We start from the raw sequence: 122,022 nt of genomic DNA on the forward strand, positions 1-122,022 counted from the left end.
GGTGTCCAGGGAATGGAGCTGGGGAGGGGCTGGAGCCCCAGGAGGGGCTGAGGGAGCTGGGCAGGGGCTCAGCCTGGAGCAAAGGAGGCTCAGGGGGCCCTTGTGGCTCTGCTCAGCTCCTGCCAGGAGGGGACAGCCGGGGGGTCGGGCTCTGCTCCCAGGGAACAGGGACAGGACAAGTGGAAAGAGCCCCAAGTTGTGCCAGAGGAGGTTTGGGTTGGATATTGGGGATAATATTTTCATGAGAGGGGCTGCCCCATTGTGTTTCTGCCAGGGTTCACGGTCCCCTCCTTCTGGTTCCTCTTTACTCGCCATTTCACCCTCCCTCAGTGTTTCTCCCCCATGACTGGGCTGAGCCCTCCTGTCCCCCAGGCCCTGCTGGGATTGCTGGCACTGAGCTCTGCTCAGGACCGCCACGGAGCCCAGGGCGGTTTAATGCCCCTTGCTCCATGTTCAGCCTCTTTTCCCGGAGCCCACATCATGGGACAGTCCAGCTGCTCGGGGCTGTGACCAGAGAGGGGTCACAGAGGGATCCTGCCCCAGTGGGGCACTGGGGACACTGGGACACCGCCCCAGACGTGCATGTCCACCCTGTGGTGGCCCTGTTTGTGCCGAGGCAGTGCTGACGGGAGACACCCACCCTCCCAGAAGAGGATCCCGGGGCGCTTCAAAGTGCCTGGAGCGGCACAGGTCCCAGCTGTCCCCAAAATCCACGGGGCGGCCTGAGGCGGCCGATGGCGTCACGGTGGGTCACAACAAGGGACACAGCCAGCCGTGGGACACAGCCAGGCACGGTCCTGGTGGTCACCCGAGAGGCCAGCAGCCGTGCTGCGTCCCTGGCGCAGCGAGGGGATGTGACCCCTGGAGGGGACGCTCTGCCCCTCTCTGCTCCCCCAGAGCCTGGAGGCAGGGCACAGCAGAGGATTTCAGTTTGCCGCTTGGCAGCCGCGTGCTGCGGATCTGGGGGGATTAACGGGGCAGCCTCCGTGCTCCAGAACGAGATCAGAGAGCTGCAGCTATTCCGGGAGAGCTGCTGGCTGATCCTGGCCCAGAGAACAGCCCCTGCTGTCACCCTGGAGGGTGACATCAAACACCTCTGTCCCCAGAACCAGCGCTGCCTTTGGGAACAGGAGCCACAGCTCTGAGGGATGCACAGGAGGACAGGCAGCCCCAGCCTCCCGGAGATGGACGGAGTTCCCTGCTCCCCTCGCTCTGGGGAAGAGGAGCAGGGTCCCCGAGCTGTGCTCTCATCTCTCCCAACAGAGGCGTCCCCACAGAAAGAAAGCCCCAGTTTTTACTGCAAGAGTGATCAAACACCTCAGTGTCCCAGGGTCCTGAGAAGCCATAAAGGCCTGGAGAGCCCCTGGGACCCCCCTTCCTGCCCTTTTTGCTCTGACACCGACTGAAGCTCAGCTCTGGGCCTTAGCCTCCCCTCAGCTCTGTTCTGGGGGTGCTGCTCCCAGCCCCACATCCTGGGTGGACACTGGGATTCTGCTGTGGGGACCCTCCTGCTGCCCCCATGGGTCCTGGCACTGTCCAGTGTCACGGAATGGTTTGGGTAGGAAGGGACTTTCACACCCATCCTGTTCCACCCCACTGCCATGATTACCAGGGTGGCTGCTCTGGGGGTGGGAGCAGCGGCAGGAAAAGGAGGAGGAGGAGGAGGAGGAGGAGGTGGCAGCTCCTCCTGGCAGTGGCATCGGTTTGAGGCACTCACGAACTGCAGCGTCAGATGGGAGGGCTGCAGATGGAGCAGGGAAAGTTCAGAATCTGAGGGTGAAACCGATCCTGAAAAGCAGTTTCTATCTTCAAGTGGCCTGTGTCTGCAGAAGGCAGGTGGTGGCCATCCCTGAGGGAATGTTTGCTCCTGAAAGCCTTGGCTTGTCCCCACCCGCTCCTGCCTTTTCAGCATACTGAACTTCTCTCCCGGGTTTTCCCGTCCCTCTGCCAAGCCCCAGCTCCATCTGTTTGCTCTGCTCCCTCTGCAGCACTCCAGGCTCCAGGTCCCCAGCGCCGGCCCCGGTGCTGCCTGGGGGTCCCTCTGCACCAGGGCTGGCAAGGACAGGGCCCTCTGTGCCAGCTGGGCCCGGGCAGTGCTCCATCCCTGCGCCCTGTGTGTTGTGCCCTCTGTCCTGTGTCCTCTGCCCTGTGCCCGCTGCCCTGTGCCCTGTGTCCTGTGTCCTGTGCCCTCTGTCCTCTGCCCTCTGCCCTGTGCCTGCTGTCCTGTGCCCTGTGTCCTCTGCCCTGTGCCCTCTGCCCTCTGCCCTGTGTCCTCTGTCCTGTGTCCTGTGTCCTGTGTCCTGTGTCCTGTGCCCTGTGTCCTGTGTCCTGTGCCTTCTGTCCTCTGCCCTCTGCCCTGTGCCCGCTGCCCTGTGCCCTCTGCCCTGTGCCCTGTGTCCTCTGCCCTGTGCCCTCTGTCCTGTGCCCTCTGTCCTCTGTCCTGTGCCCTCTGTCCTTTGTCCTCTGCCCTGTGCCCTCTGCCCTGTGCCCTGTGCCCTCTGTCCTGTGCCCTGTGCCCTCTGCCCTGTGTCCTGTGCCCTCTGTCCTCTGCCCTGTGCCCTGTGCCCCCTGCCCTGTGCCCTCTGTCCTTTGTCCTCTGTCCTGTGCCCTGTGCCCCCTGCCCTGCTGGCTGCGGGGGTGGCGGTACCTGCAGGGTCTGTGCTGGGGGGCACTGGTGGCACAAGGACACCCCAGCTGTCAGCTCAGGGCGGTCTGTAAGGAGCAGCAGGACGGCAGGGCAGGGCGGGCATCGCACATCCCTGCCAGGGGAGGAGGAAGATGAGCAAGACAAGAGGGAGGAGGAGCGGGGGACAGGGGAAAGCACCTTGACTGATGCGGGCTGCTGCCTCAGCCAGGGAGGGCGAGGGAGGGCTGAGGGAGGAGGGAGGATGTCCCATCCCACACCAGGGATAAATCCTGGAACCCCTGACTGAGAGGGTGATGTGTTGGAGGTGGCTGCACGTAGAGTGTCTGGACATTCAAAGGTGCTGAAATGGAGACAATTTATAAATGTTTGTGTGATAACTGACTGGGGGCAGGATTTAGTAGGATACTGGGGAGAAATTCTTCCCTGTCAGGGTGGTGAAGCCCTGGCAAAGGTTGCCCAGAGAAGCTGTGGCTGCCCTGTTCCTGGAAAAATTCAAGGCTGGGTTGGAGGGGACGTGAGGCAACCTGGTCTGGTAGAAGGTGTGCTTGTCTGCAGCAGGGGGTGGAACTGGATGGGCGTTAAAGTCCCTTCCCAGCCGAACCATCCTGGGATGATGAGGATGATTATGATGTTTCTGCTGCTGATGGCAAAAGATGGAGAAAAGGGCCATGAGCAAGGACCAAGAGACCCAAACAAAAACAGGCTGAGAAAGGCCATTGCACAGCCAGGCACTGCTGTGTTGGGGTGCTGGGATGGCCTTGCATCGCCCATGTGGATGTAATCCCCTCAGACTTGTCAGGAAGCTCCTGCTGAGCAGAGCTGTGACTGACAGATCTTTCAAAGACCTTTGGGAGCCTTGGGGAGCACGCAGGTGCGTCTGTAGGTGAGGGGAGCATGCAGAGTGAGGGGAGCCCGGTGCTGTAACAGACACAGATTTTCTAAATGCTCTCAAAAAACCCTCATAAAAGTTGTTTTCTAATAAACCCCTTCTCGTGGCAGAGGCAGTTGGGACGCACTCAAGGAATCCCAGAAGGGCACAAGAGGGAGGGGGAGAGGGCAGGGAGGTGCCTCTCCCACCCACACACCCAGCACCCACTGCCGAGTCACAGAGGATTCCGGAGCCGGGAGGCATTTAGAAACTTCCCAGAGATCTCTCCTCCTCCTTTCCCTCCTTGCTGTCCTCTTCCTCCTCCTCCAACCCTTCCCACCATCACCCAGAGAAGGGCAGAGGGTGGGAACCAGCCCCCCTGGCACTGGGGCATTGCTGCACTCCATGACTCTGGTCCCAGTGGGACTGAGGGAGAAATCCATTGCAATCCTGGTTCTCTCAGCTGCTCACCTTTCTGTTCCTTCTCCACTCCCAAATTCCACTTTTTTATTTAATCTGCCAGGACCTATGATCCTGTTTTTTTTACATTTCTCAGCCATTTGGAAGATTTCAGCTAGTCCCCAGTGATGCCCCAGCAAGCTCCACTGGCTCCCACGATGCTGCCAGGGGCTGCCAGGCCTGTGCCCATCCAGAGCCTTCCTGCGCCCCAGTCACCCCAGGCAAGCAGTTTTAGGGACGGGCACAACGGGAGGGGTGTAACCAGACCCTGCCCAACAGGCATGCCCTGAGATGGCCGGGCTGGTGCCAAGCTGGTGCCCTGGGCAGCTCCACCTTCGTGCCAGCCCTGTGGCCCGGGGCAGCTGGCACTGAGCACAGAGCAGGGGACAGCACTGGGCCTGTGGGCAGGGGGTGACAGGGAGGAGATCCCACAGAGTGGGGCAACAGCGGGAGAGCACCAGGGACTCCTCGGGACTGGTCATGTTCCACAGCTCCAGCAGTGACCTTGGGGTGAGTAACGGTGAAATTACCTCTGGAAGGCAGCCGGAGGCAGGGCCGGCCCAGGGGGGCTCCAGGCTGGCCCAGGGGGGCTCCAGGCTGGCTCAGGGGGGTTCACAGGCTGGCACAGAGGTCTCCAGGGTGGCACGGGGGGTTTGCGGGCCCGGGGGAAGCGTGGGCACGGGCAGCTGCACAGCAGCGGTGTCCGGGATGGCCGCGGTGTCCGGGATGGCCGCGGTGGGATGCCGAGGGACGGCAGTCGGGACTCGTGGCCGGGCAGGGGGCAAGTGCCCCCCGCCGTGGTGCCGGGCGGGCAGGGGCAGGGGCCGCGGCGGAGCGGGGCAGGACTGGGCACCGACAGCGCTCCGCTCCCGCCACTGGTCCCCGCTCCCCCCGCTCCCCTCCGGCTGCCGGTGGCCCCTGTGCCCTGCCCGGTCCCGTTCCGCTCCCCGCTCTGCCCGGCTCGTCCCCCCGCCCGCCGCGGGGCCGGTCCCGCTGACGCGGGCGGGGCGGGGCGGAGCGGGCGGGAGGCGGTCGGGGGCGGCGGCGGAGCCCGGGGGACCCGCGGACGGACGCGGCTGCGGCCATGCAGCGGCTGCCCGGAGCCCCGCGCCGCTGACCGGCCCTGCCGCCGCCGCGATGAACTTCCCGGGCGGCGCCGGGCAGAGCCCCGGGCAGCAGCAGAGCCTGGCGGCGCCGGGCGGGCCGGTGCCGGTGCCCGTGCCCGGGCCCTCGGGGCCGCAGCCCGGCGGGCCGCCCCCGCCGCAGTTCGGGCTCTCCAACTCGGCCGCGATCCGCGCCGAAATCGGGCGCTTCGAGTCCGTGCACCCCAATATCTACGCGATCTACGACCTCATCGAGCGCGTGGAGGACCTGGCGCTGCAGAGCCAGATCCGCGAGCACGTCATCTCCATCGAGGGTGAGCACCGGCAGCCGGGCACCGAGCGGGGCACCGGAACGGGGCACCGACCGGCCCGGCCGCGCCGCCGCCTTTGTCCCCGCCGCCGCTGCACCTGCGCCCGCTGCCGCCCGCGGGGCCCGGCGGAGCGCGGCCCGGCCCTGCCCGCGGCACCGGGATCGCGCCGGGCCCTGCAGCGGCGGGGCCGGGGGCGCGGGGGGCCGGGCGCGGCCTGCGCGGGCCGGGGCTCACGGGCGCTACGCCCCCGCCGCCGGCAGCGGGGTCGGGCACGGCGGGGCTGCGGGGGCCGGGCGGAAGGCAGGGAGGGAGCGGAGGGGACACGCTCGTCAGCCGCCCCCGCCCCGGCCCCGTTCCGGCCCCGCAGCGATGGTGGTCGCGGCCGGGCCTGCGCAGGGCCGGGGACTCCGCCCGCGGCCTCTGCCGGGAGCGGCGGGCGGGGGCGGGCGCTGGTCCGGCATCGGGCGGGGGGGTTTGTACTCAGCGTCGACGGGAACGGGATCCGCCGGAGCCCGTTAACATTAGAAATGCAGAACACTGCAGCCCGGCAGCCGGCAGCGAGGGGAGGGATGGAGCCGAGGAACTGCAGAGGAGCTGAGGAAATGCAGTGGAGCCGAGAGGCTGCGATGGGATTGGGGGGCTGCGATGGGATTGGGGGGCTGCGATGGAGCCGAGGGGCTGCGATGGAGCTGGGGGACAGGGATTGAGCCGAGGGTCTGCGATGGAATTGGGGGACAGGGATCGAGCCGAGGGTCTGCGATGGAATTGGGGGACAGGGATGGAGCTGGGAGAGTGCCGAGGGTGAGGGTCCGTGGTGCAGCTGATGGGCTGAGATGAAGGGGGAGCTGGGATGGAGCTGCAGGCCAGGATGGGCGAGTGGCTGCGGTGGAGCTGAGGGGAGGGGAAGGCTGATCGTGATGTTCCAGGTCCAGGCCACTGTGGGCCGGCAGGCTGCTCCAGCCCCCCAGCCTAAGGGTCCCTCTGCCCTCCAGGTTTCTGCAGCTGGCCCGCAGCAGGGAAGGCGGCAGGGCCGCGGGTGCCTTTGGGCTATGTGAGGAGCCCTGGTCCAGCTCGTTTCCCTGCTCTGGGTTTTGTTGTCCCAGCTTGGTGGCAGTGTGCTCAGCTCTGTTCCTGCTGCCTCATGCCAGGAATGTCACTGCAGGGGCACACGAGGTGCTTTTGGGGAGTGGTGGCCCCTCTATAGGGGTGCTGGTCACCATGGTGATGCTGCATGTGAGCAGCAGCCTGGGTGCTTCTCCAGAGGCCTGCACTTTGGTCCTTTTGGGTTTCTGTGGAAAGGAGGAAAGGAAGATGGCCTGTAAGAAGAGTCAGGCCTGTAAGAAGAAAGGTTGCATGGGTTGAGGGAACGTAAATACCAGAATTTGTTTTATTGGCTTCATGATGCGAGGACAAAGGGGTTAAGACAGGGAGGGTGTAAAACCCTGTGCTGAGGCTGGAGGGGCCTTTCCAAGTCTGTGGAGGTCTTCAGCCACAGAAGGCTGCTGGGTTGGTGGAATTGGAGGAGAAGAGCAAAGGGACTCAGGCTGGAGATGGGGGGCAGTGCAAGGCTGGCACAGGCTGTGGCAGTGGCTCGGTCTGATGTGTGGGGGTCCCACCAGTCCAGCTGAGGGAGTCACAGTGGGCTGGTGGGGGAGGACTGTGCTGTGCCCATTCCCATGGGGCTCCTGCCGCTCTCCCTGGTTTGTGCCTCTGATGACAGCTGTGGTGGGAGCCCCGAGGTCACTGGTGACATGATCTTCCCATGTGTGAGGTTCCTGTGCTGTAGGACAGAGGAGCTGCCAGCTGGGGCGTGGCGGGGCTATGCCCGAGGTGCTCCCAGGGTCACCTCTGTGGGCAGAGCCCTCCCGGGCACCCTGCCCCTGCCCTGTCCCCCTGCAGGGACGTGGAGCCCCCCGGGGTGCTGGGTGTGGGTCCCGTCCCGCGCCCCCAGCCCCGGAGCGGGTGCTGGGCACGGGTGGGAGGCGCGTCTCTTAGCAACTCCTCTGCTGCGTGGTTCCTCTGCTGCTGGGAAGGTGTGAACACACACACCGGCCTCCTGCCTGCTGCTGGGGTGCTCGGGGCTTCCCAAAACACCCGTGTCACCCAGAATGAGCGCTGAAGGGTGCCCTGCTCACCTGCGTCCACGGGGCTCACCTGTGTCCACTGGGCTGTGGGGTGGATGGTGCCAGAGGCTGCATGTCCTCGGGGGCTTTGCCTGTTCAAGCCACAGCCCCATTCTGTCTCTTCTGGACCTTCCCTGTGGATTTGTAGCGGGAATCCCATAGATTTCTTTGTCTGGGCTGCATTCCCTTAATACCTGCCAGGCACTGGGATGAGTCCTGATCCTGGTGAAATGTGTGCTGTGTTTATACAGTTACTTGTGACCCGTTACCAGGTGTGTGCGAGTGAATTAACAGGGGTTAATGAACAGCTGGAAGAGCCTTGCTGGAGATGTTATCAGTCCATGGAGTGCCTTGGTCTGGAAGGGAATTTCCTTTTAAACTGCAGGTTTGGGGCTTGATACAGAAATGTCTGAAAGAGGATTTTGTTTGTTGATGTTTCTGATCTGAAGATCAGAGTTGGTGACTGGAACAATGGTTCATGGTCTGAAAATCCACAATGGAGGTTGCCAGTGAAACATCAAATTCAATTTCCTAAAACTTGAGCGCTGGGTCTTGCAAGACTTGCCCATGTCCTCCTGCCAGATTCCTTTCCTGTAGTTAATGTCTTCATTTTTGAAGGGGAAGGGTCGAAGGCAGTACTGTGCTGCAGTGGGGTGGGGGTCCAAGCTGCTCACCCTGGGCCAGGGCCACCAGTGTCACCACAAGGGTGCCGGCAGTGGAGTCGGGGGCGTTGGCAGAGCTGTACAGAACTGGGAGGAGGGGGTCTGTGACAGTGTGGCTCTGCCAGGGAGGGGGTGGGGTGGGTGCTGGGGGGCTGCTGCAGCTGGGGCCCTGCCAGCTCCCCAGGCTTGGGGTATGAGCCTTTCTTGAGAAGTTTGCAGCCCATGATGGGGTGAGAGCCAGCTGTGCCCGCTCATGGGTCGGCATTGGTGGTGCCACTGAGGGAGAAAACGGAAATCTGCTCTGGTTTTGTCTCCTCCTTGCGCTGCAGCTTTACTGGGAGGCAATGGGGGCTGAGGGACCCTGGGGCTGGGGAGATGGCAGGTTGGGCTGGTCGCCAGCATCAGCTGCATCACAGGCAGGATCTGGAGCCTTTTGGTAGTTTCTAACCACCAAATTTGGACAGATTTTCAGGGGGCTTGCAAAAAGCGATTCCCTCATCCCAGGCTGCTTTCCTTGCCAAATTGTGGAGACTGCTGCAAGCTGCTGAGTTCTATAAAAGATTTCATATCTGCATAAAGCAAAACGATACCAACCTGGGGCTGGTGCAGCCCTGCTCACAGTAAATGTGGCCTCCAACGTCGTGACTCTGGGGCAGGCTGCAGACAGAACCGTGTCAATAGAGTTTGTAATTAGAGCAGTAATTGCACAGTGCTTAATTTCTTTCCTAGAAGTGAACTTGGAGCAGTGACCAGAACATGGGTTTGAGGAGGACGAGCGATGTCTCTGGTGTGGGGGTTACCTGAGGGAATGCAGGACAGGCTGCAGCAGCATGGGGCTGCAGGAGCCAGCACAGACCCATGCACAGCTGGAAGAGACAGCACCAGCAAGGTGGAATAGCGAAAGATCATGATGTGGGATTGAAGAGATGGTTACACAGAGGTTTTCTGGGTGTTTGAAGTGGTGAAGGCAGGAGGGAGAAGTAGAAGGGAGATAAGAAGTAGGTGACATTCCCTCAACAGAGCTGTTGCCAGATGATGAGAATTTTCTTCTGATGTTTGTGGTTGTGCACATGCCTTGCAGCCCACCTAAAGCTCAGCTCTCTGGGAAAGCTTGGAGAAGGTTTGAGCCATGGTGAGGACTTGATGTCCAGGGAGCAGCACCAGGAATCTCTCTGTAGTCAGCTTTACCTGGAGCACATGTTTTTTCCCTTCATTGTCCTTCCTCACCTCTCCCACCTGCCTCTAAACCCATGTGGGTTCCTCTCTGCAGTTTAAGAAGCAGGGTTAGTTTGGGAAAGCTCTCCTCTACAGTTTCCAGCTGTTGCTGCTCTGGCAGAGGCTCGGGATGAGAGAAGGCCTGCAGAATGTGTGTAGTGGCTGGGAGCAGCCTGGATGTCCGTGAGCTCCTCATCTGCTCTGCTGGGCACGGGCTACCCCACTGCTGGCTCTGCCTCACTCCAGGGCCTGGCTGTCGGCTGGTGTGAGGCCAGCATGGACCATTGGGTCACTTTGTGTAAATAGCCTGTCCCAGGTTTTTTAGCCTTAAAATCAAGGCCTCTGGCTGAGGCCTATTGGATCAACAGACCTGGGCCTCTGCCTCAGGAGTTTACTCCATCATAACCTGTCTTGCTGTCAATAATTGCTGTGACTTTTCCAGCTGGCATCTCCAACATCCTAGGTATTTTCTGCATTTCCCTCTTAGAAAGGACTGCTTTGATACTGTGGACGTTTTCCTGTTTAAAGCCACTTGTACCAGTTACTGAGGCCACTTTGCTGTCTCTGTTTCTCATGAATTAAATTGGCTGAACTTCATCATTCTCTTCAGTTCCAGCACAAGTCTTCCAGCTCCATGCTCCATCCTTTCCCAACATCTTTTGAAACTGGCTCCTGATGTGCTGATTGGCAAAGCAGACTGAGGCAGGAGCTGCCACTGCTGTAGGATCTCCTGGGAGAAGATGAGGACCCTCCTCGCTGGGGGAGCCCCACACTGCCAGGCTGCACTCAGGGCTCACCATGTCTTCGCTCTGCTGAATCAGCCTTGAGTAAATTACACCCTTTGGGAAGGAGAGCGTTCTGCTTAGCCAGCTTTTTCCTCTAATTCCATGACCTCTGCAGAAAACTGCCCTGTTTCTGTATGCCTGTGAGTTCCCCAGGGCTGGGAAACCACAAGCTATGGTGCTGGGGTGCCATGGGGGGAGCTGCAAACTCCATGGGCACATCCCTGCTCCAGGGCTGGAGCTGGGCATTCTAGGAACCTGTGTGGCTCGTGCTGCATTACCCCTGCATGCAGGTAATGGCCACTCTGACACTGGGGTCTCCAGATTTGCTGGAAGTTAAGTGCAAAGGGGGTTAAAACAGCACAAAATGGGAGGTTGGGCAAATCATAGAACCAGAGATTGGTTTGGGTTACAGACCATCTTGTTCCACCCCCTGCCATGGGTGGGACACCTTCCACTAGACCAGGTTGCCCCAAGCTCCATCCAATCTGGCCTTGAACACTTCCAGGGGTGGGGCAGCCACTGCTTCTCTGGGCAGCTTGTGCCAGGGCTTCCTCACAAGGAAAAATGTCTTCCCAATATCCCATCTAACCCTGCCTTCTTGTCTGTGAGAAGCCATTCCCCCTTGTCCTGTCATTTCAGTCCTTTATCCCAAGTCCCTCTGCCGTTATTTTGGAGCCTCTTCAGACCCTGGAAGGAGCTCTAAGGTCTCCCTAGAACCTTCTCTTCTCCAGGTGAACATCCCAGGTGCACATCCCAGCCTGGCTCCGGAGCAGAGGGGCTCCAGGTCTCGGAGCAGCTCCTGTTCGTACCCTGCGCTCTCTCTTTGGGTGAGGGGTGCTGTGGTCTCAGGGCCAACTCCCAGGAGAGGCTCCAAGGGCACTGGGAAAGGCTTCCTGGGCTGCCTTTCCTTCCTGCTGGCAAGGGAGAGCCCTGGCTCCTCCACCACTGCGTGTGTCCTGGCCTGGCTGAGGTCACTGGCAGGGCTGGCCCTGCTCAGCATCTCGTGGTGCCAGTGCCTGGCATGAGCAGCACAAGCAAAAGGATCTGTCTGGAGAGAGTCCTGGAGCAGATTCTGATGCAATGGGAGACGTTGGTCCTGATGGCTGAGAGCTGAGCAGGATGGAAGTGCAGCTGCTGTGCCAGGGGAGGTGAAGGCCCCTGATGCTCTGGGGGCAAGAATTCAGTACTGTGGCTAAAGAGGAAAATTGGGATGTGAAGGGGAAGAACAGGATTTGGAGGTGGGGTCAGGAGAGAATTGGAAGTTTGTGGCTGCAGTTTCAGTTGCCTTGATCCAATACAAGTGTGGTTGCTACGGGCAGGGACAGTGCAGCTCTTCCCACCTGGCAGCTCCACCTACTCCTCCCTGTGATCAGGAGCTACTCTGGCAGGAGCCAGGCCAGTGTTGGTTTGGTTCAGTCAGCTCTCAGCTGCTGGTGGTGTGACCACATGGACGTGGGTGGTGAGGAGGGGGCAGCGTGCTTGGGTCTGGGGGAGGCAGCAGGCCTGGCCCGCGCTGCTCTGAGCTGTGTGACAGCTGGTGGCACAGCTCCCTGTGCCAGTCTGACCGTGCCAGCAGCACCTGCAGTACCTGGGGAGGAGCTGGCAGCCTGCTGCCTGTCCCAGGGACGCGCTCTGTGTCTTTGGCCAGGCGCTGGCCAGTCTCCCTGTGCTCGCTGTGGGACGATGTGATGCCAGTGCTTGGTGGCTCTGCCTTCCCAACACAACTGTTGTGGGAAGTCCTTACATAACTCTTGTCTCAGCATAAACCCCCGATGTCTCAGGAGTTTCACAGCTTGGTGCACAGAGCCTTTTCCAGTTCAGGGTTGCTCTGTGCTGGCTGCTGCTCCAAGCAGCGATGTCCTGCTGACCCAGGCCCCTGTCAGAAGGGCCAGCAGTGCCCCTGTCCTCAGAGCTGCCTCTGCCTTGGCTCTGGGGTGAGCCGTCGGGTGCTCCTGCTCTGCTTGGGCTGGAGTTGCTGGGCCCTGCCTGCGAGTGCCGGGTGGGAGCAGTGCGAGTGGGGCCAGCTTTGTGCAGTTGACTGTGAATCGTTCATCTGCCATTCGCTTCCAGGAGCTTTCCCAAAGCTCCTGACAGAGCAGCACCACTTTCTGCATAGACCCCTTCCAGTGCCGGGCACTGCTGGGCTCTCACCTCCTCTGGAGTCCCGCTGAGATGGGCACGGAAGGCACGGCTGCCTCCGAGCTGCTTGTTCTGCGCTAGTGATGGGACTCGCTTAATTTGGCTGGCCAAATTAGATCTAGATGATGTCTGATCTAGTCCCAAGCTGTGTTTCTAGCTGGGCTGGCTGACATGGGAGGGTCCAATGATGGGGAATACTGGGGGTTCTGGTGCCTGTGGCAGTGGGATATACAGCCTTGGGGCTAAAATTCCCTTGTAGCTGGCGTGGATGTGGGGGGAGTAGGCAGCAGCCACATGGTCTGGAGGAGCAGCTCTGGGCTGAAGGGCTGGCACAGAAGCCTGGCTGCTGGGAATTGAGGGATGCAAGAGCTGCCCCAGCCTGTGATCAGAGCTTGGCAAATCGATGGGCATCTTGGCTGTACCATGATGCTCTTATTGCATCCCTCCCTGTCAGGAGGAGGTCTTTTCTCCTTGTGATCCCACCTTCCTGCTTTGGCATTGAGTTTCTTTTAAAAATTGTTCTCCAAGGCTTCCTGCAAGTCGCTATCTTGCCGTGCAGCAGCTGTAGGGGTTGGGTATCCATGTCTGCTGTGTTCCTGCTAGCAGTGCCCTTCATGGAAAAGACACCTGTGCTCTCACTCCTGCTGCCTCCCACAGCTCTGGGCAGCACTGGGAGCACGGATCCCAAGGGTGCATATTCAGGTGGATTTCCTGAAGTGATGTAGTGAGTGCAAGAAATCTCCTGGGGCAGGAAAGGTGAAAATGAAGATAATTTTAGCTGCTTCCCGACTGGAAGGAGGTTTGTGTGATTAAGACCTGTTGCATGCCTGCTCACCTCTCCTGCCTCAGTGACTTTCAGACCTGCTGTCCAATTACAATCAAACCCTGCTGCTGCCGAATTCCCACAAATCCTAGGAAACAGATTTCCAGACGGAGCAGAGCACCCCAGCTTGTGGCATGCAAGAGGGAGAGGGCAGTTTGCATCTGTCCAGGGTGTGTGGCTGCATCTCCACTCTGTAAGCCCTGGCTGAGTCACTCGGGAATTCCTGCCCGGGGTCATGTGTGAGATCTGGTTCTGGCCATGTGATCTATGTGATGAAATCCTCTCCAGCCTCAGGGCTCTGTGCCACGCTCCCAGCTGCTGCATCTGGAATCCGGCGGGGTCCAGCTGGTGCTGGTGCTCCAGGGTGGGAGCTGCTGACTCTGGGCTGCAGTGGTGGTTAGTGTGGGTGCTGGCCCTGGCTCCTGCAGTGGGCTCAGTGCTCGCTGGCTCCTACTCCTGGTTTTGGGCACCTTTGGGTACTTACCCCGGCAGTGACTCCTGTGGTAGGGGAAAGGGGTCTGGCCTTTCCTTGGATCAAGGGACTTGAGTGACAAGACAAGGGGGAATTCAGCTTCCCATCCAGAGAGGGCAGGGTTAGATGAGATATTGGGCAGAAATTTTCCCTGTGAGAGTGGTTAGGCCCTGGCGCAGGTTGCTTAAAACAGCTATGGCTGCCCCATCCCTGGCAGTGCCCAAGGCCAGGGTGGACGGGGCTTGGAGCACCCTGGGATAGGGGAAGGTGTCCCTAGAGAAGATGCACTCCATGGCAAGGGGTGGGACTGGATGGGCTTTAAGGTCCTTTTTCACTCAGACCATTTGGTGTTTCTGGGATCAGGCTCTGGTGAGGGCTGTCCGTCCCCAGTGCCCGGGGGCTGGAGCAGGGCTGCAGGGGCACACACACCCTGGAGCTGGGCTCTAGGGGCACACACACCCTGGAGCAGGGCTGCAGGGGCACACACACCCTGGAGCAGGGCTGCAGGGGCACACACACCCTGGAGCAGGGCTGCAGGGGCACACACACCCTGGAGCAGGGCTGCAGGGGCACACACACCCTGGAGCTGGGCTCTAGGGGCACACACACACCCTGGAGCTGGGCTCTAGGGGCACACACACCCTGGAGCTGGGCTCTAGGGGCACACACACACCCTGGAGCAGGGCTCTAGGGGCACACACACCCTGGAGCTGGGCTCTAGGGGCACACACACCCTGGAGCAGGGCTGCAGGGGCACACACACCCTGGAGCAGGGCTGCAGGGGCACACACACCCTGGAGCTGGGCTCTAGGGGCACACACACCCTGGAGCAGGGCTCTAGGGGCACACACACCCTGGAGCAGGGCTCTAGGGGCACACACACCCTGGAGCAGGGCTGCAGGGGCACACACACCCTGGAGCTGGGCTGCAGGGGCACACACACCCTGGAGCAGGGCTGCAGGGGCACACACACCCTGGAGCAGGGCTCTAGGGGCACACACACCCTGGAGCAGGGCTCTAGGGGCACACACACCCTGGAGCAGGGCTGCAGGGGCACACACACCCTGGAGCTGGGCTCTAGGGGCACACACACCCTGGAGCAGGGCTGCAGGGGCACACACACCCTGGAGCTGGGCTGCAGGGGCACACACACCCTGGAGCAGGGCTGCAGGGGCACACACCCATGCAGGATGCCACATGGGTGGCGGGTGGCCGAGGCCAGTGCTGCTCCTGGTGGGATGTGGGTGCTGCAGTGCACCATGACCCTTCTGCTTGGGGTGGTTCAGTGGGAGAAGCTGCTTCTGGTCCTAGTTTCTCATTGCAGTCACCCTTGCAGCCTCACCTGGTCCTGTCCTGTGTATGGGAGCACAGGACCAGGTCAGCTTTGCCATGGAGGGCTTGGAGCTGATTTAAAAGTGAGAGGCAGGTGCTGATGAGTACGTGGGGAGGCTGTGTCAGGACATGGACCTCTGAGGTCATCCACCTCACGTGGGGTAATTTGGGTGTTCCTGGTGGGCACAGAGCTTGGGGGAGCTTCAAGGAGCTCTTTAAAAGAGGAGAATACAGCCATTTCAGGTGGTTTACATAGAGCTTTTCCAGCATGAAGCACAAACAGGAGGAAGCAGGGAGGTGTTTGCTGTAATTCAGCATCTGGGAAGTGGAGCTTCTGCCAGGGTTTGGGAGGGAGACGGTGGAGGAAGGATGGTTGTTATGGAACGAAGCGTTTGGGAGGGGGAAGACATGCAGCTCGCGCTTGACGTGACAGAAGAGGAGGGCCCGGAGGGGGATTCGGAGGGAGCTGAAAAGAGAGGTTAGGGAAATAATTCCAGCAGCAGCAGTGCTGTGGCTGAATATGGATGAGGCAGGATTTTATGGGTTATAGGCACTTTTTGGGCAAAGGAGTAATAGTGGTCAATGCAGAGTGGACACTGTAGGCCTTGACTATTTTTCCAGGGGACAAGGAGGTTTCAGGGACTGGAGCTTGTGTGATAAGAAGTGAGGAGGGGGAAAGGAGAATCCATGAACTCTTACTGTCTGAGTCACGTCCTCAAGTCCCAGACAGGGTCTGGGTGACGTCCCTAGTCCCTGTGCAGCATGGGCTTGGGGGGAGATGGGACAAAGCTGGGATTAGCAGCAGCTCTCTTTAATCATGTGGACCTTGGGCTTGTGGGTGCACACTTGAAACGCTGGAGGGGAAGAGAAGCTGAGACTTCATTTTGGACAGGAGACAGTCCAGGAATAGAAAAGCAGAACTATGAATCATCACACAGAGCTGAGGGATGGCGTTAAATTAAAGGCTGGCTGGAGGAAGCATGGAAGGAGAAGGGAAGGTGCTATGGGCAGAGCCATGTGAGACACCCAAAAAACAGCATCACTGGAGGTGGAAAGTGGGCATGGTCTGTCTGAGGCTGGTGAAAGAGGCTGTAGAGAACCAGGAGGAGAACAAAGAGGATAAATGGATTGCTGGGGTCAATGAGGACAGGGTGTTGTGGCCAGTTCGGTTCCTGAGAGAGGAGCCTCAGGGTCCAGAAGAGCCCAGAATCTGCAGGTGAGGCAGGAACAACCTTGTGCAGTCCCCTGGTGAGACAGGAAAGGGCAGTGGGAGATCCTGAGGTGGGGATGTCTGTCCTCCAGGGAAATGAAGGCACGTCAGTGACATCAGACACCTTCCCAGGAGACTGGGGAGTATTCAGAGAGGTGGGTTTGGTGGATGGACTGTTGGGTGGGTGAGGAATGGCACAGATGGCCACGTCCAAAGGGTTATGGTCAGTGGCCAAATGGAAACCAGTAATGAGCACTGTCCACCCCAGGTCCATACTGGGACCAGTAGTGGTTAATATCTTTATTAATGACACAGAGAGTGCTACTGAGTGCACCCTAGGTGTGTTCACAGGTGACACCAAGCCGAGGGGTGCAGGTGAGAGGCTGGAGGACGGGGATGGCATCCAGAGGGACACTGACAGAAGAGTGGGCCCATGGGATCCTCATAAAGTGCAGCAAGGCCAAGTGCAGCAAGGTCCTGCACCTGGTTCTGGCCAATCAGCTGTACCAGTACAGGCTAGGGCACCTTCCACTATCCCAGGGTGCTCCAAGCCCCATCCAGACCGTCCTTGGACACTTCCAGGGATGGAGCAGGCACAGCTTCTCTGGGCACTCTGTGCCAGGGCCTCGCCACCCGTACAGGGAAAAATTTAATCCTAGTATCTAATCTAAATCTTCTCTTGTAGTTTAAAACTATTGCCCTTTGGTTTGTCACCATCTGCCCATGTAAAACATCTGAAATTGTATTTTTTACTGGAAGTTTTGGTGAGTTATTTGGGCTCTGCCTGTGCTGGTCTCCTCTTTGCTCTTAGTTGTGGAAACTTACACAAAGAGGCCTAAACCTCCCCTGTCCTCAGCATGATTCCTCAGTGTCTTTCCTCTTTCCTGTGGAATGGGCCAAGCTTTCCTGTGTCCTTATGCCCTGATGTGCCTGGGATTTGTCTCTAGTTCTTGCTGTTTGTCACTGGTCACCTCTCATTCCTTGTGTAGCTACTCTGGGCTCAGACTAGGGTGCTGCTGCCACTCCTTTATATTTATCCTTATTATCTGACCTAATTTCCAGTTTCCCTGTGCATGCCTTCCCGTGCCAAGCCCAGTATGGAGCTTGGGTGAGCCAAGTTGATCTCCTACCACACTGGTTTCTTCTGCACCTGGGATGATTTCTGTGTGTGCCATCACTGCTGCTTCAGGGGCCCAACAGCTTTTTGTAACCTTTTTTTGTTTTTTCTTTTTCCTTGTGGGTTTGCTTCCAGTAAGATCTTGCCTATGGAGTCTGGTAATCGTAGAATTCCAGAATGGTTTGTGTTGAAAGAGACCTTAAAGCTCATCCAGTTCCACCCCCTGTCCACTAGACCAGGTTGCTCCAAGTCCCATTCAGCCTGGCCTGGAGCACTTCCAGAGTGGGGAGTCCCCAGCCTCTCTGGGCAATAGCTGCCTTGGTGGAGTCTCTGCAGTTTGCTGTCCTTCCTCCCACAGACTGTAAGAACTTGTGGACAGTCTTTCCTGCCCTGCCTCCTGCCATCAGCTTCCCTCAGAGGGGCAGCTGAAGGTGCTCTGGTGTTCCTCAAGACCGGGAAATTGAGTTGGGGAGAGGCTAAGAGAAAATCGGAGACAAAATAACCCGTGGCCTGGTACGAGTGAGAAATGGGCATGGGAGGAGGTGCCCAGCCCCTCTGCAGGTCTGGGAGTGGGTTTTGGGGAGGGGATTGCACAAGGTGTTTGGGGAGCTCTGGTGGTGAGAGGTGAGGGAGGAGACCAAGATACTCCTCTTGGAGGAGAAAATGCCTAAATGTCTTGGGCTTAGTCAGGGGGTGCAGGCTCTGTGGGGTTGTGGGGTTTGATTCAAACACAAACTTTGATACTGGAGTGTCTGTTCCATTACTGGCCATGCATCATGAACTGATAGATGGTACTACCATGCACCTGTTCAGTTTAACAGCTTTGCCATCCAGGTAGGGAAGTACTTTGTCCGGCTGGAAAGGTCTTGGATCCCCATTCCTGGAAGTCTTCACACCCTCCTGGGGCAGCAGTGGCCCAACCACTGCTTCTTCAGTCAGCTGTTCCAGTCATTAATTCCTCCAGCTGATAATAGCTCCTGTTTAATTCCCAATTTACATTCATCTGTTTTAAAGTTCATTTTCTAACTTGTTTCTTCAGATTAGACTAAATAAAACTTTGTTACCTGAACATTGTTACTTCATCATCAATTACCTCTTGATGTTCTTTTTGGGATGTAAATTGCATAACTCTCATTAAAAGTCTCTTCATGAGTTCATTTTTTGTGGTCTTCAAAGAATTTTTATGGCTCTTCCTTATCCAGTGTTCTTAAAATGAAAATCATCAGATTGCAGGCAGTGTGCTCCCACCTGACCCAGCCACAGTTGGATGAACTGTAAACCCAGTTCCTTTCTCTGCTGGCTGCTCTTTTTTATGAAATCCCAGAGTTTGGGTTGGGAGGAACTGTAAAGGTCATGTGTGGCCTATGTGCATTAGAGCTCCATTGTCTGGCGTGTCCATCTGCTGCTTCCTGATGGGGCTGATGTGGATCCACACTGATGGTTCCTGGTCTCCCAGTCATTTCTCCTGTATGGGAAATGGCCCCAAAAGGACATGGTCTGTGCTTTGGGGCCGGGGGGTCTGACTGTCCTGGCATCCCTGGCATTTGCCAGTTCACCTCTCTTAGAGCTGGCATCTGTTTTCCCAGTTGTCTGAAGCTTCCCAACAGCACTGGTAAGGCTCCAGGTGTCACTGGAATCCTCTTACCTGTTGTCGTGGATCTCTGTCTCTTCTGAGCCTGGTTCTGCTGTGTTTATTGTAAATGACTTTGCAAAGTGATGGTTTGTAGAGGGGGTGTTGTATAGGAGTGGGTTACATGATCATGGGAAGATGGGTGGAGTTGTTTGTGTCATGGAACCATGGATCACTTTGGGCTGCAAGGACCTTCAAGGTTGTCCAGTCAAACCCTGAACAGCAACACCTGAACCACCTGAAGGAGTGCAATCAGCTGTAACATGAATTGTTGTTTAAAAGCATCCAGTTCCATTGGCTCCATCCCCTTCCCAGAGACTGGTGTCAGTGAGGGCTGCTGGGGGCTTGAGGGGTTTCCCTTCCTGGAGACTGGTGTCACTGGGACAGCAAGGGAGGTCGGGGGGTTCCCCTTCCCACAGGCTCTGGTGTCAGAAAGGGCTGCTGGGGGGTATGAGGTCATTTAGCTCTCTTCCAGCCTTTCCTGAATATCTCTCTTATTTCAATATTTATTAAAAACTCACATGAGCAGGAGTGTTGGCTCACTCTTCCTCGCTCTTCCTTGCACCATTGTATTCAGGTTGTTTGTGCCTCTAAATTAAAGTTATGTTTTTTGATGACATCTTTAAAATTGTTTCTGCTGATGGTTTTGCCATTCTCCATTTGTCTGTGTTTGCTCTTCCCTGCGGTGCTGAGGCCCAGAAGAGCCCTGTCCCTGCCCTGCTCTGGGGAGCAGCCATGCTGTGCCTCCCCGTGCGGGTCTGCGCTCACACAGCCGCTTCCTGCTGCTCTCAGCATTGTTAGAGACTCCTTTTCCTGAAGGCTTCAGCTTCCTACACCCTTTCTGATGCTTCCTGCGTTCAAGATCTTATTGACATCTGTTTCCTCCTCTTTCTTCCTACTTTTTACCCTTTTTTGGGCAGTTTGGATGTCACTTGCCTCCAGGAGGGTTTGGGAGTTTTAGCCAAGTTGTTGTCCTGGTGTTTTTATGAAGTGTTGTCATTTGGACTGTCTAATCAATTATTATGGAAGTTTAAAAATGCAAACCACAGCGAAAGGCCCGAACTGGGGCTTAGAATCCTGGAATAGTTTAGGTTGGAAGGGCCCTTACATCCCCTTCCATTCTACCCCCTTGCCATAGTCAGGGACACTTTCCACTAGACCGGGTTGCTCCAAGCCATGTCCAACCTGGTGTTGGACCCTTCCAGGGATGGTTCAGCCACAACTGCTCCTGCTTTTCTCTCCAGGAGTCTCTGGGGTCCTGCTGCTGCTCCCCCATTGTCCTTGGCTCCCACTGTGCCCATGGCTGTGTCTGGTGGGCTCCTCGCAGTGCTGGCCTTAGTGCAGCGTCCCTTCCTCTCCTTGAGCTACTTCTGCTGGTCCCAGAGTGCAGCAACGCTGCCAGATTTAGGTGGCACAGTAAAACAAGAGCAGTTACTGAGGATTTGGGTTATTCTACTATAGAAGTACATGCTAAGCAGCTTTCTCCAGGTGAGGAGGGTGCAGTGGTCAGAGGGACAGGGCAGGTCTGCTCTCCTCAGTCCCCCTGCCTGAATGATGTTTTCCTGTGCCCTGGCCATGTGGATGTGGCACTTGGGAACATGGTGGTGGCCTTGGCAGTGCTGGGGGAACTGATGGTCTCTGAGGGTTTTTCCAACCTCAGTGATTGTGTGTGTCCGTGACAAGCTGTGCTTCTGGCACAGCCTGGCCCTTGGCCTGTCCCATGCCCAGGGCAGGGGACGCTGAGGCTGACGAGTGGGTGGGCATGTGGGGCACGGGGTGAGCCTGAGACTGGGCATCAGAGCCAGCAGGGCAGTGGCAGCTGTGGTCAGGCTGAGGGCTCCCCTGATCCGCAGTGATGAGGGCCACTGCAGCAAGGGCACCAGCGTGTCTGGAGACAGGCACGGCCCCCCTGCTCGGCATCCTTGGGGCACCACTGCAGCACTGCGAGACCCCTGCCCATGGCACTGCCAGCTCTGCGCTCTGCCCGCTGCCAGGGCCCTCGGGGAGCAGCAGCAGTGTGTGAGCAAACCTGCAGCTGGAGCTGCTGCTGTGGCTGCATGTGCTGGCCCAGCGTGTCCAGGGTGAGTCACGGCCACGCTGTGACTCAGCGCAGATCTGCTGTGCTGCTGGCTCGGCACCTGAGTCACGGCGGGCTGGGGGGACAGTGAGGAGTCCAGCTGGAGCTGAGCCCTGGGGGTCCCAGCACGGGCAGGGGAGGAGCCTGGGTCCCTGGGGTCTTGGCAGGTGTCCTGCAGCCTGTCCCCTCCACAGCAGCTCCCCAGTGCCATGTGTGACATGGAACAGCAGCAGGGCCGCCTGCGTGACACGAGGAACTTGAGTGGGTGCCTGCAGGGTTCAGGGTGCCATGGGCTCAGTGGGTGCCTGCAGGATCCAGGGTGCACACAGGCTCAGTGGGTGCCTGCAGGATTCAGGGTGCCATGGGTTCAGCGGGTGCCTGCAGGATTCAGGGTGCACACAGGCTCAGTGGGTGCCTGCAGGATCCAGGGTGCACACAGGCTCAGTGGGTGCCTGCAGGGTTCAGGGTGCCATGGGCTCAGTGGGTGCCTGCAGGATTCAGGGTACACACAGGCTCAGTGGGTGCCTGCAGGATTCAGGGTGCCATGGGCTCAGTGGGTGCCTGCAGGGTTCAGGGTGCCATGGGCTCAGTGGGTGCCTGCAGGATTCAGGGTGCCATGGGCTCAGTGGGTGCCTGCAGGATTCAGGGTGCCATGGGCTCAGTGGGTGCCTGCAGGGTTCAGGGTGCGCACAGGCTCAGTGGGTGCCTGCAGGATTCAGGGTGCCATGGGCTCAGTGGGTGCCTGCAGGGTTCAGGGTGCACACAGGCTCAGTGGGTGCCTGCAGGATTCAGGGTGCCATGGGCTCAGCGGGTGCCTGCAGGATTCAGGGTGCACACAGGCTCAGTGGGTGCCTGCAGGATCCAGGGTGCACACAGGCTCAGTGGGTGCCTGCAGGGTTCAGGGTGCCGTGGGCTCAGTGGGTGCCTGCAGGATTCAGGGTGCCATGGGCTCAGTGGGTGCCTGCAGGATCCAGGGTGCACACAGGCTCAGCGGGTGCCTGCAGGATTCAGGGTGCCATGGGCTCAGTGGGTGCCTGCAGAGTTCAGGGTGCCATGGGCTCAGTGGGTGCCTGCAGGATTCAGGGTGCACACAGGCTCAGTGGGTGCCTGCAGAGTTCAGGGTGCACACAGGCTCAGCGGGTGCCTGCAGGGTTCAGGGTGCCATGGGCTCAGTGGGTGCCTGCAGAGTTCAGGGTGCCACGGGCTCAGTGGGTGCCTGCAGGATTCAGGGTGCACACAGGCTCAGTGGGTGCCTGCAGGGTTCAGGGTGCCATGGGCTCAGTGGGCGCCTGCAGGGTTCAGGGTGCCATGGGCTCAGTGGGTGCCTGCAGGATTCATGGTGCACACAGGCTCAGTGGGTGCCTGCAGGGTTCAGGGTGCCATGGGCTCAGTGGGTGCCTGCAGGGTTCAGGGTGCCATGGGCTCAGTGGGTGCCTGCAGGATTCAGGGTGCACACAGGCTCAGTGGGCGCCTGCAGGATTCAGGGTGCACACAGGCTCAGTGGGTGCCTGCAGGATTCAGGGTGCCATGGGCTCAGTGGGTGCCTGCAGGGTTCAGGGTGCCATGGGCTCAGTGGTTGCCTGCAGGATTCAGGGTGCCATGGGCTCAGTGGGTGCCTGCAGGATTCAGGGTGCCATGGGCTCAGTGGGTGCCTGCAGGATTCAGGGTGCCATGGGCTCAGTGGGTGCCTGCAGGGTTCAGGGTGCCATGGGCTCAGTGGGTGCCTGCAGGATTCAGGGTGCCACGGGCTCAGTGGGTGCCTGCAGGGTTCAGGGTGCCATGGGCTCAGTGGGTGCCTGCAGGATTCAGGGTGCCATGGGCTCAGTGGGTGCCTGCAGGATTCAGGGTGCCATGGGCTCAGGATGGATCAGAGGGCACAGTGGCTCAGCCCTGCTGGTACCTGTCTGCACAGGCAGTGTGTGCAGCTGTGCTCCGGGAAGGTCCCTCCAGAGGCTGGAGGAGAGTCTGGCCTGGAGCACACCCTGCTTTCATGGGAGATCAGCTGGAGAAATACTTTCAGCCCTGGAGCCTTGCCAGTCTGAGGGCTCCACATGAGCTCCTGATGGGGCAGGCACTTGCTGTGTCCCACAGACTCCAGTATAGAAGATGACATCCTTCCAGCTGCCCCAGGTCTGGGCTCTTGGAGCCAGAATTTTCTGTGGATGGGAAGTTGCTTTCCTTGAGGTTGAACATCAGTGTCCAGACCTGCAGGAAGGGCTTTAGAGTGTGTCTGTAATCATGGCAGGAGTGTTGTTCATGGCCAGGTGTCCATTGTCTTCTGGGCACGGGCAGGGCAGTGGAATGCATGTGCCATGGAAAACTCCTTTCCATCAGCATGTTGCCCACTGTCTGACTCTTGGTCTGTGTGGTGGTGCATGATCAGAGCTGGGCTGAGCAATTTCAGTCCTTGGATTGGGTGTAACAGCCAGGAGAGGCCTGGGCCCATCAGCTAATGGTCCTGCTGACCACAGTGGGGCCAAGGCATGGAGCACGTGGAGGGGATTTGGCCAGTGACCTCTCTAAGTGGACCTCTGTCTGGACAGAAGACGAAAGGGCAGCTCTTCTCTCCTTTTCTGGGAGATGTGTCTATGTTAGCTGAGGACTTCCTGGGCACAGGGAGCTCCCCTGATCTACCTCTGCAGCTTTGCTGATGTTCCCAGGGTTGCACTTTACAGTGTGGTGTTTGCAAACCCAAGATATGAGTCTGGGGAGTTCCGTGGTGTGCTGCCAGGTCCTTCCCAGCTTTGCTTTCAGGAAAGGCTCGTGTCTGTGCGGTGGAGTGGTGAGAGTGGGGTAGCCCTGGGTACCCTGTGCCAGTGATGGTAATTAGCACCCTGGCTCCACGTTGTCCTTGGCTGACCAGAACCACTGTGGGGCTTTGCTGTGTCAGGGAAAGGGCCTACCCTGGGAGGCACTGGGCTGGTGCTCCCTGCAGTGCCTGGAGCCATCCTGTAATTCCCTGAGTGACTCATGAGCGCATAAAGCCTTTTCCTGCTGCTGAGGCACTGGGGAAGCCTTGGTCAGCAGGATCACTGTGTGTGCTCCAGGATCAGCTGCTGACGGACAAGTCTGCACTGGACTGAGCCCCTGAGAGCCATGAGCTTCCATCCCCTGATGTGCTTCCATGGGAGGCTCTCTGGAAACCCAACTGGCTGCTGCAGGAACAAACGCCTGAGTGTGGCTGGCCGTGGTGCTGGGGCCAGGTGCAGGGCAGTGGTGTGGGTAAGTGCCATCTCCTCTCCTGGCACTGGGGATGGGAGTGTGACAGGTTTAACAGTTAAATTCCCAATGCTGGTAATTGTCGTTCCGTCAAGTCTCTAATTCTGCCGTTTCCATGGAAATAGAACGATCTTGTGATTAAGATGTGAGGCTGAGGTGGCAGCTCTCTGGTCCTTCGGAACTGCAGGCCCTCGTTTGCTCCCACGATTGTGTTTCTCTGTGAGGGGAGACACACAGCTGCCCTTACACAGCAGTCTGGGTTCCTGCCTTCAGAAAGGTGTCCAGGAGCCCTGCCTTGTCCCAGGGATCCTGGCAGAACCTCCTCAGGTGCGTGGAGCAGTGGTATGTCTCGTTCTGTGTCAGCTGAGTGGGCTGTCCTCTATGGAAACGGTGGCATCCAGAAGTGGGGGAGCTGGCTAATACGGTGTCAGGGGTGGAGGTGACATCACCTGAGTCTGCTCCCCCAGGCTCCTCGTCATCCTCAGCGGTCTCAGGCTGAAGTAGGAGTGATAAGTAGGTTGGGTGACTTGGGCGCTAGAAGTGCTGATTTCTCTGCATGCTGTGGGAGAGCCGAGGGTGCTGGATCAGATCTGGAACTGTAAACCGCAGATGGCTGGGGTTCAGCTTGAGAGGAGGAGGAGGAGGAGGAAGAGTTGTGATGGGACCCACTTTAATTCTGGCACCCTCCTGCACAGGGTGGTGGTGCCACTGGGACATGGGGCTGGCGGGGCTCAGCAGGGCCTCTCCCTGCTGAGCTTCCCAGGGAAACTGGGCTCTGCAGAGCTGATTCTCAGGAGGCTGCGTAACTGGGATGTGCAGCCCACTTCTCCCAGGTCCCCAGAATCTCTTATCTGGGTGAGTGGCATTTCTCCTGCTTCCCTGTCTCAGGTAATGCCTTGGAGGGAAATCCCGCAGTCACCATGGTCATAGAACCCAGAATCTTAGAGCTTATCCTACCCCCTGCCATGAGCAGGGACACCTTCCACTAGAGCAGGCTGTTCCAAGCCTCATCCAACCTGGTCTTGAATACTTCCAGGGGTGGGTGGGTTAGCCACAGCTTCTCTGGGAAATGTTTTCATGGAGTTGTTGAGAATAACCCCAGGATTTAATCTGAGAAATGCTGGGACTGGAGGTGCAGGACACACTTGCTGGGCCCCAAGCAGAGCCCACTGTGGCTTGGCAGATTAAAGTCTAGAGTGCTGGGCTCCAGCCTGGAGCTGGGAGCTGATCAGCTCTTCAATCCCTCACTCAAAGCTGGAAAAATGTACAGCTTTGGCCCAGCTGCCGTGTTTTTCCCCAGTCTGCTTTTGGGAAGTGTCTGAATTGCTTTTGCTGAAACTTCTATAAATACCATCCCGATGCAGCGAGCGAGCATGGAAAATGTCAGTGGGAATGTGGGTTTGGCAGCCTGGGCCTCGCCGTGGGGACAGTGTGACAGCCCCAGCCGTGTGTGCACGGGGACGGGGAGCAAGGGGCCCTCTCCTCTGCTGCTGCCAAGGGGCTCCAGGGGCTCCTCTGCCCCCTGCCCAGCCTGAGCTGCTGCACTGCTGAGCGTGGGCTGTGCCTTTCCTGCTCCCAGGAAGCCATTCCCGAGCCCAAAGCTGCCTCTTGTATCTCTGTAGCCTCGCATGGAGCTTTTGTCCTTGGATTTGGCCGAGTGTCCTTTGAGCGCATGTTCGCTCTGAGCGCCACTGCAGCCCTGATGAGACATTTCACAGTGATGCTTTATGTGAAAAAATCTCCTGCTTTGGACCTGCTTAATTGGATGTGATGTCCCCGAGTTCCTGCTTCGGAAGAAACAGTGAACAAATTGTTCCCTAGTGGCCTCTTCCTTTCTTCTCCCGGCTTGGAAAACTTAATTCCCCCTCTGCCATCTTCCTTTCCAGGCTCCCTGTACAGTAGCTGTTCCTGTCCTGTCAGTCATCTTCTGCCTCTCTTGGTACCTGGTGAGGACTGTGGGTCAGGATGAGAGTGTTGGGATATTCCCTCTCTTGTTCTCCATTCTTTAGTTAGTAATGGCTGGCATCCTCTTTGCTCTTTGTTTGCTGCTGAGCAGTGAACTGATGTTCACAGAATCATGGAATCATGGAATGGTTTGGGTTTGGAGGGATCTTAAAGCCCATCCAGTTCCACGCCCTTTCCACTAGACCAGGTTGCTCCAAGCCCCATCTAACCTGGCCTTGAACACTTCCAGGAATGGGGTAGCCACACCTTCTGTGGGAAATGCTTTCATAGAGTTGAGAATAACCCCAGGATTTCATCTGAGTGGTGAGAACTTGCAGCTTAGATGTAAAATCAGAATTGTTTGTTGCTGATGATTCCACTTCTCATTGGTCACCTGCTGTTGTGGCAGCTGGACATTCGGGATTTTAAGGTCCTTTTGCCACTCGTTCTCTCTGTTTCTGCCACCTTGAGTAAAGCTTGGAGCTGCTGGGGTTTCCTTGCTTTATATTGTTCTCCCTGTGCCTGTCACATACCCCATACTTGTTCTGCACCTTCCTCCCCTGAAGTTCCAGGCTGCAGGCTGGGGCAGCACTGCCTGTGAGAGCTGTGTGACCTGGCCAGCAGGCAGATCTCCCTTGAGCCAAGCCTTGGTGTGAGCCGCACTGGCTCTGTCCCTTCCCCCAGGCTCTGCCCAGCCAGCTGCCTGTTCCCTGTGTGCCTGTGGCCAGGGCAGGTCGCCTGTTTGCTGACTTTCCGGCAGCACAGCATGGCAGAGCTTTGCAGCCACGTCCTCCCAAAGCAGAGTTCTCCTGGGAGGGATGCTGTGGTCCGGGGAGCACACCTTGGTGCTGGGGTGCACACTGTGGTCCTGGGACGCATGCCATGCTCCCTGGCAACCCTCCTACCCTAAGTGGCTTCACTTGCTCCCCGGAGGCCCTTCCTCTAGCCTTGATGTCTCAGTGCTGTTCATCCCCACCTTCTCCCCAGCACAGCACGGAACCAGCTGCACCTAAAGAGCCTGGTGGAGGTGTGAACCCCACAGCCTTGCCTGGGACTTGCTCCAGGCACTACACAGGTGCCCCAGTTGTGCCGTGGATTTTGAGGTGAGCAGCAGCATGCAGTGAGTGCTGGAGTTACCGGCGCTGGCGGTGTAGTGTCACCAGTGGTACCGGTCTGGTGCCAGCCCTGGGCATCCCCAGGGAGGTTCCCAGCAATGTTTTGTCTCCACCAAGGTCATCTCTTGGGAGCCATCCCAGCCCTTTTCTCACTACCAGACTGCCTGCAGATGGGGAAGGATGTTCCCTGTCCCTCACAGCTGCCCTAATGCCCTGCAAATGTGGAGCAGCGATGCTGTTCCTGGGCAGAGTGTTTGGGTAATACTCACCCCTTGCCATTTGGTTTTGGAGGTTGGTGTCACTGAAGTCAAAAACAGTAAAGAGCCACAGGACTTGAGAGAACACGAACAGCAAATGCAGGAATTCCAAAGAATGTCATGTTTGTGCCCAAATCACATAAAGCCCCATTAATGAGGGAGGCTGTGCCAACAGCCAACCTGGCACATGGAGCGGGTGGCATCTGAACAGCAGGACTGGCACAGAATTGATCCTAAACAGAGGAAGAGTTGGTGTTACTGAGCACAGACCAAGAGTGGAAGTGAGCAAAAGAGGTGGGACACGAGTGGCCATTGGCATCCAGCTGGTCAGTGCCTATGGGGATCCGGGAGATTTATTGGGAACAGGGATGGTTTTAGCTGTGATGTTTGTCTGTACTGTCTGAAACACAGCGTGTGGGGAGCTGTGCAGTGTGAGCATCTCCATCCCTGCTTGGAGAGGTGGAATCCTTTCTCTAGGATGGTTGTTCAGTTCTGAACAGCAGCTGCCAGAGCCAGGTGTTTTCAGAGTCCCAGCTTTGGGCAGCTGGCACCCAGAGCTGTCTAGAGAGCTCCCTGTGAGCTGGCTGTGAGAAGATGAGCGAGGCTGGAGTGGGCTAATGCTCTGCCAGCCTTCAGCAGGATCCGTGGATGACTCAGGTATTTAGGATACAGTTAGGCTGATACGATTCCCGAGAGAGCGGTGGAGTGCCTGACATAATCCGAATTAGTGGAGAATTAGAGGAGGGAAGTGGGTGCTGGGTGACGTAGTTTGATGTGATCTACTGTCCATGACATTGAGAACAGCTACCGAGCAGTGGGATTACTGAAAGGTGTTAGTGATTAAATAATACCTTGAGGCTTCTTTATGGTATTTGGGTTAGTCCAGAGCGACCTCAGGAAGAAACTGAAGAGTCAACGGTCAACATGAGATGGATGAAGTGGCCCAAGAACTGGGGTCCTCAGTGTGTAGTTGTGAATACAAACTGGGCTGAGGCAGGTTTGGGGGGATTCCTGGTGATCCATCCTCTCCTGTGAGCATTTAGTGTCTGTGTTGGATCCCGGAAAAGTCATCAGGAATGGCTCTCCTTGCCAAATCCCAGGTGGTGTGAGGCACTCAAAGCCATCCCCTTCTGCCCCGACCACATGGGAAGTTGGTTTTGGTGCCAGAGGATTTGAGGTCTCCCTTGTTGCTCTCTGTGGTCACGTCAGGCAGGGGTCCCACTGTGACTCAGGCAGCTGGGACCCCTCGGGCCCTGCTGGGACCCCTCAGTGTTGCCAGGAGCCGCGAGGTGTGGGTTGCTGAGCCAAGGGTGTGAGCTGGGCAGAGTGACGCAGGGACTGGTCCCTCCTGGGGCCCTGGAGTGAGACGTGGCAGCCATTCCCACCTGGGAGGATGAGGCTGCAGGCTGAGGTGTCTGTGGCTGCAGCAGGGAAGCCTCGGGGGATGGTGGGAGCAGAGAAGCAGGTGCAGGACCTGCAGCTTCCGTCCCACCTTCCGGCTGTGGCTTGTGGCTTTCGGTTCCTGGGTTTGCTCTCTGTGGTTGGTGGTTGGCCTCTGTGCAGAGGCCTCGTGGAGGAACCCGGAATGCCTGAGTTAGACACAGGTAGGTTCTTTGGGCCACTGGGGTCTGTAGAGGTGAGCACTGATGGAGAGGTTGGCATGGGGAGGCTGCTTCCAGCAGGGGCTACTGCAGATGCCAGAGCTGGGACCCTTGTGCCAAAGTGAGAACAGGAGCAGGAGACATCAAACCCTTGGTCAGCCTGGAGCAGGGTCCTTGGCTCAGCATACCTCAGGCTGGGGCTGCCTCTGGCTTTCTCCAGGACCTGTGGGCAGCACCTGAGGTGTGAGTGGCTTCATTCAAATGGATAGTCTTACCTAAGTGTTTGTTGTGAAGGTGAGTTTTATGTGCCAGGTGACATCTTCTTCTTTACCATCCTGAGGTTGATATTGCCTTCTCTAAGTCCGATCCTTGTGAGCGTTGAAGTTCCATGTGGGTCCAGGGTCTGTCCACCATGAGGGAGCTGGAGAAGGTTGTTGGGGGCTGGAGGGTGCAGTCCCCCTGCTCCAGGTGGGACACAGGGGTGTTACTAACACTCTTCTCACAACTGGCTCTTGTTGTTTGCTGCAAAACAATCTCTCCCTGTGTGTGCAGATGCTGTTAGTCACCGTGCTCGCCTCAGAGGATGACGAGGTGGGAGCAGCAGTAACATGGTGTTTGTTGGGGTGCTCAGGCCCACGTGAGCATCCTGTGTTGTTGTCAGCCTCAGCAGCTTTTTAGCTTTTGTTTTGAAAAGACTTCCTTTGCCTGCTCTGTTGTTCCTGAGCAGGTGCCTTTGGGAACAGGGCAGAAGGATGGGATCTTTCCGTGGCTTTGTTTTGCATGTTTCCCAGGGAGGGAGGAGCGGTCTTGGAGAGCTTTGGGAAGCACTGTTTGGAACAACACTTTGGGATTCTAGGCTGCTCCCCATTCTCTGGAGCTTGATGACCCTCCAGTCCTACCTTTTGCTAGGGTCGGCTCTTCCCAAAATTCTTGTGTTGCTGGTGTCTGCGATGCCCCATGTGCAGAGCCAAAGGGCATGAGGGCAGGTGGGATGTCTGGTCAGCACAGGCCAGGCTTGGAACCCAGGCTCCCTCTGCTGCTGGGCTGGGTGGGAGCTCTGCTTGTGGGCACAGGAATGTCCTGTGTGTGCTGGGCACAGGAATTGTCCTGTGTGTGCTGGGCACAGGAGTGTCCTGTGTGTGCTGGGTGTGCTGGGCACAGGAGTGTCCTGTGTGTGCTGGGTGTGCTGGGCACAGGAGTGTCCTGTGTGTGCTGGGTGTGCTGGGCACAGGAGTGTCCTGTGTGTGCTGGGCACAGGAGTGCCCTGGGTGTGCTGGGTGTGCTGGGCACAGGAATGTCCTGTGTGTGCTGGGCACAGGAGTGCCCTGTGTGTGCTGGGCACAGGAATGTCCTGTGTGTGCTGGGCACAGGAATGTCCTGTGTGTGCTGGGCACAGGAGTGCCCTGTGTGTGCTGGGTGTGCTGGGCACAGGAATTGTCCTGTGTGTGCTGGGCACAGGAATTGTCCTGTGTGTGCTGGGCACAGGAGTGCCCTGTGTGTGCTGGGCACAGGAGTGCCCTGTGTGTGCTGGGCACAGGAATGTCCTGTGTGTGCTGGGCACAGGAGTGTCCTGTGTGTGCTGGGCACAGGAATGTCACTGCAGGGAAGAAGCTCCACGGTCCAGCTGAAGCACACCTCCATGACCATCCTGTGCAGGCTGCTGTGGGGTCTCTGCCTTTCTGTCAAGGCAGGAGGTATTTTCCAGCCTCCTCCATCTCCTGCCATGTTCTGCTCCTGACCTCCATGTGGATTTTCATGTCCTCTGAGTCCCATTGCTGCACCGTTCAGTTCTTAGTTTCACCCTGTTGCTATTTTTCATGCCCTTTCTTCTTTCGTTTGCTGCTTTTGGAATAAACTGGAGGATTTTCACTGTTTAAGTGATGGTTATGGAAGAGATTTTAAAAAGAGGCTTGAGGACCTGAGGGGGTCTTCTTTAGTCCTCTAACCAAATTTTCACCTGGCCTTTTGTCTTTGGGTTTCAAAATCCCAAGGAGATTTCACAATGTCTGGCCTAATCATGCTGATGCTGCTCATACCTGCATCACCAGTGGGGAGCTTGGGAATTGGGAACATCCTGGTGCCTGGAGACAGCCCTGTTCCATGGGAACACCTGTGTACCTGTAAACAGCCTGGTGCCTGGGGCCAGCCCGGTGCATGGCTGGCAGCATGGTGGGGCTGCTCGTGCCCTGCAGTGCAGGCTGCAGACTCCCTGCAGGTTTAGTCAGGGTGCTGGTATGGACGGCTCTGCACGCACAAGTGCCCCGAGGTAGCTTAAGGAGCAGAAGTGATTGCTGCTGCCTTGATCTAGTATTACACCCTGTAGGTAACAGCCCATTATCTTCCAGGGCTTCCCTGAGGCACCAGGGTCTAGACCAGCTTAGGAACCATCATCCCTGCATCTGTTATCCCTACATCTGCCTTCCCTGCATCTGACTTGCATCATTGTGGGTGCAGGATCTGCAGCATGGCCGCCTCCACAGGGTCCATGGCAGGATGCCCTCTTTGAAAGGCTGGCAGCAGTTTGGTGCTTGGCTGCTCTCCTTGGTGGACAGGAGCATGGCCGTGCCCCGTTTGGGTGACATGGGCCTGACCTCACATGTGTGGGAGGGAGGCGTTTGCTTCACTGCTGCATCCTGGGGTGGGGGGAGAAGGTGGCAATTTCCTCATCAGCAGCTTGAGGGTTTGTGGCAGGACCTGAGCTGGGGGTGTGCAGTGTGGGAGGAGGGAGGGAGCTGGTGCTGGAGTCGGGCTCTCCTGTGACTGTTACTGACTTCCCAGCTGGTGTTAACCCTCTGCTGGCTGGGCCTGTTCCTCCTCTCCATGGAAACTGTAGGGAGCAACCTGCTTTGAGGCACCTCTCTGGGCAAGAGGCCTCGGAAAGTCAGTCAGCCTGTCAAGTGTCAAACCCAGGCCTCTGTGATGCAGGGTGGGCACGGTGGGCACAGGGACAGGGCAGGGCAGGACTCGAGGGTCCAGCTGGCAGCGAGGGTCTGTGGCAGGGCTCGGACCTGGAGCAGTGCCTTACCTCTCTGTCCTGACACCCTGGGCATGTGCAGGGGCTGTGGGGTGGGTGGGTGTTGGTCAGTGGAGGGCAGGAGGACATTGTCTCTTGGGCCCAGGGTGGGTTGGGTGATCAGAAAGGGTTGTTGGGGTGCTCGGGGTGACCAGAAAAGGTTACCACAGTGGAGCAGTGTGGTGTGCAGTGGTGCTGTGCTGGATGCTGAGCCTGTGGCAGGACTCAGCATGAACGTGTCTCTCTGTGCTGGGTCAGGGAATGCCTCGGTCTCCTCCCTCCTCCTGCTTGGGCTGAGGACGTCTCTGGCTCCATCCTGGCCCCGTGAGGGCAGCAGGCAGGGGCTGGCCCTTCCACCGCCTCCGAGTGACGGTGCTGCTGACGCTGGCAGTGTGGGCTGTGACGTGGGGCTGCGGCACTGCACCCCAGGGCCGGGCCAGCGAGCCTGCACCCCCAGAGCTCCGGTCTGAGAGCCTCATCAGTATTCCTGCTGCATGGCCGAGCTGGCTGCAGCTGGTTTGCAGAGCCTGGCAGCTCCAGCATGGTCCTGACACAGCGCTCGGGGTGCTCCTGCAGCTGCGGGTGGGCTTGGCTGCCATCCCTGGCACTGCACAGAGCCCTCCTGCTCTGCTGCTCCAGCTGGGCAGCATGTGCTGGGGGCCTGTGTGCCCCGCAGCCTGGCACAGCTGCGGTGTTGTCACCTGTCCTGCACCCTGTCCTGACTGTCCCTGGCAGTGGTGCTTAGCTGGCTCCGCTGCCTGCAGTTCCACTGCCAGCATGGTCTGTGCAGGGCTGGTGGCCTCGGGCACTGGCAGGCCTGGTGGCCTGCTCGGCCTGGAGCTGGCTGGGCTCTTCATGTGCTCCTGGTGTGCTGCTGCACCTGCCCTCTGAGCGGGCACTGGGAGCTGGTGGGTTCCCTGCTAGGAACCTCATCCCTCCCCTGGTTGCTGAGGCAATGCTGGTCTCTCATCCATGCTGGATGTGTGGGGCTGCGGGGGCCGCCAGACTCAGGCCCCTCTGCAGAGTGACAGCATTTGAACCCAGTAGGGATGGTGAGTGCAGGTATCCATCCTCCTAGCTTCCAGGGCATCTGCCTGGCAACAAAATCGCCCTACCTGCAGATCTCTGGAGAGCAATACTGTTTGTGTCTGGGGGAACCCAGGGCTACCAGTGCCAGTGGGTCAGGGAGAGCAGTGACACCAGTGTCATGGGGTCTGGGGAGCACAGTGGAACATTTGACCATGGTTTAGATTCCTTTTCCTTTTCGGGGCTCCACCCTGAATGTCACACCAGGGCCAACCAGCACTGGAATGTTTCCTGGCTCTCGGACTCTTCCCATGCAGCTGTTGTTAAGCCTCTCATGGATTATATTAATGTCAGCCAGATGTTCGTGGCCGTAACATTTGTACCATGCATATGACTCAAAGAAGGCCTGGTAAGGGACCAGCTTGCTTCTGTCCCCAGGCACCTGCTCCGGGTCAGATTGCCAAAGCCCTATTACTTACCAGCTCTGGGAGATGCTTCTGCAGCCCTGCATAGCCCTGGGGACTCTGGCCAAGCTGCTGCCCACCAGCAGCTTGTGGACTGGTGAGCTGTCACCTGTCATCTGCATTAGACATAGACACAGCTCCAGTCCGACCCAGTATGGTGATGGTGTGAGCTGCCAGAGAAGAGACACATTAAAGGCATGTGGGGAGTTTCAGTGATGGCTCTCCTCAAACCCTGGTCTTTTCTGGTCTCGCTCTCAGAGCAGTTTCTCCATTGGTGGAGGCCTGAGGCAGCTGGAGCCCAGGTATTGCCGAGACTGGCAGGGTTTGAAGCTGCCCTGGGGTACAGATTCCCAACCTGTGCAGGTGCCCTGCAGACATCAACCCCAGGACTTGAATCTAAGGCACCATTTTAGCCTATTTTAGACGTTTTTTAGAATAACGTCAAGGGGATCATGTCAATATATGTATCAATGCACACAGCATTTGGAAACCTTTGCCACAAAACAGCCTAATTAGGTAAGAGCAGTGTTATGCTGTTACTGTGGTAGGGAGCAGTATCTTACTGGGGTGCAGTAGGACAGGTGTTGTACCTGTATTTCTTCTTAGGCCGCTGGAGGTTCCAGTTGAGTGCTGGGCCCAGGTTCTGACTCTGTGTTTAAGAAAGATGCAGACAAACTGCAGAGAATTGGGAATGCTTTAAAAACACAAATAGCTTTAAAAAATATGATCCTTGGGAGGACAGGGAAGGGATGTTGTCAGCTAAGGGGAACTGTCCATGTTTTCCAGTAGGTTTAATCAGAATTTGGATGGGATCAAAGGAGGAGGAAGAGCTGGAGCAGGAAGGACGTCACAGGCGGGAGGGGGCTTGAGGAGGTCATGGTGCTGGAGGGGTCTTGGGGAGTTCGTAGGGATGGGTTAGACAGACCCTGTCAGGGGGATCCAGCATGTCCAGTCCTGTCTCAGCGGGCAGCACAAGGTGCATCCTGTTTCCAGCAGACAGTTTGTGATTCAGCGACACCTCACAGCCAGAACCTGCCAGAATATTTTAAAAAGCTGAGACTCATGTGGAAGGGGAACCATCTGGTGCTGTTGCAGTATGTGTTAAACTCAGGGTTTGGAAAGAGATGGATATAGACGGTTGTCTCCCCACAGGAAGAGCTTTCCATCCCTGGGAGCACAGAGCTGTGCCAGGCACGGTGGACCGGAGCTGGTGAGGGTCCTGGCCTGGTTGCCTGCCCAGAGCCAGGTACCTGTGCCTGAGGTACCCCTGACAGGTCGGCTCTGACAGCCTGGTCCCCGCAGCCAGCCCTGTCTGTGTTGAGGACTTTGGAAGCCATTCCCTTGTAATTGGTTCGTGCAGAACTCCTCATTGTGGCTGCAGTGCAGTGCTCCGGAGACGGGCTGGCAGATGCTGTGCGTGCGGGTCGGAGCCAGTCTGGCAGCTCGCACAGTGTTCCTGTGACCTTGGCACAGATGGCAGAGCTGCGGCTGCGGCGGGCTGGCAGGCGCCTTCTGCTCCGTCCTGGGCACAGGTGCCCATTGTCTGGGCAGGGAGAGCCGTGGGATGTGCCAGGGGACATGGCCGTGGTGTGGGGGAGACGGCTCTGTACTACAGCTCCGTGCGTTGGCCGGCGGGTACCGGGGCGGGGAACTGCTGGCGTAGGGCTGGGGCTGACACCTGAGGGAAGAGCAGGACATAAAGCCCCAGGAGAGGCTCTGGGTGGGACCTCTGCTCCTGCATGCCGTGATGGGATCTGTGGTACTGACGGGGATGGGAGGGGAGGTGGACGGTGGGATCTGTGAGTTTGGGAGAGGAGGGAGAAGGGAGAGGGAAGGGGCTTGGCCGAGGCGCTGGCTGTGCAGTAGGGAGGGGAAGAGCTCTAGGTGGGGTTTGGCTGTGTCTAAGGCCTGGTTGCATCCAGAAAACTGGAGAAGTAAGCATGAGGCCTGCTGTGGAGGAGGATGAGGATTCAGAGAAAAGGCACAGTCCAAGAAGGTGGTGGTGGGAGTTTGGAAGAGTCAAGGCAGTGGCGTCAAAGACTCCTATATAAGGAGTGGGAAAGGGAGGTGCTTGATGTTAAGGTGTTCCCTGGAGAGGCCTGGAGAAGCAGGAGAAGACCTGGGCTGGCTCAGCAGACAGGGCTTTCAGTAAGGTAAAAATAGTTAAGGGGGAGTCAGGCATCTTTTTTTTTCCTCCCCAGAGGGAGCATAGATCATACTTGTAATGTGAAGGAGGAAAGCCAGGGAGAGGGAAAAGGTGTGGAGGAAAAAAGGAGGAGGAGGAAGAGAAGGAGGAGGAGGAGTACTCTGGGGTGATGCAGGAGACAGCGACTGGAGGCAGCAATGAGGGGTGCTGGGGGAGAGGTGGAGGAGGTACCACAGTCAGGACTTCCGTGGCCAAAGAGGAGGGTCAGTGCTTAGTGATGGTGGGTTTGATCAGAGGAAATTACCGCCCTGGAACGAGACAGGAGTGAAGCTCTGGCTGAGGTGGTCACACTTCACCTGGTGCGCTCTGTTTTGGGCTCGGTGAAGCTCTGGAGGTCAGTGCTCCTGGTGTCTGTGCTCCAGGATGTGGGTGCTCCGGGCTGCCCGGGCCCCTGGGTTCCATACTGACGGACTTCACGTGTCCCCGAGCACAGGGCGGCCGTTGGGCATCACGCAGCTGCTGGGGGTTCGCTGCCCCGTCACGGGTTTGGGAAAGGTGAGAAGGCAGAAGGTAGCTGGGTCTGGTGCAGGGCCGGGGCCGGGCCCGCGGGTCCTGGCAGGAGAGTAGCAGCCCCGGGCTGGGCTGAGGGACGTGCGGCGGAACTGCGGCCGGGGAGGACAGCGGGGGCACGGGGATGCCGCAAGGGGCGGGTCGAGCCGGGCCCGCCGAAGGGTGCGTGTTTTCCGGTGGCGGGATGCCGGTGCCTCTGCCGGAGCCGGTCCCGCCGGCTCCCGGAGTCACTGCCGGTGTCAGGGACAGGAGCGGCGAGCGGGGGCGCAGCGCCCCCTGGCGGACACGGCCGGCCCCGCGCCGCACCGAGGCTCCCGCTGCCGGCCCTGCCCGGCGGTCGGTACCTGGCAGGGGCCGGGGCCGGTTCTGGTCCCGGTGAACACCCTGGCGGGGCCCGGGCAGGTTCTGCTCCCGGCGCTCGGCGCCGCTCCGACGGGGTCCGGGCCAGTTCTGGTCCCAGTGAGCGCCACGGTGGGGTCCGGGCGGCCGGGCAGTGCCGCCGCTCCTGGTGCGGGCTCCGCCGCGGGCACTGGGTGCGACCGAGCAGTAACAGGGACCGGCGCTGCTCTGCCCCGGGGCCGCAGCCCCGCGCCGGCCCGGGACGGCGCCGCCGCCGCTGCCCGTGTCCCGGACTCGGTGCCGTCGGTGCCCGCGGAGGGTGCGGCGGGCGGGGCGGCCCCGGCCCCCGCCCCATCCCCATCGCGGCCCCGGCCCGTTCCGGGGCGGGCCGGCCCAGCCCCGCGCTGGCGGCGCCGAGCACGGCCCGGACATGCGGGCGCGTCGTGGGAGCCCCGCGCCGGCGGCGGAGAGCGGCGGGCGTGGGGCCATGGGGCAGCCCCGACGCTGACCATGGCCGAAGGCTGGCGCTGGGCCGGGCCGGGCCGGGGCGCCCCGCGGCCGAGCCCCCGCCGCGCCGTCAGCGTCTGCGAGTCGCTGGACTTGCAGGGCGTCCCCGCCGTCCAGGCCGCGCTCGGCGCCGCGCAGCAACAGCGCCGGCGGCCCAAGAGCTTCTGCGCGGCGGGGAACGGGCTGCCCGGGGCGCTGCTGCCGCCGCCGCCCCCCGCCCGCGCCCGCGGCGGCCTCCTGGACCTGCTCCGGCTGCGCTCGCCCCGCAGGCAGAGCCCCGAGGGAGAGGGCGACGGCCCCGACGAGGCGCAGCGCCCGCGCCCCAGCAGCATGACCTTCCTGCCCAGCGCCCGGCCGCCGCACCCCACCGAGAGCCCTGGCTTCCTCCGGGGGGGCTCCCTGTGGGGCAGCCGCCGCTGGAACATCTTCGGGGGCAGCGGATGGAGCGGCTCCAGTCCCAGGAAGAACTTCAGCTCCCTGCGGAAAAGCTTCAGTTTCCGCCTGCGCCGGGGCCACGAGCTGCGGCGCTCGGAGTCTGGGGGACTCCTGCGCCCCACGCGCCTCCGCACCAAGAGCGAGGGTGATGCCAGCTCTCTGCACACCTGCCCCAGCAAGCGGGACCTGCTGTACCCAGAGCTGGCCAGGGTCGGGGGCCGGCTGCACACCGACCCTGTGCAGACAGGGGGACTCTGGAAGCTCCTCACGAGCCGCTTCCGAAGGCGAGAGCGTGGCAGCACTGGCAGCGTGTGCCCCAAGGATGCCCATGGCAGTGTTGAGCCTGTCCTCCTGGGTGGGGGTCCTTTGCGGGCTCTGGGTAAGTAAGCACAGGAGCAGTGCTGGGCTGGCGAGAGCCCCTGTGCCGACAGCGCCTGCAGGGATGGGTGGCTGTGACGTGTCCCAGCTGAGGTTCTGGGCTCTGCGCTGGCACCTGGCTCTGTCCCGGTGCTCTGCAGGGTTTGCCCTGGGCTGCAGTGAGCTGAGCGTTCACAGGGTCATATGTCATACTGCAGTGCCCTGGGCACTGCCATCGTCAGTGCTGCTGGAGCAGCCTGGGAGGATGTGCTCCGACATCTGGTTCCCTTGCTGGCCACACACCTGGAGTGAAGCACGTGTGTCACGTGTCCTGCCTGCCCTGGTGGTGTCCCAGCAAGGGCAGGGTGGGCCAAGCCATCCTGCTCTTGCCCCTCAACATTGGCGGAATGGGGAGAGGAGTGCCGTTGGACTCCTGGGCAAGTAGGACTGTTTGGGAGGTTGCCAGAGCAGAGGTGTGGAACAGCACAGGGGGTTGGGGAGCCCAGAAATGTGCCTGCACACCCCTCTTGTGAGCGGCTCCCTGGTGCCAGGCCTCGTCTGGGGGATGCTCAGCCCCGGCCAGCCCTGCTAAGATCCTGCACTGGGGCTGAGCAGAGACCGTGTGTTTGGGAGCACAGCGACCCTCCCTGGGTATGGGCAGCCTGCAGAGAGCAGGTGTGGCATTACCGGTGATGGGACAGGGGCACAGGTCCCCGCGGGGCTGGGCATTTAACGAGCACTGGCAGCTGGAGCAGCTCTCGGGTGTTTGACTCTCTGATGTTGGTGGGAAGTTCTCTGGCGCCAGGGCTTTGTGGGACCTCAGCTGGGGCTGTGCTGGTTGTGCCCTGTCCCCTTCCGGGTCTGTGGAAGGAGCTGCAGGCGAGCCCTGTGTCCTGGCAGGGCCGGGAGGCGACAGCAGCATCCACAGCTTTTTAAGGCATGGAACGCACGGAGCTGGGGGCCGGGCCAAGCCCCGCCGCCCCCTCCCGGGGGCCTCGCTGCGTCCATGGCTCTGCTCTGCATCTGGGTGCCGTGGAGGCAGTTCTCTGCTCGGCTTGTGTGCCAGAGGGATGTCTTAGGGCTGGCAGGCTCTCCAGGGAACCCACCTGCTCCCAAGGAACCCGGTCACTCCTGGGGCAGTGGCTGTCCAGGGCAGCATCGTGCCTGGATGTTCCCCAGGAGCGTTGGGTCGCAAAGATCACAGCAGCAGCTCTGCAGCTGCCCAGGGGGCCCCATCCTCTGGCCTCCTGTGTCCCTCGGGCTCGCTGTGCTCCAGGGGAAGGTTCTGGAGGCTCCGAGGGATGCGGGGCTGCCCGTGTGCCACGAGGCCGAGGCCGGGATGCTGCAGCGCTCTGGGGGTTCCGGTGCTGGCAGGGCAGCCCGGGCTGTGTGCCGCTGCCGGCTGGGTGGCGGGAGGTTCCCAGGAGAGGGGAGGCTGCGCTCATGGCTGGGGAATGTGGGTGTATGCGGGCAGGGAGGGCCGGGCCCTGCCCCTGCAGCAGGGGCCTGTTCCTGCTTGCCGCTTCCAGTGGGAGCTGCGCCAGCAGCAGCCGGCCCGGCGGCCGCGTTCCCAGAGAAGCAGCCGAGGCTGAGCACTTGGTTGGCGTCCTTGCCTCTCACCTGGCTCCTCCATGAGACAGGTAGGAGCTCCCTTTGGATCCATCTTTGCGAGACCCTGCTGAGGCTTCTGTGCAGAGTGGTGTGGGCAGCTTGGGATCCCTGCAGCGGTGACCAGCCAGCTCATGCAGGACCACTGCTTGTTACGGGGATTAGTGTTTGCCACTGTGGCTCATGCTGGAGGCAGAAGCTCAGGGATTGACCTCTCCAGGCTGCCATCAGCACTGTGGCTCCTGGCAGGAGCCCCTGGCACTGCAAAGCTCACACCGGGTTCAGTCACACCGAGAACACCATTTATTACCTGACTGGTACCTGCACAGTCCCTGTACCCATCAACCCTGTGTCCTGCTGGGGACAGTGAGGCGTGAAAAGGCAGTGGTGAAGTCTGCACAGTAAAGTAGCTGCTGCTTATCCTCTCTTGTGCCCCATCTCCCCGTTGTCTCTCTGCTCAGAACGTTGTTCCGTGGCTTCCTCTGGTGGGAGCTCTGGGTCTCTGAGCCAGGCCGGAGGGGCTCAGCCTTAGTGCTGCTGCCACGGGGCTGCTCAGGAGGTCTCTGCCCCATTCCTGTTCCAGTCTTGCAGGCCCATGGTGTTCCAAACACCTGCTTGACGTCCCACAAACTTTGATGCTCTTTGTGGGCGCTGCCCACCTTGCCCTGGGAAAGCTGCTGGTGCAGCCCCAACTTGCCCTCCTGGGGGGTGCAGCTGCAGCTGCAGCTGCGGTTATCAGCACTTGGAAAAGCTGGAGGTAGGAGTCCCGGCAGAGAGCCAAGCCAGCACTCTCTCTGTTTCCAGAACCTGGAGTGGTTTGTTTATGGCACGCTGTGATACCCACCCTGCACCGCGATCTGCATCCAGATAGACCCACAAAAAGCAGGGGGTCGCTCCAAGTGCTGCTCCCAGCCCTGGAGGGGTTCGGCTGGCATTGAGCACACAGAGAGGTGGTGGGCGATTTCAGGGCTGGAACTAGAGGGCAAAGTCAACACAGAGTCCAGCCAGCTTGGACTGACCCAGGTGATCATGGTCAGTGGTTCAGAGCATTTGTAGGTATCCAGGTGTTGGCTGGTGCCATTCCAGAGAGACTCTCTAATAGGTCTGGTCTTGAGAAGACTGGACTGTTTTGGAATTGGAGTTGTCCCTGTGCATGAAGGGACTGTGTGATGGATGCAGCATCTCTGATGGCTCAGGAGGCATTCCTCATTTGAGGGAACAGCATGGAGCTGTGTCAGGGAGGTTTGGGTTGGCTATCAGGAAAGAGTTCTTCCCCCAGAGGGTGGCTGGGCACTGAACAGCCTCCCTAGGGAACAGTCATGGCCCCAAGGCTGCCGGAGCTCAGGGAGCATTTGCACAGTGCTCTCAGGCACAGGGTGGGATTGTTGGGGTGTCTGTGCAGGGGGATGAGACTTAATGATCCTTGTGGGTCTCTTCCAGCTTGGGATATTCCATGATTCTGTGATCACAGCCACGTCCCCTCTCCCAGAGAGATGCCCTGCTTTTTCATGTTCTTTAAGGTACCTCCCTTTACTCTTGTGTGTGGAGTACTGATGTACAGGGCATGTGAGGGAAGGCTTCTGAGAGAACACAGACTGTTTTCTCATGGATTGGGTGAAGTTTGCATAGTGAGTTGGGTAGGTCATGATAAATATCGCCTCATGTTGGTACTTGTCTTGATTGAGCTGGGAGTGTTGGTGAGACGCAGAGGTGTCATGGTGGGGTTAGAGATGCTTTGGATGCTGAGGCCGGTCTGGTGTCCGCACTTTGGAAAAGCTTGAGACTTCTGGGGTTGTCAGGGAGGGAGCTGTTGGGACAATACTCTGGAGGGCTCAGTTCTTAGGACCAGGTCAGAGGGTGTGCACTGGTGTCTGACTGCAGTTATGGGCAGCCTTAGGGAGAGGGAACCCCGTGCCTTCAGTGTTCACCTGCCAGTGCTTGTGGGGCTGCACAGCTGGAGATGAGGTCAGGCACGTTGGGAACAGGTTTTTGCTGCTGAGGTAGATCCCCACAGAGTGCGGTGATGGGAGGTTGAGTTACCTGTCTTTCCATGTCACTCTCTGCTGGGTTTTCCCTTCCAACAGACCCTGTCCCCCCATCACAGCTGAGTTTTGGTCTTTGGCAGTGTTTGGATGGGGGCTGGAGAGCCGCAGGTGCTGAGAGGTTGCTGGATCTTCCAGAGTCTGCACTGACCTCAGAGCACAGTGACACCAGCTGCTGCCACCCATGCTGACGAAGCAAGGGTGGCAGTTTCTAAGTGTGCCCTTTCCCATGGAGACACAGCATCATCTTCTTTTGTTGCTGCAGAGTGTTTAAAGCTCTGCTGAGAGAATCCTTACCAAGGTCATGTCCTGCAGTGGGTTCCTGTGCTGGCTCAGTGCTGACTGGAACGCTGGCTATGCCTGTGCTGGTCCTTGACCTGCAGAAATCCCCCTCCTGCTAGCATTGGTGGGGTAGATGCTTTATCAGCCTGGCCTGGGAGGGGTGGCTGTGCCCAGGGAGGGTGGCTGTGCCTGGGCACAGCCTCTGCCTCCCTTTGATCTGTGTGTGGTCAGGTGGGTCTGTTTGTGGCTGCAGTGGTGGCCACAAGTGGCCTCAGTTTGTGTGGCCTCTGCTGTGTTTGCACAGCCTCTGACCTGGTTTCAAGGCTGGGTTTATTGTCCAGGGTTGCAGTGTCCAAGGGAGTTCCACCATGGCTTGGATAATAGGTTGGTTAATTATTAGTTGCTGTGCGGGGAGACAGATGTGTCTGGCCCTGGTGCTTCTGGAGCATGGGGTAGATGAACCTGCTGCACATCATCCGTGGAGCGAGCAGCTGGGCTGAGGAGTTGAATTTGGCCAGCCAGCCGATTTCTCCTGCCAGCCTCCCTGACATGTGGGTGCTGGGAGCTGTGGGTCTGTGGCTGAACCCTCTCCAAGCTGCCATTAGGGCACAGGGAGCCATGGTGTCCGAGTTCCATGATGGAGGGTGCTGATCCTGCCTCCTCGGTGCACACCACTGCTGTCCCACAGCTGGGGTCTCGTCTGTAGGTCCTGAAGGTGTCCAGGATGACCAGCTGACCACGGGACATCAGATACAGACTGCCTCCTTTACATCCCTGTCTGCTCTTCTGCATAGCAGGGGCTCTGCCCACCCCACCTCCCAAATTTCCACTTTCTGCAGTAGAGCTGCCTGTGCCAGGAAACCTCCATCAACAGAAGCTTCTGGGAAGTAACAGAATTGTCCTGTGTTTCCTTTTCCCAGGCCAGTCTGGGAAATCTCTTGTATGGTTGTGTTGTGGAGCCAAGGGTGCTGTTGAGCTGTGTGGAAGCTCTTGGTATGAAGGTGGTTCCCTGAGCCCACTGCTTCGGTTTTGGAGGTCAGGTGCATCTGGGGAAGGTGTTGAACTGCAGCACGGACAGCCTGGTCCCCTCTCTGTGATTTAATAACAAAGCGAAGGTGCAGGAAGAGTGACCAGGAGTATTTTCATCTGGAATTGCAGGTGATGCAGCCAGTCCAGCAGTGAAGCTATGCAGTAAATTGTGACTCCTGGATGGTACAGAGCCCCAGTGCTCAGCAGGAGATCAGTCCTGAGAGGTGTCTCCTGCTGGAGGCAGTCAGTCCCTGCTGAATGGGCTGGCACGGCCCAGGTGCTGCAGGGAGAGGGTGCCCTGCTCACCTGCCTGCTGGGGTTTGTGTGGTGCCTCAGCCCTGCTCAGGCTGCTGGGGGCTCAGAGTGTGTTTGTTTCCACATGGCCACACCTTCACCCAGGACACCACAGGGGCCTTGTGCCCGTTCCGCTGGGGAGCAGAGCCCGAGGGCTGGGACTCTGGGCTGTCAGTGCCACATGTGGCACCCTGACACATGGCCACATCCTGGGCACCCCTGGGTCAGTGCCAGTGTGCTGGGTGCTGGGCACCCCTGGGTCAGTGCCAATGTGCTGGGTGCTGGGCACCCCTTGGTCAGTGCCAATGTGCTGGGTGCTGGGCACCCTGGGCGGTCAGTGCCAATGTGCTGGGTGCTGGGCACCCCTGGGTCAGTGCCCATGTGCTGGGTGCTGGGCACCCCTGGGTCAGTGCCAATGTGCTGGGTGCTGGGCACCCCTTGGTCAGTGCCACATGTGCTGGGTGCTGGGCACCCCTTGGTCAGTGCCACATGTGCTGGGTGCTGGGCACCCCTTGGTCAGTGCCAGTGTGCTGGGTGCTGGGCACCCCTTGGTCAGTGCCACACGTGCTGGGTGCTGGGCACCCCTTGGTCAGTGCCACACGTGCTGGGTGCTGGGCACCCTGGGCGGTCAGTTCCACACGTGCTGGGTGCTGGGCACCCCTTGGTCAGTGCCAATGTGCTGGGTGCTGGGCACCCCTGGGCGGTCAGTGCCACACGTGCTGGGTGCTGGGCACCCCTGGGCGGTCAGTGCCAACGTGGTGGGTGCTGGGCACCCCTGGGTCAGTGCCACACGTACTGGGTGCTGGGCACCCCTGGGTCAGTGCCACATGTGCTGGGTGCTGGGCACCCCTGGGTCAGTGCCAATGTGCTGGGTGCTGGGCACCCCTGGGCTGTCAGTGCCACACGTGCTGGGCACCCCTGGGCTGTCAGTGCCACACGTGCTGGGTGCTGGGCACCCCTGGGTCAGTGCCACACGTGCTGGGTGCTGGGCACCCCTGGGTCAGTGCCAATGTGCTGGGTGCTGGGCACCCCTGGGCGGTCAGTGCCACACGTGCTGGGTGCTGGGCACCCCTGGGTCAGTGCCACACGTGCTGGGCACTCTGGGCGGTCAGTGCCACACGTGCTGGGTGCTGGGCACCCCTGGGCTGTCAGTGCCACACGTGCTGGGTGGGTCACCAGGAGCAGTGGGTGGCCTGGGCCGCCCTTCAGGCCTGGCAGATGCTGGAGCAGGCAGGCAGGCGTGCCTGGTGCCTCGGGTAAGGTGGCCTGACGGGAGTGAGCCTTCTCAGCAAGTCAGAAATCAAAGTGTTGCAAACTCTTGAACCTGGGTTAAAAACCAAGCAAGGATCTGTTGGGATGATTGGTGCAGGAGGCAGCTGGCAATTGTTGGAGCAGCTTGTCCTGGTCATCCTTGACCAGATCCAGAGAGAGCCAGCCAGCCCTCTCCAAGGCTCTCCCTGCCTTTCCTCCTTCCCAAGGCCAGTCACCAAGTGTGTGTGCCTTGTGCTCCAGTCAGAACCTGCCAAAAGCTTGCTGTGTGTAGTGAAACAGCACGAGTGTGTGCTGCCTGCTCCCTTCAGGCCTGGATGGTGCTTTATCTGTCACATTACCTGCCAAAGAGGCTGAGTGGGGCAGAAGTCCCAAGTGGAGGTGACAGCTTTTTTTAGACTCAGTGATGCAGTTGGAAATACAGGTGTGCTGTTACCTTTTGGAAAGGGCTCAAAAATGTATCATTTTCCTTCTGACTGATGAATTGTTCTAATAAAAACATTACCTCTGCCTAAAAAAGGAAAGGGCAGGTGAAAGACACCACAGAGAAATGATTCCTCAGGAAGGCTATAAATAACCTGGTGTCCCTGCAGCAGACTTGGGGAGTATCTGTTTGTAACTCCTGGAAAAGGAGTGTTCCTAAGTCAGCCGTGGAGGGTAAAACTCCAGATAGGGGCACCATGTTCACACCTTTCTTGAACACAATGGATGAATGTCATGGGTGCTGGTGGCACCCAAGACAGGCACAAGGGCACAGTGCCAGGTCGTGGTTTGTTGCCTCATGCTCTCAGAGCAGCTTAGCCAGTCCTCTGGCAGTGGGAGCAGGAGTGGGCTCTTCCCCATGGCTGTGGGCTGCCCAGTGAGGTGAGAGAGGTGAGATGAAGCTTTAGCCTGGAGATGGAGGAAGAGCTGGTGCTGTTGTGTGTCCAGCCTCCCCTAGGGAGTTAGGAGGGCTGGAACAGGAGCTGGGGTGAGGGCAGGCCCTGGAGGGCTCTGGCAGGGCTGTGGAGCCCAGTGCTGCCCCCAACACAAGATAGATGCTCCCAGGCTGCAGCCCCTCTGTGCTGGAGCCAGGCTGGAGAGCTGGGAATGTTCCCCTGGAGAGGAGAAGGCTCCAGGGAGAGCTCAGAGCCCCTGGCAGGGCCTGGAGGGGCTCCAGGAGAGCTGGAGAGGGACTGGGGACAAGGGATGGAGGGACAGGACCCAGGGAATGGCTCCCACTGCCAGAGGGCAGGGATGGGTGGGAGATTGGGAATTGGGAATTGTTCCCTGGGAGGGTGGTTTGGGTACTGCTGGAGCAGGCACTAGGAGTTGTGGTTGTGGGGTTGTGGGGTTGGGGCTGCTGAGGCAGATCTGGAGCCACCCTCCCAGTGGCCTCGGGTGACACTGGAGCAGTGGCAGTGCCCATGTCACCGTGTTTGATTGCTGCCTGATTTTGGGTCTGGTGGATTTGCTGCTTCCCTTCTGAGCCATCTGAGATTCCCATTCCTGCAATAGTCTGTGGCCACAGATTTGGCAGGTTTATTAGAGGCTCCTGAAGGTGCAGAGCTCCCACAGATTTCTGCTCTCCAAAAATCCTTTCTGTTTGTACATGATAAACATGCAGGAGGTGCTGCTCCTGTGGGTCCTGCCCTGGAGCTGCTGTTGGATGGAAGGTCTGACCTGGCCAAGGCGAGCGAGGGACTAAGGTTTGTCAGGAGGGGCTGCTGGCTGCCTCTGGCACTCAAGGTGTCCTCCAGGCTCCTGCTCCTCCTCCAGATGCTCTGTGGCAGGGTGGGCGTGTTTCCTCAAGCCGTGCTGGATTGCCACAGCCTCTGTGAGCCTATTGCAGCATGCTGCCAGCTCCACAGTGTGCAATAACTCGTGTGTTTGTGCTCAGTCAGGAGGTGGCTGATACCCGGCCAGCAGCTCCAGCGCCTGCGGCGTGCGAGGGCAGGGCTCGGGGTGCTGGCACGTGCCCTGTGCTCCCCAAGAGGGTGTCTGCTCCCTAGTGCTTCCCTTGTCCTCTGTGCCTCGAGGCAGGGCATGCTGCAGGGGGTTTTGTGCTCCTGCAGGGCTGAGGGGAGGGCTCCAGGCAGTGGTGCCTCTTTGCTGCCATGCTGCTGCTGCCCTTGTCTGGGCTGCGGGCTGGGTCCTCGTGCAGCTCCGTGCCTCTGGAGCAGAAGGGTGGGAAGAACCATGTATCTGCCCGGAGAGAGGGACTAGCAGGATCCTTGCTGGGATCTTGAGGGTAACCTGATGATTTCTTCGTTCTGTCTGCAGATTCATTTGTGAACAGCCAGGAATGGACTCTGAGTCGCTCAGTGCCTGAGCTGAAGGTGGTGAGTACTTGTGGCGTGTGCCTGGGATACCCCTGGTTCCCCAAATCCTCAAGAAAACCCTGCATTTTTGTGTGGCCAGGTGGAAACACAGAGCCTTCAGCCTCAGAAGGAAGAGGGGAGCTGGGGCTGCTGCCATGCCAGGGAAGGACTGATGTTTCTCAGCTGAAGCTGCAGGTGCTTCAGTGGTCGATTCCTCCCTCTGCTCTTCCTGTGCACTCTGTGCCAGCTCTCAGCTCTCCTTACAGGCTTCTGGCACGTGAGCTTCGTTGTGTCTCCCTTCAGCTTTTGCAAGGTTAACTCTTTTCAATATTAGTCCAAGAAACAAAAAAAGAAAATCCTTCTTGCAAAACATTCCAACACTGTCCTTCCGCAGTGTCTCTTACCTGCAGTTAAGTGAGAATCAAACCAAACTTTGAATATTCATTTGTTAGTTTACCTGTGAAATGCATTTTAAAAACATTCTCACAGCTGTTTGGGTGTTGCTGCCTGATGTTGGGGTTCTGCAAGGCTGCAAAGCCATGCTGCCAGATAAACCATCCTAAAGCTCTTAGTTCTTCCTCAAGTGGCACAGCCCTTTCCCCAGGTTTTGCCTCACCTCTGGGGATCTCTGTTGCTCTGGGATTTGATCTGGCCAAAGCAGCTCTTCTGAAAGCCCAGATGCCTTTCAGAGTCCTAGTTTAGAGTGACAGAATCATTTGGGTTGGAAAAGCCTCTGGAGATCTTTGAGTCCAGCTGCTTCCCCAGCATTGCCGGGACCATCACTGACTGTGTCCCCAGGTGCATCATCCACACAGCTTTTAAATCCCTGCAGGGATGGGGACTCCACCCCTGCCGTAGGCAGCTGTGCCAGGGCTGGACAGCCCTTTCCAAGAAGGAATTTTCCCTCTACCCACCCTGAGCTGCCCTGGCCCAGCCTGAGGCCGTTCCCTCTGCTCCTGTCCCTGTTCCCTGGAGCACAGCCCGACCCCCCGGCTGTCCCCTCCTGCCAGGAGCTGTGCAGAGCCACAAGGGCCCCCTGAGCCTCCTTTGCTCCAGGCTGAGCCCCTGCCCAGCTCCCTCAGCCTCTCCTGGGAGCAGAGCCCCTTCCCAGCTCTGTTCCCTGGACACGCTCCAACCTCTCCAGGTCTTTCTTGTTGTGAGGGATCCAATACTGACCCTAGCAAGAAATGTTGCTAAGCGTCACTTCCTTCCCATTTTCAAGCAACTCTGTGTCCTCTGTCTCTCCCACAGGAGCTGAGGGTGTCACTGCTCTCCCTGTTTGTGTTCCCAGGCATTCAGGATACTTTCTCCAAGGTCTTTGAGTAATTTGATGTACTTAAGATACATTCAGCAGTTTTCACTCCCTCAGTTTTCCCCCAAAAGCTCCCTCCCAGTGCTGGAGCCCAGGAGGAAGCTGTGACTGAGCAGTTCTTGCAGGGGGGCACTGACAGTGCCTCCTGGCAGGGCTTGTCCCCTGCACCTGGCACTGGGCAGTGCCAGCACAGCACTGACTGTGTTCCCATTCTCCCAAAAATCCTGGAACAGAGGCTCCCAGAGTGCTTACAGACCTTGTTTGGCTCCAGGTTACTGCCTCTCAGGGGCTGTGTTCCTCAGGATTGTCAGTTCTGTGGCTGGTTTGAAGCTCCAGGTGAGCTCAAGAACACGGCAGAGCAGCAAGATTTTGGTGAGATGCAGGTCAGGGTTTGTACTATGTGCAGACAAAGTGTAAGTGCAGCCTCTGTCCAAGTTTTAGAGCTAAATGCCACTGGAGTGTTTATCTTTGGCGTGCTATGGCACCCTTGCTGCTGGGCAGCCTCAGGAGCCTCTCTGTTGGCAGAGGAGCCATGGCCAGCCTGGCACTGAAGCCTGAGCTGTCTGCCTGGAGCTGGGCTCTCCAGAGTTCCTGCGGTGAGACCTTCTGTAGTTCTCCCACCCAGAGTGCTGTGTCTGTGTCAGGGGCCCCCCAAGAAAACGTAGACATGGCCCTGGAGTGGGTCCAGAGGAGCCCATGGAGATGCTCTGATGGCTGAAACCCCTCTGAAGCCAGTCTGGGAGAGCTGGGGATGTTCAACCTGGAGAAGAGAAGCTTCTGGAGACATTAGAGCCCCTGCTAGTGCCTAAGGGGCTCCAGGAAGGCAGGAGAGGGACTTGTGACAAGAGCCTGGAGTGACAGGACAAAGGGGAATGGCTTCCCATGGACAGAGGGCAGGGTTAGATAGAATATTAGATAAGATGGAAAGCATTCTTCCCCATGAGTGGTGAGGCCCTGGCACTAGTTGCCCAGAGAAGCTGCCCCATGATCCCTGGAAGTGCCCAAGGCCAGGCTGGATGGGGCTTGGAGCAACCTGGGGTAGTGGAAGATGTGTCTGTCCGTGGCAGGGAGTGGAGCTGGAGTGGAGCTGGATGGTCCCTTCCACCACAAGCCCTGCTGGGATTCCGTGGTTCTGTGGTTCTGCTGGGCAGAGCGCAGTGGCAGGGAGGGCTGGGGCAGAGGCTGGGCTGTTCCATTCCATTGTCCCTGAGATGGGCACAGCAGTGGTGCAGCCCCTGCCCAGCGAGGCTTGGAGATGCAGCTGCAGGACAGGGCAAGGTTGCAGCCCGGCCCGTGCTCTCTGTGTTGTCACCGTGTCGGGGTCTGTCGCTGCTCTGAGGGGTGGCACCTGGGGCAGTGGTGCGGGCGTGCCCGTGGGAGCCACTGACCAGTGCTCCCTGCCTCTGCCCTGTGCTGGCTCCGTTGGCACCAGGAGCTGGCACACAGGCTGCTGTCCTGGCTCTGCCAGCACGGTCTGTGCTGCACAGGCCATGGGGCTGGTGCCTCTCTGCTTCTCACGGGGAGCATGTGCCTGGCCCAGGGCAGCGGGAGCATTTGAGTGCCTGCCTGGGAGCTGGAGAACCTGCCTGGTGGTGACTCACCTGCCGGGCTCATCTCTGTGCCTGGAAAAGTTTGGCTGTAAACTTCCATGGTGGCAGAGGCAGCCTTAGTGTTCGTAGAGCCACTCCTCACCCCACGTCTTCTGGCACTGGTGTGGCCATGTGAGTGCAGCTGAACCAGTAAGGCTGGAGAAGCCCTCTAAGATCATCAAGTCCAACCATCAACCAGCACCACCACCATCTTCACCACTAAACTGTGTCCTCAACTGCCACTTCCGCATGTTTTGAGCACTTCTGGGGATAGTGACTTGGTTCACCTTCAGCTGAAGGTGACCCCTTCCCTTTTTGTGGAAAAGGGATATCTGATATCCAACATAAACCTTCCCTGATGCAATTTGAGGATGTTACCTCTTGTCCTGTCGTTAGTTACTTGGGAGCAGAGCCAAATCCCCTCCTGGCTGCACCCTCCTGTCAGGGAGTTGTGTAAGAAGGTTCCCCCTGGAGCCTTCTTTTCTCCAGGCTGAGCCCCTCCCTCAGCCAATTCTCATCAGACTTGTGCTCCAGATCCTCCAGTACAGACCCGGTCCCACAATTAAGCAGCATTAAATGGTCAGGAGGACACTGTCAGTGAGCCGAGCTGGGCTCTCTGACTGACCCATCCTGGGTCACCCACCTGCATTTCATGGCCAGTCTGAGGGTGCTGCAGTCAGATGCGCTTCCACCCAATTCCATTCAGTGCTCACAGCTTTCTCCTGTGTTGGTTGAACATTGGTGCTGGGTGTTTCCCTGTGGGTGGCACCATCTCCCATCCTGGGAGATGCACGTAGTGCTGCCGTGGTGCTGGTGCCTCAGGCACCAGCACATGCTGGGCCTGCACCCCAGCTGCCAAGCTTCCACTGGCAGCTGCTGTCCAGAGCTGCAACACCCCAAAAATGGGCATGTGTGGGCTGGGAGAAGAGGTTTTTCTCCTGAATTGACTTGGAATGGCAAGTGTTCCCTGAGGAGCAGAAGGGTTCTGGGAATAGCTGATGTGGCTCTGACAGGGCTGTGCCTGTTCAGGTGGGGACAGGAGTGCTCAGTGCCCTCTGTCCAGGTGGCTGTGCCCCGGTCTCAGCTGCTCTCTGCCTGACTGAGCCCAGTCCATCCCCTGGCCTCCCACCGAATGCTGGGCTGGGTGACACCATCCCTGTCCTCTCAGGGACACCTCTGCCTCTCATCAGAGTGTGCCCCAGCACCGGTGCTGTCACCTCATGGGGGTGGCCTCATGTACACGTGCTGGGCACACAGGTGACACATGCATCTGTTCCAGGGCATCGTGGGGAACCTGTCCAGTGGCAAGTCAGCCCTGGTGCACCGCTACCTGACCGGCACCTACGTGCAGGAGGAGTCTCCAGAGGGTAAGGTCTGCTTCCCGGGGTGCCTGGGGATGGGCTGGGATCACTCCTCTCCATGGTGCAGAAGGTGACCCAAGCCCCTGCACCTCCTCCCCTGCCATGGGGCTCTGCAGCCCCCCGGCCCTCATTTGGGGTGTCCCCTGCTTGCACCCCCTTGCTGACCGGCAGCTTTGCTCCCCAAGGTGGCCGGTTTAAGAAGGAGATCGTGGTGGATGGTCAGAGCTACTTGCTGCTGATTCGAGATGAAGGGGGCCCCCCTGAGCTCCAGGTAGGAGACCTGTCCTCCCTGTGGGCCCTCCCCACCCATCCTGGTGGAGGGGCTGGGGGAGGTGGTGCTGGCTGAGCCCGGACTGTGGCTGCCCTTGCTGGCTGCCCCGGGCCCGGGTGTCTGGCTGTCCGTGCACACTGTAATCCTGCCCTGTCTCATCAGTTTGCTGCCTGGGTGGATGCAGTGGTGTTTGTCTTCAGCCTGGAGGATGAGATCAGCTTCCAGACCGTCTACAACTACTACCTGCGGCTCTGCAGCTACCGGAACACCGCCGAGGTGCCGATGGTGCTGGTGGGCACACAAGGTGAGGACGGCGCCCGGCTTCCCCCAGCCCAGCCGTGGGCAAGAGCGCTGCTGCAGCATCCTGCTGGCTCTGTGGGCACAGGGTGCTGGCCTGAGAGTGCAGGCTGCTGGCCCAAGAGCACGGGGTGCTGGTGTGAGAGCACAGGTGCTGGCCCAGGGTGCTGGCCCAAGAGCAGAGAGTGCTGGCCCAAGATCTCGGAGTGCTAGCCCAAGAGTGCAGGGTGCTGGCCTGAGAGTGCAGGGGGCATCCTGGTCTGTGAGCCTTATGTGGGGCTGAGGGACAATGCTGGGGCCCTGGCCCAAGGCCCTGAGGAGGGAGTTCCTGCTCACACCGTCTCAGCTGCCTCATCCCACGGAGCCACTTTCCTCTGGAAATGGCATAATACCCTGGTGCTGCTTTCCCCAGCTCTGCCAGCACGGGCAGGAGGCAGCCTGGGGTGAAGAATTTCTGTGTGACAGTAGAGAGCAGGACATGGATGTAGGGAAAAACTGTCCTGGCAGGACAGTTCTGAGCACTGTGTGACCTGTTCCTGGCCAAGAAGAAGCTCTGAGGCCACGAAGACAGGCAGGAGCAGTGGGAGGGAGTCACAGGGGGTCTGCTCCAGACCCCAATATTAAAAGCAGAACAAAGTTGTTAAACTTTGGTAATTTAGAGATCATGGAATGAATTTTAGGACTGAGTGATCTCGGCTCAGGAATGGGGTGGCAGCATGCACTGTGGAGATGGAGGAGTGGGACAGGTAACGAGGTAGTGGCCATTGCTGTCCCAGACACAGAACCACGTGAGGTCCTAGCCTTGGTACAGGCACACAACCATCTGGAGGGCTGGAGGAGGGCTTCCTCACAGGCCAGGTCCCAGTTCTCCTACCCTACCTGAGAAGGTTTTTTCACAGCCCCCACTTGTCCCTGGCTTGTCTTTAAGAAGTTGGATTCCTCTTTGGAAAGAAGTTTTTCCAAAACAGGCAAGCACTTGGTGGCTATCTGGGATACAAATTGAGCCTGTATTTTAGAGCTGTCCAGGAATTCCTTGGCTGTGGAGATATCCCAGCAGAGTTGATTTTCTTGTTAAACCAGGAGGATTTCTCCCTTGGATTCTTAATGTAGGGCTTGGCCGTGAGCCCTAAAATGTTGGAAACTGGCAAATCAATTTTATTTGGCAGCTGGGGCTGCCTGGCCTTGGTCCCCACGCCTCCCAGAGGTGTTCTGCCTCTGTCTTGCTGAAATGTTGGTGGCTGGGTGGTTTGGGAAATTGAGTCAAGTTCATTTAGAGAGATTCATCCATTTTTCTACAAATGTGGGACTTTGTGATCACAGGCACTTACGGGACAGTGCTGGGGAGGTGGTTCTTCTGTGTGACAAGAGGGAGGGAGGCCAGAGGTGTTATGGGACCCGTGGATGGGTGGGACAGGCTCCGTGCCTTCCAGCCTCCTGTCCCTTTGGTTTGCAGATGCCATCAGTGCCACCAACCCCCGCGTCATCGACGACTCCCGGGCACGGAAGCTCTCCAACGACCTGAAGCGCTGCACCTACTACGAGACCTGTGCCACCTACGGCCTGAACGTGGAGAGGGTCTTCCAGGATGGTAACTGCAGCCACCTCGGGGCTCTGGGCATGGCAGGGGCCTCACAGAGGGCTTTGTGCTGCCCCTGGAGCAGGAGAGCAGCACCTGGACAGCTGGGTGGGGCACCTGTTCCTCATGGGAACGGCGTGAGAGAGCATTCCTGCTTGGGCTTGGAGAGGGGGCTGCAGCACAGTGATGCTCAGGGGCACAGGGAACCTGCACCATCTCCTGGGGGTTTGCAGTCTGCTTAAATTAACTGTGAGCTTACCCTAAAAGAGACTGTGTGTCCCTCTAGTGACAGGACAAGGGGGAATGGCTTGAAGCTGATGAGGGATGAGGTGTTTCTGGAGTGGGTAAGCAGTTTTTCCTAGTGAGCACTGGTGGGTCATGACGCAGCTGGTTTTGCATCTGGCGGATCCTGGTGCAGCTGGTTTGGGATCTGGTGGAGTCCTGGCAGACACAGACTCTGTGAGGACCTTGCCTCATATGGCAATCCAGTTTTTATCAGACTTGTCTTTATATGACTCTTTCCACCCCGGATCCCAGCGGACCTGCCCCGGGCAGCCTGGGAAGGATGAGCACAAAGAGCTGCTTCAGGGCTGAGGTTGCCTGCTTGCCTCTGCTGGGTGGAGTGTGTGCTGCACCTCTGTTTCTAGAGAGCCCTTCCCTGCCATGTCCTGGGTCACAGCCAGTGGCTGCTGACCTTTCTGGGGAGCAGGTCCACGTGCTGCCACAAGAGTGACCACCCTGCCCCATGGTGTTCACAGTCAGCTCTTCCCACACATGCACACGGTGCTGCAGAGTGTGGGGCATGCTCCAGGACAGACAAACTGGTGCCTCCATCTTCACCAACTGCCCAGGGATTCTCCAAGACCTGGGTGGCCCTGGCTGTTGTGCCACCACAGCTCAGCAGGAGCAGCAGAGACCCTCAGAGCAGGCCTTGGTGTCTGGTCCGTGGCCTGGAGCTGTGGCTGAGCTGTGCTGTGTCTGGTCTGAGCACATTGCACTGCGTGCCTGATGTGTTGGGGGTTTTGGGCTGTGTCTGGGCACTCAGGCTGACGAAGGTCACTGTGAGAAGGACATGTGGCAGGAGAATGGGGTCACTTCCTCCTTGCTGGTTTCTCATGTCCTGGCAGGATTCCCCCTGGAGGTGCTGCTGGCTCTGTGGGAATTGTGCTCCTCCATCCTTCCCAAGTCCACAGATGTCTCAGGGACTTCTGTGGTGAGAGGATGGGATCTTGGTGTTGCCAGGCCTTGCCGGGAGGTGGCCCTGGCAGGAGCAGGGACAGTGCCCTGGGCCGGGCTGTGTCCTGCAGTGTCTGGTCAGCTTCAGGATCCCTGAGGTGAGCCTGCCCCGAGGGGTGCTTGGCATGTGCCCTCATGGCAGAGCCCCACTGAGGTGGGGGCTGGCATGGAATGTGCCTTCTGCGCTCTTGGCTCCAAAGAGGTCTGGTTAAAGAACTTTATTCTCAGGGTTGCCCTCACAATTCCTGTTTGCAGAAATCTGGGGTTCAGATTCAGCAGATGACAGGACAGATTGCAAGGAGCCATCAGTGTAGGGGCCTCAGTTCCTGGGCTTCATTTTAAGGGTGTTTCTGTACCAAGAAAAGGTCAGGGAGCCCCTGGCCATGGCCACCATGGCGATGCTGCTGAGGAGGAGGAGGAGGACTGACCCTGCCCTGGTCCTGCAGGGTGCAGGAGGGACAGCAGCTGTGCTGTGGGTGACTTCTGCGGCTTCAGCTCTGCTGCACATCCCGAGTGCATGGTCCTGCCTTTCCTCTGCTCTGAGCAGTGCAGAGGGCAGGAGAGGGCAGCCAGCAGCTCCATGGCCCAGGGCCTGTGGCTGGGGTGCTGGTGGCATTGCTGCTCTCCATCGTCCCCTCAAACACGGGGCTGCAGGCCCAGGCTCCAGCATGAGCTCCCAGGGAGGCTCTGGAGCCCCTGCCCAGGGGACATCTCCCATCCCAGTGCTGGCTGGGCACACTGTGAGCTCCAGCTCCCCAGGGGCCAGGAAATATCCAGAGAAAGCCCTCAGCCACTGCTGTTGTGGGCAGGGAGCCTGGCAGAGGCTCTGCCCATCAGTTATCCCATACCACTGCTAATGAGGAATTAACCATCCGACCGCACTGGAGGGATAACATCTCCCCAGTCCTACAGTGAGGCACCTTGAGGTGACCTGCACCTCCCTGTGTGCCGGGCCCAGGCTCTTCTGCTTCTTGAACATCAGCCAGATGTTCTGGGATAATTTCTGCCATGCGCTGTTCTGGTTTCTCTGGTTGCCGCACACACTGTGCTGTCCATCCAGTGAGGTGTGCCCTGCCTGCAGAGCCTGAGCAGCCCCACTGCTCAGGGCCACTGTGAGCACCAGCTCCTGAGCATCACTCAGTGTTTCAGAGAAACGCAGCACTGCAAGTCTGGACAGAGGAAGAGCATGCAGAGGTCCCTAGTGACCCACCAAGGATTCTACAGAGAACCCCTCAGGGTGTCCCTTTACAGACCCACAAGGGCCAGACTGACGGAGGTGCCATTTGCCCAGGCAGTCCAGTACCTGGCTCCTGGAGTTGCTGTGTGGGGTGACTGAGAGGTGGTGGACTGCCCAGGGATTGTCCTGCAGCAGGCCCGGGCTCAGATGGTCCCCACGGGGAGTTGCTTTTCTGTGTGATGTCCAAGAGGGCAGGTGGCCTCTGGGCACTCAGCCTGAGCAGTGCAGGCAGCACACCAGTCAGGGCAAGGGCCTGGCTCTCCCTGAAGCCCTCCAGCAATCTGTGTGGGGAGGAAGCTGCTTTCTGAAGGCTGACCCTGTCCCTTTGTCCCTTTTGCAGTGGCTCAGAAGGTGGTGGCTCTCCGGAAGAAGCACCAGCTGTCCATCGGCCCCTGCAAGTCCCTGCCCAACTCACCCAGCCACTCGTCTGTGTCTGCAGCCTCCATTCCTTCTGTCCACATCAACCAGGTGGGGAATGGCCACAGGGGAAGCCAAGAACCTCTTGTGCTCTCCACGCCCTGAGCTCAGTAGCCAGCAGTTCAGTTCAGCCTCAGACTGGTACCCCTGCTCTGGCTGGCTCTGGGAGGGACAGTGGTGTCACCCTGGGGCTGCTTCCAGAGCACAGAGCAGCTGTGGCTCCCTGGGAGGGTCCCAGCCGGGCTGGACACTGGGGCTTGGAGCAGCTCTGTGCAAGGTGTCCCTGCCCAAGGCAGGGGGTGGAATGTCCCTTCCAACTCAGAGCACTCCATGATTTTGAGTGACAGTCTGACACTCGCTCTGAGGTCAAGTTCCATGTCTAGCCCTTTGGGTGTGGCTCATGTCCCCAGCCTGTGCCGTGCTTTGGCAGGCACACGGCAGAGCTGTGAGCAGTGTGTGGGGAGCCCTTGGGCAGCACAGGGGCTGTGTGAGAGGGGCTGCCCTGGCTGCCCCAGCTGAGCAGGCACAGCTGCTCAGGTCCCGCTTCCCCTGGGCTCAGGAAGCCGATGGTCTACGTGCCCCTGCATCTGAGGGTTTTGGGGGGCTCTGAGGGCATGTACCTGTGGCTGGGTGTGCTCAGTGGGGAGCTGAGAAGCAGAACAGGGAAGGAGGTTCCCTCCCCTCTGCCACAGGAAGGGCTCTGTGCTGTTGGTAGAGTTTGCCAAGGTCCTGCTGCGGGAGGATGGTGATGTTGTGTGATCCTGGAGCAGAGCTGAGGCAGGACAGGCTCCGTGGTGAGGGGCACTGCATTCAAGCTTTGCTACATTGCCAGTGCCCACAGAAATGCTGGCTGGGAGACTGATGAGGAAGAAAGGAGAGGTCCTGGGCTCCATTGCTTCCCAGGGCACTCAAGGCAACAGATTCCATCTCTGCAGCAACTGGAATATGGATTTACAGGATCTGTGACAGGGGCTGCAGGAAATCTGCCTGTCACTGAGGGACAGCGCGTGTAGCTGATGGGTTTTCCATAAGGGATTGCCTTTGGAGCTCTGGGTGTGTCAGAGCTCCTAGCCCTGGCAGGACTCCTGGGCCCCCACCACAGGAGCCTGTCCCTGCACAGACCTGAGCCATATCTACAGCCTACCTGATTGCAGAGGCTTCTAAAGCTGGATTGCAGTAGGTGAGTGCAGGTTTTTGCAGATACCTGTGCCAGCTTCCTGGTGCTGCAGGTCACCTGGACCCCAGCAAGTTCAGGTAAAGTCCGTGTGCAGGTGGATGGGCTGCTGGGGAAGGCTGCAATGCCACATTCTGTCAGGGTGTGCTTGTGTCCAGAAAGCCGGGGACAAGTTCAGTGGGAGACATCCAAGGTGGAGAGCAAAGTCCCAGGGAAATACAGATTTGGGTGTCTCTGGTAATTTGAGGGTTTTATTAGCAAATTGTGTACAGTTTGAGCCTCGTTGGGAAGAGGCCACCTGTGCTGGAAGGGAAGCAAGAGGCTGATGGCCAAGGTCAGCATTTCTCAGGGGAGCTGGACACTTGTTTCGGGTTTTCTTCCATGTCCAAAGTATGAGAGGAGTCCCCATAAATGTGTGTCATTGGCACTGGCTGTGCTAGGCAGGCAGGGTGTTTACTGTGGAGCTGAAAAGCGTTCCCTGTGCAAGGGATGGGGCTGCCAGACCCCTGGGTTCCCCAGCTGGAATCCAGTCACTCCAGTGACTGTGCATGGAACCTGAAGGAGTAGCAAAAATGTCTGGGAGGGAAGAGACCCTGACACAGGAGGAAAGTAAGCACTTGGCTGATTTAGCTGAGGAATGAGTGCAGAGATTGGCCAAACCTGACCTGAAATACACAGGTGTGACATGAAAGAGCTCCTTCAGGAAAGGCAGCACTGAACTAAAGGGGTGGATTTAGGACCGGCTGCAGAGAAGCAAATTTTGGAAGAATTTTCTAAGTGCATGTTATGAGCTTTGTGAGGAGTTTGCTCAGAGGCCTCCCTGCTTTCCTCTCCTTTCCTTCCCACAGAGCACCTCTCAGCACGGCTTGCAGATGACGTCTGTGTAGAGGTGAATTCTGGCTGCCTGCTCGGGGGCAGACCTTTGCTCTCTGTACCTTGCTGTGCTCCTGGCTTGGCTGGAGGGACGTAGGGAGCTGTGGTGGGAAGCAGAGCTGTGAAGGGAAGTAAGGCAGCGTGCAGCTTGCAGGGGTTGCGCCCTGGTGGCTGTGCCCCCTCCCCGGACCTGCTCTGGGCCATTCCCCCCTGCCCTCGGCTGCCTGGCCCCCACAAGGGTCACCAAAGTCACTTTGTGTTCCTGGGTCTTGTGAGGTCCCACCACAAACCCTCCTGGTGCCAGTGACCCGTGCAGCAGTCTTTGCCCCTGGTGTTTGCACGTCTCTCCCCATTACTAAGGACACCTCTAAAAATAGTGAAGCCATGGTGAGTGATCCTGAAATGCCCTGAAGCATTTGCCTGTTCTTGCATGGCCTCAGAACTGAGGTTCTGGAGCTGCTCTCTGCTGTCCTCAGGGAAAATCCAAGTGGCTTTGGGAAACAAATTCACCCCTAACTGCTGGTTCTGACAGGGAGTTGGGTAGAGCGGCCCGTGCCTGAGCTCGGGTGTGAGCTCAGGCTGCCCTCGTGGGAGGGCACCGTGCCTGGGGGTACTGGGGAGCAGTGTCCTGGTGTCCCCTGCTCCTGGCCCAGCAGTGCATGGTGGGGCAGCTCTGGGAGGGGCTGGACAGGCTCGCCCTGCCTGCAGGGACAAATGGGAGGGTGACAAGGTGTTTGTGGAGCTGAGCTGAACTCTGTCTACCTGAGGGCCTGGGGCTCTCACCAGGGTTTCTCATTTGGTTTTGCAAGTCAAGGAGGAGTAACTGGCACAGTGAAAGCAGGAAGAAGGCTCTCAAGGAAGAGTTTAGGAGCGCAGGACTTAACATGGAGATGAGGTGGAGAGAAGCCAGACAAAAAACACAATTATGAGCTTTGCCTTGTGCCTCAGGTACCAGTGTGTACAGGTGAGACATGCACTTGGGACAGAAGGATCCACTTCCCTTCCAGTAATGCCTGGGGGGGCAGGAGGAGTCCCTGGAGCAGTGGGACTGGCATTTGGGGGTCAGGAGGAGGCCCTGGAACAACACAATTGGCATCTAGGGGCAGGAGGAGCCCCTGGAACTGGGATTGGCAGTACTGCTCTGGGCCTGGTGTGGCCCATACTGCAGGGACAGCGCTGTCCTCTGGAGCTGCCAGCTGAGAAGGCACTTTTCTTGGAATGGGAACAAGGAGTCCCCCACAAAGGGCTTCTTAGGGTAGGTAGGAACTGGGACCCAGCCCTGCCCCTTCTCTTGTTCTGGGCGCAACTCTTCCGAAAGCAGCTTGGCACTTCTGGCTGAGCCAAATTAACTTTTGTGGACATGGCCACTGCTTGTCTGATCTGTCAGTTGGACCAGTCCAGCGTGGTTACTGGGAGAGGAGGGACTCCTTGTTACCCATCTGTCTGGAGGATTCCCTTCTCCTGGGACAGTGGTGCTGGGATGTGTCCCAGTCTCCTTGCACAGTGCCTGATGGACTCGGGAACCAGCCGAAGGCCCTGGTTCCATTTCTGCCTTTGGGAGTTTGGGGTTTTTTCTCTTATTCTGCAGCGGTGCCTGGAGGATGTTGCTCCATCTGTAGGGAGGGAAAGGGAGCTGTAGGAGCAGGCCAGCCCTGGTCAGGGTTTTCCACAGCTCTCGTGAGTCCCTAGGTGTGCTTAGTGGGTCCCTGACCCTGGCTACTGTGCTCAGCATCAGTCTGGAGCAGCAGGAGCCAGGGCCAGCAGTCCCTGGAGTCCTGCACTCCCTTGGGAACACAGGTGTGTCCCTTTGGCCTTCCCAGCAGCTTGGGGGGTGTGGGTCTGCACCCGCTGGAGCAGGCCCCTGGTATTGCCCAGAGCCAGCAGCCCCAGGGAAAGCTCTTGCCTGCTGCCTTGGGCTCTCCTCTCTGTATCTCGCCCACACCTATTGCTGAGTGAGCAGGTTGGATGGGTTTGGGAATCCCACTCCTCACTTGGCCCTGACTCCCACCTTGCTTCCTCCTGGCAGCTCCTGGCCCTTGCCTGCAGGGAGGGGATGGGAGGTTCTCGGGCCAGTGGGTGCTTGCAACACCTGCAGAGTTGTTCTACCTGATTTCCTCACTTCTGCTGCCCCGTTCTCAGTCTTTCTTCAGGGCCTCTGGGATGCCTTTGGGAGTTCCCCAGGCTGTGGGTGAGTCAGTGTTGTGTTTGCTGTGGGATGGCAGTTTGTCTTTCTGCCAGGAAGCTGGTTCCCAGCAGCTGGCAGGAGGTAACACGGGTACCCCATGCAGGTACCCAGCAGGCTGGTGGAGGGAATTGGGTGCCCCCTGGGCCTTGGGGGCTGCTGCCATCCCTGCCGTGCTCTGGGCTGCCCAGCGTGGTGGCTCTCCTCCCATGGCCTCACTCTGCCTTCCTGCACGGGCTGGGGGGGCACTGGGAGGGCCCTCATCCACACTTCAGGGAGAGATCAGAGCAAAGAGGTGGAAAATCAAAGTTTGCAAGTGAAATGAAGCCCTGAGGGCAGCTCACCTGAACTGTAACAGTGCTCACTGGCCTGCTGCAGTACATTGTTCTGTCAGAGCTCAGGAGCTGTGGCACAGGCGCTGGCATTTCCTCGTGGCAGCTGTGTTCCTCTGCCTGCTCTGCTCATGGTGCCCTTTCCATTGTCCTTGTGCTCCTCTGACTTCTCCCTTCTTCCCACAGACGCCAGGTTGGTGTTTGCTGTTTGTCTGTGCTCTTGCACTCAGAGCCCTTCCCAAGCTCCTTGTTCTGCCTCAGGCCCTGTTACACCAGGAATTCCTGCCCTGAACTCCAGCTGAGTTCTGCCCTTCCCAGGCACCCGTGGCACTGCTGCTGCTCTTCCACCAGTTACACGCTAATGGGAAGGATTTGTCCCACAGGTGCTTACCAAGTTCCCAGTTCCTGCTGTGTTCTCAGATTCCAGTGGTGACCACAGGTGGTTGTTCAGGTCCACCAGCAAAGTACCTGACAATAGCAGACACGTGGGACTGGCCCAGACCTGCCCTCTTGTTCTCCCACATCCCTGGGATTTGTGTCCCTAGATCCCATGGAGGTTAGGGAGCTCCCTGCTCCAGCAGAGCTCAAGATTGGTTCAGGATTGCCTGACCCATTCTCTGTCTTTGGAGGACTTTCTCCTCTGCCCCCAGACTCGTGACAGCTTGCCTTCATAGCCTGGTGTGAGCCATCCTCCAGCCCCAGAGCCCTTCTCTTTGGTCTGTGGGACATGTGAGGCTTTAAGCCCAGTGTCCTTCATCACTCCAGGACAGTAACCTTGGCTCCAACACCAGGCAGAATTACAGGCTAAGGAAAGTTATTCTGGCCAGACAGAAAGGACACACAGGGAGTAAGTAAAATATAAACCAGGGTGTAGCAAAATTTCTACTGTGATGCTTCAGTGTCCATCACCTGCAGCCATGGGGTTTGTTCCAGCTGCTGTGGCAGGAGCTCAGACTCTGCAGCCTCCTTGGAACTGGCTCCTCCCCACAGTCACAGCATCATGAAAGTGCAGCCAAGGTCACTCAGACATGCCAAGCATGGCCAGGAGCTGGTCTTGGAGGGACAGCCATGCCCAGCTCACTGTTCCATGTGGCAGGTTGTCTGTGCTGCTGCATCCTCCTACTCTTCCTAGCCCTTGGAATGTTTCACTTTCTTTGCCCTATTCACACGGGGTGAATCAGTTAAACACAGACTGCACATGTGTGCACTCGGTGACCCTGGCTCTCTGCAGCTCTTCCTTCATCACAGAATTCCTGTGTGGGTGTTGGAGTGACAGCAGCTCTCTCTGTTGAAGGTTCAGGAGTCACTGCCAGGTGACATGTTGCTTCACCCCTTTGTGTCCCTGGTGGTCCCCCCTTCCCTGGGACTCAGCAGCAGAACCTTCTTGTCCAGCACAGGGCTCCTCACCCTGCAGAGGAGCTCCCAGGTGAACTGGACCAAGTTTCTGGCCTCTTGTACTTGTGGGAAAGCACAACCAGGCCAGGTTCCCTCTTGTTCTGTGTTTCAGGACTCCACAAATGTTCCTGTTTTCAGACAGGCTGGGATGGTCTGAGCCACCCACCTGCTCACAGCATGGAATGCTTTTCCTTGCTCTGCTGTCGTGAGGAAGAAACTGAAATGATACTTGGGTGGCTCTTTCCTCTCTTAAGTTCTCATTGTCAGTCTTCTCCCATATTTCTTGTTAAAGATGAGGGGATCCATGGCTTGGGTGAAGGTTGCACCTCTCTCTATGAGACTGGGCTGTGGGTCATGGTCTCTGCACTGCCTGTGCAGCCCCTTTCACACTTCTCTGCTTGTGTCAGAATGAGGCTCTGATCCCACTGGGGATGGGGGTCTTTCATGGAGCCTCTTCAGCAGATCATCACCTGCAAGGGCTGCACTCATGCTCAGAGGGCAGGTGGGATGGAGGAAGCCACTGGGCCAGTGATGCCACCACTCTGTGCGTGTGGAGCTGGGAGGAGGCAGGCTGCCCCTTCTGGGGTGCTGGAGCTCACCTGCCCTTCTAGGGGCAGCTCCTCCATGTGTTTCTGAAATGCTGTTCAGAACTGCCCGGGAGCTCGGGCTGCCGTGTGCCTGTCATGGTGAGATACGCTGGGCTGCAGACCTGAAATGCTTCCGTGCCAGTATTGTTCTGGGGTGTCCCTCAGCCCCTGTCCAATGGCTGCCCACACTGGGCAGGGTGGGGGTGAGCAGCCTTGTCTGGAAGAGATATGTTGGTGACATGGGTGCATGGTTTGATCTTCCTCTTGCCTTGGAGTCCAGTGAGGGGTTGGTGAAGCCCCTTGTGTTCCCAGGCACGTGGCACAGTCCTGGCTGTGGAGGTGTGCAGACATGGGGAGTGTGTGCCAGCCTCAGGGTCTGCTCAGAGAGACCTCCAGACCAGCAGCAGAGATGGGTTTCACACAGAGGTTGAGCTTGGGGTGTGGCACTCTGTGCCAGGTGAAGGCTGGAGTCTTGGGGACACGCATCCCCACTGGCATCACGGCCTTACTCATGAGACAGGGAATGGATGTGTGGGACTTGGAGCTTGGCAGGCTTTGGGCTGCCTCACAGCCTCATGTCTGAGGGGCTCAGTGGAGAGGAAGGGAATGACTGCCCAAGGAGAGTGACCCTGATCCTGTGTTCTGGGAGCAGGTGAAGGTGCCCTAGCTGTGCCCCTCTGGTACGTGGGACCCTGATGCCTCAGACCTTGTTCCACACCTATGTTTGGAAGGGCTTCAGCTGGGTTTCTCTGGCCATTTGTTGCCCTTCTCTTTGATTTTAGAACTTGAACATTTTACTGGTGAAAAAACTAGAGCAGAAAGAGGTGAAAGGCTTCCCAAACCCCCCTGTTGAGCAGGAGCAGTGCCTGGCATTGGATGTCTCTCTGGGCTGCCCAGAAAGGTTGTGAGCTCCCCATCCCTGGAACTGTTCAAAGCCAGGTTGAATGGGCTTGGAGCAATCTGGTCTGGTGGGTTCCAGGGGGAACTAAATGGTGTTTAAGGTCCCTTCCAACCAAAACGATTCCCTGACTTTCTGGATGCCACCCAGTCCTGGTCCTGCACGCCGTGCCCTGGCATGAGGCCACGTGGGGCGGGTGGTGTTCCTGCAGTCATGCCTCCAGGTAGCCTGTCTGACCTCTCTGACCGTCCATCTCCTCCTCCAGGCCACCAACGGTGGAGGAGCCTTCAGTGACTACTCCTCCTCCGTGCCCTCCACCCCGAGCATCAGCCAGCGGGAGCTGCGGATCGAGACCATCGCTGCCTCCAACACGCCCACCCCCATCCGCAAGCAGTCCAAGCGGCGCTCCAACATCTTCACGGTAAGCAGCACAGGGAGCCCAGGAGCTCTGGGTGGGTTTGCAGCACAGGAGAGGGCAGGGCAGTGGCTCAGGGCGGCCTGAGCCCTCGGGCTCTCCCGCACGGTAACCCGTGCTGTGCTGGCAGGGTGTGCACGAGGGAGGGACCTGCGTGTGCAGGGACCGTGGTGCTGCAGGCTGCTTCAGGCAGAGTGTGCGTGCATGGGGGGCATCTGGGAGCAGGACAGTGCTCACACACATGGGAGTGTGCAGGGGTGCACTCGTGTGGGTGTGCAGTGTGTGTGAGCTCCTGCTCGTTGCAGGGAGTGCAGCTGTGTGTGCACAGCACCAGTGACTCTGCTCATCGTCCTCTTGGGGCTGCATACCCCGAGCGTGGCACGGAGCCCCTGGTCCGTGGGCCTCCTGTTTGCTGCTAGTGATGCTGTGCCAGTGGTGCTGTGCAGAGCTCAGCACCTGGCATGGGGCCCCACTCCCGTTCCTGAATCCTGTGTGACTTGAGCAGCACACGTGGGAGCTGCTGTGGGTCTGGAGGGAGGGAAGACAGAGGGGAGGCAGCGAAGCTGTGGGCCCCAGGTGGAGCAGGGTACATTTGCAGCCCTCAGCTGTGCTGGTTGCCTTGCAGCCTGCCTCTCAGCACGCTCTCACACCATGCACACACCGTCTACGCAGTGTGCCCAGTCCTGCCCTCACACTCACCCTTGCTCTGAGCACAGCCATGAGTGTCCCCTCACTGTGAGCACACACGTGTCCCAGTCCCATGTCTAGTGCAGGTGTAGCCTCTGTTCCCTGTTTACATGTGCAGGCTCCGGCCTTTATCCTCTCCCCATCTCAATGTGCTTTCCAGCCACCATTGCTCAGCACACTGTGTCTGCTGTTCGTGGAACCAGCCACAACAAAGCCCTTGTACCTGTTGCACTGTGTCACCCTTGTGACCAGCCGCTATTGCTCTGAGCCCAGACCACACAAATTCAGTGTCCTGTGCCCCATTCCTCTCACTGCACCATTGGCATCCCAGATTCCCCGCTCCTCGTGCTGGGAATGTGTCCATCTCCCTTAGCTTCTGACATCCTGGACGCTTCTGCACTGACCTTCCAAATACTCTGTGCATTCCCCCTGGCTGCATCTCACGCACCCCCAGCTCTCTGGGCCTGCCCCAGGCCCACACTCACCCTTCCCGGTGCTGTTGGCGGGTGGGCAGTGCTCCCCACCCCCTCCTGCCAGCACACACGGCCCCTCGCAGCAGGTCCCCGCTCCCACGCATGGTTGTTCCCTCACTGCCTCCCCTCGTGTGCCCTCTGGAATGCCCGGTAGCTGTGCCGTGCTCCCCTGCGCGCGGGGCTGGCGGGCGCCCGCCCGGCCCCGCCGTCCTCTCGCTGTGCTTGCTGCCGTGCCGCGGGCGCTCGCGCTGTGCCACCTCCCAGCCATGCTGCCCGACGCCTCTGGACTCGCCGCCGGCTCGCCTTCACGCTCTCGGAGCCCCATGCTCGCTCCCGGGGTGGGCACGCTGGGGGAGGAGGAGGGTGGCTTGCTGCGGGGCTTACGCTTGTTCGCTGTGGAGTCATCACGCGCGGGCGCGGGGCTCTCCCGCGCTCGCTCATCCCGGCTCACGCTTGCTCTGCGCCACGCGCTCACCTCTGCTCGGCGTGCGCTCACCTCACCTGCTGGGGCTCACCTCACCTGCTTGCTCGTGTGCTGGTGCACATCCATGGCTCACGTTGACGTCTTCACCCATCTGGTCGTGGCAGCAGCAGCAGCTCCCGACACCTCCCGCAGTGGGACAGGACCAGGAAGGGCGGGAAGGGAAGGAGAGGGCAGGCTGTTTTCTGCCCCTAGCTTTTCCCAGGCAGGCAGCGCAGGTGTAGCCAGCAGCCTTTGTCCTTACAGCGTCCCCAGGTGGGCACAGGCCTTTCCGAGGTGCAGTGCTTGGCCCAGCTCTGGGAGCTGCTGCAGCCCCAGTCCTGAGCTATGCCTGACTCCTTTGCTCCTCTTATCCTCTCCTCCTTCTTTCCTCTCCCTCCTCCCCATTCTCCTTCTCTTCCTCCTCCTCTTTCTTCCTCCTTCTCCTCCTCTCCTCTTCTACTCTTCTCCTCCTCCTCCTCTCTTCTTCTACTCTCCTTCTCCTCTCTCCTGCTCTGGCTCCTCTCCTGCTCCCCTCCCACTCCCCAGTGGATTGCATTCCCCCCCGGGGGGGTCTGCGTGCCCCAGAGCTCCAGGTGGAGACAAGCTCTGCGCCCCCCCGGCCTCGAGGCGCCCACCCACTCCTGCCCCCGCCCCAGCCCCGACTGCTGCTGCCGCCGGCGCCCACTCCGTGGCCTGTCCGTGCTGTCCGCTGGCACCCATCACTGACAGACTCGTGTCCGTGTTCTGAGTATAACTTGCCAAACTCTTTATTCTTTCGATATTTGCAGATATGTGCCACTGTTTCCAACTTTTCATCAACAAAAAGGCCTTTCCAACTCCTTCCAAATTAGAAGATCCAGGTGGTTACACACGGCACCTCTGTACAAATTCTCTCACTTTTCATTGCCTCTCCAGGGCCGGATAAGGGATGGGCACTGGGATTGATCTAAGATTAGAGGCTCGCCCGCCCTCCAGCCAGCATGGGTCCCCCCCTCGGAGACACGCAGGAGCCTTTTAAATCCCCCCAATGTAAAGTCTAGGAAGCGCTGAGACGGCCTGCGCCTGCACTTTAAGCTGGGACATTTCTGGGCCTGCTGGATGCTGTCTAGGCACTGCCCTTTCTCGGGGATGCCAGGCGGACGACCCTCCTGGGATGGGAAGACCTGCAGACACACCGGGACCGGGCGACAGCCGCGCATGGAGCTGGATGGGCCAAAAGACGCTTTGCTGCTGCCTGCGGGAGCCGCTGCAGCGCCTGCCGCTAGCGCTCCGCTCCTTCTTCCCTCCTGCATCTCTGCAGCCTGCATGGACTCCTGCTCCTTCTCCTCTTCTCCTCGCAGCCGAGCAGCCATCTGTGTCTCTTTAGTTTTCTTCTCTTTCGATCTCTTTGTTTGGTTCTGGGCCCAAAATCTGGTGAATCGGTGTGCCAGGCGCGCGGGGCTCGTGTCCCTTTCTGATCCAAAGCACACGGGGCCCTCCTGGACTGAGGGGGTGTGTAGGACGCTCCAGAGAGACGCTGCCGCTGCCTCCTGCCATTGTTGTGATTCTGAATGTATTGGTTGTGCTCCATGCCATGTATGACTTGGTATTTCCCTCTGTCCTAAGCACTTTGAATGAGTTCTGCTCAACAGACTGTAAATTTCATATTGTATTTATCAGAGTTTGCTCTCCCCGCGGCCCTCGGGCGCTGGTGGGTCCCGCTCTCGCCGCTCTAGACGTGTGGTAGATATTTATTGTCCATGCTCTTTTGTAAGGGGCTGGTATCTGCCCGGTGACCTGTGCTACTTTGTATGGTGCAAGTGTGTTACCAGAATAAATCTGTTGGATTAGTAGAGGTGTGAGTTCCTTCACTGCCTGACCCTCTCCTGCTTCCATCCATGCTCCACCTGCATCCCATGCCATTTCTGTCTGTCGCCATGTCCTGTGTGCCCCACGGGAGGGGGGGCCCACATAGCCCCGCTCTGCCAGGAGGAGGACAGCTCTGCTTGCAGTGGGGGGAGAGGAGAGCCTGCCGGGGGGCTGGGCTGGAGCGTCCCGAGCGTCCCTAGAGGGGCCGGGTGCTGGGAGAGCTGGCCTGGGGGAGAGCAGAGCGCTCTGGCCTGGAGCTGCTGGGGACAGGGGGCCGTGGCGTGGTCTCTGTGCCCGGCTCTAACGCTCCTGTGTCTCTTCTCTTGCAGTCCCGCAAGGGCGCAGACCCGGAGCGCGACAAGAAGGTGCCGGAGTGCAAGGCGGACAGCATCGGCAGCGGGCGGGCCATCCCCATGAAGCAGGTTCGGTGCTCCCCTTCGCCCTGCTGCCAGAGCAGGCTCCAGGGGTGGGGCTGCCTGGTGCTCCAGCCCCGGGGGTGCTCTGGGGGCCCTGGGCTGTGGCTGGGTGGGTGGGTGGGGGAGTGTGCAGGGGGGCTCTGGGAATTGTGCCATGGGTGGGTGAGTGTGCAGGGGGGCTCTGGGAATTGTGCCATGGGTGGGTGAGTGTGCAGGGGGGCTCTGGGCCCTGTGCCATAGCTGGGTGGGTGGGTGTGCAGGGGGGCTCTGGGCCCTGTGCCATAGCTGGGTGGGTGGGTGTGCAGGGGGGCTCTGGGCCCTGTGCCATGGGTGGCTGAGTGTGCAGGGGGGCTCTGCAGCCCTGTGCCATAGCTGGGTGGGTGGGTGGGTGTGCAGGGGGGCTCTGCAGCCCTGTGCCATAGCTGGGTGGGTGGGTGTGCAGGGTGGCTCTGGACCCTGTGCTGTGGGTGGGTGGGTGTGCAGGGCAGCTCTGGACCCTGTGCCGTGGGTGGGTGGGTGGGTGTGCAGAGGGCTGTGGCAGGGCGCTGCTGGGGGCTGCAGCAGCGGCTGCAGAGCGGTTCCAGCAGATGGCATCCATGCCCCACGTCCCCTTGCAGCCTCTGCTGCAGCCTCTCTGCTCCTTTCTGCTCCTCTTCTCTCCTGTTCCTTTCCACTCCTACTCCTGCTCCTGGAGGAAGGGGATTCCCCTCTTCATGGGCTACTACAGAGAGCTGTGAGCACAGTGCCCACACCGTGAGCTGCTGGGAGTTTAAGGGAGGCACTGCTCCCTCCAGCAGCAGTGCATTCAGCTCCTGCCTCTTGGCTTCCAGGGAAGCTTGAACTGCCTGGATCCAACCCAGAGTGTTGCGTGCCCCTGTGTCCATCGCTGGCAAGCAGTGGTGGGTGACGTCCAAGCAAGCCAGGTGGTGTGGATTTCCTGGATGGTGTTTCCATCAGGATTTCCTTGCATTACAGGAAAGACGGATCTGGCAGTGGCTGGTTGTGCTCCTGCCTTGTATATTGTGCCCCCGTTGTGCATTCATTTACCCCCTGCTGGCCCCTCTGTGCCCCATGGGCCCCCAGCCCTGCCAGGGCTGAGTTGCACTGGGCCAGTTGTGTCCCTGCATTGCAGGAGTGCTGGAACATGAGGCAGCAGAGTAGAGTCTACATTCCCACCAGGTTCTGGCTGCCTGGTACGATTCCATGCTGAGATTCCATGGGGAAGGACTCAGTGAAGCCAGGCTAGCTGGGGAGTGCAGTGGCGGGTCAGAAGAGAGAGACCCTGCTCACTGCTGGAGCTGCCAAAGCTCCTGCCCTTCCCTACCCATGGAGTAATCCTGGGGCAGGTTTGTGCAGGGCTGTTGGTGCCCCAGGCAAGGGGCTGTGCTGAAAGGGGGCTGGTGTTGGGAAGGCAGCCTTGGGAGGGTTGGCTCTGGAGACAGGGGGAGCAGTGACAGGAGAAACAAAGCCAAGGTGTAGGCTGTGGGATCTCACACATGGGGGCTCTGCTCCTGAGGTGCCCAAGTCTGGCACTGCCCCAGCAGGAAGAGGCAGCCCCGCTGCGTGCTGGGCTCTCTGCAGCACAGGGCCTCCTGGTGTGCAGTGGGGCTCTGTTTGTGGTGGGTCCTTGGTGTGCAGTGGGTCATTGTTAGTGTGCAGTTGGTTGTCTTTCTTTGTGGCAGGTCATTGTTGGTGTGCAGTGGGTTGTTGTTTGTAGTGAATCATTGTTGGTGTGGGAGTCATTGACATGAGGTGGGTTGTTGATTGCAGTGAGTTGTTGGTTTGCAGTGGCAGTGCCCATAGGCTCTGGTTGGGGTCAGCCCAGCCTGGGCAGCAGAGGAAGTGGTGGGTGGCTGTTCTGTGGTGAGGTAGGGGAGGCTGAGAGTAGAGCAGCTGGAGCCCTCAGTGAAACCTGACTTGGTTCCCCAGATCCTGCTGCTGCCTGCCAAGGGCTGGTGCTGAGAGGGACCTGACAGCCTCTTGTGCCTGGACCTCTGGGTTCCTTTTTCCAGGATCCACTCTGCAGGGCAGGATGATTTTTCGCCTGCTCCTGTGTCTCTGTGCTGCTGACAGGGCCTGGCCTTGCCTGGTCTGCCGGAGGCTGTGTTGGCTTAGTGGGATTAAGGCATTCCGTGGTGTTCCTGTGTGAAATGGGGAGAATTGGGACCAACAGAGGCCCAGCCCTGCAAACACAACCTCTGTACATCCTTTCTGGGCTTTGCGAGGAGGAGGAGATGCCAAACCTCTGCCTGGTTCAGGACTAAGCAGAGGAACCAGTTCATGGCAGCAGCAGCTCACAAGGAGCACCTGGAGCAAAGAGTTCCCATGGGACATCCAGGTCCATGTGGGCTCAGGACTGGCACCTTTTCTAGGCAGAGTTGCTAGAGGTGGTTTCACAGCGATCCTGGCACGTTTTTACAGGAGCATACGTGGGGGGAGGGAAGTGGTGTTTGACACGTGGACACTAGCTTCTTCCTGCAGATACCAACATGTGGCTTGTGGGGAAGGGCTTGTCAGGGGGTCCCTAGTGAGGTTAGCTCTACAGTTTGGCACATTCCTGCCATGGCCCTACAGCACAGGGAGTGACGGCTGGGCACCACCAACAGGGAGAGGAGCAAAGACTCTCAGGAGGTGTAGCTCTGTATGACAGAGATTCAGGAGAGGGGATGGCTGCTCTGGTCTCTGGTATGGAGCTGCCCCTTCTGGAAGATGGTGGAGGTCTCGTTGCTTGCTGTCTCTGAGAGGGTGTGGGACAGTGGGCCCTTTAGTTGGTTTTCCTCTTAGATCACTCGCTGGTCCTGCCCAGCCCTAAGAGCAGAGAAGCTGTTGGGTTTGGGGCTGTGAGTGGCACATGGGCAGGATCTGCTGCCTGGCTTTGTGGCCAGTATTGGCTTCCCTGGGCATGGGCATGCCTGGGCTGGCACGTTTAGTGCTGGGGCTGCTGGCAGGTCACCTCAAGAGCAGCTGGGAGAAGGAGGCTGGTCTGTGCTCACACTGCCAGCCCATGGCTGAGGGCAGTGGGTGCTGGGAGCAGCAGGCTCACCCATCTGCAATCACTGTGATCTATGATCCTTCCTGCTCTCTGCGAGCACAGAACAAGCACTGGAGGCACTGACAGCCCTCCTCAGCCTGTGGCGTCTGGGGTTTGCATGGAGCCAGGGATCAGGAGGCGCGGCTGGGTGCTGCAGAAAGAGAAACACTGGGGAGCCTTGGCTGAGGAGGGATGTGTGTTCCTACTGCAGGGTGCTTGGTTGTCACTTGTCACTGCCTTCTGCAGCACGGCACTTCTGGGTGACCTGATCTGTCTCCCTTATGCACATCTGGAAAAGATGGAGCTCCCCAAGGGGACAGGTGAGACTATGGGTGTTGGGGCCCCCCACACCTGTAACAGCACCTACACACCCTCCAGGCAGCTGGTGCCTCTGCCAGGGCTGCTCTGTGCCAGGGACTCAGGGTCTGTGTGCTGGAGTGTCCTTTTGGTGATGGTCCTGCAAGGCTGGAAGAGTTCCCTCATAGCTGGACACTTGTCTCTGAGAAGTGGGTTAATTAGGCTGGGAGAGGAAGCTTCCTCAGCTGTTTGTTACCAAGAATGAGCTCCTAATTGCACATCTACCAGATCTTTCTGGGAAGGCTGCATGGGGTGTGCTGGCAGCCCGAGGGTCCCCTGGCCCCTGGCCTGGCTCTGCTCGGGCCGTGCACTCTAGCAGGGCCCAGGGCGGGTGACTCCTCCTCCTTGGGAGCTGGGATCATGCTGGGAGCTTAGATTACATTTAAATTGCCATTTGCATTTTCCAATCAATACGCGACTTCACAATTAAGTTTGGTGTTAAAATTCTTAGCAAAAAGTGAGTGGAAGGGAGATTTGTGGAGTAAACGAGTCCTCTGGGGGCCATCACCACTCCCTGCTTCATTACGCTGCATATTGCTGCTGCTGCTTTTACTGAGCACCAGCCCAGCCCAGCTCAGCCCGGCACGGCACAGCCTGAGCAGTGCCGGGAGGGGAACAGCGCCGGGCTCCCCTCCCTCTGGGTGTGACAGGGCAAGGGACCTGGGCAAGAGTTCCTGCCTGTGAGCCCTCCCAGGAGGTGCGCAGGGAGTTGGGGAGCGCCTGTGTGTGCTGGCACAGGGCTCTTGGGCGCGGGCAGCCTGCCCGGCAGGCTCGCGGGCAGCAGCACGGGCACTCAGCCTGCGTCATTCCCCTTCTGGAGCTCTGTCCCTTCTGGCTTGCACAAAGGGGCTGCAGTGCTGGGCCCTCCTTTCCAGCTCTCAGTTTGGTTGTGCTTCAGTTGGCCGAGTTGCAGGTTTGAGGCTGAGATGAGTGCAGCTGAGCTGTTCTCTGCAGCAGCGTGTGTTTGGGGCAGGCTGGCAGCGCTGCTGTGGGTGTTCTGTAGCATCAGGGTGCGTCAGGTTGGAGTCACGTCGAGGGGAGGAGAGGAGCTGTACTGCAGGATGCTGTGCGGTCAGGGCCAGACTGTGGAACTGAGCTGGGTTTAAGGCAAGAAGGGGGATCAGCATGCCCAGGAGGGATCATTACGTGCCCAGGAGGGACCTTCATGCCCAGAAGAGATCACTGTGTCCAGAAGGAATTGTCACGCTCAGAAGCCAGAGAATTCCACACAGCGACTTTGAGTTAGATCTGTAACTTCAGCCCAGTCTGGAGCAGATTTGTTTGAAAGATACCAACCAAATGTTCTGAATTACAAAGAATTCACCAGTTACCTGGGTGAGATGTGGATGTTAAACTGGCTTTGTGTGGGAGGAGGAACAGTCATTTTCGTACACTGTGTGGGAAATGCGTGGCCCAGCTGTGGTGTTAGAGAGGACGATTTTGGGTAGGTCCAGAACCGGAGGGAGCACGGGTACTGCTGGCTGTGTGTGGGAGGATGGTACACAGGACCCAGGCAGCTGTCCTGCTCATGGCATGGCATGGCATGGCATGGCATGGCATGGCATGGCATGGCATGGCATGGCATGGCATGGCATGGCATGGCTGCTGTCTCATCTGGGAGGTGCAGGCACATTGGGATCCCATCTTGGCTGGGGAGGACCAGTGTCCCTCAGTGCAGGTTTTGTGAAGAGGCTGGGGTGCCGTGGTGCAGCTGAGCCTGTCCAGGGAGGGAAGGAGGGCTGAGCTGACCTCCCAGCACTCCTACAGCTCCAGTACCACAGATGGGCACTGTCTGACCCAACAAGCGCTGCCAGACCGAGGTACCTTTCCCAGTGAGCCCTGGGAGCTGCTCAGAGACGGCACATGCAGCCCTAGAGCTCACACGTGGGCAGCTCCCACCCAGTCCCTGTGCAGGACCAGCCCTGACAGCCCCCTGCAGGGTCCTGCCACCTGCCCCTGAGCAGGATTGTGCCTGCTGGCCTCAGGAGCTCAGTTTGCCCAGTGACAGGAGGCAGCTGGGGCTAAGGACCACTCACTGCACTGATTTACACCTTGCAGTTGCAACATTACCTTTAGGTTTTCTGGTTTTATGTTTTCTTGGAGTTCATTTGTGCAAGACATTGAGGAGCTACTCTGAATCAGACGCAGGTTGGCTGGACCTCTGTAAGTCCTGTTGGACAGAGGTTTGCCATTTATAACCATGCTTGTTCTCAGAGATGGATGTGTTTTGAGACCTTGCACTTGACTAGTTCTCATTGCATTCCCTGCTGCCTCTATGGGTTTTGTACCACTGGTGTTGAGGAGAATTGTTGCTCAGTTAAAGACCTGACAGAAAGCTAAAAGCACTTGTCAGCACAGTCACTCCTGCCATCAGATAGTGTGTTTTACCCAAGGGAGAACCAGGCTCCTCTAATGTCCTGTTTGAACCAGCTGGCTTTGGCTCCTCCTCCTCCTCTCCTCTCCTGCTATGATTCCAGGGGTTGTTCCTTGCCCCCTGGCAGCCCTTGGCAGAGCAGGAGCTGTCAGCCAGCTGCCACATTCCATGCCGTGTTCTCATCAGCACCTTGTAACTCTGCCTGGGTCCTTCAGCTCATGTCCTCTGAGCTCTTGAGGGCCAGGGAGCAGATCCTGACAAGGGATCTGATCCTGCCCACACACAGCTTTGCCCCAGCCACTCTGCTGTGCTGTTGCATCCCTGCATGTGTGGAGGGCAGTTCCTTTTCCCACTGTTTGCTGGGAGCACCGAGCTGCAGTGGTCACGGGGACGTTGCCTGTTGTGCACATGTATTGCTGATTTCACGCTCCCGTCTGGCAGTGCTGTCCCCCCACCACTTTGTGCTGGGCCTTTGCACCGTGCAGGAGCGGCAGCTCAGTCTCCAGGCACTGGGACGGGGCCCCCAAGCATGCCAGGGCTGGCAGGGCTGGGACTTTCTGCCCAGGTTTTTGAGGAGGGGCTGGCCCAGGGCCCAGATTTTTGCCAAGTTAGGAGCAGGCAGTCTGGGTGTCTGTCCAGACAGCACTTTCAGAGGGGCCAGGCCTGACAGTTGGTAGAGGCAGCTTTTTCCCAGACTTTGTTACTCATTCCTACTTTTGTCCCCCATGCTGTGCTTCCCTCCCTGCTGCCAGAGTGCTTGATGTGCTCTCCCTGCTCCAGAGCTCTTGCACCTGGTGTCTTGCCCCAGCTTCCTTCTCCTCTCCACCTTTGTCCTTACCTGGTACATGATAAATTGCTGCTGGAGGTAGATTTCCTGGGGAGGCAAAGATGAATGGGGAGAGGATGAGGGTTGTGCTGTGAGCTTTTGTTCAGATCAATGGAGTTAGGTGTGGGTTATCTGAGTGCCATCATTTCCTGGCCCTGGGAGTGTGTGGTGCCAGCGACAGCAGGGTGGGTCCCAGGTAAAATCCTGGTGAGAAAAGGGGATGACCCTGACTCTCAGCTGCCCAGGAGCTGCACTCCCTCCTGGGATGTGTCCATCCCTACTCTGTTTGACAGCTCCCAGAATCACAAGTAGATGAGAAAATGTGCATCCCTTGGGAGACCTGTATTTGGAGTGTTGTTTCTGAATTGGCCCCTGCCTGTCCCCAGTTTTCCCTGCCTTGACCATCCCTCTGCACTTTGGGTGGTGGGAGTCTGTGTCTCTGGTGGTGAGGCTGGCTCCTGCCCTGTGTGGGCACTGCCCTTCAGCATGGAAGAGTGGGTGGTTTGGGACACCAGAGGGTGTGATGGGTCCCTCAGAGGACCTGAACATTGGCACTGACATGTGGAGACCCTTATCTCTGAAAGGGAGGAGGCTGTCAGTGGGGACTGGGGGTTGGTAAGGAAAGAGTGCAGCCCAGGGAATGTGGGAAAGCCAACCTACAGGATGTTTTCTTGAGTCTACTCGTCGTTTCTTCTCAAAGAGCAGTCTCCAAGGGGTAGTGCTGCAGTGGAGCATGAGGTGCCTGGATCAAGCAACATCTGAGACTCGTGACTCTTCTCTTCTAGGGCATTCTCCTCAAACGCAGTGGCAAGTCCCTCAATAAGGAGTGGAAGAAGAAGTACGTGACGCTGTGTGACAATGGGGTCCTCACCTACCACCCCAGCCTGCACGTGAGTACTGGGCTGAGTAGAGGAGCAGGGTGGGACAGAGCAGTGTCCTCCACGCTGTGGCGGCTGCTGCAGTGCTCTTGCAGCAGCCATCATGGCAGAGAGGGGCTGGGGAAGAGTTTGACAGCAGGTGGAAGTTCTGGGCTCTGCCCTGTGCGGGAGCTCAGTGTTGGCCACCTCCCAGGCAGCGTTTTCAGCAGACCTGGTTTTTACCAAGGTTTGGAGGAGACTGTCTCCTACAGGCTGTTTGTTCAGAGCTAGGCTGGTGGAAGCGTGCTCCGTGCAGGGTTACACTGGGAGCTGCAGTTCTCTCCTGTTTGCCTCCTGCTCAGTCCTTTAAAGCAGGGCCTACCCTGCCGCCGGGTGAGGAGCAGGCAGAGAACTCCTTGCAGCTGTATCTGATGGTGCCATTTGGGTGTGCAGTGATCTTCCTGGCTGCTGGGTGTTGGGTAATGGAGAAAGGGGCTGTGCAGAGCCCGCGGAGCGCGCTGCCCTCGGAGCAGGCTGATCCCGCTCGCTCGGCTCAGGCACGCAGCTGCCGCCCCATCCATCTCTGTCGCCTCCCCACTGTGGGGCTAATGGCTTCTTCCCGTTCCCTCTTGAGCACAGTTTGCTGCTGCAGCAGCAGCCACGGACAGACACACCTGTGACACAGGCCCAGCACCTCTGCCAAGGGCGTGCTGCCACAGGACAGACAGATGGACAGTGGCTGGGGGCACACGGTGGTTTAGGGGGCTGCAAGGAGAAGTACAAGGTGCTGCAGCTCTTGTGAATGTTTCCAGGCCCTCAGTGTGTCCCTGATCTCCTCAGATGTGGGGTGTTGGAGTGTCCCAAGTCTCAGAGTCTTTCTCCTCATTACTCACCCTGCACCATCACTCCAGGGTTTACCCTGCTCAGTTATCCAGCTCCAGAGCCCCTGGACCCTCCTGTCATTGAACTGGAGACCCAACCATTGCATTTCCTTTCTCTAATTTGTCAGAGCTTTTTCTTAGTCCTCAATCCCCATACTATGATGTACTCTTCAGTTCTCTAACTTTGTAACCCCAGTTTTTGGTCTTCAGATCACCATGCCAGGAGGGAGTGGCTGCTGCTGCCATCTCTGTGTGTGTGCTCACCTGTGCACCCGTGTGTATGGGCTTATCACATTTCCACCATGGAAATTGCCATGCTATTACCATCAGCTCTGGAGGGAGAGCAATTTCTGGGCTATTGTTTAGTTACTCTCAGATGCTGTTGCTGCCACACACCAGGTTTCTCTCCTTTTTTCACCATTCCTTCCTCAGGGGGTGATCGAGATTGATGCCGCTTGCTTTCCATCCTGCACTTCAGTGTTTCATTTCATTACTGCGTTGCCCTGGGAAAAAATCTGGTTTGCTTCCAGCTGGTGCCACTGGTGATCCCCAGCCTGTTGCTGAGGGTGATGCCAGCTGGGCCTCTCCTGCCCAGCTTCCAGGAGGAGCTCTGAACCTTGCCCCTGAGATAGGAGTTGTATTGCTGGATGTTTACCTACAGCGAGGGTGGATTACACGTGGGCACAGAGCATGGGGCTGCCCAGCTTGTCTGCCACAAGGCTGGGTTTCTGCGTGCTGCCCTGTGGCATCACCTGCCTAGGAGCTGGGGAAAGGACCCTGGCACCCACCATCATGTCCCACTGCCTACTGCAGTTTTGGCAGTGTGATCCACAAAGCCTCCCTGCCTCCCTTTCCCTCTGGTACCTGCTGTACAGCCTGCTTGGAAGGGATAGATGCAGGAGGAGGAGGTAGTCCAGAGGAGGGTTCCCATTGTATCTGCTCCTCCCCAACCTCCAGAGGGAATCAGGAGGTGCTGTGATGGATTTGTACCCTGTGGCCCGAGGCAAAGCTCCCATGTCCTTTCTCAGGATGGCACAAGTAGAGCACGTTAGGGATGGAGCAAACTGGTGTTCCCAAGGATGGGCACGTTGCTCTTCAATCCCTTCAGTGTGGCAGCAGCAGATCCCAGGCTGGCTGGCATGGGGTGGGGGAGCTGTGGGCCAAAACAAACCACAGAGTGTCAGCTGAGGGGACTTGCAGCATCCAGTTCTTGCCATGGGATCGGAAGTCCCAACTTCTTCCCTGCCTGTGCTGCCATGTGTCTGGGGGATAGTGGAATTCTGGATGCAGGGGTCCCTGAGAGCAGACTGAGCCTTGCAGGAAGAGGGTCTTCCGTGTCCATCAGGATGTTCAGTGCCCCAGAGCATTTTCGTGCTCTTTTTGTGTTCCCAGTGGCTGTTCCTTGGCATGAGTCAGGGCAGTTCCTGCCTTGTGTTCTCTTTCATCTCTCCCTGTTACATTCTCTCCCTGTCGCTCTTGGGGTGGGTGTCAGGACCTCAGAGATCAGCAGCCCAAATTTATTTCTCTACCAGTGCGCATCTGTCCATGCCCCACTGGATGGAGGTCAGGGCCTGGCTCTGGCAGTGCTGATTTTACCAACCAAAGCTTCCTGGTGGAGCTCTTCATCTGTTTTTGGGAGTTTGTCACTCAGCCTATTTCTGAGTCTGGATCGTGGTACCTCCTGACCAACTTGAAAGATTCCTCAGCAGGAGTCAGGTGTAAACTCTGGGTTTTCGGTCACAGTTGGCAAAACACATGGTGGTGAGCTGGCCCTGGCCCTGGAATTGCTTTCCTGATGGAAGCAAATCTGCCTTGACCACAGCCCAGACTCATGCTTGGGAGCTGTGGGGCAGTTTGTGCCCTGAGGTGCCACCTCTGCCTCTGCACTGGAGCAGTTGGTGGTTCCAGGGACAGGCAGGATGCATGGAAATGGAGCCTGATCCCTGGATTCAGCAGGGCTTTCCTTGTTGCATCTATGTTCTACCTTTCTGTAAGTGTGTTCAGTGAAAGGAGAAGAATAAGTTGTGTGAAGAGCCTGGTGCAGTTTCCCATCACTTCCCCAAAGCCTTGGAGAGAATTCTGCTGCTGGGAAGGTGTGTGGCTGAGCCCAGGCTCGCCGGCCGCGCTGCACAGAGCCAGGGAAGCAGCTCCCATTTTGCAGCCAGTGGAGCCATTCACACAATCACCTTCTGTTAATTCTATCTGCAACATCAATTAAATTGTTTGTAGAAACTAATTGAATGTGGCTTAATCACACATCTTAATAGCTTTCCACGCTTTGAACTCGTTGTTAATTCCAGTAATAAAATGAAATGAGAGAACTGGCTGGGTAATTAGCGAGGAGGCTTGGGAAGAAATTGCAGTTTTATGGTGGGTAATAAAAGCGAGCGGCAGTGACCGCTCGCTCCGGCAGGCAGCCGGCGACCGCGGCACTTGTGCTGAGTGAGGGAAAATCCTCCAGGCCTCGGAGGGTCCTGCCCAGGGCTGGCACCAGCTCTGCGCCCAGCTGGGAGCAGCTCTGTGCTTGGGCTGTGTCCGTCACCCAGGGTGCTGGCTGGGGAGTGCCAAGGGTTGAGGCCAGGCTGCCCTGGGTCCGGGGGGGCTCTGGGGGCAGGATGCCTGCAGGGGGGTCAGTGAGAAGACAGCAGTTCACACCAAGGTGTGGAGGTGCTCTGGGGAGACTATGACCCTTGCAAATAGCTACCTGAGAGCACAAAGCATGGCCTGTGCAGCGCCTGTCACCTGCTTTCAGGTCCAGGATGGGAGGATTGTTGCTCTTAAACTGAGTTTGTTCTTGTGTTTATCTTCTTGGATGTGGAAGCAGATGGGGACCATCTCTGAGTTAATCTTCTTGGTGACCTTCTTGTGAACTGGAGTAAACTCAAGCCCCCTGCAGCAGCCACAAGCTCTCCCTGGGCAGCTGTGGCTCCTCTCCTGATGGCAGGAGAGGAGCCCAGGGATGTGGTCCCCAGTTCCTGTTCCTCCCAGAACCCTGAGCTCCAGTGTTGGTCCCTGCTCCCTCAGGATCTGACTAACAGTTCACCCCTGTAACAAAGGTCTTCCCCTTCTGAGGGCACAAGTCTGAAGAGGAGCTGGCCACATCAGAGAGGGGAAGAACCACAGGGCCCTAGGGGCAGGGAGCGTGGGAGGCACAGGAAGGGACACAATGCTCAGGAGAGATTGGGAGTCTGCGCCCTCGTTCTGACTGAAAGCTGAGATGCTCTTGGAAGACAGGGCAGAGTGATAGTTACAGTCTGCACATGGGCTTTTGCTTGTATAATGAATTGTGTGCCAGAAGAAGTGGTGGAAGCACCAAGTTTTGAATACCAGGAAGCTCTGCAGGTGAATGAGCAAGAGAGTTACCTGAGTTCTGTTGTTTTGGGTCTCTTACCCGAGCTGTGACCTGAGAGGGAATTTTTAGGTATCCCATTGCTTATGCTGTACTCATATCATATCAATCATCATATCATATCATATCATATCATATCATATCATATCATATCATATCATATCATAATCATATCATATCATATATCATATGCTGTTGCAGTTGAATGCTGAGATTAAACAAGGGATGACAGGGAGGAGGAAGTGCTGGCCACCTGTGTGCCCTTTGCCTCCATCTGGTTTCTGATCCCCAGCCATGCATTCCCAAATGGGCTTGTCCTGACATCCAGCAGGGCTTAGTGCTGACTCTGAGGATGGGGGAGCTGAGCTGTGTGGCTGGAGCAGGGCTGATCCTCCACCCTGTGTCTCTGCTGCAGGACTACATGCAGAACGTGCACGGCAAGGAGATCGACCTGCTGCGGACCACGGTGAAGGTGCCGGGCAAGCGGCTGCCCCGCGCCACGGCCGCGCCCAGCGCCAGCCCCAAGGCCAACGGGCTGGCCAAGGAGAGGAGCAGCTCGCAGCTGGCAGCAGGCACAGGTAGGAGCTGGTGTGGGTGCCACAGGGCCAGCAGCCGTCCCTCCACGATGCCCCGGCAGCCCTTGGCTTTGCTGAGCTGGCAGCAGAGCCCCTTCTGCAGTGCTGTTTTCACCACCCTCGGGGGCTCCCTTTGGTGGGCGTTAGCATTTCTGTGCAGGTCCCAGGTAAGCTCCCTGGGTAATCCTTTTAGGATTTTACAGGTAAGAGGTAATGCTGTCAGGATTTTGTGCTGGTTGTTGTCCAGGACAGAAGAACGTCAAGGGGTTTAACTGGCAGTATGAACCCCTGAGGAATTTCCTCACCCAGAGGACAATGTTGAGCTGGTGAGCTGCTACGTGTGGTGGAAGCTGCTGTTCCCTAAACCAAAGGAAATCCCAAGGCTCTTGGTTCCTGACAAGTTCTGTTCTGTTTCTTTCTGGTTTGGGGACCCTCCTTCCTCCTTACCTTTCCCTGGAGAAATGGTGAAGATCTGGTTTGGGATCATCACTCTGTGTGCTCACTGAAGAGTTGCCCCAGCGTGTGGTGAGGTGAGACTGGAGGCTGACTGTCCCTCTGGCCTCTCACAGAGTTCCTGTCACACTCCTCCTCTCACAGAGTTCCTGCCATGCTCCTCCTCGCTGCTGCCGCCATGGGAGGTTCTCACCCTGCCAGGGGTCACTGTTGAACCTGGGACCATCCTGCCCACATTTCCTAGAGCCTTTACTGCATCCTTGGGGCTGGGTCCTTGCCAGGGTGGGCAATTCCCACCTGCCTTCTTCCCAGCTTGCTGCTGGCATAGTCTGGTGCACGGGTTACAGAAAAGCTCTGTTTGGGATGCTGAGGGGAGTGCTGGTGGTGCTGCTGATCACAGAAATCCCTCCAAATCCAGTACTCAGGATGAGCTTGGGTGGCATATCCCCATCTGGTCCATTCCTACGCTGTGCCCTGGCTCTGCTCCATGGTCAGGTGCTGTCAGCACAGTGCTTCAGAGTGTCCTGAGGGGAGGTGGGACTCAGCTGGGGTGAGGGGCAGGAGCTGCTGGAGTCCTTGGCATCACACACACAGGGACACAGACAGGGAATGGGGCACAGCAACATCACTGCTCTCATGGTGCCAAGGAGGACAGCGTGAGCCCTCCCAAACCCAAACTGCTGTTCTTGAGATGTCAGAAGCCATCTGTGGATAAACTGTCAGTTCTGACCAGGGCTCTGCAGCTCTGCCTGTTCCTTGCCTTGGCTCTCCACTGTACACTGACACTCTTTCACCACCACCACCCACACTCAGTGTTCCCCAGCAGGGGACAGTTCCTGACTCTGGACGGGGACACTTCTCTGCCTGCCTGTCAGAAGTGCCTTGTCTGAGCTCTGACTTAGCAGAGGTATCAGAGCTGGGGGAAGGATTCAAACCACAGAGGAGATTCTGCTGGTGTCAAAGCAGCTGCTCACCTAGCACCATATCCTACTTCCAGCAGTGCTCTCAGTCCTGCTGGACTCAGGAGCAGGCTGGGAAGTACCTGGATTACTGATCCCTGCTGGCCATTCTGCTCAGGAGCAGGATGGGGATGTACCTGGGGTATACCTGGATTACTGATGCCTGCTGCTGGAAAGCCAGTGCCAAGGAGCCAGTGTGGTGTGAGAGTGCCCCTGCAGTGTGGGCCACGGGGCTGGGGCAGGCTCAGAGCACGGGGCTGGAGCTAGAGCAGTGACACGGGAGAGGAGGTGCAATTTCCTGGCAGGGGGGAAATGAATGTTGGAATAGTTTATCTGGAGAGCAGTTGGATTTAGCACTGCCTGAGCCTTTAGAATGAGACCGTTTTCTGTTCATGAGCTGTGCTTTAGTGCAGCTGGGGGATGCTGCTGGGTGTGTGTGCAGGGCTGGGACCCTGGGGTACAGTGGTCACTGCCATGCAGGGTCTGTGGCTCTGGGATCCCCTGCTGGCTCTCTGCCCTGGCCCTCGGGCAGAGCAGCGCTCTGGGCTGCCCACAGCGGGTTTGTCCACGCAGGGCTCAGCACCAGGACAGCAGCTTTACACCCAGGGGTGTGTCCTGCCTTGGCTCAGGCTGTGCCTGCAGTGTCAGAAATGCTTTTTGTCTGGTACACAATCAGTAAAGGCTTTTCTGAGGAACTTTTTAATCTCTCTCTGATGCCTCCAAGCCCAATAGCAGTGGATGCAGTCACCAAGAGCACTGATGGGACAAAGACTCTCTGAGGTGATGTGCTCTTATCCCTGTGCAATGCCTGGGGCTGGATTTAGGGTTGAGGAGAATCTGCCTGGCTTCAAATTAGCAGTGACCTCACAGTTTTGCCACCTTTGGGACTGTGGATGAGACTGTTACTGGATCCACTGGTCATCTCTCGTCTGACACATATTTTGGGAACTGGAGAAGAAGCAGTTCAAAGTTTGCAGTTCTTTGTCAGTCACAGGTTAATCTTCAGAGGACACAAACTTTGGAGACACGAGGGATTTGCTGTCTTGCCCCAGGAGTCTCTGGGCAAAGTCAGGTGGCCAGTGGTTAAGAGTTCAGAACAAGTGTCTGTGGTTCCTCTGTGACCTGAACACTGCACTGTCCTTTCCTGGGGTGAGGAAAGACCAAGGACATAGAGGGGAGAAGAAGAAAAAAATGAAGTCTCACCTTGCCCTGTGTGTGGATGAGTGCAATGCTCTGGTGAGGATTCAGAATAACTCCAAAGCGGGTATAGACAGCTTCAAGCTAAATACAGCAGGAATGAGGAAGGGACTTGTGTTTGTGAAACCAGTGGGGGCTCTGTGCCCCAGTATTTAAACCATTCAAGAAGGCAACTTTACTGTAGTTAAGCTTGGTTTTATTTTGGGTTGGATTAGTTCTCGCTGTCCAGAGGAGGCCATGGAGATGCTCCAGGGGCTGGAGCCCTCTCCTACAGAGATGGGCTGAGAGAGCTGGAGGTGTTAACCTGGGAAGACCTTAGCCCTTCCAGTGCCTGGAGCTGGAGAGGGAGCTTGGACAAGGGCCTGGAGCGACAGGACAAGGGGGAATGATGTTATACTGAAGGAGGGCAGGTTGAGATTGGATATTAGGAAGTTCTTCCATGTGAGGGTGGTGGGGTCCTGGCACAGGTTGGCCAGAGGAGCTGAGGCTGCCCCGTCACTGGAAGTGTCCAGGGCCAGTTTGGACAGCTCTTGGAGCAGCCTGGTCCCATAGGAGGTGTCCTTGCCAATGGCAGGAGATGGCACTACAGTAGTTGGGCTGGAGAGGGCAGGAAAGGGATGAGCAGCTCTCCTGCCAGAGCTCACAGGTGCCTGAAGGCAGGTATTCGCTAGAGGTGTGGCACTGCTGGGTCAGGTGTCTCCTTCAAATCCCTGCTGCTCCTCTTCCCGCTGGAATGTCTCTTCTCTTGCCCTCTCCCTCATGGCCCCCAGGTGCCTCCTTGCTATGGTTCCTCAGGTTCACCTAGCCTTGTCTGTGCTGCATCACGTTTCTGGCTCAAGGAACAAGGCAGTCTCGTATCAAAGTGCAGCTGGGATGAAAAGGGACTTCAGTGAAGGAGGAAAGATGGTGGCACAAGAGACAGTGTCAGTCAGCACAAGAGCCTAGCCTCAGCCCAGCTAAGCCCTGGGTTCTTGCTTCGCAGAGGTTTGTAGGGACCTGCTCCAAAGTGTTGGCAAAGGGAAGCTGGACAGGGAGGTGCTGGACCCGTGGCCTGTGACACCTGTGACAGTTTGTACGTGGCACGGAGCACAGCCATGCACAGAGCACAGCAGCTGGCTCTGCAGCTCAGGGGTGGCAGAGGCTGTGAGAGCTGAGCACTAGGAAGCCTGCCTTGGAGTGGGAAGTGAAGTGCAGGAAGAGACTGCAGCAGTGGAGAGATGGTTGTGGTTGCAGGCAGCAATTGGAGGTGTTTCCAGCAGCAGACAGACAGACAGACAGACAGACATGGGACTGAAGGAAACAAAGGTGGGGGAGCAGAGCACTGGAGTGAAGGGAGCAGGCTAAAGGGGAAAGTTCTGCTCTGCTCTGGGGGGCTCATAGGGGATTCTCCAGCTGAGGACTGTGAGTCTCCCGTGGGATGTGGTGCCAGAGAGCAGATGGTAGCTGTGTCCTCAGTGCAGGACGGGCCAGCCAGACTCAGCACGGAGTTGTGAGCTTTAGCTCTGGAGGGTTTGGGGTGGGGACTGCTGCTGGACGGTTCCCTTCAGCCCGAGGAGCAATCCGCATGGTCTGGCACGTGTGAGTCCTCTTCCTCCTTCTGCTTCTGCAGCATCACTCCTGCATCTCCTCCAGGGAGAGTGTTTTCCAGAGTGTGTGGTGGTGGGAGGCACTGCTTGGAATGCGGGGCTTGTTGATGTTTCTGTTTGCTCAGAGGTGACGAGGGTCCAGCTGTCCCTGGGCCGAGCTGTGTGTGCTGGCACCCACTCGTGGCTCCACAGCCCAGGGCAGGGAGCCGTCGGTGCACAGAGAGGCAGCGTGCCCGTCCCTCTGTGCCGGGTACAGCGTGGGAGGGAGCCGTGCTGGCCTCGGGCCCTGCAGACGGGATGGCAGGGCATGGTGTGGGTCTGCAGCAGCTCGGGGTCCTCTCTGGGTCCCCGCTGACCGCGACAGCTCCGTGGTGGCCGCTGGGGCGGGTGGCCGGGAGCGCTGGCGGGCGGCTGCGGTGCCGGTGCCGGGGAGCGCCGCGCTGGCAGGGCCCCCCCGCCAGGCCCGTGCCCCCCGATGCTCTTCCTCTGCAGAGTGAGGGATTGGCTCCCCCAGGCCGGGGTTGCTGAGCCTGCTGTGATCATGTCACGTCGGGCTCCGTCGATGTTAACATCTCATTATCTTTGTTACTGTAATTACATTATCCGCTGCTTTATGCAGAATTATTCTCCGAGGACTAATTGATGGATCCATGTTTAATTCATTAATCATTAGCATCAAATTCGACAATTACAGTGCACACTGATTGTGGAATTTCAAATGTAATGAGGGAAGAATTAACAAAGAAAAGGGAAAACCTGTTTCCCTGGCACACCGCTGCTCGCCGTGGGGGACAATGACATTGAGGGAAGAAGAGCAGTGAGAGCAGGGTGGTGCAGGTCATGGCAGAGAGGAGGCTGGTGGATCATCTCCTGCCTTTCTCCTGGTTGTGGCTGCACAACAGATTCTTCAGGTCAGAGCAGGGTCATTAATCTCCTACAAAAGAATGGAAATGGGCACTCGGGAGGGAAAGCGCTGCTCTCACTTCTGAGACAAAGTTGGTTTTGCTTCCCCTCCCACCAGCAGCTCGGGTCACCCTGCCCTGGCGTGTGTCCAGGAACATCCCAAGTTACACCTGTGCTCCACACTTGGCAGGGAAGGCTGGATGGACTCTGTTGTCCCTGGGATTGGCCCGTAGTCCCACGGCTGCTCTGTGCTGTGCACACGAGTGTCTCCATGGCCACCGTGTGTGTTCTGTGTTCTGTGTTCTGCTCAGAGGTGGGATCCCATCATCTGTGCTCTTTGTTGTGCTCCCTGGGAGCTGGGCAGCAGAGTGAAAGCCAGAGCAGGGCCCCCAGTGCCCCCCAGTCTGAGGGACTGCTTGGGGTGCAGGCAGTGCCCGTGCACAGCTGGTTCTGTGCCAGCTGTGGGGACACCCCTCCATCCCTCCAGCTGTGTGCTCACTTGGCTTTCTGTAGAGTCTGACTGAAAGTCCAGTGTTAGTCACTGTGTTCAGCCAAGGGCCAGGGCAGGGGCTGCAGGTGGATGATCTTTGAGGTCACTTCTGACCCAAACCAGACTGGGACTCTGTAACTCAGACATGGGCATGCTGAGCTGAAAGGAAGAGGTGAGGGTCTGTCTGTTCCTCAGTGTGGGACTTCTGCCCTTCCCAATAATATGTTAACGGGTTGTTTGTAGTCTGAAGATGAAGCTGAGATGAGAGATTTACGAAAATTTATCTGTAATTAATATTTTGCATCATGAATCATGTATAAAATACTGCAAATTCGTATGTATATTATAAATATTATACATTCACCATTACAGTCATACAGTAACCTCTTACGAATGTTTATCTGCATGTCTGAAGGTGGAGGATGAATCCAAATGTGAGGCTTGAGCTGCTGGTTTAAAGTTTTCCTTTGAGTAGAAGCTAGAAATTGTCAGGACTCTGTGTGAAGAGGAGGAGCGTGGCTGCAGCCAGGTGGGACGAGGCAGGACAGGACCAGCAATCCTTGGTGCCTGGTTCTAGTGCTAGACAGAAGGCTGGAGGGTGAGATTCTGCTGGGTCAGAATGGCTCCTGCTCTTGGAACAGGCAGCTCCAGAGCTGTGCAGGCAGAGAGAGGTTCATGGAGGGGATCAGAGCACAAAGGGAGCTGCTGGTGCTTCCTCCCTCCACAGCCCAGCTCTACCTGCCCTCTTCAGTTGGAAAGCAGAGACTGATTTTCTCCAACCCAACAGTGTAATCACTAACCCTAATTAGTGATAATTACTGGGAGTTGATATACTTATTCCTTACCAGATCACTAAGGAGTTGTGCAGTGCAGGGCTGAGCAGGGAAAAGGCCTTGGAGAAAGGAAGGAGGAGAAGAGCAGGGAGGGAGAAACTCAAGGCAGCAGAGTGCCATGGTGATCAGAGCCCTGCCCAGGACTGGCCAAGGTGTCCAGGGCACCCAGGTGGGCACAGGGCAGCCAAGGAGGCGCAGGCACCCAGGTGGGCATGGGGCAGATAGCCCGGCCTGGGGTCTGCAGCTGTAGCTCTCAGCATCCTCAATTCTGGAACATCTGGCTCAGGTTCCTTGCATGGGGCACCTGGAAAAGCTACAAGGGTGTAATTAGTGGCCACCTGTGAAAATCTCAGTGTAAATAACTTGCCTGGTGCTGCCAGGGTGGGCTGGGCTGGAGGGGTGGCCAGTGCTCTCCAAGGTGGACTGGGAGCCTTCTGCAGCAAACCAAGCATTCTCATCCATACAGCCCAGGCTTGTGCTGCAGGAGGGAGAGGGGCCAGGGAGCGACTTGTTACAGGCCACAAAGTCCTTCTCTTTGCTGTCACACAGCCCCAGCTCAGCCCTGCCTGCAGGCAGCGGCTCCAGCGGTGAGTCCCTCTGCCACCAGCCCACAGGGCCTGTGCCTGGGCTCTGCTCTGTGCTGCTGGACAGGGAGCTGGCCCAGAGCAGTGGGAGAGCTCATCACTAGCAGGCAAGGGGCAGAGCCATCCTGTTCTCCAAACAGAGCGGGGCTTGCTCCATCCCCTGGAATTTACGCACCCCAGGAGGTTGGGCTGCTGTGCACCAAGCAGACTCTGTGGGCAAAGAAGGCGGGGGTGGATTAAGCCTTGTATGAGTGAACAGCTCTAGAAACAGGAGTTTTGCAGGAAAATACAGCAATTCCAGCATCCCCAGATGGCCCTTTCCCAGCTGCACTTGGGGGAGAACAGGGGCTGTTCTTCATCCGTCACTGCAGTGCTGGTCCAGCTCCACACTCCTCTGCAAGCCCAGAAGGTTCTGGCTCTGCTGCCTCCCTCCTGCAGTTGTGTCTGAGACCCAGGTTCCTGCTCCAGGGGATCCATTTCAGTGTTGCCTGTCCATCTCCCACTGCCGCCACAGGGATCTCAGGGATCTCTTCTGGGTTGTGTGTTAGACAGGGTTCCTTGCAGATTTCCTGCAGCTTGTCGTTCCAGGTTCCTGCAGGGACCATAAGGACACCTCTCTTCACAGTCACAGACCAGGAGAGTGATCTGGAACACAGACCCTGCTTCTTTCATCTGCTTCTGCTGCTCATTCCCAGCACCTTGCTTCTCGGAATAATTCTTTGTAACGTGTTGGAGAGTAAATTATATTAATGTAGTAGAGTCACTGAGGGACCTTATGAAGTTGCACTAAAGCTTCCATGGACTTTCTGAAAGCTGGTTCCAAACAGCAGAGTAGCTCCCAAGGACAACACTGCTGTTATCCCCACTTCAGCCAGTCACCAAACTAAATTCAGTAGTACCTTCCTAAAGGTGACTTGGCTGTATCTTGCCGGTGTTCAGGCAGAATAACATTCACATCACAAATAGAGTATTAAACACATGCACACAAAAATGTGTCTGAGCCAATTTCACCAAGCTGGAAGCAATTACATGCCAGATCTTTTGGGAGAAGGAATTTAAACAGGGAAATAAAAGTGAAGCGTAATTAGGAGTTTTTAAAGAATATTTTACTGGATACCAGAAAGTTAAAAGGAAGGTTGAACTGCTTAAAAATATGTCAGTCTTGGTGGAGAGGAGATGTGAACTGTTTGTTCTCTGTCCCAGTAGTGAGAAGGGGCAGGAGCAGGGGGAAGGAGCTGGCTGCTGGTGCTGCTGTGGTTTGTGCAGCTGTCTCTGTGTCTGAAAGGTGATAAAATTAACAGCAACATGATAAAGTAAAGGGAAGGTGCTGAGCAGGAGCTGGAAGCTGCAGCTGGAGGAGGCTGTGGCACTGGTATGGCCCAGCGCAGCCAGCTGGAGGAGGCTCCCGTGCCAGCACTCCCGGCCCAGCAGTGATGAATTGTGAGCAGCCCTCAAAGTGACCCTCCTGGCTTCGTGGGAAGTGCTCCAGCTCCTTGCATTCCAGATTCACTTGCTGCAGCCACACAAAGGGCTGTGTCACCATGTGCTCTGGGCTCCCGGGGCAGCCTTACGCTGCCCCGCGTCACACACACAGACGTGTGTGCCCACCACATCTAGGGAGGATTTAAACAACATTTGACAAGTGGTGCTGATGAGGGATTTAGGAGCCAAGTCACTGATGAAGTGAGAGCACCAACACAGCGCAACTGCTGGGGAGAACCCCCCATCTCTTTCTCTGTGGGGACAGGGGTGTCCCAGCTGATGGGGACACTAACACTGCCTGCCCCATGTTGGGGACATCTGCACAAGTCGGTCACTTCACTTCTGGTCCCTTCTCCCAGAAGAAAACCTCTCTTTCCTCACTCTCACAGCTGCTTTACTTGGCAAAAACTCAGCTCCCGTGTCTCAGTTCCTGCTCCAGGTGCTGAGCACAGGGCAGCTCCCGTGTCCTCCCTGGCACTCTCTCTTTCTTGGTCTCCTTCATCACATTCCATGCCAAAGACTCGTCTTTGCCCAGTGCTGGATGGGCCACTCCTTAGGTGGCTGTGTCACCCTGTGACGGTTGTTCAGCCTGAGAGCCTGCTCATGTATCTCACCGTGTTCCGTGGGGTTTCCACATAACATACAAATAAAAGTGATGGATCCAGTCCGGGAGCTCATTTCCCAGCTCACCTTCCACCTTGGCTGGCACAGGGGCCTGCACTGGCATGCCTGCACGAGGGGATGCAGAACAGGATCCAGTAGAGTTACAGAGAGTGCAGAGGTTTTTTTCAAGTGTATTAGAAACTAATGAATCCTAACTCCAGCATTCTTTCATTACTACGTGGGAATAATAGAATGGTTAATAAGGAAAAAAAGCAAAGTGTTCGGTGAACACTTGTATTGGTGTTTGGGAAGAGGCAAGATGATGTATCTCAGCACAGAATGATGTATTCTTCATATTCCAGCTGTAATTAGGCAGCAAATTAAACAGCAGGTAGAAGATGTGGACATGTTGGAATCAGCAAGGCTGAATTATTTAATTCAGGAATTGTAGAAGATGTGGTCAAGGTCTTTTTCATGTGTGGATGGTAACAGTGAGTTTTGGGGTGGAGAGGACTTCCACAGAGCTCAGGTTAATAGATTTATGTGTCCACCGGATGAGACTAAAAGTGATGGACAGAAAAGGCTGTAAAAACCAGGAACTGCTCTCAGAATCACCTTGTAGGAAGGTTGGATGAGCTCAATATATTTAACTTACCAGAGAAAAGGCTAAGAGGTAATTTCAACACCACCGGTAAATACCTGTATAGGAACAGAAATTTGGTGAGAGAGCTCTTTATCAGATAAAATGTACCAGGATCCAGGGACAGTGGCAGAAGGAGCACAACTCAGGCCAGAAATAAGGCCCAGACTTCAGCAGGGAAGGCAATTAACCACTGGAACCGCTTCCCCAGCATCACTGTGATCTCTCTGGCACCGGCAACATTCAAGTCAGGCTCAGATCTCCTGACAGATCCATCACTGTTCAGGCAGGAGTGACAGACCTGTGATGTGACTTTGTGCTGTGCAGCAAAGCCTGGGGGCTCCTCTGGCCACTCCCTGCTCCAGGTGTGCCCTTGCTGTTCCAGGAATCTGCCCCTCCCTTGCAGAGCTCACCTTCCCTGGCCGTGGAGCTGCTCCGTGGGGGCGTGGGGTGCCTCAGCTGGCAGCGTGGGCTCTCTGTGGGGGCTTGGGGCACAGCTCAGGCTGGAGACCGACAGAGGAGCTGAGCTGCCCTCAGTGCCCAGGCTGGTGCAGGATTTTGGGGGCAGTGCCACTGAGGTGCCCATTGCCAGGCTTCCCCAGTCTCTTGGGGCCTGTAAGGCTGCACGGGGGTCAATCACCCTCTAAACCAGAGGTGAGTTGGTGTGTTGGCTGGAGAAGCATTGGCTCATCCTGTGTGTCCTGGAGCTCTGGCTGGGGAATGGGAAGTGTCATGGCCAGCCCTCCCCATCCTGCTGGCACAGCCAGCCCAGGCTCTCAGCTGTCCCACAGACACTGGCACCATGCAGAGTTTCCTGTCCTGATGGTTTGTACCTAGCAGAGTCAGCTTTGGTAGGAGCTGCGGTGTCACTGAGTTACTTAGCATGTGCAGATGTCCAAAACCATGCTGTGCAAGGGCAGCGCTGAGAGAGGAGGGAGATTCCCTGTGTCAGAGCATCTGTGAGGCCCAGTGCAAGGCAATGGCTCCTGCTGTGTGCAAGCTGGCAGATCCTGATGGCCCTGCCACGGAGCTGGGCTGTGAAATCCTCAGTTGCCCAGTTTGGATCAGTGATTCCACACAGACCTTCAGTGTTGGCAGAGCTGGGAGGAACACCTGTCTGTCTGTCTGTCTGTCTGTCTGTCTCTCACCCCAGAACGTGCCCCACCAGGCCTGGGAGCTGTGTGGGTGCTCAGCATGGGCCAGCTCCCAAGGAGAGCCCAGAGGGTGATGTCCTTCAAGTGACACGTCTGCATCTTGGGGCTCCTTGCTGCTGGGAGCCAGCCCATGTGTTTGGGACTCATGGAAGCTGTTCAGGAGGAAGGACGCAGCAATGTCCAGATAACAGCATGCATTTGTTTAGAAACCCACCCTGACAGAGACTCCTGACTCTGGGCAGGCTCTGGGGCACAGGTGGCTCTGGGAACAGCAGCCACAGTGGCTCCCAGGACAGCCGGCTTCCTGCCACGGCAGCTGCTGGCTCGTTGAAATGGGGGCTGAGTTATGTCCTCCCCAGCAGGGTTTGCACAGGCAGGCAGCTCTGCTGGGCTCCTTGGCTCTCACCTCCCTTCAAGAACCCGCTGGTTTCTGGGAGTGGAGGTCTCCCACTAGCTGGAGTTGTGTTCAGTCCTGCTCAGGGTCCTGAGTTGCTGTAGCTTTTGGGGAGGCTTTGAGCTGTGTTCAGCTGCAGGCTCCAGCCAGGCTCTGGGGAGCCAATGTGCTAAGGTGACTCACAATAATCCTGGTTTTTATTTGGAATAAATTATGACATGTTGGCAACAAGTGGTTGAGGGGCAGAGTGATTGATGACTCCTTGGGACACCGTTTGGCAGACAGTTAATAGCATTAATCTGGACTGTGCTGTCGGCCTCTGCAGTACCAGAGAACACAGGGTTTGCTCCATGCCAGGGTGTCCCCACCCATCCTGGAGCTGCTCCATGACCATCTTGAACCCCACACTGACAATTGTCTGCACGGTGGTGCAGCGGCAGCGTCCCTCTGCCAGTGAGGGAGCACCTGCCCTGCTCTTGGCCATGAACCCAGGGGGAGCCCAAAAGGGCTCTCCGGCTGGTGCCTCTTTAAAATTCAGCATAGCCCATTCCCTGTGCCAAAATTGTTTTCCTCCACACTGTAAGGGCCTGGTAGGAGCATCCAGGACAATGTCACCAGGAAATATCACAGACCCTGTGTTTTATTTTGCCAAATTACTCTTGAAAATATTAAAGAGATCCTAAAAAGATCCTCAAGTGACTCTGCAAATTATCTCCTTCCCGACTGGTGGTGCACTTTTGGCTGACTCCCCTTTATCCTGTTCCCTGGGCAGCCGCACCCTCACGAGGAATTCCCAGTTTTCTCTGATCCAGGTGTTTCCCCAAAGCATCTGGGCTGCCACATGTCATGCCTGGGATAAGGCCATTCTGGTTTTGGGTCATTTTCCATCCAGTGCCGCATCATCAGCTGGGCTGTACTGAAAAGGCACCAGGGAGCCATGTGAGTCTCTTTTGGGGGGCTTGAGGAGACTGACTGGGAGAGAGACTTGGGGAACTGTCAGCAGTTTGGGGTCCTGCAGGCATTGGCCCAGAGGCAGGTAATGTTTTCATGTCACCTGGCACCCCATGGACAGGGAACATATCCCACAGCTGCCAGGGTGTCACTTCCAAAGGGATGCAATTCCTGAGAGCTCTGGCCTTGCTGGGAGCACTCAGCAGCTCCCTGGGAGAAGCCAGAGCTGCACAGTGCAAGGTCTGTGAGCGAGCAGTGGCTGGGCTGAGAGGGAGTTCCCCCACAGCTGGGTGACTCCAGGCAGCTGGAGAGAGATGCAGAGAGCTTGGAGGGGCTGCAGAGGCTGATGGAAGCTGCTCCTTTCAAAATGGAACACTGGCATTCGTGACAGCCTGTGCTGCTCCTCAGAAGTGTGATGAAAGGGCATGTCCTGATGGGCTAGGGCTCCTGGCCTGGCTGGGTGAGGGAGCCGGGGTCACATCTGCACTCCCTAGGGCCCTGCAGGACTTCCCCTCTGCAGGAGGAGCTTCTCCCGGGCCCTCTGTTTCTGCTCTCCCTTCTTCACCTTCCTCTGCTCCGTGGCTGTGGCCATAACCAGGGCTGGGGGCACTTGGGGCTTGGTGGTGGCTGACACTGTCTGAGCTCTGAGCATCCCATCCCATCCCATCCCATCCCATCCCATCCCATCCCATCCCATCCCATCCCATCCCATCCCATCCCATCCCATCCCATCCCATCCCATCCCATCCCATCCCATCCCAGCCCAGCCCAGCCCAGCCCAGCCCAGCCCAGCCCAGCCCAGCCCAGCCCAGCCCATCCCATCCCAGCCCAGCCCAGCCCAGCCCATCCCAGCCCAGCCCAGCCCAGCCCAGCCCAGCCCAGCCCATCCCATCCCAGCCCAGCCCAGCCCAGCCCAGCCCAGCCCATCCCATCCCAGCCCATCCCAGCCCATCCCATCCCAGCCCAGCCCAGCCCAGCCCATCCCAGCCCATCCCAGCCCATCCCATCCCATCCCAGCCCATCCCAGCCCAGCCCAGCCCAGCCCAGCCCATCCCATCCCATCCCATCCCATCCCAGCCCAGCCCAGCCCAGCCCAGCCCAGCCCATCCCAGCCCAGCCCAGCCCAGCCCAGCCCAGCAGCACCATTCCCAGGACCAAGCTGATCCCGGTCCCAGGAGAGCAGCATTGTCCCTGCCTCAGCAGCAGCAGGCTCCCTCCCACGAGGAGGCAGAGAGGAGATGGATGCAGCAGTCAGGAGCGGAGCGCCAGCTAATTACCCTTCCGAGTGTGTCTTGTAAATTAAGGGCTAATTAGAGGCAAAGTCAGTGTCATGGTTTTACACGTGTTTCTGTGGCGTTGAACAAGGGGAGGGAGGGAGGGAGGGAGGGAGGGGGAACATGCAGCAGCCAGGCTGGAGGCAGGCAGTGTGGAGGGGCTCTGCAAGGAAGGTCCTGGCAGCTTGGGGTCAGGCTGATGGGAGCACAGGGGGCAGGTCACAGGGCCTGGCACTTTGGGGTGCAGGGTCCTGGCAGCTCAGGTCCAGGGAGCCATGTCCCAGCAAGCCCTCCATCGGCACTGCTGGCAGGTGGGGTCTGCAGGGGGGCTCACGGGGCATCCCTGCACTGCCCTGCAGGGAAAGGGCGTTTTCGTGCAGGATGAGTACAGGGAAGAGGAAGGTGGGAGGTACATGCCATGCTGGTGATGAAGGAGTGGTGGCTATGATGATGATGGTGGTGGTGGTGGTGACGATGGGTGGCAGCCATGTGTGGTACAGGGCTGGTGGCCACGTCACCCCTCCTTTCAGCACTTGCCTTTGGAGGGGTGTTTGGACTCTTGAGCTGTCCTGTCAGACACTCAGCAGCCCTGGCTGTGCTACACATCTAAATAGCAACACTTGGGTTTTCATGGAAACAACAAGGACAGAAACATATATTTATGTATGAGCTCTGGGGCTTCACATGGGGTTTTGTGGGGCTCTGCTCTTTGTAGAAGGTGGCACAGCACAGGGATAGGTTGCCCAGGGAGATTATGGCATCTCTCTGCTTAGACATGCTCCAGACTCATCAGAGAGAGTCCAGGGACACTGGCTCTGGGGGGCTCTGCTTGAGCTGGGCTGTACAGGATGATGCCAGGGCTCCTTTCCACCTCAGCCATGCTGGGATCCATGAGAGCCAAGTGAATATGGTTTCCCATAGGCAGACAGGTGAGCTGTCCTGGCTGTAGCAGCTCCCACTGAGGACCTGCTTCCACAGGTGTTCATCTGCTTCTGTGGAAGGCTCCCACTTGTAGCAGTCCCATCAGACCAATGGTTCCTCACAGCCCAGCTTCATCATGGCTGCAGGGCTGGAGCTGTGGGTGTGCAGCATCTGGAGCTGTTCATGGCCCTGCCCTGGGCCATGGCCAGGTGGGCTGCAGTGAGAGTCCCAGCTCAGGGTCTGCCTCCGGGCAGGGAAGGAGGAGAAGTAACTTTGTAGTAGGGACAGGGCGGCCCCTTCTCTCAGCCCTGAGTTCCCAGAGCACTTACTCTGCAGTGGCTGGAGCAGAATGGCCTGAGGGGAGCGTGGGAGAGGGCTGGTGGTAGGCAGGTGCAGAGGGATCCCTTGGGCCACTGTTCCTCTGTGGCAGATTGCCTGCAGACTGAACAGGAGGGTGTGTGCTCTCTGTCAGAACCATTTTGTTTGCTATTGTGGACATTTTGGGTATTCCTGTAATCCAGAAACGCTTGACCCATTTTGCATCACTGAGTGATCTTGTCCTCTGTGACAGTCTCTAGTCCCAAAATCACTCCTCTTGGGGGTTCAGGTTTCTGGTCTCAGCCACAGCAGTTTTGAGCTAGTGGAAAAAGGAGCTTCCACCTGCCGTCTCCACCTTACAGACATCTGCTCCTCTGCCTGTTTCTTTGACACCCTCCATGTGATTTCACGCCCTCTCCCAGTGCCCCCAGCGTGGCTGGATTTCCTGCTAGGGACACACAAGAAAGTGAAGTTGAGAGATGAAAGTGGGTGTGCTGGTTGTGGGGTGGGTTTGGGTTTGCCCAGGGGCCAGAGGCTGTAGTGGAAATCATGACTGTGAGCTCCAGCTGTGGGGAGGCTGTGTGTCAGAATCCCCAGCTGTGCATCCCGGAATGCTGCACTGCAACCCACTAAGCTGGGGCTCCCTCTGGGAAGTGGGGTGTGCTGGGCTCTTCTGTCAGCACCTTTGGGGTGATGCACAAGCACCCCCTGGTAGGGGAGAGCCAGGGAGAGCCTGTCCTCATGTGGAGCCACCCGAGGAGTGTGACATCAGGTATGGGACAGCTTTGCCTTCTCCCCCGTGCTCCCAGGCAGCAGTCTGTCCGTGCATCCAGGCAGCAGTCTGTCCGTGCTCCTGGGCAGCAGTCTGTCCGTGCGTCCAGGCAGCAGTCTGTCCGTGCTCCCAGGCAGCAGTCTGTCCGTGGATCCAGGCAGCAGTCTGTCCGTGCTCCTGGGCAGCAGTCTGTCCGTGCTCCCAGGCAGCAGTCTGTCCGTGCATCCAGGCAGCAGTCTGTCCGTGCTCCTGGGCAGCAGTCTGTCCGTGTGTCCAGGCAGCAGTCTGTCCGTGCTCCCAGGCAGCAGTCTGTCCGTGCTCCTGGGCAGCAGTCTGTCCGTGCGTCCAGGCAGCAGTCTGTCCGTGCTCTTGGGCAGCAGTCTGTCCGTGCGTCCAGGCAGCAGTCAGTCCGTGCTCATGTCTCTCTCCTGCAGGTGCTCCCCACTCGACCAGCAGCACCTCCCTGCACTCAGAGCGCTCCATCAGCGGCATCAACCTCGTGGGCTTCAGCTCCAAGCCGGACGGGATGCACCAGCGCTCCTACTCTGTCTCCAGTGCAGACCAGTGGAACGAGGCTGTGGCTATCCCTGGCAGCTGCCCCAACCCCTGTGAGTAGCCCTTCTGGCCTTCTGCCCTGTGGCTGTGAGCCCACAGTCTGCTCCTGAGTGTCAGACACAGCCTCTGGGCCTCGCTGGGGCTGCCCCCTCAGTGAGGGTCAGCTGGCAGTGTCCCACCAGGGAAGAAGCTGTCCTGCAAGGCATGGAGAAGCTCCAGCCAAGGGACACATCTGCAGCAGGATGGCTCCGAGCCCTCTGCCCTGACCTTGCTCTGAGCTCTGCGTGCTGGGGCACTGGGGTACGTGCCACTACTTTCCCCCATCACTGCACCTTGCTGGCACCCCCATCTCCCAGATTTCGGAGCAGTTGAAGGAATAGGAGTGATTCCTGTCTCTGGAGCACACACTGAGCACGGCCCACCCCCTCCCCCCACGCTCACTCGTTCTCAGTGATGTTTCAGGACAGTTGAGTGAATTAAAATAATTCATACATTTCCCAACGTAGCCACTTTGCCGAATTGGAAAATAAATGCTTTTGTGCTGCATTCATCACTCCTTCGTTCCTGGCTCTGCCGCCGCACTAAAAAAGCAGTTAAATGCACATCAAGAGTGGAGGAGCCATTTCCATGCCTGCTCGCCCCTTGTAGTTCTCATTAGCGCGGCAGCCGCCCCCCCGCCCGCTCCCAGGGGCTTTCGCAGTTTAAAGGAGCCTCTTTATGATCATTACCGGAGTCCGACTGTGCGGGCGCCATTTGCAGCTGAGGAGGCTCCTCATTTGTAACTGTGAAAAACTATCAATTTCAGCGCGCCTGATGCAGCGGCTCCATCATTGGCCCCATCAGCTCCCTGCTGGAAGCGAATTAATCAGACTGTTACTGCTGATGGGGCAGCGCGGGCGAGGGGAGCGGAAGGGCGCAGCGCTGAGCGGGATGTGCCGCAGCCCCAGCCTCGGACACGGGGGCAGCCGGAGGGAGCGCCCCGCGAGGGGCTGCGCACGGCTGCCTGCTTGTCCCCGGGCTGGGCAGGGTCCCCAGGCGGCGCCCGGCCCGGCCCGGCCCGCGGGAGCCCTGAGCGCCGGCAGCGGCAGCTCCGCGCCCCGGCGCGCTCGCTAGCAGCTCCGGTGCGCTCCTGCGGCGCCGTGCGGGGCACGCACTGCCTTGGCACAGATCCGTTCTGTGGCAGAGCCCTCTGGAGAGCAGCTCCTTGCCCCAGTTCCCTCCTGCCCCAGGAGCTGCCGTGGCAGGTCTCATCCTTCTCCCAGCAGCTCTGCGGAGCTGGGGGCTGGTGTGGCCGTGCTGCGTGTTGCTCTGCCCTGCCCTTCCCTGGAGGGCACAGGAGAGCAAGCCAGCCCATGCCCCCATCCCTCTGTCCCCTGTCCTGCTCTCCATCCCTCTGCTCCCTGCCCTTCTGTTCCTGCCCATGGAGGAGCTGTCCATGCTCACAGCATCTGGACCGGTCTGCCTCTTCTATGCACAGTAACTGAAGACTCAAATGAGAGCTGATCTGCATGATCTGTTGTAGCAGGAAAAGGAATAATGTTTTTAAACTAAAAGTGGGTGAGTTTAGACTAGATATAAGGAAGAGATGTTTTATTGAGAGGGTGGTGAGGCAACAGGGCATCCAGAGAGCTGTGGTTGCCCCATCCCTGGCAGTGTCCCAGGCCAGGTTGACAGGGCTTGGAGCAGCCTAGGACAGTGGAAGGGGTGGCAGGGGTGGCGCTGGGTGAGCTTTGGTACTTTCCCACCCAAAACATTCTGTGAGTCTATGCTGCTGCTCCTGCCAGTGACCTGGAGGGATGAGGTGTCATCCCCTTGCTCCCTGTTGTCCTGCCTGCTGGTGGCTGCTCACCCCCTCTCAGGTACCACCACCCTGTGCTGGACCCCCAGCCCTGTCAGTGCTGCACAGACTGGGCACAGGGCCAGCTGCTCTGGAGGGCCCAGGCACAGCATGGGGCCCCCAGGCACTCCCAGGACTGCATCCCTGCTCTGTGTTCCCACAGCCACAGCTGACAGAGGTGGGTACTCAGTGTCCTGAGGGAGGGGGCATTTGTTGGGGGGCAGCACTTCCCACATGGCTGTGCTGAGCTGAGCAGCACAACCACCCCTCCCTCCATCGAGGAGCTGAGCTGAGGGAGCCTGTCCTGCACCACAGCTGGACCCCAGCTCTGCCAGGGCCAGGCTCTCTGCTGTGCTTCCAGTTGTGCATGGCAGGGTAGGTGAGGAGTTTTCCTGTGCTCAGAGCTAGTTTTGGGCACATAGCAAGGCTGTAGGCTGCCATCCCAGCTCCTGGGGACAGGCTCTGCTCTGGTTGTGCCCTGGAAGAGTACGTGGAAGAGCACGGGGCAGTGGCATGGGGCCAGATGGTCATGTACACGTGCTCCAGCACATTCTATGTCTGTCCCTTGTGCAGGAGCTCTGCAGCCCACCTGTGGGGTCCCAGGGTTCCCCCTAAGGCTGACTGGTTTGGAGAAGGGCCCAGGAGGTCCCAGGTGTGCCTGTGAAAGGTTCCCTTGGTGAGCTGGGGCTCTGGAAGTCCTTGGGTGGGTCAGAGGGGTTCATTTGTCCTACTGGGGAAGGAGAGAGTGAGCAATGCCTATCTAACAGAGGGAGTGTGTGTTCCATGTGCTGCCCCCACCCCATTGCCATCCTGTCCCCATCCCATGGGGGCCCTGTAAGTCCCCAGCTCTGGTGTTGGCTGCTGGGCAGTAAGAGCAGGGGCGTGGGTGAGGATCCCTCAGGAGCTGCCAGGCTCACAGCAGGCCACAGGAGGGAGAGTGCAGAAATTTGCTACCCCTGTCACTGAGCCTGGAGTGGGGCAGGGTGCCAGAGGTGTGGGATTCTGCCCAGGGAGCATCCTGGTGAGCAGGTGGACAGCAGGGGGAGGATGGAGGCACCACGTGTAGCCACTGATGAGAAAGTTCAGGTCCCCTGTGACATATGGCTGGGAGCTGGAGGTGCTTCACACCTGCTTTAAGCACGGTCCTGTAGCAGGATCAGTAATTTATATTTAGAAAACTGGAGTCTGATTTTATTAGATTTATCTCTCTTAATTGTCATGGGTGAGCTATTTCCCCATGGATAAATAGTGGCAGAAACACCCTACTGGTGTGTGTCATGGTGGGAGAAACCAGAGCTGGGAGAGCTCCAAGGCTGCAGCCTCTCTCAGCTGTGTGAGGGGGACACCAGCTGCACCTCGATCCATGCCTGGGGCAGCTCCTGCTTCTGACCCTCTGTGCCTCTCTCCATCCCACTTTTGGTGTTTGTTGGGAACGACCAAGCCCCAACCACCAGTCTGACCAAACCAGGATGAACCAAGGGGGCAGAGGACGGGCTGGGGTGGGAGAAAGACTTGGCAGATCCCTGCCATCCCACTGCTGGAGCTGCTGCCCTTGTGCAATGCTGTGGTTCCTTTCTTAACTCCTGGTGCCACAGAACGTGGAAATGGGAAGTCGGGACTTGCTGGGAGACACTGGGCTGTGGCAGAGAGGACAGCAAGCTGCCTGGGGCAGGGGTCCTGGGCATGGAGCTGCCATCTATGCCGTGGGGGTGGGTGGACACTGGAGAGGCAGGAGTGGATTTAGGAGAGGGTTAACAGTGCAGCGAGGACTCCTGCGCCTCGTTGCCTTCCCCGGAGTCTGCATTTTTATGCTGATTGGAAGCCTGCGCTGTGTGTGCTGCTGAAATTGAATGTCAGGCTTTTGATTTTGTTGCTGGTCTCTAATGAAATTTGACATTTAATGGTGAGTGCAGCGGCAGCGTGTGTGTGTGTGATCGGAGCTTGATTAGCGCACTCTAATTGACAGTAATTAGGCAGCTCCCTGATTGTTTCTAATTCTGCTATTAATTGTAAGGAACAGTATGATTGAGGATAAATTTGGTGCGTTGCTGCTGGGGATGCAGCTTCTTCAGCTCCGTATCGGAAGCCTATTGAGCCCATCATGCTCAGGTTCCTGAGTGTGGCAACCCCAGTCACCTCGTCTGGCAGAGCAGTGCTGGGAGGGCAGGGCTTCTGCAGAGGCTCTGCAGCTCCTGGGGCCTGGGTCTGCCCCAGAGAGCCACATCCCCTTCTGGGCTGCCCCTTCCCAAAAGGCTTCCCAGCCCTGTGAGGGCACTGCTTCCCCAGGAGCACATGCTGGGGACCTCGGGCTGCTGTGGAGGTGCTGCTGTACGTGTCCGGCTGCACAGGTGCTGGCACTGCCCCTGTGTGATTGTTCTGCTTGGGTCCCAGTGCAGACTGGTCCAGGCTGACTGCCCAAGGAGCTGCCAGCCCTCAGCTGGAGTGGGTGTGGGAGTGCCCCTGTGCTATGGGGCTGGGCAGGTCCTGCCCTGTCTCATGGGGTCATGTGGGTCGAGCCAGCCAAGTACTGGGGCTGGCTCCAGAACGCTTTGGTGTCTCTGGGAAGATAAGCGTCACTGTCCCATGTGCATGACTTGCCTTATTTTTGTCCCCAGCTAACGGTACTGCCGACTCCCTCAGCTCCAGCCCAAACGTTTCCAGTGCCGCCAGCCCAAAGCTGGAGCCGCCTCCGTCACCACATGCCAACAGGAAAAAGCATCGCAGGAAAAAGAGCACAGGGACAACTCGGCTTGATGGCCCCAACACGGCAGCAGAAGGTAGGAAGGGTCTGCCTGGGGGCAGCTCTGCTGCTCAGAGGGTCCTTGGTGCTCTCCAGGGCTTGGGGCTTGGAGTGCTTCTCATGAGGGGCTCAGTGGTGACCTGGGGCTCAGAGCACTCCTTGTCCCAGCAGCTTGGGCTGGGGCAGGAAAGAGCTACCAGCCTCTCTGATCTGCCTTTCCCTCCATTTCCCGTGTGCCGTGCGCACCCACCAGCATGCCTGTGTGTGCTCAGACAGTCACTGGTAATTAAAATTGCTAACTGTAGCAGCAGACCTAAGAGTACACCATATGGTTAAAGTGTGCTCTCAGACACTTTCCACTACAAGGACCTAATTCCATTGACTTGTAAATTGGCCAGACTTTCATAATTTAGAAGACGTGCTGCTGGGCACCTGCCTCAAGCCAAGGGTCTTTTGGAAAAGCTCGCCTGCTTCCGGGGCCCAGCTGAAGGCATGTACACTGTTTTCCCAATGTTCAGAGTACTGATGGATTTTGTGTTGAGAAATTCTGCTCTCTGTGGTTGCTGAAGAGGGACCCAAAGCTTGAGAGGGAGGCTGCAAGGCATGGGGAAGCATTCTGCTGGGAAAAGACCCCAAGTTTGTTCAGGTGGAGATGAGCCTGGCAGCCATGTTCTCCAAAGCTTGCTTCTGTGATAGGTGCTGGAAAAGTGAGATTTGACTTTATTCTTGGTCACTCTGTCCCACAGCACTCAATAAGCTTCTGCAGTGAACCAAAGCAAAGATGTAATTCAGAGGGGAGGAGGTTTCAGTACAAGTGTTTGAAGTTAACAGTTGCTGCAAAACAAACCAGGAAATATTTGTCTGTACCTGAAGGTGCTGCAGCTGTCCTGGCACCTTGCTCCAAATCACCTCTCTGCCTACAGTCCAGCAGCCCAGGTGTCCCATAGCAGAACAGCTCAAGTTCTTGTTCTTGGAATCATTGCTTTGATGATGTGCAGAGTTGGGCAGCTCTGTTGGGTTTTTTTGCTGTTGTAGCTGTCTGCATCTGAAATGCACAAGTCTAAGACAGGCTTCCCCTCTGTGGTGGTTGATTGAGGAACCTTGAGCATTGTTTGAGTCTGTCAGACTGGTGTCCCATGATAGCAAGAAGCGTTGCCTGTATTTGCACTTCTTTCTTAGCTGTGTGTGTGTTGCCTCCTCAGACCCACTGTTGCCTTGCCCAAATTGGTTTGCAGTTCTCAGCCCAGTGCTTGACAAAAGGAGAGGCTCATTCCCTGTACAAATAGTGGGTCAGTGAAGGAGGGGATGGTTTTGCACCCCCACATGTGAGACTGAGAAAGCATGTGCTGAAGTAGTGTGTCCTGCCCTGTAAATAAAATGCTAAGAGAGTTGTAAAGGAGGTCCTTGGTGTGATGATTGGGTTTGTGATGTGGACATGAGGGCTCTCAGCTGTCCACAGCAAAGGCCAAGAAGCACAGGAACTGATGTGCCAGTGCTTGCAGAGGAGGTCTGGTCCTGTGGCCGCTCAGTGCAGCTCACAGAGTGTGGGAGGTGCCGAGGCTGGGACCTGATGTTGCACAGAATGGGATGCCATTTCCTAGTGGAAAAGGGAATTTAATGTGGGAACACTTTTATGAAGCAGTAACACGGACTAACCACTGCTTGGAGTCTTGAAATGTGATTAGTTCCTTTTCAACAACACATGCGTGCTTGGCAGAATTCCCGGCCCTCTGCTCCCAGATGCACAGGCTGGAGCGTTGTCACCCTTCTCCTTGTGTGCCCAGGACAGGAGTCCTTGAGCAATCCCAGGTTTTCCATATCTCATAGGGATGTTTTTTCAGACACATGCTCACTCTTTCTGTCCTTCCTGGTTTGGCAGCATCTCTGGAAGGTAGAGGGATGGGGGTGGAGGCATGGGGTGGGCATGAGGGCATCAGAGTATTTTTGTTGTTTCCTGCACTGGTCCTTGGCTGGGGTGGTGAGCTGGGCAGAGGTGTGTCTTACCTGAAGTATCTCAGGTTGATATAGTTAATTTAAAGCCCTATCAGGTGTTTTAGCAGTGTAAGTTTTTCCTACAGTGTGCATCTTCGTGCTGTCAGAACCTCTGGCGCCAGTCCTGGGAGCAGGAGGAGCCCCCACTCCGTGGTCTGCAGTGCTGCTGGTGCCATAGTGCTGGCAGCAGGCGGCTGAGCTGCTCTGGTGCTGCAGTGGGAAGGAGCACTGCGAGCACCACGGGAGGGTGAGGAGAGCACAGCACAGCAGAGGGGGCACCCGTGACCCACAGGCACACAGGCAGCCCATCCTCCACGTCTCCAGTGTGAACCCAGCCTGTCTGGGAGAGCGGGGCAGCACCTGCCAGCTCAGTGCTGCTGGGGCAGAGCTGGCAGAACCAGCTGCTCCCAGACCTGTGCTGGGGCACAGTGGTGCTGTGGGCTGCTGCAGGGTGGGTGTCTGGCTTTTGGTCAGCTATTGACAAACTGAACTCGCCTTTCTTTCTTAAAAGAATCTAGTATATTGCAAATTGCATCAACAGGACCTGCTGCTGTGAGCAGCGTGCGTGCCAGCAGAGCCATGCTCCGAGTCCATGGGAGCAGCCACTGTTGTTGCACTTAGAGCTTCCCAGCTTGGTTTTAGCCAGTGCCACCGGCAAAGAGCTGTGTGCCCCATTTTGGCATGAGGGGGACATCCTCAAGAGAGGACCATGTGCTTCCCTGTGCTCAGTAGGAATTATGGAGCTGGGTCACACATCCTTTCCATTGCCCCCCCTGCCATGTGCCTGCTGCACAGCTCCTGCCCTGGTACCTTTGTGAGTGACTTGGTTGGTCTCTCTCCTGCTCTGAACTCCGGAACTGTTCCAAGAACTGATGCATCTCTGGACACTGTGGCAGCTCATCAGCAAGACCAGCAGGCCAGGACAAAGGCAGAGGAGTGAGTGACTCTGGGACTGGTGTTCAGGTGGCCACCCATGATGGGTCACTGTCCTACGTGCCAAGCAGAGACTGGCAACAAGCACAAGGACGTGCTGAGCCTCCGCTTGAGGTCCCGTCCCAATGTCTGAATGGTCCAGCTGTGAACCCTGGGCTGAGCATTGCCCTACACCATGGGCATGGCCAGTGGTTTGTATCGTGGACTGGTGTCCATAAGTATGACTGATACCCCCCTTGAATCTTTTTTAGCTGCTTTGAACAGTTATGACAGTTTTTTCAGAGCAGGATAATTTGAGATTTTTGCTTCTGCATCGTCAGCACAGTGAAAGTCTGAAATTGCTGTGCCAGGAGCGGGGCTGCTGGGCCCTGTGGCAGAGCTGCCATCCCTTGTGGCTGAGCTGCTGTCCTCTTGTGGTGCTCATCCTTCTATGGAGGTTCACTGTCCTGGCAGGAGTGTGGGGACAGCCCAGTGAGGAGCCCTGCTTTCTGATAGCTCACGTCAGTGTGGCTGTACCCTGGTGTTGGGAGTACTGTGGAGGAACCCCCCAAAACTTCCCATCCGCCAGGAGCTGCATGGGGCCAGGCAGGGTGCCAGGCACAGCCTCTGTCACAGCATCCCTGCAGGCAGGCGCAGCCCTGGGGGTATGTGAGGGAGCAGGTTTGGACTGTGCTCAGGCTGCCTGCACCTGCCTCCACCCGCCCCACGCCGGTGAGCTAGGCACGAGCAGCTCAGGTTAGCATCCTGGGAAAGTTGGTGAGGTCTGGGGATAAATTGCCATCAGTTTATCTCATTTAGGAGGTAATCAGAGCCAGGGACGTGCAGAGCAATTGAATCTTAGTTGTTCTGAAGTATCATAAATCAAACGAGCTGTTGCTTTTTTACATGGGCTCATGTTAAAGAGAGCTCTGTGTCAGGCTGCCAGGGAGCATCCGCAAACTATGGCAGGCGTGGGATTGGGCTGCCGGAGATGTCACCAAACTGGGGAGTGCAGCTCAGGCTGTCAGGGAGCACCCACAGGCTGCCAAATGTGTGTCAGGCTGTCAGGGGATGAAGATGCTCATCCCCATGATGTAGGTGCAGTGTCATCCCGCAAGGACCATCAGGAAAGTCTGCTCTTATCAGTTCCCAGAAAAGCTCTGTGGCCAGGAGTGCCCTGTCCTGCCGTGGAGCAGCCCACAGCCCCCCTGCAGCCACACTCCTCTTGGCCTGGACCCTCGGCCCCTGTTCGTGCTTCCAGGAGAGCCAAAGAGCCAGCAGACACGGCTGAGGGCAGCAGCACCTTTGCGACGCTCCCTGCTCCAGTTTCCCCATGGCTGCCAGAGCTCCGGGGATAATGAACTTCTCATGTGCTTAAAGAGTGATGCAGGGTGCATGGCGAGAAGCTGACAGCCCCTTAATGTGCTTCTCAGTGGCGGCCAAACGACGCGGTTTTGTCTTTGTTTTTTAGTTTTAAAACCCACAGGAAATTGATGGCCAGTAAAGAGTTGTGTTGGGGCGATGTGCGTGATTAATGCCAACTGTCAGGGGCTGTCGAGGCCGATCGTGGCAAGCCAGGAGTGTGAGGCTGAGCCGTGCTCACCAGATTGCTGGGGATTCCAGCTGCTATCGCTCAGCTCCCGCCTGCCCCACACAGCTTGTGTCACCCGCGTGCTTCCTTACACCAAGCCTCTTAATTCAGTGCTAACAAGTCACTCCAGCTCATTATGGACCTTGGAGCTCCCTGCTCAGTCCTGGTGGGAGGGAGGCAGCCTGTGCTGGGCATCTCTGTGGTTCAGCTGGTCCCCTGTCTCCATCCGGTTCCACCCCTTCAGTGTGTGGTTCCTGGGGACCTCGCACAGCTCCATGTTACCCCTCTGAGAGACCTTCGTGTGCGCAGCCCTGACCCTTCCACAAGCCTCTGCTCACACCATGAAGCCCACGCTATCTGTCCCCTCCCTTCTGTGACCTGCCTCCCTGATGGCTGCACACACCCCCCAGCCCTTCTGCCACCCCCCAGGCCTCGCCCGCTGTGCATATGCTGCACCCCGGATTGCATCCTCTGTGCCATGTACACAGAAATGACACTGTTGGACCCTTACATGACCCCCCTGCACACCCCTGTGTACCTGTGGTGGCCCTTGAGAGCACGTGCTCCTCCTGACACTGTCCTTCCCCCTACGTGCCACACACATTTGGGACCCCACCGTATGCCCCCTCGCACAGCTCAGTGTGTCCCTCCATGCTCGAGTCCCATGCTGCTGCCATCCCCCAGCCCCACGCCATCCCTGGTGGTCACTGCCAGCTCAGCCTGGGGCACTCTAAGCCCTGGGGGCACCGGGACAGCAGCACTGGGGGGTCTCCATAGTGCTGCTCCTGCTGCGCTCTCCTGGCAACTGTCCCCGCGGAGGGCCTGTCCCTGTCGCACTAATACAGGTTGGGAATATTGGGTTTAATGATCTGCAAAATGAGGAGGTAGCGAGCTGACATTTACGAATGGTGCTGCATCCTTCTCTTCCCAGACGCCTGCTAATTTGTTGATATCCCAAACACCTCATAATGATATGGTACAGTCGCAGCTTGCAAACAAGCACCCGAGGCCAGGGGCTGCCGGCTGCCCTGCTCCAGGACCCTTCTCACAGGCTTGGCAGCCAGAGAGCAGAGCTGCGGGCCAGGGTCTCCCTGCAGGTCTGAAAGAACCTGCCCTAGGTCCTGCTGTGTGCACCACATGCTGGAGGCGTCCGTCCCCCCCCCCCCCGCATGACTACCCGCTCTCCAGGACCTCTGGAGGCACTTCTACTATGCCAGCACAAAGTGGGAGAAGGGATGGGAGTGAGAGAAGGACGTTATGCAGGGAGAGGCTGGATGTGACTGGGAGATGGTGAAGAGCAGAGGTGACGGAGGAAACTTCTGCTTCAGGAGTGGGGCTCAGTGCCAGCTCTGCTTCCTGTGCTGCTGATGTTGAGTGGAATCCTGTTCCTCTCTGCTGGACCTGCCGGGATGCAGGGAAGGTGTCCTGCACTATCCTGCACCCATCTACTCAGGAAGGAGCCAGCTGGGAAGCTGTCTGGCATGGAAGGCTCTCTGCCTGGTGTGCTGGGATGGTGGTGCTCCTGCCATCCCCTGTGCTGAACTCCCCCTTCCCACGAGGGAAGAGAGTGCTGCCCTGGGCCTTTGGGCTGGCGTGGGGGAGCTCTGTCCAGTGCCCTGTGTAGAGAGAGAATTGCTGTGCCATGTCCAAATGCTGGGAGCACAGCTCTGCTGCACTTAGTGGGGACCAGAGGGACACTGCTCTGTCCTCTGTCCTCACAGAGCTGCTTCGTATCCTGGTGCTTCTGGGACAGGGGAGCAGCCCCCCTTATTGCTGCCTGTGCCCTGAGACTGCTGCCCCAACCTCTGTGGGGGCATCTTGGGTAGGGGTGAGGCATGGGGCCAGCCTGTCCCACTGCAGCTCCCTGGGGCAGCACGCTGCCTGGGTGCACCCCACGGAGAAGCAGGGTGTCCATGGGAGTTGGAAGTACTGCTCCTGTGGCTCCATGTCAGGGTCCCTACAGGAGGCTCTCTGGGCTGGGCGCCAGTGCAGGGTGTAGCCAGAGCCCTTTGCAGAGCAGGACCAAGCTCTGCCCCAGGCCTGTATTGAAGCTGAGGCGTTTTTAGCTCCCCAGTGTACCCCTTGTGCTCAGAGCTGTACTTCCCCATACTCCGAGCATAGAGAGGGGGCTTGGCATGAGCTGTGAAGGCAACACTCTGTGTCACTGCTGCTCCCCTTCCTTTTCCTCTCTGGCATCCCACAGGTGTCAGTGGGACATGCTGTTCTACTGGGCACCCTTGCCCCCAGGGCTGCCTTCAGCAGCAGGTGCAAGCTCCCTTGCATCTTAGTGGGCACTTCATACTCTCCTGCTGTTCCTTTGGTCTCACAGAGGATGTCTCCATTCCTCATTCTTGGCAGCCCCATGGTTCTTCCCCCTGGGCTGGGTTGTTGGCAGAGGGAGGGTGACTGCCCTGGGCTGCTTCTCCCCTGCAGACCCTGCCCATGGTCTTGGCTGCTGCTGGGCTCTGGGTGCCACGTGGCCCTGCTGTCCCGGCCATGCCCTCCCTAATCCTGCTCCTCTTCAGAGCCCTCATTCCAGGGCAGTGTTGGAAGAGGGGTCGTGGGGTTAACACCCATTAGCAGAGCCGGCTCACACCACTCTGCTCAGCAACTCTTCACGGAGCTCAGTCTTTAAAACATCATCAAAAAATCATCAGGAGAGAGAGAGGCAGCGCATTCATTTCCACTGCCCACTAATTCTAATGGACCTGGTGTAATGGGCTCCCACCAGCGCACTGGGGCAGCCGCAGGGCTGGGGGCCAGGCTCTGCCATCTGCCCCCGGGTAGCTGCTCACTCAGAGGCAGCTGGGAAGGGCTCCCCGCTCCTCTAGGAGTGGCTTCTTCTGAGGTCTGAGCCCTGTCCAGCTGGAGCTGGCAAGCTCTGCAACTTCTCTGGCCCCTCAGAAGGAGCTTGTGCCCATGTGCAGGGCAGGGGACGGAGTTCTGCCAGTTCTGCTTCAGCAGAGGTAGTCTAAACCCTTCTGCTTATATAATCTGCTTGGTGCCTTCCTCTCATCTGACCAGAAATGGCCCTGCCACACTGGAAACCTGTGCCTCTCCCCAGAATAAGCTGAGAATACCCAGTGCTTTCCCTAAAACAACTGCTTGATTCAACTTGTATGGGTGCCCTGAGGAGCTCAGGAACTGGTCCTAGACCATCCCAGAAGGTGGGTGTGCACAGTGTTCAAAGCTGCTGCAAGTCCTTGATTCCCTTCCCAGCTCTGCTGGTCCTCACATGTGAATCCAGGGTGTGACCCTGCAGTGCCACACTCTTCTGTCATAATCATGCTGTGCTGAGGCCTCCACAGAGATCAGCCCCATAGTGCTGTCCTGCACTGTGAGGTGGGGAATTTGCCACAGCACAGCAGAAAAGCTGTGGTCCTTTGTTAGCTCTTCCCGGGCTCCGAGAGCAACAGGGCCTTTGTTTGGCGTCAAGCTGGAATCCAGGAGGGACAAAAAGGAAGGGAACGGAGGTCCTGTGCCTTGCAGAGCTGGCGCCAGGGCTTTGGTTGGACTGGGATTTCTCCCAGGGCTGGGACTGGGCAGCCCCAGAGCTCTGGGATGTCCCTCAGCTGTGACAGTAGGAAAGTCCGTCTGAGTCAGGTTGGAGCCCCAGAAATTTCTCACCCAGAAGGAGGGAACCTCCTGTCCCACTGTGAATGTCCTGAGCAGAGTGCTGGGAGCCACATGGAGCAAGCCCCCCCCACCCCCAGCATGGTGCCTCAAGGAGCAGCAATGATCCCCACACCAGGGCCCTGGGCAGGCAGGGCTGACGTTTTCTTCCCTGGGAAGTGTACAGGTGCAGGAAGGCTGGGGATGCGATTCCTGCCTGCCTGCTTGGTAGGGAGGTGCCGGGCAAACAGGAAATAGGAACAGGGGAGATGTGTGAGCCCACAGCAGGAACCCTCCCTGTGTCCTGCTGACCGTGATGTCCTCGTCCTGCTGCCTGGGCTGTCCTCGTCCAGCCCAGGCATCTGGCTTGGGCTCAGCAACACAGCAGCAGCAGCAGCCACAGGTGGCTCAGACCAAGGCAGGATGAGGTTTGAGAACAGGGACTGTTCTGATGTGTCAGGGTCCCCCAGGAGCACTGTCTGCAGATGCTCCCTGCAGCCCCCGGGAGCTGCTGCTCATTCCTTCCTGGCTGGTAGTGCTCAGCCCCAGCGGCCACCAGTCCTGTGGCTGTGGGGGGATGGTCCTGGCTCCCCTGCAGTCTGGGGGCTCCCTGCCCGTGCCAGGCCTTGGCAGCACTCACAGAGGCTGGTGCCAGCAAGCAAAGGAGGCAATGCCTGCTAGCCTGGCTGTTGCCTGGTTATTTCCTCTCCCAGTATTCACAGGCTGGCAGCTGTATATTTTTCAAGAATCTTGTTCTTGAGCTTGATGTCTGTGGGGTCTCTCCTGCAGCTGAGAGCTGGAGGAAAGTGTTGGACAAGTGGGATGTCCCAGTTACACCTGTGCATCACAGAGGGGAGAGTCCAGCAGAGTGGCTAACTACCCCCTCCCTGCAGTCTGTCATCCTCCTGAGGGCTCAGTCTCTCATTCCAGCAGGACACATGCAGTTGCAGACATTTTTCCCCAGAGGAGTAGTCCCAGGCTGATTTAGGGTGAAATGAGTAATAGAGCCTTGCCTTCCTATCTGGGAAAGGCAAGCCAGGACAAGCCCTCGTGCTGGAGTCATCCCCAGGCTCTGATGGTGTGGAGACCCAGCCTTGTGCTCCTGCAGCAGTTCACAAGCACTGCTGGTCTCCAGGCCTGGTGGTTGTCAGTGCAGGTGCTGACCACGAGCCCGGGAGCAAGGGCTGTGCACTCCCATCGTGCCCAACGCACCTGGCTCTCCTAAGGAGGCTTCCCAAGGCTGCACCGCGTTCTGGGGATGTTCTTGCACACAGCCTGGCTCAGATGGGCCCAGGGGGCCCCACAGTAGCTGAGGGTGGCTGTGCCCTTGGTGGGACACAGCCAGGGGCTTCTGCAGCCATTCACTGTGGGCTGTGCAGCTCCTTGGTCCCTGCCTTTCTGCTGCTTCCCTCTGCAGTGAGAGCCTTCTGTGCTGCAGAGAAGTGAGGGAGAGGAGGGGGACCTCCCTCAAACTCCTCCAGACTCCCCTGCTCACCTCCCCACATCATGCCTGGTGTGCAGACCCTGCCAGGCTTGAGGCCAGCGCAGCTCTGTCTTGATGTGGACCAGAGGCCCCTCGGCCTCCGTGCTGTCTCTGGAGCTGAGCAGTTGACTCCCTGCTTTTAATAGAGAGCTGGGAAGGCACATTATGGAGATGAGGGTGTTATTTGCATAACGCTAATTAGGTAATTACAAATCATTTTGCTATGAGCTGAAGCGTGTGCTGTGACATAACGTTTATTAGTCATTCCATTCAGGCCCCGCTTAGTTAAGTCATTTACTGCACTAACTACTGAAGTTGGCAATAAAAGGTAAATGCTGGTGCTGGGTGTGAGGCTGACACGACACCCCATGAACTGTGCCCGTGGGGGGCCGTGTGAGGCAGAGCCGGGCTGGCAGGTGTTAGCAGGGCAGAACGCCTTGTAGGCCTTGGTGAGGAGCTGCCTCTGAGCCCGCTGCACAGGCTGCCCTTCCTGAACTCAGTCCCTCCGTGCGCAGGGCCCGTCCAGGGCGGGCACTGAGCCCTGGCACTGGGGCTGTCTGCAGGCACCAGCCCCGTGGAGGAGCCGATTCCACTGCTTCTCTGAGGGTGGGACGCAGGGCAGGGAGAGCTCCACAAGCCAGCGGAGCTGCGAGGGGCAGAGGGAGGGAGGAGGGAGGACTGACACTGAGCTCTGATTCTTCTCTGCAGGAGAGGACTCTGCAGAAGGAGAAGGGACTTGCCTGTCCCAGCCTCCTGGGCTCTGCTGCTGCCTCAGCCCTGCCATGTGGGGATGGAAGGATCTGTCCCATGGCAGACCCCCTCCTTCCCAGTCCCATGTTAGGCACACCTTTCTGTTCCAGAACCAGATGAGCCATTTGAGTTCATTATCGTGTCACTGACGGGCCAGACGTGGCTGTTTGAAGCCTCAACATCAGAGGAGCGGGAGCTCTGGGTGCAAGCCATTGAGAGCCAGATCCTGGCCAGCCTGCAGGGCTGTGAGAGCAGCAAAAACAAGGTAAGAGGTCTTAGCCAACTTCTGTTCTATCTTCTCTGGCATCTGCTTTGCCACATTCATCCATGTCCCCATGTCCCATGCTTGCCTGTCTGTCCACGCTGAATCATGTGGGATCCCTCTCCTCCCAGTGGGAGTTCAGTCCTGTCCCTGGGACTGTGCAGTTCCTCAGGGTTTCTTGTCACCTCTTCTCTGTCTGGCTCTAGCCCCATAGGGTACTCTGCATCCCATGTGGCTGGATCCTGCATGGTTCATTCCCTCCCTGGACATTTCTGCCCTTTCTCCCCACTTTGGCCTGCTGTCCCCTGCTCCTCTGGCACTCCAGATCCTGTTGTCAGAAGCCCCCACGCTGGCCAGCCTGGTGGAATGTGGCAGGGCATGGCAGGAGGGATGCAGGGTGCAGGTAGGGTGGCTGGCCTGCAGTGAGGGGCCTTGTGGGGTTCTTTGCAGGCTCGGCTGGGCAGCCAGGGTGACGCGCAGGCCATGCAGGCCGTCCGCACCGCACGGGGAAACAGCTTCTGCGTGGACTGCGACGCACCCAGTAAGAGATGATACACTGGGCGGGAGGGGAGGGGGCTCCAGCCACCCCAGCACCCCCTCTCTCAGCCCAGAGAGACCTGCTCTGTGTGTCTGGCCTGCCCTCTCCTGCAGTGGACCTGCTCTGACCCCTCAGGGGCCAGCCTGAGGGCCTGGCCTCTCCCACGGACACCGAGCTGGGAAGGGCTCTGCCGGGCAGGTGCCTGCGGATACGAGCCTGAGCCGCAGGAGACGGGCTGGTGAATCTGGGCAGGTTATTAACTCTCCCCCACTGATCCTGCTGCCCTCAGATCCGGACTGGGCCAGTCTGAACCTGGGCGCTCTCATGTGCATCGAGTGCTCCGGGATCCACCGCAACCTGGGCACCCACCTGTCCCGTGTGCGCTCCCTGGACCTGGATGACTGGCCTAGCGAGCTTCTTATGGTCATGACGGCCATCGGCAACGCCCTTGCAAACGCTGTCTGGGAGGGAATGGTGGAGGGCTGCCCCAAGCCCACGCCCGAGAGCAGTCGGTAAGGGAGGTGGTGAACCCCAGAGATGCTTCTTGGGAACCGCACAGGAGGGCTGGGTGGCACTGCAGGGGTTGGGAGCAGCCACTGGGGCAGGCAGGATTCCTCAAGATGCCCCAGTGCTGGGGCTCCTGCCTGCCCAAGGCACCGGCCACCCTGTCCTGCCCCCTTGGCAGGGCACTGGGGCTCCGCCGCAGCCGTGCCGTGACTCCCGAGAGCTGAGGCTGGCTGCGAAGCCGAAGGGGTTAACAGAGATGGCTTGGCGGCGTGGTGGGGGTCCCCAGGGCCTGTCCCTTTCAGCCCTTGTCTGTCCCGATCGCAGCCGCTCCGCTGTCACTCAGGCCGACAAGAGCCCATTCTGCGCTTATCAGCGGCGGGGCGCGGGTCAGGCCCGCCGGCAGCGCGCATGCGCGCCGCGCCATTGATGGCCGCCCGCCAGCCGCTGATGGAGAGAATGGCAGCAGATAGCGGGGCACGGCGCGCATCGATCCGCCGCCCCGGCGGGACGGACGCGGACACAGCCTTTGTCTGCACCAGGCGGGACGGCGGCAGCGATAAGGTGCCTCCCGTGGCACTGGGCTGGCGTGTGCGGCGCTGGCCTTTTCCTGCCGCTGGCCATGGCCCGCGCACAGGCCTGGGGCAGGGACGGTCCCCGAGCTGCCCCACACGGGCCCACAGCGCCGGGGGTGAAGGGCTGCAGCCGGAGCTGCACACGGACAGCTGCGGGGGCTGGCTGCAGGACACTGCTGCTGCTGTGCGGGCATGGCTGTAAGCACACGGTGTGCGTAGGGAGCTGAAGGAGGGGCAGTGAGTGGAGCAGGTGTCAGGAGGGTGTCCAGAGTGGGATGACAGAATCTCAGGAAGCTGTGGGCACAGGGGCATGGCAAGGGCTATGCAGAACATACCTGGATGTGACAGATGTTCACTGCCCACACAAGTATTTTCACATGGCAGTGCTGATGCTCATGTGCTTTTGTGCACGGGGCCCAGGCAAACTGTCTCAAATGTGACTGTGACAATGTCCTGTCTGGCAGGGAGGAGAAGGAGCGCTGGATCCGGGCCAAGTATGAGCAGAAGCTCTTCCTGGCCCCACTGCCCCAGTCTGACATCCCGCTGGGGCAGCAGCTGCTGCGGGCCGTGGTGGAGGATGACCTGCGGCTGGTGGTGACACTCCTGGCCCATGGCACCAAGGAGGAAGTGAATGAGACCTACGGAGACGGAGACGGGCGCACAGCGCTGCATCTCTCTTGCGCAATGGCCAATGTGGTCTTCACGCAGCTGCTCATCTGGGTAAGACAGAACCTGCACCTCCACTGCAGTGCTTCTGGTGCTATCCCGGTGCTTCCCCACCTCCCTGCTACCTTTATCTGTCCTGTTTCCGTGGGTTTCCCCACATGCCCGCTGGCACTGACCTGCCCACCCTTTTGACCCCCTCTCCCTGCCCAGCCTCCCACTCTCTGCCCCCTGCCTGTCCCGGGCACACAGTTCCCAGGTAGCACTGACCAGCTGCTTGTCTCCTGCACAGTATGGAGTGGATGTGAAGAGCCGGGACGCTCGGGGCCTGACCCCGCTGGCCTACGCCCGGCGGGCAGGCAGCCAGGAGTGCATCGACATCCTGCTGCAGCACGGCTGCCCCAACGACAGCGCCGCCACGCTGACCCCCAGCCTGCCCCGCCGCAACGCCAACGCCAACAACAACGCCGCGCCCACGGATCTCAGCGCCGGCCCTGGCACAGGCTAGCCCGGCACAGCCCCCTGCTTGCTGTGCCCGTGGAGCTCAGCCCCGGCATGGGCTAGCCCGGCACGGCCCTCTGCTCACTGCCCCTGTGGAGCTCAGCCCTGGCATGGGCTAGCCCGGCACGGCCCTCTGCTCATGCACAGCTGCCCTCCAGCCCTGTCGTGGAGCAGGGCTGCAGGAACAGCTCTGAGAGCCACACAGATGGGCCCCACGGTGCCTGCCCCCAGCAGAACCCCCGCTCCACCCAGGAGGAGGCTGGGAGCCAGATCGTGCTCCTCTGCGCTGGTTCCAGCCACCTCTGGCCGTGCGGCTGTGCAGACCCAGTGCTGGCAGCTTGTGAGGGGCTCCTGCACAATCACTAGGGTGGCTCCAGTGCACCCTGCTCTCGTGACCGGTACGTGGATGGGGAGGCAGTGTCTCCTGCTCCCCCCACACATCTGTAGATAAAGCAGGGGCTGGGGGCAGCTCAGGTGTGCGGTCTCCCCTGCACAGCAGCACCAGGGAGGCTGATGGCTGTGCCTGCTCCCTCAAGGAGGTTGGTGTAGTCACTTCCTTCCTGCTCTCCCTCCGTGTTGGCCTTGCCTCACCCCCAGTGCAGTGCTGAGGTGGGGGGCAGCAGGAGGTGGGTGTTTCTCCGTTGCACCCCCTGTGCTCCTCTGCTTCTGGCCAGTGCAGGAGGGCTGCACGCACCCATTCTGCTCCCCAGGTGCTGACGCAAGGGTGCACCTCCCCAGCACTGCCCCTGGACAAAGGCCTCCTCAGGCTCCCTGCTGAACTAGAGGATGGTCACCTCGGGATCCCCAGCTCTGTCTGTCTGTCTGTAGAGTCACTGTCCTTCCAGGTTAAAGCTCCAAGCCGTACACAGTGTCTCCATCAGAGCCTCCTGCTGGCTTCTGCTGCTGCCCAGGTGGGGCTGGTCTCCAGCTGAGCAAGAGGAGAGGAGAGGAGCATCTCTCTTTGCATTGGGGTCAAGCCTCTAGCTGAATGCTGGAACCTCAAGGCTTTAGACACTGCTATGGAATGTCTCTGTCACTTGTGTATAAAATGTACATTGGAAATATTTATATGGACACTCTGTATATACGGTTTCTTTTCCATAAGTTGCCCTGTGTGTGTTATCTGCAGCCAAGGAGATAAAGGCCAATAAAGCAACCCACCTCCTGCCAGGCCACTGTCTCAGTGTGCTGCCTTCGGGGCCTCCAACACAGCCCTGGTTTGCAGCTGGGTCTGGTGACTCTCCAGCCCCCACTAACAAACATTCAGCCTCTTCTCCTCCAGCTCAGGCTCTGATAACAGCAGTCCCATGCCAAGTCAGGCTCCTGGTAAACGGCAGAGTGCTGAGGTAGGAGGGGAGATGTGCCAGCACCCCAGATGTGGGGCACTGAGGGACAATGCCAGAACATGGCCCCAGAGGAATGCACAGCTCTGGGGGATGGGAGATGGGCGCAGCAGAGGGCTGTGCTGGAGAGGGGACATGCAGGGCATGGGGCTGGGCCAGCTGGTCCCTGTGCACAGGACAGCAATGTGGAGCTGGGTCGGGGAAGGCAGACGTGGGCAGGGAGTGCTGGGCTGCCACAGCGAGCCAGGAGTGCTGACTGCAGGATCCCCGAGTCTCGAGGCACCGCCAGACCCCAAGCAGTGAAGGGAGCCGTGTATCAGCCCTGCCTTCGCCTGCTTCTCATAGCTGTGGGCAGAGCAGGGCCCCAGTGCCAGCAGCTCCGGGCTGGCTGCACCCCAGGCCGCACCACAAACAGCACTTTGGGGCTCCAGTGTCTCTGTGCTGTCCTGGCTCCAGGCTCTGCTGCACCGGGAGCGGCACAGCCCTTGGGCCCCAAGCCTGTGTGGCAGTGCTGCAAGGAAGGGAGGTGTCAGAACACCCCCAGCTGCCACAGGTACCCTCAGATGTCCCTGCCACACCCCTGCTGCCTCCTCCTTGTGCCTCTCCTATGACAGAGGGCTGCTTTGCTGGGGGCTGCAGATGGTGGCCCCAGCCCCTCCGCTCCTTGATGTTCTGGCTGTGTGTGCCCATGTTGACATCCTCATCCCGATCCTGGTCCCAGTCCCAGTTCCAGTCTGGCCCCTACACCCATGTCACCCCTCATTGCCATCCCCTCGTGGTGCCCATGGGTGCCCCCACACCGGCCATGGCCCCAGCCCGGTGCTGGGTTTGGTTAATTTCCTGGCGACTGCATTAACGGGAATGGAAGCCGAGGGACGGCAGCTCCTCTGGGGCCCATTAATCATCCCCCTCAGACAAGCTGCCTTGATTACAAGTGGCAAGAAATTCATTAGGGCTGCGGCTCTGACAACTTTTATCTGCGCGGCTGGATCTGACTCATTAGGCAGCCAAATTAAAGCCATGATGGGCCCTGATGAAATTCACTGCTTGTTTATCTTGTGCGATCTGATACATCTGCCCATACATCATCTCCTGCGCGGGATCCCGCCCTACCCAGCCCTGGCGCCTCCCTTCCCATCCCAGCCCTGCCCCAGGCCCCCGGCTGCCAGCCTAGACCCGGCTCTGACCCCAGGAGCCCCCGAGTGCCAGCCTGGACCCAGCTCTGACCCCAGGAGCCCCCGAGTGCCAGCCTGGACTCGGCTCTGACCCCAGGAGCCCCCTCGCCTGCCCCCACGCTGCCTGTGGCACTGGTGCTGGAGCTGGGGCTGCAAGCCATGACCATGCCACCAGGAGCCATGTGGGGACAGCTCTGGAACCAAAATCCTGCAACACCCTGAACTCGAAGGGACCACAGAGATCATCAACGTCCAGGGTCTGGGGCCACAGAGCCCCAGCAGCCCCCAGGGCCGATGCAATGCCCATGGGGTGCAGTGCTCAGGGCACCCGGAGCCCTGGCCAGGTCCTGCCGGCAGTGGCACTGCTGGGCACACAGCCCCATGGGGACAGGCCCCGTGCCTGCTGCTGCCCAGACTGCAAACAGGTGCTGGGGATCCTGGGGATGCCCTTTTGCTGGCACCTGGGGCAGGGAATGCCACCAGATCCCTGCAGGCTCTGACATGGTCCTGAGGAGGCAAGACTGGGCCAGAGCCCAGCCCAGCCCATCATTACGCCAGTGTTGGGGCACATCTGGGTGCCAAGGTGACCAATGTGGCTTCAGGTGGCCCTGAGCCAGGACAGGCTGAATGAAGCAGGAGCTCCATGTCCAAGTTCAGGGGAAGAGGTGTGTGTCCGTGTTTAGGGGTGTTTTTAGGAGCTGTGTCCATGCACTGTTCCAGGGCACTGAGTCTGTTTTTTGGGGCAGGAGTCAGGTGTCTGTGTTCAGGCTGACGCCAGGGAGGGCACGGGCCAGCCCTCTGCTCTGCTGTACCCCAGAGGGCTGTGTCAGGGCAGCGGCAGTGGGGCTGTCTCTGAGTTGTGGGGCCCCAGCAGCAGCAGTGAGCACAGCAGCTCCACAAGGACCCTGCCCCAGGCAGCCAGCAGCGCTCCCATCGTGGAGCTGAGGCTGGAGCCGTGGCAGGGAGGTGGGTGCCACAGGACAGGAGCCATGGGTGCAGCCTCGTGCCATGAGTAAATCCACGGCATGCAGCCTCTGGCTGGAAACCAGCCATACCACAGGTTTGCTGCACTTCCCAGAGAGCCTGGGCATAGCCAGGAAAAACCCCACAGGGCACAACTTACAATCAAAGCCCCACGAGACTTCCTGCCAGCCCCAGCTGAGCAGGCACAGCTTCCTGGGGATCTGTAGGTGGGCCCAGGTGGGCATGTGGCAGCACTATCCACCCTGAGGCTGTAGGGACGAGGCTGCTGAGCACATGCAGAGGTGGCCAGAGCAGAGATCCTGCCTTCATGTGTCCAGCCAGCCTTGCCTCTGGGGCAAAAGGCACAGGTGTGACAGTGTCCCAGCCCCCTCAGTCTGTGTTCACTCAGGTACAGCACCCATACACTCCATCCACTACCACACCTGACTGTGCCCATACATGGGAGTCAGGCCTGCAGGTGAGTGCAGACTTGCACAGCACAGGGCGTCACAAAGCCTTGAGGGGACTTCCAGCCTGGCTGATGGGGACACTGGGCAAGCTGGCACAGGTTACAAAGGAGTTGGGGAGGGTCACAACCTTTCCCAGGTGCAAGCCATTGGGGACACTGTTTTTCTCTTGCCAATTTTTTCTCTCCTGCACCTTGAGCTAGTCCTGGAGCTGCTGGTTAATGAAGAGTACCAGCACCATATTGTGGGCCATCACACCATCGTGCAAGCCCCTTGTCAGGGAATGCTGGGACCAGCTTTGTTGTGCTGAGTGAATAAACACTCTGTGGGATGCAATCCCTGCTCCTTTCCCAGTTCTTTATGAACCACATACAGGTAAACAAGTGGACAGGCTTGGGTAGGGAGAATTCCCTTGCAAATGCTGAAATTGCCTTCCTTAGGGCAACATAAGTCTTGTTTTATGAATGCATGTGTATATATATATATGTGTGTGTGTGTGTGTGTGTGTGTGTAAATACATTTATATAGACAAACACATGTCCATGTATAAGCACACGCTATGTATTTATCTCTGTGTGTCTGCACCTGTATCTACCTTTTACTCTGTGTGTGCACACATGTATGTGTTCCCATGCACAGACACGTGTACCAGTGCTTGTGCAGAGATTCCTTCCCCAGCAGCTCCTACTCCAGGACAGAGGGTAACAGCCAGAAGCTGGTGGATGGGAAATTCCAAATAGATGCAAGTGAAAAATCATACTAGGGAGGAGGCTGGGCACTGGTACAGGGCCTGAAGAGGAGGGGTTGCCCACCTTGGGGATACTGGAAGTCAGATGGCCAAATTCTTCAGCATCTTGAATGGGACAAGCAGGTGATGCTGGAGCAGAGACCTCCCAAGGCCCCATCCAGCTTCATGGCTCAACTGCCCTGGGTCTGTCTTTACTGCCCAGTTTCTCACTGTGGCCCTCCTTCTCCCACCAACCCCAATCTGACCCAGCACCCAGAGCTCCAGCTCATGGGGGCCCCACAGCTCTCCCATCTCAGGAGGGGCCACAAATGCTTTGGGCAGTGTGTGCAGTGTGTGCAGTGCTGTGCACCGTGCTCACTGTGCAGTGTGTGCAGTGTGTGCAGTGCTGTGCACCGTGCCCACTGTGCAGTGTGTGCAGTGTGTGCAGTGCTGTGCACCGTGCTCACTGTGCAGTGTGTGCAGTGCTGTGCACCGTGCTCACTGTGCAGTGTGTGCAGTGCTGTGCACCGTGCTCACTGTGCAGTGTGAGCAGTGTGGGCAGTGCTGTGCACCATGCTCACTGTGCAGTGTGTGCAGTGCTGTGCACCGTGCTCACTGTGCAGTGTGAGCAGTGTGTGCAGTGTGTGCAGTGCTGTGCACCATGCTCACTGTGCAGTGTGTGCAGTGCTGTGCACCATGCTCACTGTGCACTGTGTGGGCAGTGTGTGCAGTGTGGGCAGTGCTGTGCACCGTGCTCACTGTGCAGTGTGGGCAGTGTGTGCAGTGCTGTGCACCGTGCTCACTGTGCACTGTGTGGGCAGTGTGTGCAGTGTGGGCAGTGCTGTGCACCGTGCTCACTGTGTGGTGTGGGCAGTGTGGGCAGTGCTGTGCACCGTGCTCACTGTGCAGTGCTGTGCACTGTGCTCACTGTGTGGTGCTTTGCTCCCCGTGTGCAGGAGGCACCAGAGCCGTCACAGTGCTCAGGGTTCACAGGGAGCTCTGCTCTGCTCTGCTCGGTGCCAGGAACGCTCTGATGCTCTGCAGCTCTCTCCAGCAGTGCTGGTGACAGCATGACTGTCACCTCCAACAGCTCTATACAGAGCTGCACCTCTGCAGCATTTGTGGGGATTTCAACATGGCTGTTTGTAGGGCTGCAGTGTGTACGGGCTCTGGGATTGGTCTAATACAACAACAACAACAACAAAACCCTTCCATGCAGCTAAAAACTGTATGTGTTGGAACCACCTCAGCAGCAGCCCATGGATGAGCATGCAGTGGAGTGGAGTGCTCTGCATGGATTTCGGGTGGGCTGTGGCCTCTGTGGTGGGGGACATGGGTTAAAGACAGAATAAGCCAGTGCTGCCACTGGGGCAGGACATATCAAGCCAGTGTAGTTAGGAATGCCCCGTGGGAATAAGGGCGTTCTTGGACCTTAAAGTAAAATTTGAGTCCTTTTAATGTCACTGGCCCAACCCTGGAGCTGTGGACACTTTCTGGAGTGTTGTGGCTAATGTGCACTGCTGTGCTGTGATCTGCTGCAGTGACACAGACCCCTCACATGGACACATTTGTAGTGGCAGAGCCCTGTGTGCAGCTGCAGAGCGGCTTTACCCTGCCTCTGCCCTCCCACACAGAGGTGAATACCTGGCACAGTTCTTGTGCCAGAGCCAGCGCTGCAAACAGCTGTGTCCCCTTTGCAGCCACGGAGCAGAGCTGAGGTCAGTCCCTGTCTCAGACCAGCCCCCACCGAGGATGGAGCAGTGGTGCAGGTGCAGGCAGCTCTAGCCCAGCCTGCTGAAGAGGGAGATGACAGTTTTCCTGAGAGCAGGGCGCTGGGGGCTGCTGCCAAAGGACATTTACTCCCCTGATCCAGAGGGAATGCCAGCAGGTGCTGCTACCTGGACAGGGCAAATCCGTGCTGGGGATGCTGTGAGCAGCATCAGACCAGGCATTTCCTGAGGATGCTTTCTTGTTTCCAGGTCAGTGGTGGAGGGACAGGGGCAGGTGTCCTGTAGTGGAAGCCAGCTGTGCTGAGAAACCAAATCCTGAAAGGATGCCACAGAACCCTCTTGGAACCTGCAGCAAATATTTCTATTGGAAGAGCCACCCACCAAGGACATGTAAAAGCTTTGTCCAAATGATTGCTGTGATGTGAGCTGTGCCTGTGTCTGTTGGCCACACGAGCCAACTGAAGCCAGCAGCCAAGGGGGAGGCACAGCCACCCCAGTGCTCTGGAGCTCCGGGGCACTGCAGGAGGACTCAGTTCTGCAGGCTGAGTATGGACCCCACACTCCAAGTGAACAGAATGTACCTGCCAAAGAGGGAAGGGACATGCAGAGGGAGCACTGCTCCCCAGGCAGCACAGAGATGGCCCAGCCCTTGCTGTGGCATCAGAGGAAGGTGGAGTCAGCTCTGGCTGTCAGAGAGAGTTCCTGCTCTCCCATGCCGTGTCTCCCAGGGAAGGAAACAGCAGCTGCCTGGACCGTTTGTGACCCAAACTCCCTGTCAAACCTGTGAGCAATTGGTGCCCCAGCCAAACCTTGGATAGAGCCCTCCCCAGGAACCTCTGGTGACATTGCAATGGGTGTTACTACCACAGCACAGGCATGGGAGCTGCCTTGCTCCATGGACTCACTGATGTTTGTCACACCAGAACAGAGTTTTCCCAGGCTGGACACCCAGACACACGGCCCTTGTGCTCTTTACTGGGCATGCAGCTGTGCCCTTTGCAAAGCTGGGTCTTCATGGGCTTCTGGGGGTGGGCTCAGTATCTGAGCTGGCTGGCTGCGGAAGCAGCATCTCCTGCAATAGCTCTCAAGAGCAGAGAATGGCTGGCCCGGATGTGCGAGCCCCTTTTGTTGTTGCACCTGTCCCAGGGCATCAGCACCAGGGAGCCGGGCCAGGGCAGGGGCCGCAGCCCTGTCGGGAATCTGCTGCAGCACACACATTCCCCACTCTGCCGGCGAGAGGACCGACCTGGGGATGCCCCCGGGCGCCTCCCGGCCCGCCCCATCCTCTTCTCTTTCCCGCGTCTCGGTAGCGGCACAGAAGTGGGTGCAATGAGCCCGCGAGGCCCCGGCTGCTGCTCGCACAGCCTCCGGCTCTGCGGGCCCCGGTACCGGCACCGCCCGAGGGGCGGGTGAGCCCCGGAGCCTCCCCTTCTCCCCGTCCGCCTGCCGCCCCGACCTCCGCGGCCGCCTCTCGGCGCCGCCGCCCGCTGTCCGTGCCCCTACCCCGTC

At 58.2% G+C, this 122,022-nt stretch overlaps 1 protein-coding gene across 2 annotated transcripts; it reads left to right on the top strand.

The window, feature by feature from the left end:
* The first annotated feature begins 5,011 nt into the window (after nt 1-5,011).
* Nucleotides 5,012-115,249, top strand: AGAP3 (ArfGAP with GTPase domain, ankyrin repeat and PH domain 3). 2 transcript variants are annotated; one of them, XM_084205574.1, is made up of 18 exons: nt 5,012-5,391; nt 46,753-46,811; nt 50,971-51,058; nt 51,238-51,323; nt 51,486-51,627; nt 53,074-53,208; nt 56,010-56,137; nt 63,793-63,948; nt 67,743-67,835; nt 75,203-75,307; nt 79,920-80,082; nt 96,028-96,201; nt 100,601-100,762; nt 111,176-111,330; nt 111,778-111,868; nt 112,155-112,377; nt 113,409-113,664; nt 113,900-115,249. In XM_084205574.1, exons 1-18 carry the CDS (start codon nt 5,112-5,114, stop codon nt 114,113-114,115), a joined length of 2,712 nt encoding a protein of 903 aa, XP_084061700.1. In that variant the 5' UTR covers nt 5,012-5,111; the 3' UTR covers nt 114,116-115,249. The 2 variants fall into 2 exon arrangements, with proteins under 2 accessions (XP_084061700.1, XP_084061701.1); XM_084205575.1 differs by lacking the exons at nt 67,743-67,835; nt 75,203-75,307; nt 79,920-80,082; ... (5 more) ...; nt 113,409-113,664; nt 113,900-115,249 and adding an exon at nt 66,354-67,267.
* Nucleotides 115,250-122,022: the final 6,773 nt, after the last annotated feature.

Source organism: Fringilla coelebs (assembly GCF_963513975.1).
Source record: "Fringilla coelebs genome assembly, chromosome: 1".
NCBI classification, from domain to species: domain Eukaryota; kingdom Metazoa; phylum Chordata; class Aves; order Passeriformes; family Fringillidae; genus Fringilla; species Fringilla coelebs.

Excerpts from the sequence above, each read along its gene's own strand:
- AGAP3 (XM_084205574.1), top strand. The coding sequence starts at position 5,112 with ATGAACTTCCCGGGCGGCGCCGGGCAGAGCCCCGGGCAGCAGCAGAGC. Across the intron at positions 80,083-96,027 it reads GCAGCTGGCAGCAGGCACAG|GTGCTCCCCACTCGACCAGC; the intron begins GTAGGAGCTGGT and ends TCTCTCCTGCAG. Across the intron at positions 111,869-112,154 it reads CGTGGACTGCGACGCACCCA|ATCCGGACTGGGCCAGTCTG; the intron begins GTAAGAGATGAT and ends TGCTGCCCTCAG.